The 144,179-nt window shown below is 34.7% G+C and overlaps 7 protein-coding genes, 3 long non-coding RNA genes and 1 other non-coding gene across 24 annotated transcripts; 8 read left to right on the top strand and 3 right to left on the bottom strand.

Annotated features, from left to right (window-relative positions):
- Positions 1–34,278: 34,278 nt before the first annotated feature.
- Positions 34,279–49,976, top strand: LOC127938963 (uncharacterized). Of its 9 annotated transcripts, none has more exons than XR_008148848.1 (7): positions 34,279–34,416; positions 35,131–35,613; positions 37,444–37,926; positions 39,756–41,352; positions 42,068–42,550; positions 44,376–45,971; positions 48,998–49,976. It is a non-coding gene; the product is annotated as an uncharacterized LOC127938963 (long non-coding RNA). The 9 variants fall into 9 exon arrangements; XR_008148847.1 differs by lacking the exon at positions 48,998–49,976 and adding an exon at positions 46,687–47,665; XR_008148850.1 differs by lacking the exons at positions 35,131–35,613; positions 48,998–49,976 and adding an exon at positions 46,687–47,665.
- Positions 49,977–50,235: 259 nt separating this feature from the next.
- On the top strand, positions 50,236–50,318 carry trnas-gcu (transfer RNA serine (anticodon GCU)). The gene has a single exon. It is a non-coding gene; the product is annotated as a tRNA-Ser (tRNA).
- Positions 50,319–51,447: 1,129 nt separating this feature from the next.
- rps29 (ribosomal protein S29) lies at positions 51,448–53,077 on the bottom strand. The gene is made up of 3 exons (XM_052534499.1): positions 52,910–53,077; positions 51,669–51,768; positions 51,448–51,555 (listed from the first exon to the last, which is right to left on the bottom strand). Exons 1-3 carry the CDS (start codon positions 52,969–52,971, stop codon positions 51,547–51,549), a joined length of 171 nt encoding a protein of 56 aa, XP_052390459.1. The 5' UTR covers positions 52,972–53,077; the 3' UTR covers positions 51,448–51,546.
- A 607-nt stretch (positions 53,078–53,684) lies between these two features.
- mgat2 (alpha-1,6-mannosyl-glycoprotein 2-beta-N-acetylglucosaminyltransferase) lies at positions 53,685–57,561 on the top strand. Its single transcript, XM_052534537.1, has 2 exons — positions 53,685–53,839; positions 55,884–57,561. The coding sequence occupies exon 2, from the start codon at positions 56,091–56,093 to the stop codon at positions 57,441–57,443; it is 1,353 nt and encodes a 450-aa protein (XP_052390497.1). The 5' UTR covers positions 53,685–53,839; positions 55,884–56,090; the 3' UTR covers positions 57,444–57,561.
- Positions 57,562–59,972: 2,411 nt separating this feature from the next.
- wdr20b (WD repeat domain 20b) lies at positions 59,973–64,818 on the bottom strand. Of its 2 annotated transcripts, XM_052534534.1 has the most exons (4): positions 64,478–64,818; positions 63,236–63,418; positions 61,509–62,741; positions 59,973–60,538 (listed from the first exon to the last, which is right to left on the bottom strand). In XM_052534534.1, exons 1-4 carry the CDS (start codon positions 64,733–64,735, stop codon positions 60,485–60,487), a joined length of 1,728 nt encoding a protein of 575 aa, XP_052390494.1. In that variant the 5' UTR covers positions 64,736–64,818; the 3' UTR covers positions 59,973–60,484. The 2 variants fall into 2 exon arrangements, with proteins under 2 accessions (XP_052390494.1, XP_052390495.1); XM_052534535.1 differs by lacking the exon at positions 59,973–60,538 and having other exon boundaries at positions 62,602–62,741; positions 63,294–63,418.
- A 2,407-nt stretch (positions 64,819–67,225) lies between these two features.
- LOC127938113 (heat shock protein HSP 90-alpha 1) lies at positions 67,226–72,351 on the top strand. The gene is made up of 11 exons (XM_052534533.1): positions 67,226–67,402; positions 68,584–68,736; positions 68,813–69,179; positions 69,265–69,398; positions 69,484–69,783; positions 70,054–70,219; positions 70,319–70,509; positions 70,588–70,735; positions 70,824–71,092; positions 71,173–71,506; positions 72,052–72,351. Exons 2-11 carry the CDS (start codon positions 68,584–68,586, stop codon positions 72,159–72,161), a joined length of 2,172 nt encoding a protein of 723 aa, XP_052390493.1. The 5' UTR covers positions 67,226–67,402; the 3' UTR covers positions 72,162–72,351.
- Positions 72,352–72,554: 203 nt separating this feature from the next.
- LOC127938112 (heat shock protein HSP 90-alpha) lies at positions 72,555–82,449 on the top strand. Its single transcript, XM_052534532.1, has 11 exons — positions 72,555–72,722; positions 74,101–74,253; positions 75,770–76,136; positions 76,216–76,349; positions 77,545–77,853; positions 78,816–78,981; positions 79,057–79,247; positions 80,150–80,297; positions 80,386–80,654; positions 81,676–82,009; positions 82,081–82,449. Exons 2-11 carry the CDS (start codon positions 74,101–74,103, stop codon positions 82,188–82,190), a joined length of 2,181 nt encoding a protein of 726 aa, XP_052390492.1. The 5' UTR covers positions 72,555–72,722; the 3' UTR covers positions 82,191–82,449.
- A 2,324-nt stretch (positions 82,450–84,773) lies between these two features.
- LOC127938897 (serine/threonine-protein phosphatase 2A 56 kDa regulatory subunit gamma isoform) lies at positions 84,774–100,393 on the top strand. 2 transcript variants are annotated; one of them, XM_052535805.1, is made up of 16 exons: positions 84,778–85,064; positions 85,535–85,632; positions 88,138–88,397; positions 89,539–89,738; positions 91,542–91,652; positions 92,644–92,736; positions 92,949–93,079; positions 94,044–94,103; positions 94,295–94,403; positions 95,643–95,696; positions 96,532–96,702; positions 96,782–96,909; positions 97,242–97,343; positions 97,433–97,505; positions 98,433–98,549; positions 99,473–100,393. In XM_052535805.1, exons 3-16 carry the CDS (start codon positions 88,304–88,306, stop codon positions 99,605–99,607), a joined length of 1,578 nt encoding a protein of 525 aa, XP_052391765.1. In that variant the 5' UTR covers positions 84,778–85,064; positions 85,535–85,632; positions 88,138–88,303; the 3' UTR covers positions 99,608–100,393. The 2 variants fall into 2 exon arrangements, with proteins under 2 accessions (XP_052391766.1, XP_052391765.1); XM_052535806.1 differs by lacking the exon at positions 88,138–88,397 and having other exon boundaries at positions 84,774–85,064.
- A 934-nt stretch (positions 100,394–101,327) lies between these two features.
- On the top strand, positions 101,328–105,357 carry LOC127937998 (uncharacterized). The gene is made up of 11 exons (XM_052534355.1): positions 101,328–101,617; positions 102,155–102,290; positions 102,386–102,602; positions 102,688–102,961; positions 103,039–103,216; positions 103,326–103,402; positions 103,478–103,658; positions 104,106–104,354; positions 104,493–104,664; positions 104,739–104,878; positions 104,962–105,357. The coding sequence occupies exons 1-11, from the start codon at positions 101,342–101,344 to the stop codon at positions 105,150–105,152; spliced, it is 2,091 nt and encodes a 696-aa protein (XP_052390315.1). The 5' UTR covers positions 101,328–101,341; the 3' UTR covers positions 105,153–105,357.
- A 7,204-nt stretch (positions 105,358–112,561) lies between these two features.
- On the top strand, positions 112,562–136,746 carry LOC127937999 (uncharacterized). 4 transcript variants are annotated; one of them, XR_008148608.1, is made up of 6 exons: positions 112,564–113,101; positions 120,903–121,174; positions 121,604–121,673; positions 121,802–121,975; positions 122,076–122,252; positions 122,789–123,440. It is a non-coding gene; the product is annotated as an uncharacterized LOC127937999 (long non-coding RNA). The 4 variants fall into 4 exon arrangements; XR_008148605.1 differs by lacking the exons at positions 121,802–121,975; positions 122,076–122,252; positions 122,789–123,440 and adding exons at positions 136,051–136,224; positions 136,325–136,746 and having other exon boundaries at positions 112,562–113,101; XR_008148606.1 differs by lacking the exons at positions 122,076–122,252; positions 122,789–123,440 and adding an exon at positions 136,325–136,746.
- Positions 115,301–118,823, bottom strand: LOC127938000 (uncharacterized). Its single transcript, XR_008148609.1, has 3 exons — positions 118,705–118,823; positions 115,728–115,804; positions 115,301–115,439 (listed from the first exon to the last, which is right to left on the bottom strand). It is a non-coding gene; the product is annotated as an uncharacterized LOC127938000 (long non-coding RNA).
- Positions 136,747–144,179: the final 7,433 nt, after the last annotated feature.

Raw genomic sequence — 144,179 nt, 5'->3', positions numbered from 1 at the left:
ATATGATTTATTATTTTTAGCATTGATTTTGATTGCCACTTCCAAAAAATAATTTTATAAAATTGTAACAATATGAATAATAACCTACAGTATGCCTTTCGCCACGGTAATTAATTTAGTTATGTACATAATTGCACTGCTGATTAAATAGTCTAAACATCTAAACATTCTAAACTTGATCTATTATTTTTGACTGCTATTTCTACAAAAATAATTTGTGATAATAATTTAATTAATTGAATTATTTACATAATTGCTTAGTTGATTAACTAGTCTAAGCATCTAAACTCAACCAAGAATCTGGACTACATCATCGTCGAGTTATCGCGTCCTGATTCTGCGTGAGAGCTGCATGCATCAGTGTAATCCTGCACTTTTCAAGTCAGAATAAGAAGAGACAAAGTCAGTGTGACTAATAATTCCAGCACTTTCCTCATAAAAACAGATGACAACTTGCCTCTGAAGTGTGACGCTCGAATTCAAACCATGTCGGGCTTTAAGAAGTTCATGAATAAACATGAGGCGTGTTTAATTATTGCCCCAATTTGAGAATTTGTGCAGTCTGGGGGAGTTAATCTGCAGAGGAGGGGATTATGATATTACACCTGCGAGATCAGACACCGATCCGAAGCTGAGGCAGAAACACATCCAACCAAAGCCTTTAATTGGGCCAATTGTGCTCAGTCCGAGGTTGAAGGGTCTTAACTCTTTCCCTGCCAAACACTGATTTCTTCATTGTATTCGGATGTACCTAATACATATTAAACATCTCCTAAGTGCTGAGTTCGTGCTGGAATGTGTTGTTTCTGAAATTAAGTCAAGTGCTCGTTGAAACATTTTTAGCAGTAGACCATTAGGGATCATGTTAAATTCTTGTGGAGCTATGTATTTATTCACAGAAGTGAATAAAAGTGAAAAAAAATCCCTGTTGTTTTTAAATCAATGTCGATTATTTAAACTCAGTGTAATGTTGCAATTGATTTCTGGGGAATACAATAAAATGTATCTAATGTATAGCAGCATACAAATACACGTGACTGATTATATTAAAGGGTTAGTTCAGCCAAAAATAAAAATGAAGCCATAAATTATTTATCTTTGATCTTTCGAGCCGTTTGATGCAACTTAGCAGGTGTTACACTCCATCAGTCCATGAGAAGTTTAATATAAAATGCATCCATTTAAAAAAAGTGTTTCACACGACTCCAGTGTGAAAAATATCCATAATTAAAACGTAATAATCACTTTAATCTAGCTTGCACTCACAGTTGTGAAACGGAAGCGGTTCCAGCGGAATTACATATGAAGTGAATATTAGTATTTCAAGTTTATTTCTTGCAATTCAGACTTTTTTCTTGCAATTCTGATTATGTAAAATGAAAGTTAGAATTGCAAGATTTTAACTCAGAAATGTAAGAAAAAAAAAATCTGAATTGTTGGGGGGATCAGTTACTTTTTAGCCCTTGGCAGAAATAAGCTTCCAAAAATACTGACATGTTTCACCATGTTTTTAGGAATAAAATGTTGTAAAAATGTGTTAATGTTATATTAACAAACCCCTCAGTAAAAAATCTTCAGAATATATGGAAGAATAAAACTGTAAGTTTTGGTGTTTGCAAGTGCTGCTGAAGTGGAGAAAAATCTTTTAAAGTTATATATTATAATTGAAATCTACATACATCAATGAATGCTTAAATGTGTGTTTTGTTTGTTTTTCTTCTTCTCTCCACTAGTCTGAACATTTGTTCAAAATTCTTATTTGTTTTTGATGACATTATAACAAACTCGTACTTCTATGGTAAAAGTTTACTATAAATCTGAAAGTAATTTGGGGAGGGATCTACATACCAACTTTTCACAAACATTAAACTGTTTGTTGTAAAAAAAACAATAGAACAAAAAAATAGATTTTCTTCGTAGAGATATATTATGAAAAAACAACAACAGTGAAATGCACAGTAATAAACCCAAAACAAATTAACATACCATAATCCAATAGTACAAATGACTCAACCAACAATTTAAAAATACAAAATGCATAGTCATGCTGATATGAGCATTTAATGTCGGATGTAATGAATGCGGGAATACTTTGAATTGAAAGAAGAACTCTTCTAGACAATGTAGATGTACCCAATTATTCAATCTTTGGTAACAGTCCAGATCAAATTCAATACTCCACACAGCAATTCCAGACTAAAGCAGAAACCCTTTCTTATCCTCTTCAAGGTATATCCCATTTCGGTGACCCAAAGCAAAGCTGGTAAATTTGTCCTTTCTATTTCCAACATGTACCATGAAATGGAAAAATGGACCATGGGTACAAAACAAGGGTAGGTAAAAGGAGTCCTTCTACAAACAAAATAATTAAACATTATAAACCTCACCAACAATGGAATAAAATTTATTCAGCAGTGAAAAAAAGAACCTTACTTTGATTGAGCATAAAACGGTACGTTTCCCAATCAGGACATCATTATGGGTAAGGTTACCAGAGGGAAGCCATGCTTTCCTCTTACCAAACAGTTCTCTCTTCTTCTAATTCTCACCTGTATTTAACCTTAGCATAAAGGAACAACAGTGTCCCCCTAATGGTGGGTAGTAGAATAACACCATAAGTAACTTTGAAACTGTTACAACATATTAGAGTTAAAGGTTTTTATAAAAGGAATTTGGGATTCCTTTTTTATCACTCTATAAATCAGAAAATACTGTCAACAGTTAGTTGACAGACAGTAAAAAACTACAAATGTTCACCTAAAAAGTGTTGTAAAAATCAGTGTAAATGTTATATGAACAAACCCCTCGGTAAAAACCTTCAGAATATAGAGAGGAATAAAACTCTAAGTTTTGGTGTTTGTAAGTGCTGCTGAAGTGGAGGAAAATCTTTTAAAGTTATGTATTACATTTGAAATCTACATATATCGACGAATGCTTAAATGTGTATTTTGTATGTATTTTTCTGCTTTTTTCCACTAGTCTGAACATTTGTTCAAAATTATTATATGTTTTTCATGACATATTAAAGGTTCTTATAGAAGGAATTTAGGATTTATCTTTTTATCACTCCATAAATCAGAAAATACTGTCTACAATCAGTTGACAGACAGTAAAAAAAAAAAAAAAAATTAGCTCCTAAAAAGTGTTGTAAAAATCAGTGTGAATGATATATGAACAAACCCCTCAGTAAAAACCTTTGGAATATAGAGAGGAATAAAACTCTAAGTTTTGGTGTCTGTAAGTGCTGCTGAAGTGGAGGAAAAACGTTTATAGTCATTGGAATTAAAATCTACAGGCACAAATAGATAAAATGCAATGAACACTTACAGCTGTATTGTGGATGTTTTCTTTCCACTAGTCTGAAACAACACATTATGAGATGCCAAATAGTCCAAAATCTCAAAATTGACCAGTGTATGAAAAAGAACAATGTTTATGCCTTTAGTGTCTTGCCTTAATAAACAAAAACAAGATTTAGAAGAAGTTTAAACAATCGTAAATTCTGTGGATTTTTCTGTGGTTTTTGAATTCCCTGCAAGTTTTGATACATTCAAAAACAGATCAAAAGAGCGTTTGGGGGGGCTTTAGCTCAATTCTGCTGCTTGGCACAAGCTTCTGCTTGATCTCGTTGGATGGCTGCATTTTTTCTTTGCACTGCATCCCGAAAAAATGGTTGTGAAAAACTGCTTGTCTCTAAATAAATAGACTTTAAAATCCTGTACCATACATTAAAACCATACATCCAAGTGGATGCTGCACACTTGACTGTAAAAAGCACTTAGTGTGTACAACAATACACAATAAAGCGCTATATAAATGCATCATTCATTCATTAATTCATTAAAGTTTTGGTGGAAAATCCAAAGAGACAAATACTTCAGAAAGCATCAGCTGCAGGCGAAACTCACCTTGATGACACCAATGTACCGCGGTACAAACCCAAAAACACAGTCAGAAAGAAACCTGTGAGTCTGCAGGAGGAGATCAAACCAAGTGTGCAAACTGTTTGGAAAAAGATCATAAATATTTTAAGATTTAGATTTAGATTAATTTTTACTGTACTGTTTTTGTGCACAGCACTTTGGTAAACCCCTGGTTGTTTTAAAATGTGCTTTATAAATAAATGAAAAAATAAATATGCTTATAAATATGAACAAAATCTGTACTATTTATGATAGCATGATACATTTGTTTATGATGATAAATTCATGAGACATGGTTTGGTGGATATTGCATATGCTTTGATGTGTTTCTCCTATCCTCATTTCTCAAGCCTGTTCTCTGAAAATCATGGACAAATATTTAATCTTTGTTGTTGTTGTTGTTGTTTAGATATGTTGTTTGTCATTTTTTTATAATAATGCTTTTTTAATGTTTTTATAAATGTTTTATTTCAGTTTTAGATATTTTACTTAATATAAATATAGAAAATGAGAAATGTTGACTTAGCAACTAGCTGAAAAGAAATAAGTTTATGTTTTTGGTTACACTTTATTTTACGGTGTACTTGTTACAGTGTATTTATACATATACATACAGAGTAATATTATGTAAAATGTAACAAGGACATTTAAAAATAAAAAGGTTTTATATATTTTATTTGTTAACTTTTTATTTTTTACATTTCAAGCTTTATTAACCAATTTTAAAATTGGTTTAATTTTAGCTAATTGTTTAACCCTGCTATTAATTTGAGTAATTTTAGATATTTTATTGATTTATTTATAAATTATTAATTTCAGAATTAGTTTTAGTTATTTGACACAGTGTCGAATCCTGCTGTTTGAAACGTTAAGTATCTCATTCTGTAGCTGGACGCAAATAATTGTTGTTGTTTGGTGAAGTTCCCTGTATTTGCATCATCTGGTAGATGAGAAGACAAATATGAGTTCTCTGTAATTCTGTGGCTATTTCATCTATTGTTTATTAAACCAGCGTACGTGTATCTAGAGACACACAAATGTGTGACATGATAAAGACCTGTCAGTGACATTTCATATTTAATTGACTGTAATTCTCTTTCCTTGTACCTACGTCACATTAACAGAGACATCAGCTTAACCTGTCAGCACGCAAAACACAATCACCGTCTCATTAAGGGACCTTGTAAACGTCAGACTTGTCTGAAGCGTCATCCGCCGAGACCTGTGTGAAGATACAGCCGACTCCAATTACACAGATAACACCTTCTGCTTTATATGACAACTACAGTACATCAGTGTCAGAACACGTCTGTGTTCACAGGACGAGCAGCTCTGCAGGGACAAACTTCTGTCATCAGTTACTCTCCTTAATGTCGCTCCAAACCCATGTGACATTCTTTAAGATCCGCACAAGAAGTAATGCAGGATATTCAAGCTGCTCTTTTCCATGAAACAAAAGTGAAGCACCATGCAAACTTCAGAAATGACTAAAAACACTGACAGTATCCCACCAGAAGTCCTTTATTATGGTGCTCGCAACACCAGGGCCATGGATTTGATTCCCAGTGAATGTATGAAGTGATATGAGACGTCAAATACAGTGTAAACTGCTTTGTATAAAGGTAAAAGCAGTTTTTAATTGAGTCATTTTTTATTAGTTTTCTTTATGTGTGTGTGTGTGTGTGTGTGTGATTAAATATTGTATCTAAATTTATTAGAACTTAACATTTTTTATGATGTATCCAAAAAATGTGTTAACTTAACTTTAGGGTTAGGGTTAATTAGGGTTAATTTAATAAAAGGATAATTAGATATATTTTATAACAATTATTCAATACATTTTTGTGCACTGTAAAGAAAAAAAAAAGAAAAGGAAAAAAAAGTTTTTTGATTGCAATTTCTGAGTTTTTTGTTCAGTCTATATCTATGCACTTTAAATAAAGATTATTAGAGTATGTTTTACAGTTTTGTTTTTTAATACTATTTCTACTTCAATATTTCGTGTTTAATGTGTTATTTGCAGATTCTACTTTGCTGTCACTGTGGAGTTTTATTTCAAATTCTGTTGAATTTTGTGACTTTACACACGGAATTTAGCTTTATGAAATATGACAAATAACTTCTAGATGTATTTGCACACACTATCAGGAATCTTCCTCTGTATTCACCTGCTGAATATGAGATCAGATGCTGTTTGAAGACTATTCAGAGTCTGATATTGACCGCTTCTCGAGGCGTGCGGCTTTCATCTTCGCCGTCCTGCGGTCTGATGCTCAGCCGTTTGTCACGAGGAGACCGCGACATGAGCAGGGTTTACGGACCGCCTGCGGAGGAGCTTGAAGGGGTCGCGAGGAATCAAAAGGATCTTTCCCACAGGACCACAGCTGGAGCTCTGAGAGTTACTGAGAACAGAAATCAAGTCCGGTAGGAGACGAGGTGAAGAGCCGGCATACACATCAAACAGACTCCTGAGATTCTGTGATAGTGGCGTGACGTCGCTGCTTTGAACTTCATCTTCCTCAAACCCTTCATTAATTAAGGCCAGTGGGATGCAGAGTTAAAGAAAACGAATGCATGTTGAGGAAAAATGAAGTGCTTTGAGGGTCAAGTTCAGCCTCCAGAGCATCTCCACAAAGCCCTTTTCAAATTCACCGTATTGCTCTTTAGCAAACAGACAGAAGAGGAATAGTATAGCCAAAACTAAACATTTTCTAACGCCATCCCAGATGTAGCTGAGTTTGTTTCTTCATCAGATTTGGAGGAATGTAGTATTGCATCACTTGTTTACTGCAAGTGAATGGGTGCCGTCAGAATGAGAGTCTGATAAAAACATCACAATAATCCACAGCACTCCAGTCCATCAGTGAACATCTGGAGAAGACAAAAGATTAAACAAATCCAAATCTTTAGTCTTCTCCAGATGTTCACTGATGGACTGCTGTGGATTATTGTGATGTTTTTATCAGACTCTCATTCTGACGGCACCCATTCACTGCAGAGCATCCTTTGATGAGACACTGATGCAGTGCTACATTTCTACAAACCTGATTGTTGTACATTACGGCTGTTATTAATTCACTTGTGTGGTTCTGGGTATCATCATGATCAGAACAAAGAAAAAGAAATTTGTTTCAGTGAGGATGATCAGTATTTTTATCTAGAATAAGACCAGGAACATACATTAAAGTAAATAAAGTCAATTTTAATTTATAAACACAAAGTAAACAATGGCTTCAGTCGATACCAATTTCAATACAACAGCAAAAGCTTGACCTTAAATCTCTTCTGAATGCACCAAACATTGTTTCTCGTGTAATTATTCGAGGTGATTTAAAGAAACGACTGGCAAACAACAGAACAAAGAGTGTTTCAGGTCTAACAGCAACAACTGTTAACATTCAGAAACGGAAAAAAGCACCAAAGCAATTAAAAGACTGCCAGTCCTCAATGTATGAGAATTAAAATGGAGTTTGACTGAGAAGCTGTAATTAAAATGAGCCGTAGAGTCTGTTTCTTCAGGGCCAAACTCTGTGTTCATGTTCAGCTGCAGATTATTACAGATACTGAAGTGATTCAGACAAAATCAGTGAGCCATTTTCTATTTTTTGCTTATTAATATTCAATATTAATGATTAGTAATTCAGCATCAGCTGCATTTGCACCATAAAATCTTATTCAAAGATATATTTTATGCATTCTTATTAATACACATCCATGTTTGCATTAATTCATTAACGATATGAGCATTTTAAAAAGTGATCTAAAGGTAAATGAGGCCCAATCAAGCCCAAAATAAATAGGGACTCTTATTTTGAAATACATATGTTTTACTACTTCCAGCTGCTCATTCTAAAAGATGAGATAAATATGGGAACTAAAATACCATTAAGGACCAAAAAAGACAACTGTATGTATAATCTAGGAATTGTAATCATAAACAAGCTCAAAATACACAGGACTCTTATTTTGAAATATCCACACTTTACTACTTACGGCTGTTCGTTCTAAAAAATTGAGAGATATATGGGAACTACAATAATGACCAAAAAGACAATTGTATGCATACTTTTAATCATAAACAAGCCTAAAATATACAGGACTCTTATTTTGGAATATCCACATTTTACCACTTACGGCTGTTCATTCTAAAAGATGAGCACAATATGGGAACTAAAATACACTAGTGACCAAAAAAGACAACTTTATGCATAATGTAGGAATTTTAATCATTAACAAGCCCAAAATACACAGGACTCTTATTTTGGAATATCCACACTTTACTACTTACGACTGTTCATTCTAAAAGATGAGCAAAAAATGGGAACTAAAATACACTAGTGACGGAAAAAGACAACTTTATGCATAATGAGGAACTTTTAATCATAAACAAGTCCAAATTACACAGGGACTCTTATTTTGATATCTATATGCTTTACGTGTTCCAGGTGCTCATTCTAAAAGATTAAAGAAATATGGGAACTAAAATTATGACCAAAAAAGACAATTGTATGCATACTTTGAATCATAAACAAGCCCAAAATATACACAGGATTCTTATTTTGGAATATCCACGCTTTACTACTTACGGCTGTTCATTCTAAAAGATTAGATTAATATGGGAACTAAAATACCACTAATGACCAAAAAAGACAATTGTATGCATAATGAAGGACTTTTAATCATAAACAAGCCCAAAATACACTGGAACTCTGACTCTGAAATGCCTACGCTTTGCTATATCCAGCTGCTCATTAAAAAAGACGAGAGACAGAAAATATGCATCTTACAACTATCTACAATATATTATAATACAAAAAAAACGCAACATAAACATTTTTTATTCATCAAATGTGCATCATAAGCAATAGTTCTCATAAATGTGCAGAATTCCCTGAATCGTGCAGTGCAGCCTTCATTTATTTACAGTAACTGAATCCTGGATTGTTTTAAGCCTGAGTATTATATATCCATCTTGTGGATTTATAATAATGTTTTGACTTGATCATTTTGAGACATTTCTGACACTCTTTAAGAGTTTTAAGGGCCTGCAGAAATCCTGGATGATGCACCAAGCGCAGTTCTTTCAGGAACACAAGATGTATGGGATGCATCCTGAAAAATCACGTGATTTTCGCCAAACCTGGTGCGACTGTCATGTGACGAACACACATTAGCTGACAGGCCTGTCTCGTGCCATGATCAGATAGAAACGCACCATCTGCTCTCCACGGCCTGGATGCTGGTTCTTCTCCTCGAACAATATGTGCCTGATGTCGAACAATATAAACACAAGCTGCCGCTGAGAGCTAAACACGGACTGAGACTCAGTTTCCGCTGTCAGGAGGGCATATGGAGAGATTCCACGATGAAAAAGACTGTGTGTGTGTGTGTGTGTGTGTGTGTGTGTGTGTGTGTGTGTGCTTCACATGAGCTTCATCTGAGAGTCACTTCATTAGACTCTCGTGTAATTTGAGAAAACTATGGTCAGACACAGAAACTCAAAGAGCTTCACTACAACCCGCCAAAATAAAAGTTCAGTTTAACTTGAAGAAATTATGACAATTATTTTACTATTGTACAGTAGAATGCATTTCTCAATGTAATAATATTGATAAAAAAAATGTATTAAACCATTATTTAATAAGGAATATCACACAATACTACAACTTGGAGTTCAAATTGGATTTGAATACACTTGAAAAGTTTTATGAAATTGCATGCATTTATTTGATAACTGCCGTTTTTTATAGTAAATTTGTATTAAATTGTTAATCAAACACAGAATCCAGAAAATATAAATAAAACAGACACACAGAAAACAAGGGGGAAAATAATTAATAAATAAATTCATTATACATTATATATCAGAGTTAAGAATGGAAAATACAACAAATATTTTTAGTGGTTTTATGTTAAGAATCCTGATAGTTTTTGTGTGACGTTCCAAAAGAGGATTAGAAACATTCATTCAGCAGCGTTAACTAGTTTACAGTATTTATTATATATATATATATATATATATATATATATATATATATATATATATATATATATATATATATATATATATAAATAAAATAATAATAATAAATATATATTACAAGTGGGGGCTCGTCCGGGATTTGACCCGGGAACTCTCGCATATATTACATTTTGAAAGTTTTAGGAATTTTGTTGTGTTTTGTCATTTTTATTATTATTTTGTATATATAGTTCTTATTCATTTTTATTTTAATTTGAGTTTTATTTATTTTAATACTTAAACTGAAAAATAAAATGAGAAATGATGCTAGTGGCCATAAACTTTGTCTAAGATTTGTGTCTTTTATTTTATTTACTGACTATTTTAAGTAACTTTTTATTTATTTATTTATTTATTTATTTTACTGTTCTGTGTAAATGCAAAGCAATCTCAAATCATGCTATGTATGTAAGATACTTTATCCAAAGCATTGCATTTAATCAGCTCATGCATGCGCTGGGAATTGAACCCATGGCTTGCCGTTGCGAGTGCTGTGATCTACCGCTTGAGCAGGAACATATTTGATGTTTGATGTACATCAGGTTTGACCAGTTTGTTGTGTTTTTAGCTTGTGTTGATGCTCGTCTCAGCATCAGTAAATCAGTTTCCCGGCGGATGATTTGTGACCCTGTGAAACTCGTCCGCTTCTAAATCACAGCCTCCATCATGCGTCCCCCTGTCTCAGTCTACATGAAATAACTGTACAGCGTGTCCTTCTGCAGATATGGTCTGATGAAAGAAAGGCCTGTGTGAGGCCTGAGCTTTGAAATGACTTCTCACACGTTTGATCACACGTTTAAGGCTGTGGATTCAGCTTCAAATCTTTCCCGTTTCTATTCAGCAGGTATTTGAAGCGAAAGTCAGTGTTGGATTCTTCCTGCTCTTTGAAGTTAAATATTTCGACATTCACTTATTAATATATTACCACAAGACCTGTTTAGCATTCAGCATCCTGGCCCTCACTCAAAGAGGTCGGCCAATCACAACAGACCTCATTAACATAAACTCTTAAAGGCACAGAAACAGGGTCCGAGAAAGAGAGTGCGGAAAAGGACTAAATTATAATGTTTTTGTGCAGGAAAAACATGTCAAGTGTCAAAGCTGGAGAATCTCTGGTAATGATGGACATACATTTAGAGAACTCAGTTGACAAATGTGTCTTTAAAAACATTAGTATCTTGTGTTCAGTCGTAATCACATCTTCTGTGGGATTTAAACAGGAATAAGTTGTGAACTGCAAAAGGTTTTCTTTTAAAATGAGGTCAGTTATTGCAGTGCATTGAGTGAGATGATCCCAAAAGACTGTTTCATAATCACATAATAAGCATCTGTGTGTGTAATGTGTTGGGAATCAATCTTAGTAATGCAAAAGAGATAAAGGACATCAAAAGTTTAAATGCATTAAACAAAAACTTGTCCAGATCACATTTCGCCCACAAAATCACAAGGAAAATTTTTTATTATATTTTGTTTAGAGAAATGTAGGCCTATTTTAACATTTTTGCATTGTGGTATTTACGGTTAAGTTCATTTATGTGGATGTTTTCATCAGATTCTCATTATGTGCTACTGTATTTTCGTGGAAAGTACTGTAATAAAATATTTATTTTTATTTAATTCAATCATTTAAATATTTCCTTATTTTGTATTACTATGTTTGCTTTAATTTCCAACTTAGTCGTGAAAATAATCCAATAAACGTAAACTTGTCCTGATCACATTTCATCCCTAAAATTAATAATATTATATATAAATATATATTACTTTACTATGTTTTTAGATATTTGGGTTGTGATGATGCTTAATTTAATTTATGTCGATGTTTTACTTCTCTTAAATTGTCATTTCTGAACTACTGTATTTCTGCACAAATTAGTGTAACAAATTTATTATTTTTAACATTTTAATAAAGAAAAAAGAGCTCAACCAATCCTAGATTGATCAGTTTATATATTTCACTATTTTTCATTAATACATTTGCTTAAATTGGCAAATTAATCTCATGAAAATAATGCATTAAACATGAAACTTGCCTACACTACCTCTAGAGTCAAAATTATTTCATTTATGTATTTATTTATTTATTTTAAGAAACCTATTTTTGGTACTATTTCAGATTTCTACATTGTGATGTTATTTTCACGGGTTATTTATTAGGGTCTCGTTACTGTCTTTCTGAAAAAGTACTGTAATAAAAATTATTTTTAAAAAATTACTAAGTAGAAAAGACCACACAAAATCCTGATTATATATATTTAAATATCCCATAATTTGTAATTACTATTTTTTTACTATGTCATTAAAATAATGCAAAATGATCATAAAATTGGCGTAATTTTCATGTAAGTTACACATTTTATTAATTTCACTTTTGAGGTCAAATATGATCCTTTTTTTTTTTTTTCTGTGATATTAATCTAAAACATAATAAAAATCCTGAAGGAAGCAAGGTGCAGAATAAATTCAAATTCAACAAGACTTCAAAACACGTCTGAAAAAAAAAAATGTTGTGCTGAAAGAAAAAAGCTGTAACTCCAGTCTAATGATGTCAAGTTAAAAGGAAACTCCTTCAATTATTCAACCCAGAGCAAAAGCGCTCGCGCCAGACACACTCATCAAAGCTGCGTTCACCGCAAACACACACTCATCTCCTCAGCTCCGGCCTAGAAATGTTTGTCAGTTCATTATCAGGGAACTTGATGAACGTAAATGACATTAAAATACAGTCAAGAAGCAAAACAGAGCTGAGAATCTGTGAACGGCTCGTCAAAAAGATTCATACCGTGTAAGTGACATGCATTAGTTTCATAAGACGCCTCTGCGGCGAGCTCTGATTGGGCGGCTGTTTGCGCGTGTCTGTCAGCCTCGATCACGCTGAGGTTGGGATTTCACATAAATCTTTCTAGAGGCTTTTTTCACTTGAATATTTCAAAGCCATCAGAGGGAATCGCTGCGAGCAGATAGCGGGCTTTCAAGTGCCTGCAAGCGCTTTCTCACCAAACACCATTTGCCATCCGTGAAAGACTTTTCAGATGAGTGTTTCTGGCTGCACTCGGCCCTCTGACGCTGTTTTTGTGCTCTGTGTTCACGCACCGGCTAGACGAAATTGAGTTTTTCTGGGATTTTCTGAAGATTAATGCTGTTTGCCAAGTCAAGCATCACTACAGCTACACTTGATGTGGCATTAACAGCACTGCATGCCATCTTTTACCTTTAGTACTCATGTATGCACTTAAGTCAACGACCCCCACACACACCTTGGCAATACACTCACTATAGGCGACAGCAAGTAAACTTTTTAGTTTACTCCCCCTTAATTTATTCACTCATTAAGATCCTTGAGAAAGTTGTATTGATTGTATACAATTGTATTTGGCTGTTAATTCATCAAACGTTTCAGCACTGAATCTCCCCTTTTAAGTGATTTTTTACAGAAACCGATTCTGGGAAATCCATGGCGTTAGTTTTATTAGATCTGAGCGCTGCCTTTGATTCGGTTGACCATGAGGTCCTGTTGACACGTCTGGAGATATCTGTGGGCCTTCATGGCACAGACTTACAGTGGTTCTATTCTTATCTGACCAAGGGATGTTTTGGTGTTGGTACTGGTCATCAGACCTCCTCTAGTATACCTCTTAATTGTGGAGTACCACAAGGATCAGTATTAGGACCGATATTGTTCACCTTGTACATGCTACCTCTGGCTTCCATTTTTAACTAAAATAGAGTATAATTCCATGTATATGCTGATGATACTCAGATCATTTTATTTTTCTAATTTTAAACTAAAATAAAACCAAAATAATTATATTTTTTATTTAAGATTAAAGAGCACATTATTTTTCATTACTATTTTTGCTTTAATTGTCAATTTAATTGTCAATTTAAAAAAGTCTATATTTGGGACTATTTTAGATAAAGATCCAAACATAACACATAAAAATAACAATGATAAATAAATATATATTTCTTTTAAAAAAATATTGAATAATTGTTTCATTTATATATGCATTGTAGCATACTGCCGAATGAAATGTTTACTACTGCATATGCATATTTCCTTAAAATGTTCCAGTGTATATGCCGTCAGTTTAAATATAAATGCATTTATACTCACTTGCATATGTAAATACATTTTCATTCTAGCTGACTTAAAATGACACACTGTTATATGATCTATCAAATAAAATTTAAAGTGTATACACTGCGTAGTGTGCAGTTCATTAAGCTACTATCCCATTTATACATTTGTCCCTCTTGAAATTGAATGTCAAATCGAGAGAAATGCGAGTTAGTGCACTAGTACTTGATTCAAACGCATTCACAGACTCTATACTTCACTGAGCCCAGGTTTCTCTCAGGTCACATTTACTCTTCTCCTGATCCAGAGAGACCGCGTTCCCTGAAGCAGATGGTGAAGCTATGCAGAGATGAAAAATATCTCATTAGCGTCTGGAAATTAATGGATTTTGCTCTTTAGAGCCAAGCCTGGAATGAACCTGCGCAGGATTCTGGACGACTCTGTGTTTAATCAAACCTCCATCGAGGCACACGCTCCCGAATGTCAGCATGACCTCACACTGCACCTTCATTACACCTGGACCATCGAGCAAAGCATCATGTGCGTCTGAGAGACACGGAGGGCATGATGGGATACATACATACATATACACACATATGTATATATATATATATATATATATATATATATATATATATATATATAAATATATATATATATATATATATATATATATATATATGTGTGTGTGTGTGTGTGTGTGTAATATTTATGTATTATAATGTATATCTATATTACATTTTATACAAAAAATTATATTTTTAAATATACTCTACTATATTAAATGTTATTATTATTTTATATATCTATATATATATATATAAATATATATAAAACTACATTATATTTTAATATTTGTATTCATAAAATTTTATTATTTTAAATTAGAAAAATATTAGTTATTTTAATTTTATAACATTTTTATTATATATATATATATATATATATATATATATATATATATATATATATATATATATATATATATATATATATATATATATATATATATATATATATATATATATATATATATATGCATACAAACATACAATGTTAAAGTACTAATAATAGAAATAATAAAAATAATGATAAGTTAAACCGGACAAAATATTGAAACCTATTGATAAATAGTTTAATTAATATTATCATTTTTTTAGCCTATTTCTTTACCATATTGCTGTTGCTGCCAGATAATTATAATAAATCCCACTTTCTAAAAGTGAAAGCCACTTTGGTTATCATTATAGCTCCTGTCTTGGATAAACAATATAAACCATGCTATAAATCAGCTTTTCATGGTAAATGTTCGTCATGGTCTATGGTGAAATATGTTTCCCATAATCCCATCTGAACAGAGGGTTTTAGCTTTTGTCTGCTGGTACTGTAAAGCTAACTAATCTCTGTTTGTTTGTCAGACCTCCGCAGTGACGTGATGTTGTGACACTAATTCTACATTTTCACCCATTAAACCAGAACCTATTAAAATGCACAGACGCTTGTTAATGAAATGCATATGAAGCAGTGGGTGCCGCTGCAGTGGTTTGCAGTGTTACAGTGAGATATCAGTGGGATTTTCTAATTAAGACACAGTCTTGACTGAATAACCTTTCCTGCAGATTCAGAGCCATTCATCTGAGAGCTTCGTGTTTAAAAGTGTATGCATTTTGTTTCGAGGATATGATGAAAATGTTACACTGTTTGAGAAATCCTGTGGAAAATGAGCTGCTGTTGTTTGTAGAAACTTATTCTGCCTTCGAGTCATGCTGGAATGATTGTGTTTACGCACATGAACAAAGCCACGGTGTTGTAATTACTAGTGGGAAGCTGAACGCTACATAAACGAATAGTTCCACAAAAAATAACATTTTCTGAAAATGAACTCAGCCTCATGGATCAGTTTGTTTCTTCATCAGATTTGGAGAAATTGCATCACTTGTTCACTGCAAGTGAATGGGTGCCGTCAGAACGAGAGTCTGATAAAAACATCACAATAATCCACAGCACTCCAGTCCATCAGTGAACATCTGGAGAAGACAAAACCTGAAACACATCCAGCATTAAGATGATTTTAACTCAAACACATAGAGTCTATAATCCAGAATAACACTTCCTCCAGTGAAAAAGTGTTCTGGTCTGAATCAGGAGAGAAATCTGCACAGATCAAGCAGCGTTTAGACTAATATGTGAGAGACATTGTTGATTAGGATCTGAACTCTGTTGTAAAGAATCATTGTGGAAGCTAATCAATACAAATTGGAGAAAGAAGGAAGAAATCATCCAATGCATCCATTTAAGACTGACCAAAATCACTCATCACATCCTAATACTTGTGTCCCCTCAGGACATGAGCCTCCCTTTCGGAGGAAAACTAAAGCATTAGTTTGGCAGGAAGCTAATGAGTTAATCTAAAATCAGAGCCGAGGCTGGTTAATGAGGAGATCTGGATGACGGCATTCGCCTTGAAATGACAAACAGTCCTCACTGCTTTTGTTGTTGCTGCACATGATTGACAGCAGATGTAATTGCATTTGATTGAAAGCTGCTGTCAGCTCCTGTCAGTCGTCATAATCAGCAGAAGCAGATTCTTAATAAAGGTGGGATTCAGACTAGTGCACTGCTTCATGCAGACTACCTTGTGCTGCCTATATAGACTACATTAACATTTCTACTCTATAAAGGAATGTAATATTAAACATAAACTCACTTCATGTCAGCGACATTTGGTTTTATTTTAAGCAGAAAGGAACAAGACTAATAAATCTGCATGGTCTGTATGACGTCGTTTCATCTACTACAAAAACTTGAACATTCGTGACATTCAGTGTTTTTTTTACTTCTCCATCTCGATGTATGAAGATATTTAATCATTTAGTTTGAGAAAAAATATATGCCTTTATTTGTAAATACACAACAGGATTTCTGAAAAACAAAGGGCCCTGTTATTATAAAATAATAGTATTGTGACAATAATAATAGTAAATGTAAAAAAAATGCTAAATATTTCTATGAATTCAGATGATTTGACAGATGATTTTTTTAATTAAATTTTTATTTTTATATATGTATAGTTTTTTTTTTTTTTTTTTTTTTTTTTTTACTAATTAAATTCCATAAGTTTCATGATTGTAATGGGAAAATTATACATGCTTTTTCATTATGAAAATTTTAATGAACTAAAACAAATTTCACAGAAAATGTAATATAGAAAATCAACAGAATAAATGGAATCTGTAAATAGATAAATCTATAAATACACAATTTGGGAAGAAATATAACATATTTTCATATATATATATCTATATCTATCTATATCTATCTATCTATCTATCTATCTATCTATCTATCTATCTATATCTATCTATCTATCTATCTATCTATCTATCTATCTATCTATATATATATATATATATATATATATATATATGCAATTTTAAGATTCATGATCACAATTAATTAGACATGCATTTTGCTTAAACATTGTTTTTGGACTTTTAAAATTTAAACAGAAATAAACTGAATAAAAAAATGGAGTTTGAAAGAAATAATTCAAACAGAATTTGGGAAAAATCAAATATTGTAGGAATAAACAGTGTTAGCCTTCAATTTACACTGGTTTACACTGATAGTTGAGTTGTGATGTGGATATTTACACTGTTTGGCTGAACCGGACATGTATTTATGTACTTCAGGACCCCAGAGGATCAAGCTCAGAGGCGTTTAATGATGTTTTTCTCACCAGCGATGTGAGAGAGCGACAGATCGAGTCATATCAGGAAGGGTCAAGTAGAGTTTTTCCTCAGGGAATGATTTTCCTCCTATGATTTTTTTTAACCACAGCAGAAAAACAATACAGATCTGGATCACAGATGGGGATGCGTCTGCTTGATGCACACAAAGCTGATTCATATTCTCAATGCAAAGCAAACTAAATCAGGTGAATCACATGCAATAACCCCTAAAACTTAAATCTTACATGGCCTAAACTTTAAAACCCCTGTGCAAACACAGAACACGTGTTAATGAATCAGTGTCATACTTATTTTGGTCCCTGCTGAGCTCATTATGCCGATGTGTTTGTCTTTCTCTGCACTCATTTACTATTATTGATTTGTTCCTACGCTTTCAACCTCTTTTCCAATATCAGTTAGTAAACAGCATCTATTAAGCCAGAGACTTTACAATGAGAAACTCCCCGTGGTTTTGGCGATCGGCCATGTGTGCTACATATGGGAATAAAACCAATTCGCACACAACGTGGGTGCTCGCGATAATAAACTAGTCTGAATGCAAACTTCATTTCACGAGCTTTCCGCACTCCTTCTTCTAACAAGAAAAAGAGTCAAAAGAATTGAAAGGGACGTATTAATTTGAGCCTCCTGCCGTGAAACTGACGACAGCCACACATGAAAGACTTCTCCCGTCTCTGTCATCATTACTCCGTCACTGAGATGCTTTTTGCCTGTGTTATTACTCTCTGATATAGTTTGCAGCCATTCAGCGGGATCTTGAACAAAACCTAGAGCAACTCGAGCTCTCTTGTAATTCTTCTCCATATCTTCAGACAGAGACTTTCTTCCCGCCTTTATTTTGTTCAGAGCAGAAAAAATAAATCACGAATGAATCGATATATATATATATATGAGAAGTAGAGTTGAGTGTCATCAACATAGCAGTGATAGAAAAACCATGCTTCTGAATGACAGATCCTAATAATTACACGTAGCTAGAGAAGATAAGTGGTCCAAGCACTGAGCCTTGAGGAACCCCAGTAGCAATAAGTTTGTTGCTTAGAAACCTCACCCCTAGATTTAGATTTCATGACACTTTTTTTTTTTTTTTTACATTTTATGCATTTAGCAGACATTTTTCTCCAAAGAAACTTACAGTGCATTTAGGCTACACATTTTTGTTTAAAAGAAAACCCTATTAATTCAGACCAGGTTTGTGACATAAATGGATAGTTCATTCAGAAGTGTACATTCTGTCATCATTTACTTCGTCACTGACATGCTTTTTGACTGCGTTATTACTCTCTGATATAGTTTGCACTCTGATTTACATGTATATTGACATTTGCATTAAATCATTTAACAGATGATTTTATCCATCGACTTAACAAATGAAGAGTACAAAAGAAGCAATCAAACCAACAAGAGAGCAACAGTATACAAATGATGTGACAAGTCTCAGTTACTCTAGCACAGTATGTTTTTAAAAAATAAATCAGAGAAAAACAAATAACAAAAATGTAGACAAGGAGATGTGTGCTCTGCTCTGATACGAAGGGTCTAATCTTCCTAATGTTGTATAGGGCAAATCTGCAGGACCGGGTCGTTGTAGCAATATAATTGATCATCTATCACAACTTCAAGGTTCCTGGCTGTCCTGGAAGGAGTAATGACTGATGAACCTAACTGTATAGAGACATTGTGATGTAGTACTGAGTTGGCTGAGACTGTAAGCAGTTCTGTCTTCGCAGGGTTGATCTGAAGGTGATGGACCTTCAACCTGAATTATCTATCAGACAGGCTATAATGCAAACAGCTATTGCTGGATCATGTGGTTGGAATAAGAAGTAGAGTTGAGTGTCATCAGAATAGCAGTGATAGAAAAACCCATGCTTCTGAATGACAGATCCTAATAATTACACATAGATAGAGAAGAGAAGCGGTCCCAGCACTGAGCCCTGAGGAACCCCAGTAGCAAGAAGTTTGTTGCTTAGAAACCTCACCCCTAGATTTAGATTTCATGACACTTTTTTGTTTTTACATTTTATGCATTTAGCAGACACTTTTATCCAAAGCAACTTACAGTGCATTTAGGCTACACATTTTTGTTTAAAAAAACTATTAATTCAGACCAGGTTAGTGACGTAAATGGATAGTTCCCTCAGGAGTGTACATTCTGTCATTATTTACTCCTTATGTCATGTAAACCTGAATATATCTGTGTTCTGTGAAACAAAAGAAGATATTTTGAGGGTTCAAAACAGTATTGGACCCCACTGAAACATGTTTTAAAACCGCAGAAGAAAAAAAAAAACAGTTTTTCCTTTGTAAACAAAAACTAACCAAGCAGATCATATAAAGAAAGACTGCAGCAAAGAGACACTGTGTGGAAAGTTATAAATGTTTCTAGCCCCCCAGATCCATCTGAAATTGCATTATGAGATTCTCACAGGCTCGCCGGCTGAATATTAGATTTCTAGAAAAGTCAATAGAGAGCCTCATCATTAAAGTGAATAAATATTCCCACCCCTCAAAGCGATCACAAATCCTGCATTTCTCAAAAGCTTTTCTTTATTATCGACAGAATAATGTTGATACTATTTTGCCTCGTGGCTTTTTATAAGAAACTGAATGCGTGTGAACAATGGCTGAATGACTTTATTAGACAACATTACTTCACCTCACTGTCTGCGGTTGTAGCTGCACTACATTAATTTTATATTTGATTGATCTCTGTATATTTCTGCTACGGTGGAATACAGCTTGATACTGCTAACCACAAACCAGCTTTTTTTGGAGATTTTTCTTTATTATTATTATTATTATTATTTTATTATTTTTAAACAACAACAGTTGCCATTTACACACTGTAAACACTTCTCAAAGTTATACATGAAGATCATAAGAGAACATTTTGAACACGTTTTTTACTTAAAAATGTATTGTTAAATTAAATGCATTACTTGCCATTTCTTTGCAATTATTTGTAACTTTTACTAAAAAATGTTAGCAAGTGAAAACTGTTTTAAAGTAAATCCTACGCTGAGAAAAAGAAAAAAAAAATATTTTAGTCAACTTGTAACAAAATTACATTTAACAATTTTCACATAGAAAATCCTAGAAAGTTTCACAAATAATTACAAAAAGAAACTGCAGTGCAAGTAACACATTGAATTCAATGTACCTTTATGTATAAAAACTGAAGTACTATATTCTTGTAAAATGTATGCCAATAATCTGTTTTATTGAGAAATTATATATATTTTTAAATAATTACAATTAAAGTTCATAAGTACACAAATAAACTGGTGTAGAAACAATTCACTATGAAACTGATTGTAAATTTACAATTAATTATTAAGAAATGGCAAATAACAATGAAGAGAACATAATTAAATCTGTATTCCAGTAATCTTTATTTTACAGTGTGCACCAATTTGTTTAGTTCATTTACACATTTGTCAAACATTGCGTTGCATTGCCTAACATTTGACCCGTTTATACATTCAAAACATGCATTAATGGAAACTCACAGCTCTCTATATTGACCATTATTGTGGTTAATATATCAGTCTGTCGCCCTTAAAATGGAGCAGTGTCTGTTGTGCAGGGTCTTGTTCTTCAGTCGAATCTGCAGAGATGTTTGCCTTGAATTTCTGCTGCTCTGTGCATCTTAATCATCTGTATTATTCTCACAGCGGTGGCAAAGACCTGTGACGCCCAGGGATCTGATTGGTATTTCTGTAAGGTTTTTAGAAGCTCTGGAGACAGTTTACTTCCCCTCCTCAAGTTAATTCATTTATTTATGTGTGGCGAATGAAGATTTAGCATTGTTAGTTACACAAACACAATGACATCTCAGGGAGATTAAAGCGTCCCATCCACCGCCGCGCATGCTGTGAATTAATTATCTGGTTAGGAACAGAATGATCCCTTAGAGTAGTGAACACTGCCCAAACCAGCACATCTACACTGACCTGATCACACACACACACACACACACGTTCCTGAAGTGCAAACAAACAACAGAAATGTTCTTAGAGAATGCATGCATTAATACAATCTACTGTATATACCGTATTACCAGATATGCAATACAAGTTGCATTGAATAAAAACATCTGCCAAATGCATAACATTCATAATTAAAAAAGAAAGAAAGAAAAGGACTTTTTACACAATTAAGACATCTTTAGGATCAAATAGTGAGTAAAGAAAGACATGGCCTAGTGTACTACAGTGTGCTGCAGTGTTATTATAGTACAACTCATTTACTATCATAGTATTATAAATATCAATATTTTGAATATAAAAAAAATCTTTAATAAATATTGAATATTTATGAATGTATAAATGAATGTTCAATAATAAAGTAACAATTGTATATTATATTTTTTATTTTCATTTTAAAATAACTTTAACATAATTGTATGTACTTTTTTCACTTTAGGTTTAAATTATGAATTATTTTTCATCTGAGTTTTAGTTAAAGTTTTACTTTATTTTATTTCCATTTAGTAATTTTATCCAAGGTTTTTGATTAAATATTTTAGTTTTAGTTTATAGTTTTAGTTTAAGTTGATAATAAACCTGATAAGCTGTTGAATATTAAAAAGAATAATAATAATAATAATAATAATATGTGGATTATGCAAAAAAAATAAAAATTAAAAAAAAAAAAGTAAATACTGACTGCTACTAGGAGAATGCTAATTATTATTATTATTATTATATTTTTTTTAAGAGTAAAATTTAGGTTAGACATTTTTTATTTTCATTTATATATACTAAAATAACTAGAGCTTAACTTAAATCAAAACATTTATTAACATATACATCATTTTAAATAATAAAAAACTGAAACTAATAATAAAAAAAATACTAAAATTTCAAATGAAAACAGAAAATATAAAAAATAAAAGCAAATTCAATTGTATAAAAACTATACCAGTATCTTGATACTACAATAACACTGATGTAAACTCAAGACAATGGATATGCTTATTATAACAGGGCTAATTCAAAACAAACCACATTTTCAGAAGAAATCCCCCTGCAAACTGCAAATGATGAGTGATAACTCTCAGTAAACGATGCCTGAATAAGCTCAGCTGTGGTGTTTCCAGTGTGGAAAATGGACTGTAAGTGGAACTACAGATGGTGATGGACTCTTGTTTTACACTGAAAGGCTGATAACAACACGTAAAACACACAGCTGAAAATCAAACACTGCCAAGAGAAGCCATCGAGGCTGATGAAGCCACAGAGAGACGATCTAAGAGCATATTTCAACAGGTGCCAGAAAATGCATCAAGTCATTGAAAAAATAAATAAATCAAGAGAAGATGCAGCATCCAAATCCACCCTCTTCTGAGATAATGCATGTGTTTGAGCGCTAGCAAGTGTACGGTCTAATTAAAAGCTTTGAATTTCTCCCAGCGGTGCAGACTTGCACTTTTCCAGCCTTCAGTCAAGTCTTAATGATCGTGTTTGTGTGATGAACGCACACAAACGCTTTCCTATTTGGAGGCATGTCAAATAAAGAAACATGAAGAAGCAAACTGGTCAGATTTGTAAACATATTTAATAAATAAAACACTACTTTTAATACTTTAAAGTAGTAGTTCACTCCAAAATGGTCATCTGAGGTCAGGGTTAGTTTGTTTCCACATCAGGTTTATAGAAATGCATTGCATCACTTGTTCACTGCAAGTGACTGGGTGCCGTCAGAACGAGAGTCCAAACAGCTGATAAAAACATCACAATACACATTCACAGTTGTGAATTGTACACAAAGTACTAGGTTTCTTGGCTCATTAAACACTAAATACTCTTATTAGTTCTGCAATATATAAGTTCATCTACATGTACTCATAAATGTTATCTTTTAATGAAAACTCAAAGCGACTTTCTTCCCGCCTTTATTTTGTTCAGAGCATAAAAAATTTATCACAAATGAATCAATATATATATGAGAAGTAGAGTTGAGTGTCATAAGCATAGCAGTGATAAAAAAAGCCATGCTTCTGAATGACAGATCTTAATGATTACACGTAGATAGAGAAGAGAAGCGGTCCAAGCACTGAGCCCTGAGGAACCCCAGTAGCAAGAAGTTTGTTGCTTAGAAACCTCACCCCTATAGATTTAGATTTCATTACACTTTTTTTTTATTTTTTGCAAATATTTTTAACACACTTTTAGGAGATATTTCTTATTGGAGAACCAGCATCTGATTCACTCTTTGATGTCCTGCATTACATCATAACTCTCTCGTGAGAAAACATAATTAAAATTCTGTATGAATCATTTTTATATTGGAGATTAAAATCAGTAAACTGCCTCGCATCCGCTATCAAAAACATTCAGAATCAGAGAAATATTACATCCCGTAAGAGCTGCACTCAAAGCATTAAATATGTCGTTATTTATCAATTATACAGTTCAAGTGTCCGTGCTGCGCATGCATAAATGCTTTATTTCTACAATCTACAAGTGTAGAACAGAGCAAACAACTCGCCTGCTTTCAGGAAATCAACTGAAATTCATTGCCTACAACCATGATTTAAGATTATTTGACTAACAATCTCAAAATATAACATTATAGCCTAACAAATCACTCAGCAATGGATGCTCTGCAGTGAATGGGTGCCGTCAGAATGAGAGGCAGTTAACATCTGGAAGAAAGTGTTATTATGGATTATAGACTCTATGTGTTTGAGTTAAAATCATCTTAATGCTGGATGTGTTTCATCTTTTGTCTTCTCCAGATGTTCACTGATGGACTGGAGTGCTGTGGATTATTGTGATGTTTTTATCAGCTGTTTGAACTATCATTCTGACGGCACCCATTCACTTCCGTTACTGAGCAAGTGATGCAATTTCTCAATATCTGATCAAGAAACAAACTCATCCCAATCTCGGATGGCCTGAGAGTGAGCACATTTTCAGCACATTTTCATTTTTTTGAGGAACTATTCATTTAAAAAAAAAAAAACTTGTTGTATGAATTTATATCCATAAATCCATGTATATCCACTACGATCCAAATTAAACTTAAAGGCTATTACACTAGCGAATCCTCACGTACAGTATGGATAAACCGCTGCCAATAACAAAACTGTCTTTAATCGCTTTGTGACCCTTAAAACACTCAAGCTCACAATATAACCAATGTATTTTATTTTTTCTCAGGCCTCCAGCGTCTGATGTGTTTGATGCCCAGGATCGCAGCTTTACATGAAACGTCTTTACAATCTGACAAATGAAGTGAGAAAAACAGGAGGCGCTTTGGACTCATTTTTCATGTTATAATGAACTACAACATCAGGGAGGAAACACACCGAGCTTCAGCCGGATTAATGACTCCAGTTGTTCGGGTCATGACCTTAGAAGGTCTCCGGATCATTATGGCGTTAGCGAGCAGCTGAGCTCTCGCACGATTCAGTGAAACACCTCCAGCTTCATTTCTGCTGAATAATTCATGCTTCATTAATTGGAAAGTAAATGAAATCCAATGTTTCCATACATGAATAATGTCTGTCGCTTTACCTGGCGCTCGTTGTGCATTTAAGATGCTTTCACTGTAGAGCTGCTGGTGAAGAGCCATGTTTGCATCAGAGTAAGTTTGTGTAAAAACACCTTTCAAATGAGCATCTCTTTAATATTCACACAGCCGCTCTTTTCCATATAATGAAAGCAAAGGGGCCTGAAGCTCCAAAATAATAAGAAAATATTATAGAATTCTGGATCTAAAGTATAGAATAAATAATTAACTCAATAACTAACTAAATTAACTAAGAATAGTTGCTTATCAAATAAATAATTGTATAAAAAACTAATTTAGTTACTTATTAAATAAATAAATATGTTAATTATTAAATAAATAAATAAATAAATAACTTAGCTATACATTAACGAATTTAGTTACTTATGAAATAAATAAATAAACAATTGAGTTACTTATTATAAAAAATTATAAATTAGTTCATGAAATTAATTATTTTGTTACTTGCAAAATAAATAAGCTAACTAATTAATTAATTGTTAAAAAATTTATTATTTAGCTACGTATTAAGCAGATACATAATGTAGTTATTTATTAAATATAGATCCATTACTAATTCATAAATGTCGAATTTTAGTAACAAAGGAATGTTGACTCACTTTATTAAAGTACATTTTATTGTTTCACTCTTAGTTTTAGTTATTTTAATACTTCAAACTATGAATGAAAAATCTTGTTAAAAAGATTTTTTCTATTTGATTTAAGTTAACATTAAGTGAAAAGTATAAATAAAAATAAATAAATAAATAAATAACCAAATAGGATGAAGCACAATGCATCATCTATCCCCATACGATTATGCAAATATAGTGTCTATTCTACAATATAAAGCATATTTTCATTATATTTCCAGCTATACATCATTCACAAGACACTGAGGAGATCCAGATGTTGGTCGTATCACACACGTGTTGCTGATTAATTTTTCCCCTGCGTCTGCAGTCATTTCAGTCCAGATCAGATCAGTCTGCTCTTGTTGACTGACCTCTATCATGTGCAGTTATGTTCAATGTCCAAAATCTCTTTCACTAAAGCTGTGAGCGCTGCAGTTTTCTCTGTGATTGTTGTTTGGCCAAAAGCAGCTCTGAATATAACATTAATGCAACCTCCTGCAATTCACAGAGCACAAAAACCAATCATTGATTATTTTAATAGAAAAACAAACTTCCTAGTGTGTTTAATCTAGTGATTAAACTAAATATAGCAATACACATTTTTTTTAAGCCTCAAGACTTCATTTGAATCAGTTTGGGAGTTCGTAGCGGGATCGCGAATCATTTGAGTCAGTTCGGAGATCGCGAATCATTTGAATCAGTTCGGGAGTTTGTAGCGGAATCGCGAATCATTTGAGTCAGTTCGGGGATCGCGAATCATTTGAATTAGTTCGGGAGCTCGTAGCGGGATCGCGAATCATTTGAATCAGTTCGGGAGTTTGTAGCGGGTTCGCGAATCATTTGAGTCAGTCCGGGGATCGCAAATCATTTGAATCAGTTCGGGAGTTCGTAGCGGGATCGCGAATCATTTGAGTCAGTTCGGGAGTTCAAAGCGGGTTCGCGAATCATTTGAATCAGTTCGGGAGTTCGTAGCGGGATCGCGAATCATTTGAGTCCGTTCGGGAGTTCGTAGCGGGATCGCGAATCATTTGAGTCCGTTCGGGAGTTCAAAGCGGGTTCGCTCGTATTTTTTGTTTTAAAGATGTGCCTTTTAATTAACAGTATCAAGTATATTCAAAAACTAAACAAATCGTGCCTAAAAAGTGCACACATCTAGGCCAATGTAAAGTTACATGATGAAGTCATACTAGTGAACGTGTGCATTTTGAGTGCGTTCTTTCACTGCATTATTCCGTGTATTCAAATGCATTTATGAATGCATGAGAATGATCACAAAATTCAAGATATGGGGGTTAGAAAATGTATATATTTATATCATTTTATGTAGTTAATCAATATCACACAAAGAGTGCCATTTCAGTTTTTCTCCAAAAATCAGCATGATTAAAATGTGATATTAAGTTACTACAAACAATAATTTAATTACAAATACAAAATGTTGCAGAATAATGTAATATATGAATGAATAATAGCCACAAATGACCACAATTTAGTGATTTTATCAGTTTGACTATAAAATGACTTAACTAGTATTATTATAATTGATAAAACTATTTAATGAAGTATTTAATGATATAATAACTTTATTTTACAGTACAACTGTACTGTACAGTATGGAAATAATATTAATTTTTGTCTCAGTGTCTTTTAAAAGCAGTGTAATTTTAGCATAGCTGAGAGCTTTTATTAATATTTCGAATCAGTTTTTATTTTTCTATTTACATTTTTTTTTCTATTTAAAGTTTTAGTAATTTAGCTATGTCTTTGTCATTTGTGGTATATATATATATATATATATATATATATATATATATATATATATATATATATATTCAGTCTGTATAGTTCATGTAAATGTTTTATTTCAGTTTTATTTTTATTTTTATTTTTTTTATTTCAATGCTCCAATTTAAACTTAATTAAATGATAAATATTGCTTTGGCAGCTGAAATAAAAAATATTTTATGGTTTACTCCAGTTTATTTATTTATATATTTTTCAAATAACAAAAATGTTCTTTTTTTAATAGTAATTTTAGTTTTAGACTCCACAGGGATTGATATATATATATATATATATATATATATATATATATATATATATATATATATATATATATATATATATATATATATATATATAATTTGTTTATTTAGTTTTGATTAACCGTGCTTGTAAAAATATCTTGTTTCAGCAAAAGCGATACATTAACTGTCATGCTATTCTAAATAAAATGTATCAAGTTTGTAGCGTTGCTGCTGTGAGTTAGTTTCACTCTCAGTGCTGGCTCATACGCAGATTCTCAACGCCAGCCCATTAGCAATTCAAATGCATGAGGAACGACAGCTCATCCGCTCGTTTATTGAGCCGGGGTTATGATGACTCACCGACAGTTTAACCACTCGTCAAGCGAAAGAGAGAGAGAGATCCAGGCCAGATTCAAACATGTGTTAGTTGTCGAAGTTAAAAACCCACCTACAGCGCACTCCAGATCCTGCTTCACCACTCGTTCCACACATCTCTGGTCCTTCAGCGTTATTATCGTCGCAGGAGATGCAAGGCCACGGGCACCGGGCAGATCAAGCTCTTTGTTCTTCTCGATGGGCTAATCACCCTGCACTTCATGAAACAGCAGCTGAGAGGTTTGTAGACTCTGATTCTGTGATGAACATCCGACGCCGAGCTGAACACGTTCCTGGATCCACGTCCTTCTTGGCTTTTGGAACGACATTCCCATTAAACAATCATCGTCCTATTCTTGCATATATTGTTGACTGCTGGCTTTTGTGTGTCATGTAGCATCAATCTGAAACGTAAATGAGAACTGCATTGATTTTGCATGTACGTTTTCCAGAACATGTGAAAGTGAATGGGTGCCGTCAGAATGAGAGCTGATAAAAACATCACAATAATCCACAGTCCATCAGTGAACATCTGGAGAAGACAAAACCTGAAACACATCCAGCATTAAGATGATTTTAACTCAAACACATAGAGTCTATAATCCATAATAACACTTCCTCCAGTTGTCTTAATGCTGGATTTGTCTTCTCCAGTTGTTCACTGATGGACTGGATTATTCTCAGCAGTCTGGACTCTCATTCTGACGGCACCCATTCACTTACATTGAGCAAGTGATGCAATGCTACATTTCTCCAGATCTGATGAAGACACAAACTCATCCAAATCTTCATGAGATTTTGTTTGTTCAAATATCTTGAAGATATTAATGGTCAAACTTCTCGAAGCGAACCTGTCGCTCCTCATCGCACCCGTGCGTTCGTATTCAAACTAAACCTCTGGGTTTTTCGCACGAATGAAGACCTTTTCCATTTGCCCCGCTCAGTTTGTCTGTTGGAAACGAGGAGCGACTGATCGAGTAAGTGAGCGCAGTTCAAACTGATTCGGTCTGACAGAGAGAAAAGGGCAGCTTTTCATTTCAGCCAGCTGAATATAAGGCGGCTTTCTTGTCTATCATACGCTCGTCTCGAAGCTCGCTGCACCCCAGAAGCAGCTCAGTTTGAGAGCCCTACTGTAGCTGAGGGCAAGATTCAGAGAAATATTGTTTATTAAAAGTGATAGTGTGTCTGCCATTGCTATCAACTCAGATTTATGTTCACTGAAGAACGATCTTATTCAGTGCTTGCACCATACTGTGAACAGGATTTACAGTAGTTATGGGAATATAAATATAAAGATCTGCCATCTATGTTATTAGACAATCTTCTGCATGTTTGTAATGTGAGTTTTCCAGAGTGTACTAACTGTAAAAGCACAAATGCATTCATAAAACGAGTCAAAATTTTATTTAAACAAATGAGCATGGCACTAAAAATGCCAAAGTCATGAGTTTGATTCACAGGGAATGCATGAGACAAATCTTAGCATGACGTAAACATTAAGTGCAATGCAAGTTTCCTTGAATAAAAGCATGAAAATAATATGTTTACAATAAGATTAACATGCAATTGTTAGCTAAGACTAATAATATACACGAAGCATATATCAAGTGCTCCTTATATGCAAATCATATTTAAGTTAAAAAGTTAAGATTACAGCAAAGGAAATGCATGAAGCAGACTTTAAGTGCATTGCAAGCCGCCTTGAATAAAAGCTGACAAATGCTTTAATGTTAATGATTACAGTAAGGTTAACATGCAATTGTAAACTAGAACTAACAATGTAAAACTTTTATCAATTTCACATCATATGTGAATATCTTACATATCATTTAACAGATTTTTCAGTTTTATGATTACAACAAGCTCAGTTTGTTGATTGGAAATCAAAGAGTGCTTCAAATGTTCATCTTCCAGTTTTTTTTTTTTCGACCCAAACCTGTAAAATGCACAAATGCATTAATAAAACTAGTTTAACCCAAACAGTTAAGCAGGTCATGAGTTTGAGGGAATGCATATAAATATATAAAAATACAAATTTTACATCGGGGGTTGGCATGCAACTAATGACAAGAAATAACAATTCATGCATACATCATACTAAAGAAAAAAATGTACAAATAAACATGTTGCATCAGATTGCTCACTTCAGTGCGGGTGCGAACGGAAGCAACTGAACTGAAAAGCCTGATTGTGTTAGCGGACCGGACTTTATTTAGTATCCCTGACCTACAACCCCAAACCGTTTGGAGATGATCCAAACCTCCGGTCCAGAGCCGACTAAAGAGGGTCGCTGTGATTGACTCGTTGCATGATGTTAAATGTCACTCCTTGATCTTTCTGCACTTGAGAGTGATTCAGCTTCCCCTCAGCGTTTAGAAAAGACCACACAGCTCACGAAAGACTCTTGTATCTTACAGGATGCTTCATTTAATTCAACTGTGAGTATATTAGTGAATTAACACCGACTAACTAACTTAACCAGTAATCTCCAGCTAAAAATATTGAGCTTTATTTCTGGTGGAAGAAACACATGAATATTGAAGAAAGCCTAAATATTAAATGTCATGGATGGTTATTTACTGAATACTCCACTATTTTGTAGAAGGGTGTGAAAATGACAATTTTCACCTGAGATTCAGAGCTAAAATACCGGAGGGTAAATATGATATTAGAGATCTTATTTTTACACAGAGATTGGAAGCTCGATTAATAAAATCTGTTGACTTTATCAATATTTGTTGCATTATATGACAACAGTGACAGTCCAACTGTGGGAAAAAGCTCTTTTTTTGCATTTTCTCCCAAATTTATGTGCCTGTAACTCAAGAATTATTAATTTATATATCAATATCCTTTTTGATGTTGGTTCTAAACATACTTTTTCTATCATATGTCAACTTTTAAAGCCTTATATGCTTCGGTTCCAGAGATATGGGGATCTCAATATGGCTTCATGTGCAAATTGTACACATCTTCAAAAACAAACGTGGGTTGCTTTGCATACAGCTGATATTAATTGCTTTTAAAGAAAAACATCTCAAGAACAAATAACGTTGAAATTAGAACTGTATCTTGTTTCCTTCTATTAAAACAGTTGCATATAACAGAACATATTGAGTGCCAAAACACTCTTTTCCCAATGTTCGCATGCCTATAACTCAAGAAATAGTAAAGATATTCTTAATATCCTTTTGGGTGTTGTTTCCTAACAAACTTTTCATTTGTTATCTTCATTTGTAAGTCCCTATATGGTTGAGACTCAGAGATATGGGGATCTGAACTCGGCTCTGTGAGTGAATTAAGTACAGATGACATCATCACTGCAGACCCGTAATACCTGAGCTTGATGAATGACTCCATCACTCCACATCCAGCATCTGTTACAGCTTCTGTGTTTAAAGATCTCAGATCTGACCCGTTTCCCTGAACACTGTTCCTGAAATACACATAAGAACATGCAGCTCACACACACAGAGCTTGATGCGCTGTGTGCGAACCGTGCCGTGCACTTCAAATGCTTTGGAATATTTAATTAGCTCCATCTCATTTGACCATCTTAACTTCTCCTATTTGCATGTGTCTTTTCACAGAGGGCTTTCACCTTCAGCTCACTCTGAAGATATCCTGAAGATGTGTGTGGTGCACGAGCGCCTCCTCAGGACACGGCCGGGACTGAAACCGGTGCAAACCCACAGATGCACAGGAGATGAGGAACCCAAGCCATGTATATATTTATATATAGAACAGAAGATCCCAGATCTATTCACACCAGACAAGAAGACACTTTCTACTAACAACCTAGCAACACCCATAATACCCTAGCAACCGAAAACACCACAGGAACTGCCAATGATCACTGTTTCTATAATTAAACAACATTATAATCTGGGATACAATCATAATTAAAGAGTTAATCTCACCAAACCTCATATTTCACCCCAAAATCAGAAGAATAACAATTATTTATATAAAAATTAAATTATATAATTTTATATATATATATATATATATATATATATATATATATATATATATATATATATATATATATATATACATTATATTATGAACATATAAATATTTGTATTTCTGTAAAAACATATTTATATACAATATATACCGATATTATTTATCACTGTTAAAATGCTAAATGCTATTAATTTGTCATACTGCCTTTAATTATACTTATTTATCAATTGCACTTCATATGCAAATATTTAATATTTAAGAAAAAAACATCTGCAGTTTTATTTTTTGCTGCTAAATGAATTACAATTACAGTATTAACTGAACAAAAAAAACATATTTTTATTATATATATAATTATTTTTTATAACTGTTAAATATTAATTCACAGTAATAACTTGTTATATTGCCATTAATTTATACCAATTTAAGTGGAAGAAATGTATTAAAGTATTCAAATATATATATATATATATATATATATATATATATATATATATATATATATATATATATATATATATATATTATTGAAACAGAGAAAGAAAATGCTGTATTAAAACATTCACCATTAAGAATTTCCCCCCAAAAATGAATGAATAATGAAATATATAAAAATAAAAATATTAAAAAAAAAATTGGAGGGGTGGATGATTGTCAAGAAAATAATGTCACACTGGATGATTTCATGTGCAAATCTTACTTTTATTAATGCAACAAAAAAGTAAAAATGGTAAAATTATAACATATAAAGGCGTCACATCTATTATTTGCCGAATCCTCATCTAACTCGGGCAAGTGTTTTCCCCAGAATTATTATTATCACATCATCATGAAATCATGTGAAGCGAGTGTGAAAAAAAAAGATAAGTTCAAAGGTCGCACCCAGAGGCTAAGGCTGTGATGAACAAGTGTATCTTCATGAGCATCCATCCAGAGGCAGCGGATACAAACCATGTTTCCATGCCAACCTGCAGCATCTGAAACATCCTGTTATCTTGGAAACAGCTGGCAAGCCAAGGGTTACACGACTGGAAGAGGCTTCGCTTTAATTTTACAGCCTAAAGCAGAGCATTAAAGGCCAGCAGCCATCCATTAATATCCCTTACTGTATATATATCCATGACGGCTTCAGATCGTTCTCCTGTAGGTCATAGTTTGGGTTGTTTGGATGATAAAACTGTTGAGCTGATGGCAGCTGTAAACCTAAAGGTAAAACCACTGCTTTTAACCTTAAACCGGTATTATTGTGTGTCTGGAGGCGGATATAAACCCGTTTTTAACCCATTCGTCATGTGCTTTAGAAGCCAGAGTCGACTGCTCGGTTTTACGAAGGCTACTTTATGAGATTGACTCTGTTTTTACAGTTATAATGAAAAGTGGTGGAGTCTTCAAATGCTTTAGGCTTCTGCCATCTAGTGTCAAACAGCAGATTTACAAACATGGTCGCTTTCAAACAAAATGTTTCTGATAAATTCCCATTTGAGAAAGATTTGGTGTTATTCATTTCTGACTTATTAATGGGCTACATATATTAGAATGTAATATGTTTTGGTAGATTTGACGTCATTTTGAACGCTTAGTTTTAAAGTGGTTGCTTTAAATTATTTAAACATGAAGGATGTGGAGCCAGTATGATTGGAATTTAGAAATAAAACTCCGCCCAAGTGGAGGCGTTCTTCATGAATATTAAATAGCGCAGGGCGTTGCTTGCTTGGTTCTTCAACCAATCATGAAGGAGAAGCGAAGCCAAGACGAGGTGGCCGTACCTTCCGGCGATCGGACTGCTGAACACTTCCTAACACTTCCTAACACATTTTGAATAAGTCCTAACACTTCCGAACTAATTCCTAACACAAGTACGAACATCACGTGGTCTATGTCCTAACAACTCCTAACCATCTCCTAACAGGTCCGAACGGGGCAAAACAGCCATTGGTCGAGCGGAGCAATACAGCCATTGGCCGAAACATAGTCACGTGCGAAACCACATGATTACAGTCAAAAAAGCGGAAGCGCGCGAATGATTAGTTTATTAATTTTAAGGCGAATTCATTTTTATTTAAACACGGAGCATATTTTTATTCAGTTTGATGTTTTCAGATAACGTGGAGGTAAGTACAATAAAACACATAACATGAAAGCGAAGTACTACGTGACGTTAACTCTTTTTTCTAAATATGTTTATTAATCTGTGATTTAACATATGTAACGTTATATAATATGCTATGTTTGGGCAAGATTGTTATATAAATCGAGGTGGCCTTTCATATTGCAGCATGTATTATTGTAAGTATTATATTAACAGTAGTATAGTTCTTTAAATTTGTATTTATGTCTTATAAAAATAATAAAATGTTCGATTTAAGCTTTTGTAAATTAAATATTGGTGAAAGTTTATATTATTATTAAGTTATTATTTAAATGTGTTTTTGCATACATACTTCTTCTTTTATAAAGGTCAGATTTTAAAAGTTTATTATAATTATATAAGTAATTATTAGTAGTATAGTTATTATAGTTTTTTAAATTTAAATATGTATATTTGCTTAATTTTACTGTATATATTTCTATTCTTAATAAACTATTTGTGATAGTTAAGATTATATATATATATATATATATATATATATATATATATATATATATATATATATAACATGTATGATTATTTCCTATTGATATTATTTTCTATTAAATAAATTATGCTGGATAACAATCTTTTAGAATAAACCTATTGGGTAGCAAACATATATGTAATTTGAGTTATTTTCATGTTTTTTTATTTATATATATATATATTCTTAAATATTATTATTGTTTCACAGATCTTCAACAGATCACTGGAACTGTCCATAGTCCCTGGCTGCTTCAAATGCTCCACCATCATCCCTGGCCCAAAGAAACCCAAGATAACAGGACATAATGACTGCAGACCCTTGCTGGATCCACTGCTCTTCTCCCTCTACACTAGGGATGCACTATAAATCACATGTGATTTTCATGCACATCTCGTCAGTAAAGCCGGTGTTGTTGATTAGTAGTAAATCTCCATCATGTGCTTTCAGATGGAGCAGCATTTACTACACAGAGCCGTAGTTCACTGACAAGCTATACAATATCACATTCATAATCGCAGACAATTTGTCTGAACATCAACAGAACCGGCTCTACTGATGAGATGCGCATAACAATCACATGCGAGTTATCGTGCTGCCCTACTCTACACCAATGACTGCACCTCTACAGACCTGAGGTCTTCGGACTGTCGAGAGGATTACTGGTGCTTCCCTACCCACCTTTCAAGAACGGTACACATCCAGAGTGAGGAAAAGTGCTTAGGAAATCACTCTGGATCCTTTTTGAACTTTTGACATCCGGTCGGCGATACAGTGCATGGAATACGAGAGAAACAAGAAGTTTCTTTTCCCAGAAAATCTGCCTAAGAAAATCTGCCTAATGAACAGTTAAAAGTCCCCCCCCCCCCCCCATCGTGCAATAAAAATATGTGCAATAACCTTATATTTTATTTGTTACCACCCCATATCCTAGTACATCCCTACATCTCATTCTATTCCATTCCTATTATATCTATATCACAACTGTACATACAATATATTTTATATTTCAATTTGTTTTTCAGTTTTTTTATTTATATTCACATATGTGTATTTTTATTCTTGTGTTATTTGAATTGTCTTAGTGTTGTTGCTGTCTCTGTGTACTGAAAGCTTGTGACACTAAAACAATTACTATAGAGAATGCATGTCATATTTGAGCTTTTGGAATAAAACCTATTTGTGGAAATATGTTTTGAATGTTTTATTCTTTCAATTTTACAAAAAGGAATATAAGGAGTTGTTTTGTGATGAGGTAAAATGGGTATAAATATTGTCTTTTCTATAATTTGTTAGTTAAAATAATTGAAAAGGTGAAAAACTGGTTTGAAAGAAAAATCTATTTAATTTTTCAAGCTAATTTTCCAATTTTTCCTTCATTTTTCCCTTTCCCCTTCCTTTTTTCTCATTTTTTCTTTTCCCCCACCCATAGCAGTCCCTTTTGCCCTGTTTTTGGCCCGTACCTTCCGGCGATCGGACTGCTGAACACTTCCTAACACTTCCTAACACATTTTGAATAAGTCCTAACACTTCCGAACTAATTCCTAACACAAGTACGAACATCACGTGGTCTATGTCCTAACAACTCCTAACCATCTCCTAACAGGTCCGAACGGGGCAAAACAGCCATTGGTCGAGCGGAGCAATACAGCCATTGGCCGAAACATAGTCACGTGCGAAACCACATGATTACAGTCAAAAAAGCGGAAGCGCGCGAATGATTAGTTTATTAATTTTAAGGCGAATTCATTTTTATTTAAACACGGAGCATATTTTTATTCAGTTTGATGTTTTCAGATAACGTGGAGGTAAGTACAATAAAACACATAACATGAAAGCGAAGTACTACGTGACGTTAACTCTTTTTTCTAAATATGTTTATTAATCTGTGATTTAACATATGTAACGTTATATAATATGCTATGTTTGGGCAAGATTGTTATATAAATCGAGGTGGCCTTTCATATTGCAGCATGTATTATTGTAAGTATTATATTAACAGTAGTATAGTTCTTTAAATTTGTATTTATGTCTTATAAAAATAATAAAATGTTCGATTTAAGCTTTTGTAAATTAAATATTGGTGAAAGTTTATATTATTATTAAGTTATTATTTAAATGTGTTTTTGCATACATACTTCTTCTTTTATAAAGGTCAGATTTTAAAAGTTTATTATAATTATATAAGTAATTATTAGTAGTATAGTTATTATAGTTTTTTAAATTTAAATATGTATATTTGCTTAATTTTACTGTATATATTTCTATTCTTAATAAACTATTTGTGATAGTTAAGATTATATATATATATATATATATATATATATATATATATATATATATATATATATAAACATGTATGATTATTTCCTATTGATATTATTTTCTATTAAATAAATTATGCTGGATAACAATCTTTTAGAATAAACCTATTGGGTAGCAAACATATATGTAATTTGAGTTATTTTCATGTTTTTTTATTTATATATATATATATTCTTAAATATTATTATTGTTTCACAGATCTTCAACAGATCACTGGAACTGTCCATAGTCCCTGGCTGCTTCAAATGCTCCACCATCATCCCTGGCCCAAAGAAACCCAAGATAACAGGACATAATGACTGCAGACCCTTGCTGGATCCACTGCTCTTCTCCCTCTACACTAGGGATGCACTATAAATCACATGTGATTTTCATGCACATCTCGTCAGTAAAGCCGGTGTTGTTGATTAGTAGTAAATCTCCATCATGTGCTTTCAGATGGAGCAGCATTTACTACACAGAGCCGTAGTTCACTGACAAGCTATACAATATCACATTCATAATCGCAGACAATTTGTCTGAACATCAACAGAACCGGCTCTACTGATGAGATGCGCATAACAATCACATGCGAGTTATCGTGCTGCCCTACTCTACACCAATGACTGCACCTCTACAGACCTGAGGTCTTCGGACTGTCGAGAGGATTACTGGTGCTTCCCTACCCACCTTTCAAGAACGGTACACATCCAGAGTGAGGAAAAGTGCTTAGGAAATCACTCTGGATCCTTTTTGAACTTTTGACATCCGGTCGGCGATACAGTGCATGGAATACGAGAGAAACAAGAAGTTTCTTTTCCCAGAAAATCTGCCTAAGAAAATCTGCCTAATGAACAGTTAAAAGTCCCCCCCCCCCCCCCATCGTGCAATAAAAATATGTGCAATAACCTTATATTTTATTTGTTACCACCCCATATCCTAGTACATCCCTACATCTCATTCTATTCCATTCCTATTATATCTATATCACAACTGTACATACAATATATTTTATATTTCAATTTGTTTTTCAGTTTTTTTATTTATATTCACATATGTGTATTTTTATTCTTGTGTTATTTGAATTGTCTTAGTGTTGTTGCTGTCTCTGTGTACTGAAAGCTTGTGACACTAAAACAATTACTATAGAGAATGCATGTCATATTTGAGCTTTTGGAATAAAACCTATTTGTGGAAATATGTTTTGAATGTTTTATTCTTTCAATTTTACAAAAAGGAATATAAGGAGTTGTTTTGTGATGAGGTAAAATGGGTATAAATATTGTCTTTTCTATAATTTGTTAGTTAAAATAATTGAAAAGGTGAAAAACTGGTTTGAAAGAAAAATCTATTTAATTTTTCAAGCTAATTTTCCAATTTTTCCTTCATTTTTCCCTTTCCCCTTCCTTTTTTCTCATTTTTTCTTTTCCCCCACCCATAGCAGTCCCTTTTGCCCTGTTTTGGCCCGTACCTTCCGGCGATCGGACTGCTGAACACTTCCTAACACTTCCTAACACATTTTGAATAAGTCCTAACACTTCCGAACTAATTCCTAACACAAGTACGAACATCACGTGGTCTATGTCCTAACAACTCCTAACCATCTCCTAACAGGTCCGAACGGGGCAAAACAGCCATTGGTCGAGCGGAGCAATACAGCCATTGGCCGAAACATAGTCACGTGCGAAACCACATGATTACAGTCAAAAAAGCGGAAGCGCGCGAATGATTAGTTTATTAATTTTAAGGCGAATTCATTTTTATTTAAACACGGAGCATATTTTTATTCAGTTTGATGTTTTCAGATAACGTGGAGGTAAGTACAATAAAACACATAACATGAAAGCGAAGTACTACGTGACGTTAACTCTTTTTTCTAAATATGTTTATTAATCTGTGATTTAACATATGTAACGTTATATAATATGCTATGTTTGGGCAAGATTGTTATATAAATCGAGGTGGCCTTTCATATTGCAGCATGTATTATTGTAAGTATTATATTAACAGTAGTATAGTTCTTTAAATTTGTATTTATGTCTTATAAAAATAATAAAATGTTCGATTTAAGCTTTTGTAAATTAAATATTGGTGAAAGTTTATATTATTATTAAGTTATTATTTAAATGTGTTTTTGCATACATACTTCTTCTTTTATAAAGGTCAGATTTTAAAAGTTTATTATAATTATATAAGTAATTATTAGTAGTATAGTTATTATAGTTTTTTAAATTTAAATATGTATATTTGCTTAATTTTACTGTATATATTTCTATTCTTAATAAACTATTTGTGATAGTTAAGATTATATATATATATATATATATATATATATATATATATATATATATATATATATAAACATGTATGATTATTTCCTATTGATATTATTTTCTATTAAATAAATTATGCTGGATAACAATCTTTTAGAATAAACCTATTGGGTAGCAAACATATATGTAATTTGAGTTATTTTCATGTTTTTTTATTTATATATATATATATTCTTAAATATTATTATTGTTTCACAGATCTTCAACAGATCACTGGAACTGTCCATAGTCCCTGGCTGCTTCAAATGCTCCACCATCATCCCTGGCCCAAAGAAACCCAAGATAACAGGACATAATGACTGCAGACCCTTGCTGGATCCACTGCTCTTCTCCCTCTACACTAGGGATGCACTATAAATCACATGTGATTTTCATGCACATCTCGTCAGTAAAGCCGGTGTTGTTGATTAGTAGTAAATCTCCATCATGTGCTTTCAGATGGAGCAGCATTTACTACACAGAGCCGTAGTTCACTGACAAGCTATACAATATCACATTCATAATCGCAGACAATTTGTCTGAACATCAACAGAACCGGCTCTACTGATGAGATGCGCATAACAATCACATGCGAGTTATCGTGCTGCCCTACTCTACACCAATGACTGCACCTCTACAGACCTGAGGTCTTCGGACTGTCGAGAGGATTACTGGTGCTTCCCTACCCACCTTTCAAGAACGGTACACATCCAGAGTGAGGAAAAGTGCTTAGGAAATCACTCTGGATCCTTTTTGAACTTTTGACATCCGGTCGGCGATACAGTGCATGGAATACGAGAGAAACAAGAAGTTTCTTTTCCCAGAAAATCTGCCTAAGAAAATCTGCCTAATGAACAGTTAAAAGTCCCCCCCCCCCCCCCATCGTGCAATAAAAATATGTGCAATAACCTTATATTTTATTTGTTACCACCCCATATCCTAGTACATCCCTACATCTCATTCTATTCCATTCCTATTATATCTATATCACAACTGTACATACAATATATTTTATATTTCAATTTGTTTTTCAGTTTTTTTATTTATATTCACATATGTGTATTTTTATTCTTGTGTTATTTGAATTGTCTTAGTGTTGTTGCTGTCTCTGTGTACTGAAAGCTTGTGACACTAAAACAATTACTATAGAGAATGCATGTCATATTTGAGCTTTTGGAATAAAACCTATTTGTGGAAATATGTTTTGAATGTTTTATTCTTTCAATTTTACAAAAAGGAATATAAGGAGTTGTTTTGTGATGAGGTAAAATGGGTATAAATATTGTCTTTTCTATAATTTGTTAGTTAAAATAATTGAAAAGGTGAAAAACTGGTTTGAAAGAAAAATCTATTTAATTTTTCAAGCTAATTTTCCAATTTTTCCTTCATTTTTCCCTTTCCCCTTCCTTTTTTCTCATTTTTTCTTTTCCCCCACCCATAGCAGTCCCTTTTGCCCTGTTTTTGGCCGTACCTTCCGGCGATCGGACTGCTGAACACTTCCTAACACTTCCTAACACATTTTGAATAAGTCCTAACACTTCCGAACTAATTCCTAACACAAGTACGAACATCACGTGGTCTATGTCCTAACAACTCCTAACCATCTCCTAACAGGTCCGAACGGGGCAAAACAGCCATTGGTCGAGCGGAGCAATACAGCCATTGGCCGAAACATAGTCACGTGCGAAACCACATGATTACAGTCAAAAAAGCGGAAGCGCGCGAATGATTAGTTTATTAATTTTAAGGCGAATTCATTTTTATTTAAACACGGAGCATATTTTTATTCAGTTTGATGTTTTCAGATAACGTGGAGGTAAGTACAATAAAACACATAACATGAAAGCGAAGTACTACGTGACGTTAACTCTTTTTTCTAAATATGTTTATTAATCTGTGATTTAACATATGTAACGTTATATAATATGCTATGTTTGGGCAAGATTGTTATATAAATCGAGGTGGCCTTTCATATTGCAGCATGTATTATTGTAAGTATTATATTAACAGTAGTATAGTTCTTTAAATTTGTATTTATGTCTTATAAAAATAATAAAATGTTCGATTTAAGCTTTTGTAAATTAAATATTGGTGAAAGTTTATATTATTATTAAGTTATTATTTAAATGTGTTTTTGCATACATACTTCTTCTTTTATAAAGGTCAGATTTTAAAAGTTTATTATAATTATATAAGTAATTATTAGTAGTATAGTTATTATAGTTTTTTAAATTTAAATATGTATATTTGCTTAATTTTACTGTATATATTTCTATTCTTAATAAACTATTTGTGATAGTTAAGATTATATATATATATATATATATATATATATATATATATATATATATATATATATAAACATGTATGATTATTTCCTATTGATATTATTTTCTATTAAATAAATTATGCTGGATAACAATCTTTTAGAATAAACCTATTGGGTAGCAAACATATATGTAATTTGAGTTATTTTCATGTTTTTTTATTTATATATATATATATTCTTAAATATTATTATTGTTTCACAGATCTTCAACAGATCACTGGAACTGTCCATAGTCCCTGGCTGCTTCAAATGCTCCACCATCATCCCTGGCCCAAAGAAACCCAAGATAACAGGACATAATGACTGCAGACCCTTGCTGGATCCACTGCTCTTCTCCCTCTACACTAGGGATGCACTATAAATCACATGTGATTTTCATGCACATCTCGTCAGTAAAGCCGGTGTTGTTGATTAGTAGTAAATCTCCATCATGTGCTTTCAGATGGAGCAGCATTTACTACACAGAGCCGTAGTTCACTGACAAGCTATACAATATCACATTCATAATCGCAGACAATTTGTCTGAACATCAACAGAACCGGCTCTACTGATGAGATGCGCATAACAATCACATGCGAGTTATCGTGCTGCCCTACTCTACACCAATGACTGCACCTCTACAGACCTGAGGTCTTCGGACTGTCGAGAGGATTACTGGTGCTTCCCTACCCACCTTTCAAGAACGGTACACATCCAGAGTGAGGAAAAGTGCTTAGGAAATCACTCTGGATCCTTTTTGAACTTTTGACATCCGGTCGGCGATACAGTGCATGGAATACGAGAGAAACAAGAAGTTTCTTTTCCCAGAAAATCTGCCTAAGAAAATCTGCCTAATGAACAGTTAAAAGTCCCCCCCCCCCCCCATCGTGCAATAAAAATATGTGCAATAACCTTATATTTTATTTGTTACCACCCCATATCCTAGTACATCCCTACATCTCATTCTATTCCATTCCTATTATATCTATATCACAACTGTACATACAATATATTTTATATTTCAATTTGTTTTTCAGTTTTTTTATTTATATTCACATATGTGTATTTTTATTCTTGTGTTATTTGAATTGTCTTAGTGTTGTTGCTGTCTCTGTGTACTGAAAGCTTGTGACACTAAAACAATTACTATAGAGAATGCATGTCATATTTGAGCTTTTGGAATAAAACCTATTTGTGGAAATATGTTTTGAATGTTTTATTCTTTCAATTTTACAAAAAGGAATATAAGGAGTTGTTTTGTGATGAGGTAAAATGGGTATAAATATTGTCTTTTCTATAATTTGTTAGTTAAAATAATTGAAAAGGTGAAAAACTGGTTTGAAAGAAAAATCTATTTAATTTTTCAAGCTAATTTTCCAATTTTTCCTTCATTTTTCCCTTTCCCCTTCCTTTTTTCTCATTTTTTCTTTTCCCCCACCCATAGCAGTCCCTTTTGCCCTGTTTTTGGCCCGTACCTTCCGGCGATCGGACTGCTGAACACTTCCTAACACTTCCTAACACATTTTGAATAAGTCCTAACACTTCCGAACTAATTCCTAACACAAGTACGAACATCACGTGGTCTATGTCCTAACAACTCCTAACCATCTCCTAACAGGTCCGAACGGGGCAAAACAGCCATTGGTCGAGCGGAGCAATACAGCCATTGGCCGAAACATAGTCACGTGCGAAACCACATGATTACAGTCAAAAAAGCGGAAGCGCGCGAATGATTAGTTTATTAATTTTAAGGCGAATTCATTTTTATTTAAACACGGAGCATATTTTTATTCAGTTTGATGTTTTCAGATAACGTGGAGGTAAGTACAATAAAACACATAACATGAAAGCGAAGTACTACGTGACGTTAACTCTTTTTTCTAAATATGTTTATTAATCTGTGATTTAACATATGTAACGTTATATAATATGCTATGTTTGGGCAAGATTGTTATATAAATCGAGGTGGCCTTTCATATTGCAGCATGTATTATTGTAAGTATTATATTAACAGTAGTATAGTTCTTTAAATTTGTATTTATGTCTTATAAAAATAATAAAATGTTCGATTTAAGCTTTTGTAAATTAAATATTGGTGAAAGTTTATATTATTATTAAGTTATTATTTAAATGTGTTTTTGCATACATACTTCTTCTTTTATAAAGGTCAGATTTTAAAAGTTTATTATAATTATATAAGTAATTATTAGTAGTATAGTTATTATAGTTTTTTAAATTTAAATATGTATATTTGCTTAATTTTACTGTATATATTTCTATTCTTAATAAACTATTTGTGATAGTTAAGATTATATATATATATATATATATATATATATATATATATATATATATATATAAACATGTATGATTATTTCCTATTGATATTATTTTCTATTAAATAAATTATGCTGGATAACAATCTTTTAGAATAAACCTATTGGGTAGCAAACATATATGTAATTTGAGTTATTTTCATGTTTTTTTATTTATATATATATATATTCTTAAATATTATTATTGTTTCACAGATCTTCAACAGATCACTGGAACTGTCCATAGTCCCTGGCTGCTTCAAATGCTCCACCATCATCCCTGGCCCAAAGAAACCCAAGATAACAGGACATAATGACTGCAGACCCTTGCTGGATCCACTGCTCTTCTCCCTCTACACTAGGGATGCACTATAAATCACATGTGATTTTCATGCACATCTCGTCAGTAAAGCCGGTGTTGTTGATTAGTAGTAAATCTCCATCATGTGCTTTCAGATGGAGCAGCATTTACTACACAGAGCCGTAGTTCACTGACAAGCTATACAATATCACATTCATAATCGCAGACAATTTGTCTGAACATCAACAGAACCGGCTCTACTGATGAGATGCGCATAACAATCACATGCGAGTTATCGTGCTGCCCTACTCTACACCAATGACTGCACCTCTACAGACCTGAGGTCTTCGGACTGTCGAGAGGATTACTGGTGCTTCCCTACCCACCTTTCAAGAACGGTACACATCCAGAGTGAGGAAAAGTGCTTAGGAAATCACTCTGGATCCTTTTTGAACTTTTGACATCCGGTCGGCGATACAGTGCATGGAATACGAGAGAAACAAGAAGTTTCTTTTCCCAGAAAATCTGCCTAAGAAAATCTGCCTAATGAACAGTTAAAAGTCCCCCCCCCCCCCCATCGTGCAATAAAAATATGTGCAATAACCTTATATTTTATTTGTTACCACCCCATATCCTAGTACATCCCTACATCTCATTCTATTCCATTCCTATTATATCTATATCACAACTGTACATACAATATATTTTATATTTCAATTTGTTTTTCAGTTTTTTTATTTATATTCACATATGTGTATTTTTATTCTTGTGTTATTTGAATTGTCTTAGTGTTGTTGCTGTCTCTGTGTACTGAAAGCTTGTGACACTAAAACAATTACTATAGAGAATGCATGTCATATTTGAGCTTTTGGAATAAAACCTATTTGTGGAAATATGTTTTGAATGTTTTATTCTTTCAATTTTACAAAAAGGAATATAAGGAGTTGTTTTGTGATGAGGTAAAATGGGTATAAATATTGTCTTTTCTATAATTTGTTAGTTAAAATAATTGAAAAGGTGAAAAACTGGTTTGAAAGAAAAATCTATTTAATTTTTCAAGCTAATTTTCCAATTTTTCCTTCATTTTTCCCTTTCCCCTTCCTTTTTTCTCATTTTTTCTTTTCCCCCACCCATAGCAGTCCCTTTTGCCCTGTTTTTGGCCGTACCTTCCGGCGATCGGACTGCTGAACACTTCCTAACACTTCCTAACACATTTTGAATAAGTCCTAACACTTCCGAACTAATTCCTAACACAAGTACGAACATCACGTGGTCTATGTCCTAACAACTCCTAACCATCTCCTAACAGGTCCGAACGGGGCAAAACAGCCATTGGTCGAGCGGAGCAATACAGCCATTGGCCGAAACATAGTCACGTGCGAAACCACATGATTACAGTCAAAAAAGCGGAAGCGCGCGAATGATTAGTTTATTAATTTTAAGGCGAATTCATTTTTATTTAAACACGGAGCATATTTTTATTCAGTTTGATGTTTTCAGATAACGTGGAGGTAAGTACAATAAAACACATAACATGAAAGCGAAGTACTACGTGACGTTAACTCTTTTTTCTAAATATGTTTATTAATCTGTGATTTAACATATGTAACGTTATATAATATGCTATGTTTGGGCAAGATTGTTATATAAATCGAGGTGGCCTTTCATATTGCAGCATGTATTATTGTAAGTATTATATTAACAGTAGTATAGTTCTTTAAATTTGTATTTATGTCTTATAAAAATAATAAAATGTTCGATTTAAGCTTTTGTAAATTAAATATTGGTGAAAGTTTATATTATTATTAAGTTATTATTTAAATGTGTTTTTGCATACATACTTCTTCTTTTATAAAGGTCAGATTTTAAAAGTTTATTATAATTATATAAGTAATTATTAGTAGTATAGTTATTATAGTTTTTTAAATTTAAATATGTATATTTGCTTAATTTTACTGTATATATTTCTATTCTTAATAAACTATTTGTGATAGTTAAGATTATATATATATATATATATATATATATATATATATATATATATATATATATATAAACATGTATGATTATTTCCTATTGATATTATTTTCTATTAAATAAATTATGCTGGATAACAATCTTTTAGAATAAACCTATTGGGTAGCAAACATATATGTAATTTGAGTTATTTTCATGTTTTTTTATTTATATATATATATATTCTTAAATATTATTATTGTTTCACAGATCTTCAACAGATCACTGGAACTGTCCATAGTCCCTGGCTGCTTCAAATGCTCCACCATCATCCCTGGCCCAAAGAAACCCAAGATAACAGGACATAATGACTGCAGACCCTTGCTGGATCCACTGCTCTTCTCCCTCTACACTAGGGATGCACTATAAATCACATGTGATTTTCATGCACATCTCGTCAGTAAAGCCGGTGTTGTTGATTAGTAGTAAATCTCCATCATGTGCTTTCAGATGGAGCAGCATTTACTACACAGAGCCGTAGTTCACTGACAAGCTATACAATATCACATTCATAATCGCAGACAATTTGTCTGAACATCAACAGAACCGGCTCTACTGATGAGATGCGCATAACAATCACATGCGAGTTATCGTGCTGCCCTACTCTACACCAATGACTGCACCTCTACAGACCTGAGGTCTTCGGACTGTCGAGAGGATTACTGGTGCTTCCCTACCCACCTTTCAAGAACGGTACACATCCAGAGTGAGGAAAAGTGCTTAGGAAATCACTCTGGATCCTTTTTGAACTTTTGACATCCGGTCGGCGATACAGTGCATGGAATACGAGAGAAACAAGAAGTTTCTTTTCCCAGAAAATCTGCCTAAGAAAATCTGCCTAATGAACAGTTAAAAGTCCCCCCCCCCCCCCCATCGTGCAATAAAAATATGTGCAATAACCTTATATTTTATTTGTTACCACCCCATATCCTAGTACATCCCTACATCTCATTCTATTCCATTCCTATTATATCTATATCACAACTGTACATACAATATATTTTATATTTCAATTTGTTTTTCAGTTTTTTTATTTATATTCACATATGTGTATTTTTATTCTTGTGTTATTTGAATTGTCTTAGTGTTGTTGCTGTCTCTGTGTACTGAAAGCTTGTGACACTAAAACAATTACTATAGAGAATGCATGTCATATTTGAGCTTTTGGAATAAAACCTATTTGTGGAAATATGTTTTGAATGTTTTATTCTTTCAATTTTACAAAAAGGAATATAAGGAGTTGTTTTGTGATGAGGTAAAATGGGTATAAATATTGTCTTTTCTATAATTTGTTAGTTAAAATAATTGAAAAGGTGAAAAACTGGTTTGAAAGAAAAATCTATTTAATTTTTCAAGCTAATTTTCCAATTTTTCCTTCATTTTTCCCTTTCCCCTTCCTTTTTTCTCATTTTTTCTTTTCCCCCACCCATAGCAGTCCCTTTTGCCCTGTTTTTGGCCCGTACCTTCCGGCGATCGGACTGCTGAACACTTCCTAACACTTCCTAACACATTTTGAATAAGTCCTAACACTTCCGAACTAATTCCTAACACAAGTACGAACATCACGTGGTCTATGTCCTAACAACTCCTAACCATCTCCTAACAGGTCCGAACGGGGCAAAACAGCCATTGGTCGAGCGGAGCAATACAGCCATTGGCCGAAACATAGTCACGTGCGAAACCACATGATTACAGTCAAAAAAGCGGAAGCGCGCGAATGATTAGTTTATTAATTTTAAGGCGAATTCATTTTTATTTAAACACGGAGCATATTTTTATTCAGTTTGATGTTTTCAGATAACGTGGAGGTAAGTACAATAAAACACATAACATGAAAGCGAAGTACTACGTGACGTTAACTCTTTTTTCTAAATATGTTTATTAATCTGTGATTTAACATATGTAACGTTATATAATATGCTATGTTTGGGCAAGATTGTTATATAAATCGAGGTGGCCTTTCATATTGCAGCATGTATTATTGTAAGTATTATATTAACAGTAGTATAGTTCTTTAAATTTGTATTTATGTCTTATAAAAATAATAAAATGTTCGATTTAAGCTTTTGTAAATTAAATATTGGTGAAAGTTTATATTATTATTAAGTTATTATTTAAATGTGTTTTTGCATACATACTTCTTCTTTTATAAAGGTCAGATTTTAAAAGTTTATTATAATTATATAAGTAATTATTAGTAGTATAGTTATTATAGTTTTTTAAATTTAAATATGTATATTTGCTTAATTTTACTGTATATATTTCTATTCTTAATAAACTATTTGTGATAGTTAAGATTATATATATATATATATATATATATATATATATATATATATATATATATATAAACATGTATGATTATTTCCTATTGATATTATTTTCTATTAAATAAATTATGCTGGATAACAATCTTTTAGAATAAACCTATTGGGTAGCAAACATATATGTAATTTGAGTTATTTTCATGTTTTTTTATTTATATATATATATATTCTTAAATATTATTATTGTTTCACAGATCTTCAACAGATCACTGGAACTGTCCATAGTCCCTGGCTGCTTCAAATGCTCCACCATCATCCCTGGCCCAAAGAAACCCAAGATAACAGGACATAATGACTGCAGACCCTTGCTGGATCCACTGCTCTTCTCCCTCTACACTAGGGATGCACTATAAATCACATGTGATTTTCATGCACATCTCGTCAGTAAAGCCGGTGTTGTTGATTAGTAGTAAATCTCCATCATGTGCTTTCAGATGGAGCAGCATTTACTACACAGAGCCGTAGTTCACTGACAAGCTATACAATATCACATTCATAATCGCAGACAATTTGTCTGAACATCAACAGAACCGGCTCTACTGATGAGATGCGCATAACAATCACATGCGAGTTATCGTGCTGCCCTACTCTACACCAATGACTGCACCTCTACAGACCTGAGGTCTTCGGACTGTCGAGAGGATTACTGGTGCTTCCCTACCCACCTTTCAAGAACGGTACACATCCAGAGTGAGGAAAAGTGCTTAGGAAATCACTCTGGATCCTTTTTGAACTTTTGACATCCGGTCGGCGATACAGTGCATGGAATACGAGAGAAACAAGAAGTTTCTTTTCCCAGAAAATCTGCCTAAGAAAATCTGCCTAATGAACAGTTAAAAGTCCCCCCCCCCCCCCCATCGTGCAATAAAAATATGTGCAATAACCTTATATTTTATTTGTTACCACCCCATATCCTAGTACATCCCTACATCTCATTCTATTCCATTCCTATTATATCTATATCACAACTGTACATACAATATATTTTATATTTCAATTTGTTTTTCAGTTTTTTTATTTATATTCACATATGTGTATTTTTATTCTTGTGTTATTTGAATTGTCTTAGTGTTGTTGCTGTCTCTGTGTACTGAAAGCTTGTGACACTAAAACAATTACTATAGAGAATGCATGTCATATTTGAGCTTTTGGAATAAAACCTATTTGTGGAAATATGTTTTGAATGTTTTATTCTTTCAATTTTACAAAAAGGAATATAAGGAGTTGTTTTGTGATGAGGTAAAATGGGTATAAATATTGTCTTTTCTATAATTTGTTAGTTAAAATAATTGAAAAGGTGAAAAACTGGTTTGAAAGAAAAATCTATTTAATTTTTCAAGCTAATTTTCCAATTTTTCCTTCATTTTTCCCTTTCCCCTTCCTTTTTTCTCATTTTTTCTTTTCCCCCACCCATAGCAGTCCCTTTTGCCCTGTTTTTGGCCGAGTGGTTAAGGCGATGGACTGCTAATCCATTGTGCTCTGCACGCGTGGGTTCGAATCCCATCCTCGTCGACACTTTTTAGGTGTAAACAGTCACTGTTGCTATGGTTACTGTGTGTTCGATTACCATTTAAAGTAATTCTGTGATGCACCGCTGTATTTTCAGCATCATTACTCCAGTCACATGATCTTCAGAAATCATGAAAATTTGTTTTTTTAATTTATTAACTTATTCAACTTTATTTGAAGAAAAAAGTTGAAATGAACAGTATTTATTTAAGATAGAAATGTTTTCTAACAATATAAATCTGTATTATTAAACACATCCTTGTTGAATAAAAGCATTTCTTATATATATAAAGCAACCATTATAAATCAGCATATTATAATTTCTGAAGAATCATGTGACTCTGGAAAATATGCTGAAAATTCAGCATTGCATCATATAAATAAATTACATTTTAAAGTACATTAAAATAGAAAACTACTATTTTAAATGGTAATAATATGTCACATCACTGTTTTTATGATCAAATAAATGTAGCCTTGATCAGCAGAAGACACTTCGTTTTTAAAACACATTAAGAATCTTGGTGATCTAAAACTTTTGAAAAGCACTGTGTATTGAAAAAATTATATATATATTAAAAAATACAGCATACTACACAATAATATACTATAATAACCACATAGACATTACTATCACATATTAAAAACCACATACAAGGCACACATTAAAGCAAACATCTTATTAGCTCAGTACTGGAGTCATTTCTGATGTACGTCTGTATTATAATTCAATAGTTCATGAGTTTAGTTATTTATCTACTTAATTCCTATTGTTCTTATGTTAATACAGGTGGAAACCAAGTGCTTTAACACTTGTCCTGGTTCCACACTGATGTCTTCGACAGCCCAAGTTCTGTTTTTTACTATATATATATATATATATATATAAAATTGGTGAGGTTTACACATAACTTTGTCAGGTTTAGGATTTGAATTTATTAAAATGATTACAGCTAAAAAGTCTGCGACCAAATCATAACTCCTCTTTATTTCAACTACTTTCCAAAACCATGTTTAAGTGTTTTCCATTAAATGCTTATGAAATTTGTGGGAGATTAGAATCTATAACGCATCAGTTTATGGACTTCAAACGTCTCTCAACCCTCCCGAATGAGGAAGAAAGACTCGATGCAACTTCTGAACAGAAACAAAGCATGTTTATTGACTGTTCTAAAGGAACTTCATGACGTCAGGTCGGTGTCTTCCACTCCACATCCTGGAAGTCCAGCGAAGTTTAATCCAGCTGGAAAACAAAGTCAGAGAAGAAGAGTTAGGTTTGAGTTTTTTTTGATGAATCTTAAAGTTAACAAACAGAAATGCAGAACTCAAATGCACTTAAAATGCATGAACACTTGCCTTGACGAAGCCGATATCTTTAGCGTACTGTCTGAAGCACTGGCGGCACATGTTCAGTCCGTACTTACGGATCAGACCGTGTCTGTTTGAGCAAACCCGGCTGGAGAAACACGAAAGAACAGCTTAGAAATGCACATTGAAACATGACTAAATACAGCCAAAACATATTTAAAAGATATTTAACTACTTTAATAAGCACCTCTTATGAGCCTTAATATCTGAAATGCTTTAACGAACACCAATTTTGTTAAATTACTTCATCAATTGTTTATATGCAACTCAACTTCAAACCGAAGATGACACGATCATCAGATTAAAAAAAAAAATACACACTTTAATTTAAAGGGATAGTTCGACCCAAAATGAAAATTCTGTCATTTAATTCACTTTATGGTCGCCAGAGTATTTTTATTCCCTCACTTTACGGAGGAATTGTTTTTCGTCAATCTTCTTCAAAATATATTTTATGTTCAGTGGAAGATAGATATGCATACATGTTCAAAACAACTCGAGTCTGAATAAATGCTTAGGAATATTCTTCAGATGCGAATTAAGGTTATTGAGGAAAACTTTTCAGGTTATGACGTAATCACGTTGTAAGAAGCACTAAAAGCCAGTCTCTCTTCTCGAACTTCGAAATAGTCCGACTTCGTTGTTCGATCTTTGTTTTTGTACTTTCTTTGCATATTCGTTTTGTAAACAATGGGACGGTACTTCCGTCTACGTCACGCGTGATACTTCCAACGTCACTACGTAATGCGTTAAGCATTCGCGGTTTAAAAACTACATAATTTCTCTAATTATTTTAAGAAATGATTGATCGTATCGCTAGTTAAAAGCTTTAATAGCTCGACTGGGAACGTGTAGAGTTTTTTTTTTAAGTTGATCCTCAGCCCGTTGAATCCATTATATAAAGAAAAATCCTGGAATATTTCCTCAGAAACCTTCATTTCTTCGCGACTGAAGACATGAAAGACACGGAGTAAAATAGCAGTACATTTCTATCCTGGAAGTGAACTAATGTACTCCTCTAAACACACGGGAGGCACTATAAAAGTTGCACATTTCTATTAAAGTCGTCGGACTGGAAGTAGAATAGTTGAATATGTTCCGGCGCGCCATGTTTCCGCGCATCTTCTCCATGTGCTTCACATTCAGACACTTTAAACAGACACGCGACGCCGCACAAGCGCGCGTTCACAGCCTCTTCACATTAAACACGCAACAGAAGCAGAACTGACCAGGATCGGGATCCCTGGCCGTATTTTCTCGGGTGACTCCAGTAGAGCTGCTGATGGCCCATCTCGTCTCTCTCGATCGGGATGAAGAAAAGGAAGAAGCGCTTCTGCGCAGGCGCAAAAAAAGACGTTCTCCTTCTGCGGTTCGCGGCGCTTCCTGCGTCACCACGGACGACGGCGCCCTTCAGCGGTCGAGTGGTGCATAACATAAATAAAAACAAAAACAATGAGTGTAATATCATTTTAAATGAATAGTTCTAAATAGTCTAATGTATAATATGATGTGTTTAACACACTGTGTTCATCTACACACATGTAAACGTAGTGTTTTAAACCCAGATTTAGTTACTTTTGTCTCTTTATGCTCATAATTTAACAAGTTAATTTAAGCCACTTTATTTCTAATAACTTTATTTATTATAAACCCATATGGCAAATCATTTATTATTTTTTAAATATATTTTCAAATATAGCCAACACATATTTGCTGAAATATGTAATTATTAATAACATTTTCATTTAAGGGCGGAGTATCCTTTTAAAGTCATCTTCTAAACGTCTGTTTGGCACCTGATAGGAAACGTTGCACAAACACTAAAAATATATGTCTTGCAGATACAGTCAAATAGACGTGATGTACTTGTGCCATCAGACGCTTTCCAGATCTTTAACAGACATCTGGCAGACGTGTTTGTACTGTCTGGAAACAATCAGTATTTTCACAAAATGAGCTTTGTTTCTTGCACTTTAACTTTTCCAGTGTTTCTTTAACCATAAAACGAGACTGGTGTGTGAGACGTGACGTCACGCAGCCCCCAGGGGGTCTGACGAAACTGTGGGAGCCTCTGGTTCCGCACGGAGCATGACACGCGCTTTCAATTAAAATGCGCTTTTATGTGGACATGACAGCCGCCATACATGCGTGCACCTGCGGTGAGGCTTTGATTCTGTTTGTGATTCTGTGTTTCGTGTGGATCCGACTGCGGCAGCTCTTTAATATTCCGCTTTAAGAAGCGATAGCAGCAAAGCTAACCAGTGCTCCAGTGCATCACCAAAATACACACAGCGGTATGCACGCGCGTGCTTCGATTAAGTGTCATCCAAAACGAGTAATATCAAAAAAGCAATACAGTTTGTGATGTGTGCAATGGCATGTTTTTGGCTTTAATGCTTTTTCTGTCTCGCGCCGCTGCTCGCTTTAGCATGCAGCTGCAATGAATGCCTGCGTGCTGGCTTCATATTCCTTTTTTTTTTACTTTAGCCTGTGCATATTTTTGCACTTTCTCACTTTTATTAAGCTCTAGAGTTGCATTAGTCGACAGTCATTCAAATGTGGCGTAAACATGGTCGCGTTCCCCCAATATTGTGTCTCTATGCGCGTGCACATGCATGTATTCCCGCAGGTTTATTCATAGAACTGCTGCTTTTGGTCCTAAAAATACCAATGCATTGACCTGCTAAAAGCACACCGATCACGACAAATCTGTAATAAATAGGGATTGTTTGTACTGGTGATTCAGTGCAGATTGCGGTATAAATGCAGTACTGCTTTAGTATTATTAGTTTAAATAAATGTTATGATAATCTGTACAGTAATGCATTCATTTAATCAGAAGACTGTTATGTTGGAAGCATCAACGTTCCAGTAGATTGCACTTTTTTGCTTTTTTTTTAAATATATGATCTTATTGAAATAGGTACAGATATTAAACAATCAGTTTATTAGAAGAATTCTTGATTACTTTGTGTGTGTGTAGCACTTTGGTCTTTTGTTGAAATATAAAGTGCATTATAAATAAAATGTATTATCATTATTACTTTCACAACTGGATTCAGAAGGACCTTGCACCATGCAATTTATAATTCACAAATATCTAGTTATTGAGTAGAAGCCAGTTTTTAGATGTTGCTTCTTATTCTCGTTAGCAACCTGAAATTAAAGCTCCTTGGCATATTTTTAAATATGCATGCATGCATTAGATCACTGTCCACTGTGTAGCATCACGCTGGTGTTGTTGTTTTGCATCTCACGCCATGAGTGTTGCATGTTGAAGCTTTTTACATTAACAGAATGTTGTGGATGGTTTCTTTGTATTGGGAACATTATTTTTGTATTATCTGTACTATCACTGTTCTAGTCTTCTAATTAGTGGCTGTTCAGGTTAAATCCACTGAGACTAGTAATTAGGTCTGGACTCCTGTGAGTTTATACTTTAGTTGAATCCAGGGCCACATTTTTATAGTAATACTGTACTATTAATCTCATCTGCATTTGAAATACAATCATCCAGCATTTTGTGTTCGATCATAAAATTGACTGTGATCTAACAATAGGTTGCATTAAGAGGAGTTTCAAGAGAACTAAATGCTTTTGTTTGAGTAAGCGTTGAGCTATATTTATTTATACTTTGGCATTTTACGTAAATGATTTGGATTCCTTTCAGATGCATTTTTTAAATTTAGGCCTAAATTTAAGATGCATATATAATTTCCATCCATTTGGATTGCACAGTTTTACAGATTACACATATATTACAATCAATATTGTTTGTTCCACAGCTAGCTATATTTCAACAATGTTCATATATTTTAACTGCATAAATGTCATAGTTTTTACAGTGAACAAATTGAGGTTGATTCTACACAATTCCAATAAATGCATTTAAAAAATACATTTTATTTTTATGTTAAAAAAGTTGAAAAATAAACTGGATAAATCTGACAAAATAGCATGACATTAAGTTTATTTGTTTTTTGAAATTGTGTTATCCAAATATATGGAAATTTTATATGCAATTTAAATACATTAATCTTAAATTTAGTCCTAAAATACTTTTTTAGTTTTTGGGGGTGTAGCTACTAAAACTCCATTGCTTACAATGAATATTAACATGCTTCGTAAGTTCGTTTAGTTTGCAAAAAATAAATAACGTAAACAATGCTAATTGAAATCATTCTATCCACTTATTTTCCTCAGGTTTAAAAGTCGACACTAAGAAAAATGCCTTACGGGAAACGCCGTCATTCGATTACATTCCAGAATTAGAGGACCAAGAATAAGCTGCATTTTCTATGATAACGATTCGTTCCCAATCTGCTGACGCAGACCTTTTTGGCATCGCAAACCTGCCGTCCTCGTCTCCCGAATCGTGTCTCCGACCGTCCCGCGAGGCACCTGTCTATCATGAGATTCCGAATTTACAAGCGAAAGGTGGTAATCCTGACTCTAGTGGTGGTCATCTGCGGATTCGCCGTCTGGAATAGCGGGAAACCGAAGAAGGCGAGCGCCGCCGTGCTTCCCAAAGAGCCGGAAACGGGGAAACGGAGTAGCATTGGTGGTCAAGAACAAATACACGTCACGATCCCAGTAACACGTAAAACTATCAACGAAACACTTCCGGAAAAACAACAACCAGTTGCCAAATCTGAAACGGACAACACAACTCTGGTGTACAGAGGAATCGTCTTTCAACTCAACTTCGACCAGACGCTAAGAAACGAGGAGAAGTTTCGTTCCACGCGCCAGAAGGACGACCTAGTCGTCGTCGTCCAAGTCCACAACCGTCCCGAATACCTACGCCTCTTGGTGGACAGCTTAAGGAAATCGAAAGGAATCGAGAACGTCTTGCTGATATTCAGCCACGACTTCTGGTCGCCGGAAATCAACCGGATAGTCGCGTCCGTCGACTTCTGCTTGGTCCTTCAGATATTCTTCCCCTTCAGCATCCAACTCTATCCTCAAGAGTTCCCCGGGAACGACCCCAAAGATTGCCCTCGAGACATTCCCAAGAAAGACGCCTTAACCCTAGGCTGCTTAAACGCAGAGTACCCAGACTCCTTCGGACACTACCGGGAAGCCAAGTTCTCTCAAACCAAACACCATTGGTGGTGGAAGCTACACTTCGTTTGGGATCGAGTCCGAGTCTTGAAAGAGCACCAAGGACTCTTATTGCTCATCGAGGAGGACCACTACCTCGCTCCCGACTTCTACCATCTACTCAAACACATGGTGTCCCTCAAGAAAGAGCAGTGTCCCGACTGCGACATCTTGTCTCTGGGAAGCTACGGACACGTCGGATACTCCAGCAAAGCCAATAAAGTAGAAGTGAAGGCATGGAAGTCCACCGAGCATAACATGGGAATGGCGCTGGACAGAGATGCCTACCAGAAACTCCTCAGATGCACCGATGCCTTCTGCACCTACGACGACTATAACTGGGATTGGTCATTGCAGCACCTGACCGTGACCTGTTTGCCCTCGTTCCTGAAGGTCATGGTCTGCGAAGCGCCGCGCATCTTCCACGCCGGAGACTGCGGCATGCACCACAAGCAGTCGGCTTGCATGCCCTCCAGCCAGAAGACCAAGATCGAGAACATCCTCCATAGCAGCAAGAACCAGTTGTTCCCCAAACAGCTGCTCATTACCAAGAGACTCCCAGCTTCCGGAGCCAAAGGAGTGGCTCCGCACGTCAAAAACGGAGGTTGGGGAGACATCAGGGACCACGAACTCTGCAAGAGCTACCTTCGATTGCAGTGACTTTGTATTGTTTTTGCATCCTCTAACGAAAGCCTTTAAGAGTTCTATACGGACTATTTCTTCAAATTGCCTGTTTTATTGAGATATTGCAAATAAAAAAAAGTATGTGACGTTTGAATTTGGTGATTATGAGCATCATTGAAGTATTATCACTGAAAAATAAGTTTATTGTTGTCATATATCTACTATTAAATAGCTTTTTTGTGCCACTTTGAAGACGACGTTTTTACGTATGATTTTTAATGATCTGCAAAAGCATGAACTTTCTTATAATTATGGGTGTGTGTGTGTGTGTGTGTGTGTGTGTGTGTGTGTGTGTGTGTTTGTGTGTGTGTGTGTATATACAGCGCCAGTGTTGGGGGTAACGCATTACAAGTAACACAATTTGCATAATCAGATTGCTTTTTCCAAGTAACTAGTAATGCATTACTTTTTAATTTACAAGAAAATATCTAAGTTACATTTTCAATGCGCTGTCTGAACATGATGTAGTTCTAAACTCAATGAATATGCATTAATATAAAAAAAACAATTTAGTATTAAAAAAGTGAAATGCAAACTCAGAAAAAGACACAACCTGCAATAATTAAATATGTCAAATAACAAATGTATCATATCCCATTTCATTTACTAATGTAACCTTTGATGATCCAGTTCAACCTTAATAATAAGCTAAAATTACTTTAAAATAAACTCACAATTGTGCTTCATTGTTTTGTTTTATTTTATTGCTGAAGAGTGTCGAACCTTCTTCTATTGTGTTTACAGACGCAAATTTACTTTTCCTTCAGCCTGAGGTTTATTCATTACACTTTTTGGTGTTGAAGGGCTTTTATATTTGCTATAATATAACTTCTTATATTAAAAACAATCAAGCCCTGCTCACATTTAAAAAGTAACGTGAAAGTAACGTAACGCATTACTTTCCATAAAAAGTAACTAAGTAACATAATTAGTTACTTTTTTAGGGAGTAATGTAACATTGTAATGCATTACTTTTAAAAGTAACTTTCCCCAACACTGTACAGCGCTACAAACAAGTGTACTTTTAATCATAAATCCACCTTCTGTTTACGGTTATGCTAAAACAACGGCTGTTTTTGATATGCAGATGAACTATTTTTTATTTGCTTAATTTGTAAGGTGTAAGGTTGTGCTTCGTATTGAACGTGTTGCAGTATTAGATTGGTTTTGAAGCTTTTGCAAGACATTAAAATTGCATTGAGTTTCTCACACTCCTCATCAACTTATAGATGCAATGTCCTATTTACACAGGCTTTCAGATCTCTGGCTCTGATTTTCACAGATTTAAGAAAGTGAGAAAATAAAGCCTTTGGAGCTGTAGTTTGTGACAACAATTATATAGAGAATGTAATTGGGGTTATTATTGCAAACCTTCAACATTTTATTGAAGACTCAAAAACCATTCAAAAATAAAATTATTTAAATTAAATAAGCATTAATGGAAATAAAATATATAGAAATATATATAGGGATACTTTTATTTTCTAATTTTTTTGGAAGTATTAAAAAACTAATAAAAATAACAAGACAACTAAATTACAAAATAAAAATAAAATCTAATTCAAAATAGTATATCATTTGATATATTTTATTCTCGGTTTGTCATGAACCATGCGAACCAAAAAAAATGTCTTCAGTGAAAAAAAAAAAAAAAATGAATTGCCATAACCATTTTTTTTTTTTGTCTGCAATGAAAGTCAATGGGTGCCGGTTGTTTTGGACCCCATTGGCTGTAACTGAACAGGCTGAAACATCCTTCTTTTGTGTACTATCCCTTTAAATAATAAAAGAAATGGTGTCCATGTTTTACACCCTTGCCCTTTTGCATTAAATATTTTGACTTAATGGAATAATTCGAATAGCTCTATTTAACACTTGTACCACGTTTGAATCTCTTCTGCAGATTTTCAGTTCAAGAAAACGCTCTAACAGTCAATAAGTCCCTTCTGATCCTGATTATAGGCTTCCACAACAGGATTTTAGGCACTTTCAGAGGGAAATATCTACTTGGAGTGCATTTTCCTAAACCAATATGGTCGCAAGTTCTGTTGTTCCCAATAGAGTTCAATTGGAAATGACGATGCTTTTGGAGAACACGGCCCTGGTTGTCTAATTTTGACCTTTAAGACTCATAACAAGACGAATTACTCACCATGCATATACTAGTTCAGTGCCAATTAGTATTTAATTAGTAATTAATCAGAATGCAAATGAAAGGCGGGACCAGATTTGAAGATGTGAATGCAACCAAAGTTTATGATGCAGAAATGAATAAAAAAAAAAAAATGTGCAATGCATTTTTACTGGAACTAAATGTTTGTGGACTGTTCTGTTCTTTCTTAAAAATGTGAAATTATACAATCTAATTTAAAACCTGCTGATTACAAGAAAGCAAGGATTGGATCCCGGAGACATTTACAATCTTTAACACCAAATTATATAAAAAACTGCACAAAGTCATTATGTTCAAACCATCTGATAATGAAACACGAGTCAAACATAGGCTTATTTAAGATCAATTTATACATATATATACTCCTCTTCATTAGAAATACAACTGTTTTCTATTTTGTGTGATTATTCGGTCATAAAGCTGTAATTTACAATATTTACACATTGTACAATAATCGGTTTCCTTTGAAACAACATTAAAATAAATGCTCACAAGTTTCATTTACAGGGAGACTCCAAACATGATCCTAATTATTTAGTGCAAATGATTCTCAAAACCTGCCGAGGACAAAATATTTCCCCCAAATAAACATTCGTTTTCATTGTATTTATGACAACAGCTTCTTGAAACGTGAAAAACATTCACGTAATACAGTAGTGAAAACCATCCAGTTATTCAGCTTTTAATTAAACTCATGGTACTTTCGGTCGTACTTCACAATATATTGCATCACAGTAATTAAAGAGTTTGGCTGAAAACATGTTTAATTGAAAATAATGCATAAAATTTAATGGCTTAATTTGTTTATGCAAAATACATATTTTTTGCTGATTTTGGATTCCGGTTATACGACCGTCCCGCCGGGAGAGTTGGCTGGGTTTTGGGACAACAACAGGCCCTAAAGAGACAAAAAAAAAGAAGTGTTAAGGATGCATTAAATTGATCAAAAGTGACGGTAAAGAACATTTATAATGATGCAAAAGATTTCTATTTCAAATAAATGCTGTTCTTTAATCTGTGAATCCTGAAAAATAAACTGCATCACACTTTCTACTAAAATATTAATGTTTTTAACATTGCTAACAATGTAGAAATGTTTCTTGAGCAGTAAATCATCATATTATTCTGATTTCTGAAGATCATGTGACACTGAAGACTGGAGGAATGATGCTGAAAATACAGCGGAGCATCACAGAAATAAATTACACTTTAACAGATATTCACATAAAGAACAGTTATTTTACATTAAAAAACTATTTCACAAATTTTTATGTATTTTTGATCAAATAAAAGCAGCTTCGATGAGCTGAAGAACTCATAACTCTAATACAACACAAATGCACACTAAAAAGTGATAAAAAAAAAAAATTGAAGACCCAAAAAATAGCTAAAAATGTGCTCATCCTCAGTTCATCCAAGTTGTACATGAGTTTGTTTCTTCGTCAGATTTGGAGAAATTGCATCACTTGCTCACCAATGGATGTGAATGGGTGCCGTCAGAATGAGAGTCCAAACACATCCAGCATTAAGATGATTTTAACTCAAACACATAGAGTCTGTAATCCAGAATAACACTTCCTCCAGTGAAAAAGTGCATCTGCTGTTGTCTCTCACAGATTTGTTTAAACGCTGCTTGATCTGTGCAGATTTCTCTCCTGATTCAGACCAGAACACTTTTTCACTGGAGGAAGTGTTATTCTGGATTACAGACTCTATGTGTTTGAGTTAAAATCATCTTAATGCTGGATGTGTTTCAGGTTTTGTCTTCTCCAGATGTTCACTGATGGACTGTGGATTATTTGGATGTTTTTATTAGACTCTCGTCTGACGGCACCCATTCACTTGCAGTGAGCAGTCGCTACACTCACCGCTTTTCCAGGTCGTGCCCAGGTGCAAACGAATCCCTCCTGACAGGCGGTGACCAGACAGTCCTCGAGGAAGATCAGCACAGTGAGTCTCTCCTGGGAGATTTTCTTACAAACCAGCGGCTCCAGCAGCGGGATTTCCTCCATGCGCGGACACCAGCTCGTTCCCAGCGTCTTAGCGGCCTGCGTTTTAGCCGCTCGCGCGCCGATGATCTGGTTGAGCTTGTCGCTGCTCTTGTTGCCGATGTAGCTTATGCTGTGATTGCGTTTGTGCTCCTTTTCCTGAGTCGGCTCCTTACGCATTTCGTGCAACGCTAACGTTGCGAACTTGTTGACGCTTTCTACGATGCTGTTGGCGGGTTTGCCGCTCGGGCTGCTGCCTGACGAGTGTGGCAAACTATTCGACCGCGGTAAAGGAGAATTCATGCTATTGTTTCCGTTAGAAATAGTTCCGGTTTCCCCGCTCATTGCGTTCGTAAGAGTCCTGGTTCTGGATAACGGAAACAGGATGTCTTCTGTAAGGTCCCATAAGCATAACTGGGTGTCCTGACCGACCGAGCCAAACCGGTACGTCACGCTAACGCCGCGTCCATCCGTAGAGTTCCTATTGGATAGTCTAGATTGCGCGCTATTTGCTCGTTCGCGACTTCCGTTGAATTGCACCTGGTCCTGGAAGTCTTCGTCGCTCGCGCAGAATTCCTCGCAGTCTTGAACGCTAGTGATGCAATGATCGAACGCCACGACGCTCACCCACGACTTGTGCCCTCGTCCGCGAGCGATAACCCGGGAGTCCGAAAACGACCAGACCGTCACGAGGTCGTCTTCCCCACCGGTCACTATGTACCGTCCGTCGGGGCTCCAGCAAACGCACAGGAGCCCGCCGAAGTAGCTCTTCATGCTGCCTTGCAGTTCTGCCGTGTCGAAGCAAAACACCCGCAGGAAGCCGTCCTGACCGGCGCACGCCAGAAACTTCCCGTCGGGCGAGAAGGCAAACTCGTTGACCGCGCCTTCGCCCACCGTCCAGCGGAGGAGAGGATTGCGGGCCGATTTGCTCTTGTTGGTGTGAACGGCGTAGCTCTCGCCCTGCTTCAGGAGCTGGTAATGCGGCGGAGTCGTTCCACAGGTGTGCTCCACATTGTACAGGTACAAACATCCGCTGCTGTGAGACACCAGGAACAGTTGCTCTGAACCCGGCACCCACTTTAAACACGTCACCAGGGACTTCTCAATTAGTCTCTGTTATAAAACAGAAACAAAAAAGAGAGACATAATTACAAAAGATGCAAAAACGGTGCAAAAATACATTTAATTGTTGTTGCAAACTATACAAATAAAAAAAAATTATAAAAAAATCGTAATGGTCCTAAATATATTACATTTTTATCAAATAAAATATTTTTATTTTATTTATTCGTTCTGATTTAATTTTGAAAATTAAAAAATAATAAGAATTTATAATAAAGACATTCAAATTTGGCATCTTTAAAATAATATTTTATAATATATATATATATATTATTTTTTTTTTTAAATAAAATATATAAATTATTTTTTTAATTTATGCAGAAATAAAGCTTATCTTCTTTAACATAAAAAACTTAAATTACTTAATTTAAAATGTAATGTAATTTTCAGTCAGAAACCCAAAGACCACACCTAGTCCAGATCTCTGATGTCACAATTAGCAATAAACAAACAAACAAGTTCCTAGAATCAAGTTCAGGACTCACATCTTCATTAAAAAGTTTGCTGGTTTCCTTTTTGATGGGGTCAATGAGCTGTACTTGCCCTGTAGAGAAGCCCACGAGCAGCGAGACGCTCTCCGCTGTGGCGGTCAGCACGTTAGAGTCGTGACACGTGGGAAGTGTTCCCTTATACATCCGCTTGTCTACAGGTTTGCTCAAGTCAGCGGCCTGGTGAAATCAGAAATAAGCAGCAATTTAACATCTTCATATGCATGATCTTAGACTAAAGAGAGCATGCTGTGCAATCTGACTGATCAATTAATAAACACATGTATATATAAATATAGCTATCAGTTCTGGCAATTGAACAACACCTAGATGTCAATCCATGTTTGAAATATGAATGCATTTAGTGTCCCATTAAATGACAATGATTTATGCAAGGTTTTATCAATTATTTCTAATAAGTACTCGGTGTTGCTGTACATGTAGATGAAGAAGAGAAGTGGTCCAAGCACTGAGCCCTGAGGAACCCCGGTAAATTAAATGTAAGTCTGTTCAAAAATCAGTGAATATTATATTCTAATATGCATTAGTATATGCACTGAACTTTGAAAGTGTAAATAATGCATTTGGTAAACCACCTTAACTTTACGCATAATCCCAGATTATCCCATAATCAGAATGCATAGGATATTTTGGATGCATTTACATGTCAATCGTATTGCAACACAAAAGTTTACACTCAAAAGCCTTTGTTAATTTAATGCAACAGGTTGCACATTAAAAAACCTCATGCATAACTTAAAATCTGAGGATGCATTAGCACATAAACTGTGCTTTAAACAGTATTTATACAACATAATACATGTTACCCACTGATTTTGATTGTAAACACAACAACTATCATTCTTCGCAACCCTGTTTTTATACAGCCTATGTTCGCAACATAATGCAAGCCTCAAACAGTATACATAACTCTAGATCTGCTCCAAAGCAATGTCTACAAACTATTGCAAAGTGTATTAGCACTAAGTTATAACATCCCACTTTAACCGCATGCGTAAATCTCGATCTGCTCGAAATCAGCGAATCCACGTAACGTTACGGTTTTATATTGCATTTACATGGAACTTGGGTTGTAAACATTCTTTACACACATTGCACACTCTAACCCTTTTCTTGGCCAATGCACATTGGTTTTTGCACATGCATGTCTAGGTTTTATTGACATAAACTAATTTAAAGCGGACGAAAGTGTCCCAGGAGCTGTCACCATGTAGTTACCTTCCTGACGCCTTTATAAATGTAAAAGTAAAGCTCCCGGCCCACATTGAAACAGATTCTCTCGCCGTTACCGGATTGGTCGTTCACGTTCACGAACGAGACTTTCACCGGGTTCGAGCCCTGCGAGTTGAACGACACGCGGTTCGGTCGGCTGTACTCGGAGTTCGGCAGGAGTTTATAAACGCCCTCCCGTGTGCTGAACTGAGTTTTAATTTCGTTCGACTCCTTCCCACCTCCCTCCGACGCCATCTTCCACATTAGCGTTCATTCCGCCTCGTGCACGAGCATGCGCGCGCCCTCTCCTCCTCTGCGCGAGTCCGACAGCGCTGCGCGTTCACGCGAGTCAAGTGAGAGAAGATACAGAAGAAAACACTGTTCGATCGTAGCATTATAAAAACAATTTGAAATGAATAAAAAGGCGAAAATATGCAATATGGCTATTTGAATTTGTAAAATATATATTTAAAATAAAATACAAATATTCTTTTTTATAATGCCTTCTGGACAAAATTAATCAAAAAAATGACGGATTTCAGTTCGTTTTTACAGTTTAATTTTTAATTTATTTATTTATTAATTCTTTACTTTTCACCAAATATGAGTTTGAACGTCAAATATAAGTTTCAGTCATACATGTCTAATGCATAAAGTTAATCAGCTTTTAACTGAGTTAAGTTTTTTTTTTATTATTAATGCTCAAAAAACTGAATGCTCAAAAACTAATACAAATAGCAATCAACAAATAAAAATAATATACTATGACAACAACAAAATAAATAAAAAGCGGGTGTCTTATTCCTAACACAATTGCAAAACAAAAAAACTATTCGAGACAATTTGAGAATTGTTTATTTGTCATTAAAGATGGGAAAAGAGTTACAAACATACGTCGAACGTCACGTAACGTAGTTAATATTCACGACGCACGATGCATAATTACATCAATAATAAGCAAAAACAATAATAAATAAAACTCTAATAATAATAGTAGAGAACGCAATAAGACAAACACATGTCCATAAACAATTACAAATTATTCAAAAAATAGATTTAAGACTTTAAAGTATTTATGTTTTGTTATTGTTTCTTTTAATTTGTGCAGGTATTCACCGATTTCTATTTTAAAATGAGTAAAAGTAATATTTTTTTCTGTCTATTTACATATTTGGAGAAAGAATATTCCAAATATAATAATTAGTAAATTCACAATACACAACATTTTTAAGTCAACAGCATAGGCTACTCATAAAAAAATACAAAATACATAAAAAATAAAAAAAGTTGCAACTTAATCTTGGTACTTTTTTTTAACAAAAAAGCAACAACAATAAAATAGTTTTGTATAAATACAGACATAAAGTAAATTCACAATACTTTCATTTTCCTCCACGTCTTTACAAAACATACTTTGCGATGACCTGTTTAACAGGATAAATCAGATCTTAGATGTCTGATGTGTGTGTAGTGTGTGCTTCTGGAAAAGCCTGTCAAACACACTGGACTTGTCTTCTGTCAGAGAAACTGCTGGAAACAGTGCAGCGCCTCCTCTGGACTGTTCCAGAATACAACACTGGGCCCCAAACAAACAAACTACAAAATATACTACACCCAAGTCCCGTGCATTAGATCACATCCCTGAGCTTTTCTCAGAATCAACTTCATTTGTATTTCATCTTAGTGTGTAGAGCGCATCAAAAATATACTTTAAACCGTATGCATGCTTTCCCTAACATATATTTTTATTGAGCATCAGTCTTGATCATGACTGCATAAATGCCCCCAAATTGGGAAATCATTATGTGAATAGTCACTAAATCAGTGTCATTAGCCAAAAATTAAATAAAAAAACATCCAAAAATGTTTTTCATTTTGGGTCTGTGTACTCTACAAAAGATGCTAGGTTATTATAAACCCAACTTTGGGTCAAAAATGGATTAACCCAACCATTAAGTTCAATTTAAATTTTAACCCAAAAGTTAAGTTAGTTGGAATTTGACCCAAAGCTGGGTTGAAACAACCCAGGATTTTTTAGAATGAAGCAAAACAGGTCAAACTGACCCAAAACAGGAAGGAACTTTTTTTTTTTTACACAGTACGTGTTCATCATTTTTGTTATTTATTTTAATTATTTTATTTATTTATTTTCATTTTGAAGAGTATGTTGGTAACGAAACAGTTGCCGGCAGCCATTGTACTCCATAATAGTCTTTTCCATTCAAGTCAATGGCTACCAGCAACTGTAGGTTACCAACTTTCTTCAGAATACATTCTTTTGAGTTCAACAGAGGAAATAAACTCATACAAGTTTGGAACCACTTACATTTTTGGATTAAGGTTGTTGTTGTTGTTTTTTTTGCATTTTGTGCCAAGTTGCATCGAAACCATTGGGGTCATTGACCTTCAACACAGTTCCCAGCAGTTTAAAGAAGACCAGAATGCAGCAGGATGGGAAGCTTGACCTCACAGGTGATTCGAGTCTTTATTGTGAATTCTGGCACCTCAAAGCGCTGTGATGTTTTGCGATGCTTCACTGATTCAGCCAATGAGCATTCAAGACTTTGCTCGCACCCCGCTGAAGGTCCATGTGGCCCCCGGAACATTCCGGCCCTGATTGACAGACACCTCTTGTGACTCCCTGCCCCAAAAAGGACAGAGGGGGTATGAGGTAGAGTACGCCCCCCTGCTGCCTCGCCGGCTCTTACTTTAGCTCTCTATCCCCCCTCCTTACTCTACTGGACACGCTTCTAGAACTTTCTCAACAGTGGGTTCCAGAAACTTAGCTCACATGTATATAAAGAGTGAAGAAGGCCTGATGCTCAGCAGATACAGCGAAAGCAGCGACGAGAAGTCAACACAAGTGGAGTAGATCTCCATACGCCAAGAGGATTTTAACACCGACGCTTTATACAGAAGACAATCATCAAGGTAATTCAAAATGCTTGTTTTTTATCTTCATTTAAAATGCTTTAAAAATACGTTACAATTGTATCAGAACCATTTGAATGGCGTTATATTTATTTATTGATAATTTTCTCAATTTTACAACATTTTCCTTACTTTAAGAATTAAAGCTAAAAAACACGAGCAGCTTCAATGCGTTGCATTCAGAAGCAAAGAGCACATGTCTGCAAGCACGTCGGCTCTTTTCGGACAATTTGTTAAAACGGAGTAACTTAAAATATTATCCTAAAATGAGAATAGGTCGTATTGCATTAGTAAAACCCCCAAAAATGGGGTAAAAAGATAGTTCAGGTCACATAATTGCACCATTTGCCTGCTGCTTCTGTGACATGTGACACTGCTTTGAGATTCACAGAGACAGGTGTTGAACACGTGCTGTGGATTCGACGGATCAGCTGTTGCTTCTTTATCAATCATTTAAAGTCTAAACGCTTTTGGCCAGAGATAATTAATAATCTTTTTTTTTTCTTCCCACCTTTTGAGTTGAATAATCTTTAAGTTTTACTTCATAGGAATTTTAGAATTGTAGTTATAAAAGAAACAAAAGCATTGTGGCACAAAATATTTATAGTATTAAATATCTGTGAATTTCCAGAGGAATATCACAGACAGAATAAAAAAAAAGATATATATCTTTTTATCTATATATATATAAAATTATTAAAATATCACTAAGTTGTCATTTCAACATCTATGTTTAGTAAAAATAAATATAATATCGTTATTATTGATACCTAAATTTAAACTAAATCCATAAAATAATTGTTAAATAAAAAATCTAACATTTTATTTCGGCTAGTTTACCGAAGCAACAGCTCTCATTTTCATTTAGTTTAATGGTATGTACTAAAATAACTATATAAATATAAAACTATAATACATAAAAAAAATATTATTTAATATTTTTACATTTATTTTCAACATTTTAGTTATTAATAATATGTGTTTTTAATTAATAAGAATTTGAGTGATGAAAGTAAAAAAACTTTAATAGAGGATTGTATCATAAAACATTTTAGTATAAAATATATTTAGTTCACAGGCGTAATCCAAAAAAATACATTTGTTTGTTTTTTTCCAAATATATTAAGACTTGATATTCCAGAATCCTTATTTATAATCCTGATTATGTATCTTTTATGCAGATGCCTGAGAACGCCACACAGCCGATGATGGAGGAGGAAGCAGAAACCTTCGCCTTCCAGGCTGAGATCGCTCAGCTCATGTCTCTCATCATCAACACTTTCTATTCCAACAAAGAGATCTTCCTCAGGGAGCTCATCTCCAACTCTTCAGATGTAAGTCAATCAGTGCGTTCTCCGTTTATGTGCCAATGTTCGTTCCAAAAATGCAATGCATATATCTTCAAAACAGGCGTTGGACAAGATCAGATATGAGAGCTTGACGGACCCTAGCAAACTCGACTCATGCAAGGACCTGAAGATTGAACTCATCCCCGATCAGAAAGAGCGCACGCTTACAGTCATCGACACGGGCATCGGCATGACCAAAGCTGACCTCATCAACAACCTGGGAACCATCGCCAAATCCGGCACCAAGGCCTTCATGGAGGCTCTGCAGGCCGGAGCGGACATCTCCATGATCGGTCAGTTCGGAGTGGGCTTCTATTCTGCCTACTTAGTGGCCGAGAAGGTCACGGTCATCACCAAACACAACGATGACGAGCAGTACATCTGGGAATCTGCAGCTGGTGGTTCCTTCACAGTGAAGCCAGACTACGGTATGAGCCCTCATAAGTGTTTTATTGGTTTTTTAGTCTATGAAAAGACTGGAACTTGACTTATGCATTTGCCTTGGAATTACAGGTCCATCCATTGGGCGTGGCACCAAAGTCATTCTCCACCTTAAAGAGGATCAATCCGAATATGTTGAGGAGAAGCGCATCAAGGAAGTCGTGAAGAAGCACTCTCAGTTCATCGGTTACCCCATTACGCTCTTCGTAAGTCCTTGTACTTTGGTACAAGTACTGCAAACCTTGCTTCCTCTCCACTTGAACAAATAAACCATTGATTTTCATCCTGCAGGTTGAGAAACAGAGAGAGAAAGAGGTTGACCTTGAAGAAGGAGAAAAGGAGGAGGAGGTGGCGGCCGGCGATGAGAAAGACAAACCCAAGATTGAGGACTTGGGCGCCGATGAAGATGAAGACACCAAAGATGGTCAGAACAAGAGGAAGAAGAAGGTCAAGGAAAAGTACATTGACGCTCAGGAGCTCAACAAGACCAAGCCCCTGTGGACCCGTAACCCTGATGACATCACTAACGAGGAGTACGGCGAGTTCTACAAGAGTCTGAGCAACGACTGGGAGGACCACCTGGCTGTTAAGGTTGGTAGGAATATTGAGTCAGAAATGGATGGAGATCTTATTGAGTAGACTAGATGATTAAACCACCAATCGTCCTGTTTTTAAACCATTAATTGTCTTTTTGTTAATCCCCCAATCATCTTGTTTCAAACCACCAATATTCTTGTTTTTAAACCACCAATCATCTTGTTTTTAAACCACCAATCATCTTGATTTTAAACCACCAATCGTCCTGTTTTTAAACCATCAATTTTCTTTTTGTTAAACCACCAATCGTCTTGTTGTTTGCAGCACTTCTCAGTTGAGGGCCAATTGGAGTTCCGCGCTCTATTGTTTGTACCCAGAAGAGCCTCTTTTGACCTTTTCGAGAACAAGAAAAAAAGAAACAACATCAAGCTGTACGTGCGCAGGGTCTTTATCATGGACAACTGCGAGGAGCTCATTCCAGAATACCTCAGTAAGTGTCTTCATTTGCAAACAATTCCTAGAAATTATACATGTGATATTAATTTGACGAGTGAGTTTGGATGTAAACGAGTTCAACTTTCTTCACCAGACTTCATTAAGGGTGTTGTGGACTCTGAGGATCTGCCGCTCAACATCTCCAGAGAGATGCTTCAGCAGAGCAAGATCCTGAAAGTCATCCGCAAGAACCTGGTCAAGAAGTGTCTGGAGCTCTTCATCGAACTCTCCGAGGACAAAGACAACTACAAGAAGTTCTACGAGCAGTTCTCCAAGAACATCAAGGTGTGTTCATGTTTTGAGAAGTTATTGAAAATCACATCTATCATATTTCCAGGCTAAAATGGCTTTTCCCAATTGCAGCTGGGCATCCATGAAGACTCCCAGAACAGGAAGAAACTCTCAGAGCTGCTTCGCTATTACACATCATCTTCTGGAGACGAGATGGTGTCCCTCAAGGACTATGTGTCTCGCATGAAGGACAGTCAGAAGCACATCTACTACATCACTGGTTAGTATTTGGGAATATTAATTTAAACATTATTTAAACACACAATTCATTTTCTTATAAACCTTGCTCTTCTTCTTCTTCTCCAAAGGTGAGACTAAAGATCAGGTGGCCAACTCTGCTTTTGTGGAGCGTCTGCGTAAAGCCGGTCTGGAGGTGATCTACATGATCGAGCCCATCGATGAATACTGCGTCCAGCAGCTGAAGGAATACGATGGCAAGAACCTGGTTTCAGTGACCAAAGAGGGTCTGGAGCTGCCCGAGGACGAGGAGGAGAAGAAGAAGCAGGAAGATTTAAAGGCCAAATATGAGAACTTATGCAAGATCATGAAAGACATCCTGGACAAAAAGATTGAGAAGGTATGAGCCGTTAGCATGCTAGACTTTGGTTTTGAAGTGCACACTCTTCAGAGCCATTAAGTGATAGTGTGTCCAAACAGGTCACGGTCTCAAACCGTCTGGTGGCTTCGCCCTGCTGTATCGTCACAAGCACCTACGGATGGACGGCCAACATGGAGAGGATCATGAAGTCTCAGGCCTTGAGGGATAACTCCACCATGGGCTACATGACCGCTAAAAAGCATCTAGAGATCAACCCCGTCCATCCCATCGTCGAGACCCTCAGAGACAAAGCAGAAGCTGACAAGAACGACAAAGCTGTGAAAGACTTGGTGATCCTGCTGTTCGAAACCGCTCTGCTTTCCTCTGGATTCACTCTGGAAGACCCACAAACACACGCCAACCGCATCTACAGGATGATCAAACTTGGTCTGGGTAAGATGATGGATGACTTAAAAAATTAAACATTTAAACACACTAGCCTAGAGTTTATCACCATTATTAATGCATTAATAGTTATTGGTAAAATATCAGTCCACCACTACACTCTCAATTTTTTGCATCTAGAACCATCAATAAAACCTTTCCAATGCATAGTGGGAAAAAAAGTGTCTTAAGATGATTAAAATGCACTTCACACTGACAAATAATGTTTTTTTTTTTTTGAATTGTCCACTTAAACATTTCAGTCCACCATTAGACTCTTAAAAATAAAGGTTCTTTATTGACTTTGATTCCAGGAAGAACCTTTAACATCCATGGAACCTTTCCATTGAACTTAATGTTCTTTCTAATGGAAAAAATAGGTTAAAATGTTGTTCAAACTTATAAAAAATGATTCTTTTAAGAACTGTTCAATGAAAGGTTCTTTGGGAAACCAAAAATGGTTCTTGTAAAGCCTTTATTTTTAAGGGTGTAGTCATAAATGAAATTTAATTGTGAAAAAATGACTTAATTATATTTAATCTCTTCTCTTTCAGGCATTGATGATGATGAGTCTACTGTAGAAGACATTACTCAACCTGCTGAAGAAGACATGCCGGTTCTAGAAGGCGATGAAGACAGTTCTAGAATGGAGGAAGTTGACTAAAGAGTTTAAGTGTAAATAGCGCTAAATTGTTAATGCATTTAATTTATTACTTTTGTAAAAACAATCCAAAAGAGAAACGTTAACTAGCTAAATGAATTTCTTGTAATGCTTTTTTTGTGTGTTTGTAGTTACTGTACCAAAAAAAAAAAAATCGAATTTTCTGACCTTTTATAATAAAAAGTTTTTCGTTGTTGTTGTTTTTAGTTTTTTTTTTTTTTTTTTTTTGTAAACCAAAGATGAAAGTTTTTAATAAATGAATGATAAAGATGATCTGGAGTCACTTTTTATTTCGCTTCAAACGATCTAGAAATTTCACCTCAGTTTCGGCCACGCCCCTTTAACGGTTGTAAACGGAGGCGCGCGGGGATGATTGACAGTCAAGCCTCTCCCCCTGCGTCCATTGGAAAGCGTTGAGAAGATTCGAGAGATTTCTGGAGCGTCCGCGCTCCCGTCTTTACGTATATAAGAGGATCCCCCGGAGCTCAGTGACAGCTGAAGAGAAAACTCTACAAGCCTTAAAGACAGCAGCTTAATATAACTTACTCTAACACACCGTTCAAGGTAAGAATACAGACTCTAAATAACATTCCGACTCACCAACTTTTATCTCTTTTCGCCGTGATATTCGCCGTTTATTCGCGCTTCATCTGTTCGTCAACACTCTTTCGACAGTTGAGAAACCGCTGCGCAAGTTTTTTAATTTCCTATCTCAATTTCAAATGTGTTTCAACATCATTCGGTTGCTGTTAGTGTGTTTAAATCACCATATTGCAGTCCTCAGACCATCTGGAGTTGTTAAATTACCTCAGAGGATTTCCATCAGATTAAACGTTAAATGCGCTTATGAACGCATTCGAGGTGTTATTACACATGCACGGACCTCATTATATGTGATTTTATATACGTTGTTGCTATTATTAAAGCTTAAAGTGTAACAGAACGCACTGGTGTTTTTAATATCTGAAAAGTATGCAGTTCAGTGTCTAATTCACTTATTTGTGCCGCATGTTAAAGAGTTTAGTATCTTCTAGAAGCTTGTAATGAGCGGCTCGGACCGACAGGAGGCGCTCGAGTTCCGCCTTTGCGTGGGACTCAATATATTAGAATATAGAATTAATGCATGTGAATTAAACCATGTTATGATTCTTAAATGACTTAGAAAGGTTGTACAGTATAGTATAAGTGTTTTAAATATTTTTAAGTAGCCATTAATGGAACATAATTATTGCAAAATAGTAAATAAACATTATTGAACTAAAACGGAGAAGATCTATTTAAAAAAGAAAATGTATTATTGACTGATTAATATTATAATTTTTTTTTTAAAGTGGCTATTAATGGATTATAATTATTGCACAAATAGTATTTGGTACCAAACGATCTCCTCAAAGTATTAAATAAATAGTAAAACTATTAGTTTAGTCAGTAATTAATTAAAAATAATACAACAATGCTTTTTAAATGAATGCAAATTAATTATTAAATCTTTTTTTAAACAATTGCATTGATCATGCATTTTTATGAAATGCATTTATTCAGTAATGTCTTCATTTAAACAATTTTACTTGGTTCAAAAAAAATTTTTTTTTTTTACTGACTGATTAATATATATATATATATATAAGTGGCAATTAATGGACTATAATTATTGCACAAATAGTATTAAATACCAATCAACCTCCTCAAAATAATAAATAAATATTTAACTACAATGCATCAGAAATTAGTATTATTTGTTCTGAAATTAGTTCCTCTTTTGCTTCTATAAGCCGAGCTTCAGTGCTTTCACTTTCAATTTCTGGATCTTGTTGATAACTTTATCTGGTTTTGCTTTCATACATCTACACACTTTTCACTTTTTAAGACAAGAACAATAGTTGGATTTATTGCGTAAGACCCTAGAATACAACTGTATAATAAGAGTGTGTTTGTGTTCCAGATGCCGGAGGAACACGAGCAGCCGATGATGGAGGAGGAAGCAGAAACCTTCGCCTTCCAGGCTGAGATCGCTCAGCTCATGTCTCTCATCATCAACACTTTCTATTCCAACAAAGAGATCTTCCTCAGGGAGCTCATCTCCAACTCTTCAGATGTACGCATCTGTGCTGTCAAAGACTTGAGTAATAGTATAGTGACTAGTGAGTAACGTAGTAATAACCCTAACTACATTCAAAGTGTGCATACTCATATCTATACTCGATAACACTACAAAATTTTTATTTTTTTAATTTGTTTATTAATGATTATGCACAAATCAGAATTTAAAATAACATCAAATCACAACAATATATATTTTTAATATTAATTAGCGAATGCATTGTTTTCTGAAACTAGACTAGGTTTAGTCAGTCAATAGATTAAACAAAAATAAGTGAATAAATAAGTTATTAATTATAAATTAATAATAAATTAATAGTGAACAAATAAGTTAATTAACTGATTAAAGGTAATATTTCAGGAATTGCACATTTGCATGTTTAATGTTGATCAATGACATGCAGATAAACAAATATTTGTAATATATATACTTTAATTTTTAAAACATTTTTCATAATCATTAAAAAATTATGCATAATTAAGGTTAAATAAAACAAAAGTTTTTTTTTTTTTTTTTTTTCTGAAACAATTTTTACTTCAAGGCTACATTGTGATTATTGATCGTTTAGTCAGTAATAAATTAATAAAAAAATAAGCATGTTGCTTATTATAAATAAACCATATTAAACAATTGCATTTAATCTTCAGTAAACATGTCTTAAGCTATTTTACTTTTTTATTTTTTATTATATATATATTTTAAATTAATTATTGTTATTTTTATTACTGACCGATACATATGTTATAAAGCACATCACAAGCAATTTAACAGAAGGTGTTTTTAAAAATATAATATTTATAAAACATAATATAAAAAATGACATGTAGGTTTCGAGATTTTTTCAAGTAAATATTACATAAAAAAAAAAAAAAAAAAAACATTTAAATACAAATAATTGAAGGCTACGTGCCATTAAAAAAAATTAAGTAATTATTACAATTATTGGTTTCTTAAAATCAATATAACAGAGTGTTTTAAACTAGTAATATAAATTAATATACTTAAATCAAAGTATAAAAATAGCATGTAGCTAAAAAAAAGTGTTGCTTTTAAGTAAACATTACTTCAGTAAAAACATAAACAGTGAGTAATAAAATTATAAAAAACAAAGAAGCACATTACAAAAAATATAACAATAATATATCGCATAATAATAATTAAATCACATTAAAAAAAAAAAAATTAAGTAAACATTGCTTCAGTAATGTCCTTAAGCAATTTTACTTAATGAAAATACTTACTTTTTTTTTATTAATGAGTGATTAATACGTAATAAATAACAACGAAGCACATTACAATAAATAGGATTTTTAATGCAAAATAATAATGATAATGAACTCATATATTTAAAAAAACAGCATGTAGCTTTCATTTTTTTTACGTCAACACTCATTAATAAAGTAAAATAAAAAAATACAAAGATGCACATGACATTTTCTGTCTTATAAACGCTGTTTAAATGATGTAAAGGAACTGTAAAACTAAATTAAATATTATTACCTTCCACCAGGCTCTGGATAAAATCCGCTATGAGAGTCTCACAGACCCGAGCAAGCTGGACTCAGGAAAAGACCTTAAAATCGAAATCATTCCCAACAAACAAGAGCGCACGCTGACCCTCATCGACACGGGCATCGGCATGACCAAAGCTGACCTCATCAACAACCTGGGAACCATCGCCAAATCCGGCACCAAGGCCTTCATGGAGGCTCTGCAGGCCGGAGCGGACATCTCCATGATCGGTCAGTTCGGAGTGGGCTTCTATTCCGCCTACTTAGTGGCCGAGAAGGTCACGGTCATCACCAAACACAACGATGACGAGCAGTACGCCTGGGAGTCGTCCGCCGGAGGATCCTTCACCGTTAAAGTGGACAGCTGTGAGTGTGGTGTGATCCTGTGATCGATTCGACTGAAACGCTGTGAGCTGAAGGTTAACGGATGTTTGTGTCTCTGCAGCCGAACCGATCGGTCGAGGAACGAAGGTGATCCTGCATCTGAAGGAGGATCAGACGGAGTACATCGAAGAGCGACGGATCAAAGAGATCGTCAAGAAGCACTCGCAGTTCATCGGATACCCCATCACACTCTTCGTAAGCGCTTTGATTCGTTAATCGAAAAATAAGGCAGTCACAAACTCTGTTTTTAGTCTTCATGGAGTTAATATTTCAATAACATTAAACGTTTATCCTTCTCTGTTGTTTATAAATGACATGCATTTAAACAAATTATTATTATTATTATTATTTTAAAATATACTAATTAAACATTTGTATTATATATTTTTAATATTTTAAATATAAAAAAAAACATTTACATAAAAAAAATTTATAGAATTTTTTTAATTTGTGTAAATAAAAAATATAATTAATTAATAACTTAAAGGTGATATTTCAGTAATTTAATAACACATTCTCCTGTTTATGCTTCTTTAATGTTTATTACTGACATGCAGATAAACAATTATATATATATATATTTTTTTTTTTTTTTTTTTAAACATTAAATATTTTAAAAGATTTGATGTTTGTATAATTAAAACTTTAGTAGCTTGTAAATTATAGTTAAATATTAATATTTCAGTAATTTAACAACATACTTACATGTGGTCACATGACATGAATCTCGACAATTACATTTTTTTACATTTCTTAAATAAACCATAGATTATTTTTTATATTTAAATTTTTTTTTTATAAAAAATTCAAATGTATATAAAAAATATAGTTAAATTGTTAAATCAACTTAAATAATATTTATATATTAGAATAATTTAGGAACACATTCGCATGTTTATGGTGTTTTGATAACTGTAAAAGTTTCATGACACACATCTAAACAAATTAAATTCCTTTTTTCCCCCCTTTTTTAATCTTAAATATACTAATTAAATATTTGTAAAATATTTTATAATATTGATTACATTTATAATGTGTCTTTTACATTTAAAGACTGTTTTAAATAAAAAGCTTGTATAAATAAAAAACAAACAGTAGCTTATTAAACAAAGTTAAATTAACTTCAAAGGCAATAATTCAGTGATTTAATAACACATTCCAATGTTTATGCTTCTTAAATCTTACATGTAAAGTCATTAAATATTTATTTTTTAAATATTATCCTCAAAAATAAATGAAAACATCAGCAGCAAATATTCACGAAGGATCCTGAATTATATAATTATATCCCAACATTCAAAGGGAACTGACTAATTTAGCTCTTGATTGCATCTGTGCAAATCTAAAAGCCTCACGTGCAGCTTTTGTTTGAACGATTCGATCATCTCAGGTCGAGAAGGAGCGAGACAAAGAGGTGAGCGACGACGAGGCGGAGGAAGAGGAGAAGGAAGAGAAGAAGAAGGAGGAAGAGAAGGACGAGGACAAGCCTGAGATCGAAGACGTGGGCTCCGACGACGAGGACCACGAAGACAAGAAGAAGAAGAAGAAGAAGAAGATCAAAGAGAAGTACATCGACCAGGAGGAGCTGAACAAGACCAAGCCCCTGTGGACACGTAACCCTGATGACATCACTAACGAGGAGTACGGCGAGTTCTACAAGAGTCTGACCAACGACTGGGAGGACCACCTGGCCGTCAAGGTGACCACAAACCCATCTCTCCATCCATGTGTGTTAGATAGGATCAGACCAGATCTGTCTGAGATGCAACTATCTGAAATCTGAGTCAAAAATCTAAATATTTTAAACTTGTTCAAATGAATTCTTAGCAATACATATTACTAATCAAACATGAAGCTTACGATTGGAAAAAGGTACGTTGCATTTAATTTCCCTCAGTTGTACTCAGCTCGTTAGTGTAGCTATAAAGAAGATAACTTCGCTAAATATTAGCCTTCATACTCATATTTTACTTATTTACCTGTTAGTGATGTTTTAATTATTTAGCGTATATTTAAGTAAATCTGTTATTAGAGCAAAAGTCATGAGAGCCAGTGTTTAATATATTATATATAACAAATAGAATTTAAATTTTTAGAATTTAAAAACTTTATTATGTGCATTTGCATATAATTTTTTTTTTTTTTTTTTTTTTTTTGTGTTTATTTTTTTTTTTTTTTTTTTTGGGAATAGTAATTTAATCTAAGTTTGGTCTCTGTTGTTGATTATGTGAAAGAGCTCCCTATAGCTTCCATAGATTTTAATCCCTTAGATTTTTTTATTATTATTATAAATTAAATGTATTTAAAGAAAAGCTATTTCTTAAAAATAAAAAAAAAATAAAAAAATAAAAATGAATAAATCATTTAAAAAAAATTAATAAAATGGAAAATATTTATTTATTTATTTTTAGGTTTTGCTTTTTTTTTACTCATTCAATGAGACTTGATGATAAAAATGATATTTTAAAATAATATTTAACATGCAACATTTTTATTTCCTAAAGAACTGACACCACACATAACAAAGAGATCATGTGACGACGTAGCATGCTATTGATCAGAGTGTTTGTGGTTGCGATATTAAACACATGACGCATCGCAGGCGCAGGACTCTGTCCCAAACATCCCGTTCTCCTGAACTCTGACCTTCTCTCCTCGCAGCACTTCTCTGTGGAGGGTCAGCTGGAGTTCCGCGCGCTGCTCTTTGTGCCTCGCAGAGCTCCCTTCGATCTGTTCGAGAACAAGAAGAAGAAGAACAACATCAAGCTGTACGTGCGCAGGGTCTTCATCATGGACAACTGTGACGAGCTCATCCCAGAATACCTCAGTAAGTGTCTGAATCCAGGAGGAGGTATCTCCCAGGAGCCTCAGAGCGTAATGTGATCTCTGTCTCCTTCACCAGACTTCATTAAGGGTGTTGTGGACTCTGAGGATCTGCCGCTCAACATCTCCAGAGAGATGCTTCAGCAGAGCAAGATCCTGAAGGTCATCCGCAAGAACCTGGTCAAGAAGTGTCTGGAGCCCTTCACCGAACTCTCCGAGGACAAAGACAACTACAAGAAATACTACGAGCAGTTCTCCAAGAACATCAAGGTGAGCAGACGACTCGGCGTCGTTTCTACACTAGAGATGGATTCAAAGCAGCTTCAACAGAGATAAAGAGGAAAATAACAGCTTTAATGTCACAAAATCCATCACTTGTACCATATTCTGATTCTGAGTCATTCTGATAAACTCGGTTCAGTTCACTGTAACAGGATAAAGGTGATTAAATACTGCACTGCATTTTACAAAAGCACATACAAATTTAAATGATTTTTTTTTTTTTTAATAAATAAAATATTGATGCACTCGTTAACTTAAAAACATCAATGTTAGAAATTTTAAACTTTATTGTAAATAGTAACTAAAAAGAATTTTTATTTTTTATTTTTTGAAGCATATTTATAAACATAAATGTTTAAAAGTCGATAGCTTGAATACCAAATTTGTTAGTTATATTTATCTTTTTTTTTTTTTTTTTAATTCACTATATATTTACTTTTATATTTTATTATTATTTATTTTTATTTATTATGTTGATAGCTTGAATACCAAGTTTGTTATATATATATATTTATTTATTTTAATTCACTACCTATTTAATTTAATATTTTATTATTATTTATTTTTATTTATTATGTCCCTCAAATTTTACATTTCATGTTAAAAGCCCCAATTTAAGCTGTGAAAGATCATTATTTGGAAAATATTTAGTTTTATTAAATATTTATCACTTTTGTTAGCTGTATTTGAGCTATATTTATTTAAAAAAAAAATACAACCTTATTGCAAATTGCTACAAAAAAGCAAAAACCTCAGATTCTTTAATGTGTCTAAAACACAACAGTTTGATTATTCAGCTGAATTCAGTGCAGTCAGATTGATAATATTATTGAACATCACTCGTCTTTAAATGAAGAGTCATAACTGAAGAGTATTTTCCCGCCACACAGCTGGGCATCCATGAAGACTCCCAGAACAGGAAGAAACTCTCAGAGCTGCTTCGCTATTACACATCATCTTCTGGAGACGAGATGGTGTCCCTCAAGGACTATGTGTCTCGCATGAAGGACAGTCAGAAGCACATCTACTACATCACTGGTTAGTATTTGGGAATATTAATTTAAACATTATTTTAACACACAAATCATTTTCTTATAAACCTTGCTCTTCTTCTTCTTCTCCAAAGGTGAGACTAAAGATCAGGTGGCCAACTCTGCTTTTGTGGAGCGTCTGCGTAAAGCCGGTCTGGAGGTGATCTACATGATCGAGCCCATCGATGAATACTGCGTCCAGCAGCTGAAGGAGTTTGAGGGAAAGAACCTGGTGTCGGTGACCAAAGAGGGTCTGGAGCTGCCCGAGGATGAGGAGGAGAAGAAGAAGCAGGAAGATTTAAAGGCCAAATATGAGAACTTATGCAAGATCATGAAAGACATCCTGGAGAAGAAAGTGGAGAAGGTACAGATCAACTATAACGTATAAAACATATAAAAGATGTAGGTTTCATCCAACTTACATATTATACACATATAAAACATTATCTGGAGAATATTTTTTGATGTTACATTTACATCCCACTACATTTTGCTGTATATTTTAAATAATTCTTATTTTAATCATTTGTTATTTTGAAAAATATTTGATTTCATTTTTTTTTCTACTCTCTATAGAGTTTTATTTATTTTATGTATTTTTCTCTGTTTTAAAAAATAATTTATCTATTTAGTTTTATCTTGTATTTTGGTAATTATTTCGTTTTTTTTTTTTTTACACTGTTCCTAAAGTGTAAAAGATCTTTATCTATTTATTTTTTTTATTTAAATCTGTATTTTTATCTTTGTTAAATCTAATTAATCTATTTAGTTTAACCTTACATTATAATTAATTCAATTTTTTTTTTTAACTATGTTCCTAAAATGTAAAAGGGTGTTATTTTTATTTTCAAAATTACATTTTAATCTCCATTTTATTTTATTTGTTGTATTTTTATTAAAAAGTAATCAAATCAAATTTATCCATTTAACTTGATCTTATATTTAGTTAATTACTTATTTATTTATACACTATTCCTAAAATGCTAAAGTTTTTTAAATAAAATTAATAAAAACTCTATTTTATTTATTTGTTTTTTTTTTATCTATTTAAAAAAAATCTAATTTATCTATTTAGTTTAATCTTATATTTTGTTAATTATTTAATTTTTTTTCAACTATGTTTCTAAAATGTAAAAGGTTTTTATCTATTTTTATTTATTAATTTTAACCTTATTTATATGAATTCCATGTAATTTGTCAGTATTTTAAACAGATTTTATATTTAAATCATTTGCACATTTTCCCTAAAATTTAAATGGCAGCCATATATTTCAAAATGCATGTCAAATATAATTCAGAAACTAAATATCTTTAATTACTCAGTTAAATCTTTTACACTGATTTTTGCACCCCTGATCTCGAATCTCTGTTGATCTGTGCGTCAGGTGACCGTCTCAAACCGTCTGGTGTCTTCTCCCTGCTGTATCGTCACAAGCACCTACGGCTGGACGGCCAACATGGAGCGGATCATGAAGGCCCAGGCTCTGAGGGATAACTCCACCATGGGCTACATGGCAGCCAAGAAGCACCTGGAGATCAACCCCGATCACCCCATCGTCCAGACGCTCCGCCAGAAAGCAGAAGCCGACAAGAACGACAAATCAGTGAAGGATCTGGTGATCCTGCTGTTCGAGACGGCTCTGCTCTCCTCGGGCTTCACGCTGGACGACCCACAGACACACTCCAACCGCATCTACAGGATGATCAAACTGGGCTTAGGTGCGTCTGAGAACTCAAACACAGCAGATTGCATTTCCCAAACCAGCATCTAAACCAGCTTTGTGTTTCAGGCATCGACGAGGACGACGTGTGCACAGAAGAGCCGAGCTCGGCCCCCGTCGAGGACATGCCTGCGCTGGAGGGAGACGAGGACGCGTCCCGCATGGAGGAGGTCGACTGACCGACTGACCGCTTCGTCTGGAAACAGATTCTTGCTCCGATCACTGATTCAGTTCATGTTCATTCCAGCTTTGTTTGTAAATGCTCTCGCTATGCCACATTCCCTTTTTATATTCGTTCAGTTGTGTATACACTTGTTTTGTATTTATTAATTAACATTCCAATGTTGATTTTGAGTGTCTGAATGTAAATTAAACTCTGATACTGTATTATTAACAAGACGGGATCCTGAAATAAAGCTTGCTGTATCAGAAACACTCCTCCTGCGTCTGAATCCGTTCCTTTTACAAGTTTTTTTATTCTTTTACATTTTTATCTACTTATTCTTTCATTTATCTCACATATTTAATTGATGCATTTATTTTTAAATGTACTCATTCATGCATTTAATTATTGTGATTTTAAGACACACAATACATTGAAGGCTGTTTTTAGGACCTTGACATTTTTTAGGGTTTTTAAAAATATTTTATTGAAAATATGACTGTAATACAGTAAATGAAAATAATTAAAATGAGGCGTTCTTATTATCAACTTCAACATAAAAAGGGTTTAAAAATATACAACCTTATTGTAACTTACTAATAAATACATTATGAAAATATTTATAATAATATAAATGTGTTAACAATTACAGCTTTATTAAAAATATTAAGCCATATGAAAACCATTCTATCTAGACGTGTAAGAGACGGCATCAATTTAATTAAATATTACAGTAATATATTATATTTTATAAATTAATTTTTTAAACAAAAAAAAATTATCTTTTTTTTTCTTGGAAACAAAAACTAAAAAAAAGTTTTAATAAAACCTTATTGAAAATTGTTGTAAAAGCAACATTAATAACAGGAAAATAAAGAAATAAATGGTTTGATAAAAACAAATATAGTTAATATGCAGTGCTTTAATTGACCCGCTCCGAACTCCCGAACTGATTCAAATGATTTGCGAACCCGATACGAACTCCCAAACTGACTCAAATGATTCGCGAACCCGCTCCGAACTCTCGAATTGATTCAAATGATCCGCGAAGCAGCTCCGAAATCCCGAACTGATTCAAATGATTTGCAATCCCCAAACTGTCTCAAATGATTCGCGAACCCAATACGAGCTCCCAAACTGTCTCAAATGATTCGCGAACCCGCTAAGAACCATAGACAGTAAAAGAAATGGACACAGCGACCCCATTGGAACTCAATTGAGACAAATGAAGCCCGGTTTTAGCGTTTTTTAGCACTTCCGTTTCTGACGCGCAGACTCAAACGAGGCTTGACGACATCAGCAACCTGTCTGCCAGATGTAAATCTTCTAGTAGCTGTGCGTGCAAACTGTCATCGTTAATCTTGCAGAGACGGCGAGCTCGAGCGGGGAGTTCTTTGTTGTGAGTGAGCAGGAGTAAGTATTCTGATTAATTATTTTGTATAGTATTTTAAAACGTAACGCCAGTACGCCATATTAAGTTAATTGCCTGCGAGCTTCTCCTCCTGTCTGTACGGTAATGCGACAGAGAGCCGAGTGGTTATGACGCAATCGTTAGCCTATTTTTTACAAAAACTGTTTATACGGGGCCATAATGTAACATAGAAGGTAATGGAGCCCATTATACATTGTCGTGTATCTTTAGAAATAAATAATGGACAAACAGAGTCTTTAAACGCCTCAAATGTGAAGTTATTCGCTGTCAAAGTGACGCCAAAATGAATGGGAGTCAATGGGAATGCTAACGCAAGTGAAGTTCTGCTAAAAGATGGCAGCCCCCACCCGACTTCAACTTCCGATCGAGTTCCTTGCCCCTTGCTAAGAACTCCCGAACTGACTCAAATGATTCGCGAACCCGCTAAGAACTCCCGAACTGACTCAAATGATTCGCGAACCCGCTCCGAACTCTCGAATTGATTCAAATGATCCGCGAAGCGGCTCCGAACTCCCGAACTGACTCAAATGATTCGCGATCCACACTCCGAACTAGGAAGAATTAGGAAGCATGCATTGTGAAGGGCGCTCTGAAAAGCGGCAGTGAAGGCAAAGGATTAACCTCTATTAAAACAGATGTCCAAATGAACGTACTGGTACGCTAAAAGCACGTTCTGGGCGCACGGAGAGGTGGTGGTACGCTCAAGAGCTATATTTGGAAGTTGCGGTACCTGTACGTACCATAGACAGTACCGTCCACTTAAAGCACTGATATGTAATAAAATTGAATTACCCTTTACTATATTAATTATTTTCTGTATTTATTTATTTTATTTTATCTCTTTTTTAGCTTATTTAGTTTCATGCATTTCATATATTTATATTTAAATGTATTTATTCATGCATTTATATTCTGTATGTTTTTATTTATTCCTACATGTGTTTATTCATATTCACTGTTCAGTCATCAGATCAAACTAATGATAGGATCAGAGTTTGTGGGATCAACTGGAGATATTTTCACAGATTTACATTAATGTGTTGAATTGTTTTATTTCGACTGAATTCAGTTCCTTATCCTCAGTTTCGTCATTAAGCTTGGACTCGAGTTGTCACGTGTTTTCGCTGTAGTTCCCGGATGTCCACCAGACGGCAGCGAAGGATATACTTTCCATCAGTGCACAACATTTCAAACTGAGAGATGCACAATATTAATAATGTTTATAATGCACACGTTATTTATAATTAATGCTCTCCTCAGTGAAAAATAACACATGAAATGCACCGCATTATTTAATAAGAGGAAAATGAAGCTGAATTGCAGAACGAGTTTACAGACACCATGATGTGTTTAGTTCAGTTTGCTAATGAAACAGATGCATCTCTCACACACACACACACACACACACACTGAAACACACGTTTGAGTGCGATGCCGAATAAACCCAAGAAAGAGAAGGTGAGTTTCGTGAGTGATCTTCAGTCAGCTCGACACATTAGCATGTGTGCTAACTCCAGCTATGCTCATCACAAACTGGCCTTTGTCACAGAGAAATACACACGAGTTCATACACTTGAAATGATTTACAGCCCTGGAGGCGAAACATAGCACTTTAGATGACTTAACATGTGTGTGTGTGAGTTTATGTGTGTGTGTGTGGTCAGTTTTCGCGGCGAAGCTAACGTTAGCCTGCTAGCGGAGTGAGATGGATGGTTTCTCGTGTTTAGAAATAACTGTATTATTTTTACTCAAATGAGTGCTGAAATGTCCAAACTGCTTTTCTATGAAAATAAATAGCATGCATTTTAATATATTCACAGTTGGAGTCCAGGTTTGGCCAGATTGCTAAAGCTAGCTCTCAGTGAGATGGTGTGTTTTTATTTTTATTAGCCAAAAAGTCATGTTTTTCATTGTTTTGTTTTTTTTAGATGGAGAAATAAGGTCAATGTGTGTATTTTCTTTATTGGATTCACCAGAATCTACAAAAGTGGGTAAAACAGGAGGGCAGGAGAACTCAGAGCATGAGGTAATTCAGTTAAATATATATATATTTATTTAAAATCAGCCTAAATTTTGTATAATATTTTATATCTGCAGTGCAAATTATAAAAATGAGATGCATGTGTCTCATACTGATCATGTGGAGGAATTGTTTTAATAGAGCTGAACTGGCAAGAAAGATAATTTTTAATTTTTTTAAAGATGTACTTTGGTTAAAATTTGTGCATAAATTAAAGTATGGGCAGAAATTATACATTTTGCATTGATGCTTTGTGGCAGATTTATGAAAGAACATGGGTAGCTACAGTTAGAGGATCCAACCACTTTATTTTAAATATGCATATCAAATATATATAATATAAGATATGCAAATGCATGCACGTTAAACCTTGCATTGAGATGTTGATTCATGCAAGTGTTTCTAAGCTCCACTGATCTGTAATCAGTCTGCTGTGACAGTCCTCTGAGTGATACAGGAAACAGGAAACAGCTCAGAGCTGCTGTGATTGAAGATGAACCGACTCGAACAGTCCACGCCTGTGATTGAGCACATGGAAATAAGAAAAACATGAAAAAATGTGCAACCATGAAAATGTCAAAAGATTAATGTTTACAAATTTGCAAACTAATCGTAGATTGTTAGCCATAAAGATATGGTAAAAAATGTGCAACTATTCTAAATTGCTACATAAAATGTAATGCAAAAAGGTAACAATGTTTTAAAATGTTACCAGAAAAAAAGATTTAAAACAGGGGGAAATATTAAAATCGGCAAACTTTTGTAAATTGTAAAACATAAAACACACACAAAAATTGCAAGCTTATTGTACATTGTTATTAAAAACATAATAATAATTTAAAAACATTTAAAAAATATATTTAAACTGTGCGGCTTTATTGTAAATTGTTACCAAAAAAAAAATATTAAAAAACATTCTGCAAAAAAATTGCAAGCTTATTGTTGATTGTTATTGAAAACATATCAAAAATTTTTACAACTGTGCAGCTTTATTATAAATTGTTACCAAAAAATGTTAAACTATGTTAAAAATGTTTAAAAACACAAAAAGTTGCAAATCTGCCACTTTAAAAAAGGGCAGCTATTTGTACATTTTAAATTACAAACAATTTCGATTTGTTTATTGTGGATTTTATATATATATATATTATATATATATATATATATATATATATATATATATAGAACAAAAATCTAAAAATGTGTTTCTTCTGCATCTTTAAAAGTGAAGGATATTTGAAGAGAAGCTGTCCGCGCTCAAAGGTGAGGTGCAGGATCTGATCTCTGATTGGATCCTGAAAACTGTTCTGCAATATTACTGGTGCATATAATGTACGATCAAAAGAACAGCATTTATTTGAAACAGAAATCTTTTCTATCATTATAAATGTCTTTACTGCCACTTTTGACCAGTTTAAGGCGTCCTCGATGAATGAAAGCATTAATCTCTTTCAAAGAAAGAAAGAAAGAAAGAATAAATGTTCTGAACCCAAACTTTCACCAGTGCAGTGTTTAATGTTACAATAATTAACGTAACAGGAAAGGCTGTTCAAAATTCAGCTTTGCAACATAAGAATTAATTATATTCTAAAGTATATTAAAATGGAAAACTGTAAATTTAAATTGCAAAAATATTTCAGAATATTACTCTTTTTTTTCTGTATTTTTGATCGAGTTAATATACAGCCTTAATGAGCAGAAGAAACCAGAACAAGTGTTTAAAAACATTAAAAGTGTGTGTGTGTCTGTGTGTGAACAGATGAGCAGCTGCAGGTGTTGATGTAGTTTCCTGTCAGTGTAGTGCTGCGGTCTCTCTCTCTCTCTCTCTCTCTCTCTCTCTCTCTCTCTCTCTCTCTCTCTCTCTCTCTCTCTCTCTCTCTCGATCTTCTGTCAGTATCTGGTGTGTCAGCTCTTTCTCTCGTTTACCAGCAGCGCACAGGGCTTGTGTTTCCCGCACAGGAGACGTGTTTCCTGCTAAACGATGCATTTTAGTGAAACAACAGATTGCATTATTCAGAAAACATCAGAGTTTGATGATGAGTAAGAATGTGATGTAGACGCTTTTGTGAAGTGTGTTTAGTGTGTTCAAATGCGGTTGCTAGGTCAGTGTGGGTTGTTTCTACGGTGATTGGTAAGTGGTTGCTAAGGTGTTTAGGTTAGGTTTATATTGTATGCATTTATTTAATTATTACTACCGTTTCGGATGCTGAATTAATATAAAATCATAAAAACACTGATTTAATTCAAATTTAAACAGACAAAATGTTTTGTAAAATAAAACACGTTTTATATGGAACTGATATTGTTAGATGTTTTATAAATTGTTAAAGATTTATTAAACAAATTGATTGGGCACCATTTATTTATTTAGTTTGCCAATTAAAATTTTTAATCTGAATCGTTATTATGAAAAACAGATTTTGGATTAAAAATGTCGGATGGGACTTTTATTGTTTTGATAAAATATTATAAGACTTATGAATTCATAAGTCCCTCCCCGTCCCCCGCCAGCCAATCAGCAGCCTCCCCAGCCAGCCCTCTGCTGCTAGAGATCATGTGATCTCCTCCGGCCAATCAGCAGCCTCCCTTTGATGGCTGACATCAGTAAGTAGCTGCTTCCCTCCAGCAGCGGAGCTTCATTTTCTGCGGAGAGGCTAACAGCTCGTCCGAGCCGTAGATGTTGAGATGCTCTAGAGAGGAGGCCAGGATGGTTCTGGATGCTCCGAGCGCCAACGGGCCCTTTCAGCCGGTGGCCCTGATGCACTTGAGAGGTCAGACGTTTGTCTTGTTGTGTCTGTGTGGGCAGGGAGAGACGAGGGAGCTTGCTATGCCATGATTTGTGTCCAGCGTCACGAAAAGCAGAAGAATTTGCTTCATTCGGGAGACTCTGGAGTAGATACAAACCTCTGTTTTAGCCTCACACTGTGCAGACTGCATTTGAAGCATTTTCTGGCCATGCATTTGGGTTTTTACTACATGCATAAATCTTTGGAGCATGCATGTTGCTCGGGTGAATGTTTACAATGTGCTGGTTGAGTAGGAGGGGGTCTGTTTAACAGTGTCCCATCCCCCCTGAACAGAGCACTGATGTCAGGGGAAGTGATGTCACAGCTTCAGGAAGAAAGCATGCATGTATCCTCAAGCCACAGAGCTTTGAGAGACTGCATCCTTCACACACACACACACACACACACAGATGATTGTAATCATTCATGCATTAATAATGCATTTGTTGCATGCTTTGCATTGTTTTAAATATGCATTTTAAATGGAGCTTTGAGATTAGACATCTCTGATTTGATATTTAACTTTTGCATGCATGCTTTGAACATTATGAAAGTGCATTAGTGCATTATACCACACTGTGTGAGATTCTGAATCATACAATGCAGTGCACTTCCAGAAAGATGCATTGTTTAACGCACACCGGATATTTGTGAACGTTACGTGACGTGTTGAGGAGGTTTGTGCGATTCATAATAGTTCACTCAAACCTTTAATGAACATTTAATCGAACATTTATAATTTGAGGTGTCTGAAAGCATGTGACAGCATTGTGTTTGCTCTCATGCATCCCAGATAACATCGAAGAGACGCCTACTCGTCTTTGTGCTGAAATAAAACAACATCCTTCTAACAGTAGAGCAGAAACTGACATAAACTGATCTGAATATCACTCTATATCTCCAGTAATGTGTAAATGATTGATCAATGAATGACTGATGGAGAATCAAGTAAAGCTGAGCTGCTTCAGTCCAGGAAGAGTTCATCATTACTGACCTTATTCTGACCTTTACTTGATCACAATCAGGAGAGATCTGAGTCGAGCTGAACACTTCGAGTTGATCAAACACTTTAAACTATCAGAGACAGAAGAGTTTGAGGCTTTAACATGACTCTCGGTGTCTGTAGATGTTCCTCCGGCCGAGCAGGAGAAGTTATTCGTGCAGAAGCTGCGTCAGTGCTGCGTCCTCTTCGACTTCACCTCTGACCCCTTGAGTGACCTGAAATGGAAAGAGGTGAAGCGTGCGGCGCTCAGCGAGATGGTGGAGTACATCACCCACAACAGGAACGTCATCACCGAGCCCATCTACCCCGAGGTGGTGCACATGGTGAGGACACACCAAACACATCGCATCAGTGTCTCATCAGTGGATGCTCTGCAGTGAATGGGTGCCGTCAGATTGAGAGTCCAAACAGCTCATCACAGCACTCCAGTCCATCAGTTAACATCTGGAGAAGACAAAAAGTGCATCTTCTGTCGTCTCTCACATCAGAATCCAGACACAGATCTGTTTAAACACTGCTTGATCTGTGCAGATTTCTCTCCTGATTCAGACCAGAACACTTGTTCACTGGAGGAAGTGTTATTCTGGATTATAGACTCTATGTGTTTGAGTTAAAATCATCTTAATGCTGGATGTGTTTCAGGTTTTGTCTTCTCCAGATGTTCACTGATGGACTGTGGATTATTGAGATGTTTTTATCAGACTCTCATTCTGACGGCACCCATTCACTTGCAGTGAACAAGTGATGCAATTTCTGATGAAGAAACAAACACATCTTTTATTTTTTGGTGAACTACTGCTTTAATAACATGCATATTTTGGTGTGTATATATATATATACAGTACAGACCAAAAGTTTGGAAACATTACTATTTTTAATGTTTTAAAAAAAAGTTTCTTCTGTTCATCAAGCCTGCATTTATTTGATCAAAAATACAGAAAAAAAACGTAATATTGTGAAATATTATTACAACTTAAAATAATAGTTTTCTATTTGAATATACTTAAAAAAATAATGTATTTCTGTGATGCGCAGCTGAATTTTCAGCATCATTCCTCCATTCTTCAGTGTCACATGTAACATCAGTCGATCACATGATCATTTAGAAATCATTCTAATATTCTGATTTATTATGAGTGTTGGACACAGTTCTGCTGTCTAATATATTTGATCAATAAAAGGTTCAAATTAACTGCATTTATTCAAAATAAAAAATAAAAATTCTAATAATATATTTTCTTTACTATCACTTTTTATCAATTTAACACATCCTTGCTGAATAAAAGCATTGATTTTATTAAAAAAATAAAAATAAAATAACATTACTGACCCCAAATTACTCACCAGTAGTGAATATTGTTATTACAAAATATTTATATTTTAAAAACATAGCTTCTTTTTATTTTTTACTTTTTATTCATCAAAGTATCCTAAAAAGTGTCACATGTTCTGAAACAATATTAAGCAGCAGAACTGTTTCCAACTTTGATAATGAATCATCATATCAGAATGATTTCTAAAGGATCATGTGATAATGATCCTAATAATTCAGCTCTGCATCACAGAAATAAATGATCATTTAAAGTATAATACATTTAAAAACAGTTATTTTAATTTGTAATAATATTTCACAATATTACATTTTATTCTGTATTTTTGATCAAATAAATGCAGGCTTGATGAGCAGAAGAAACTTCTTTCAAAAACATTAAAAATAGTAATGTTTCCAAACTTTTGGTCTGTACTGTATATCACACGGCCGTATGAGGTTGTGTTGAGCGTTTTGGGCTCCTCCGAATCAGATTATCCATTTAAAGCCCAGTTTTTGGCCGACAGCTTTGCGTTCAGCTACAGACCTGATGCGGCGCTGAATTACATCTCTTTGATATTTATCAGAGCCTATCGAAGTGCAAATGCACTAGTGAAATAAGCATGACAATATGTTCTCAAGCACATTTCCTGCATCACATGCCATTGAAAACACACACACAGCACTTTGATGATTAAAGCTAAGAACTTCAAAGTGCTGCGATCGGGAGGACACTTTAATCAACAAGCTATAAAGACTCAGATATGAATCCATACACACATTGTTCTTCACTACAGTTTTATGTGGTTTGTTTCAGTTTGCAGTCAACATGTTTAGGACGTTACCTCCATCATCCAACCCAACGGGCGCAGAGTTTGACCCCGAGGAGGATGAACCCACGTTAGAAGCGTCCTGGCCTCACCTGCAGGTGATGAACACCTGGACATTCATAAGAAGTTCATCCTTTTATTCATCGAGGACGCATTCAGTCGATCAGAAGTGACAGTAAAGACTGTGCTTTTCAACTTTCTGTTCATCTCTGGATCCTGAAAAATAAAATGCATCACAGTTTCCACACAAATATTAATATTTTCATGATTTCTGAAGATCATGTGACACTGAAGACTGGAGGAATGATGCTGGAAATACAGCGGAGCATCACAGAAATAAATTAGAGTTTAATAGATAGTCACATAGAAAACAGCTGGTTTAGGTTGTAATAATATTTAATATTTTTACTGTAATTTTGACTAAATAAATGCAGCCTTGGTGTGCAGAAGAGACTTCTTTCAAATCAAAAATATATAAAAATCTCACCGACCCCAAACCTTTGGGCTGCATTCATTTAATCAGAAATACAGAAATAAAAATATAAAATTGTGAAATATTATTACCATAATAAAATATAATACAATATAATAAAACATTTTTGTACATTTTCAGCTGTTGAACTGTAGTGTATAATGTTAGAAAATATTTATATTTTAAATAAATGCTCTTCTTTTGAACTTTTTATTAATCAAAGAATCCTGAAAACAGGTATTTTAAATTATAATAATATTTCACAATTTTTACTGTATTTCTAATCAAATAAATGCAGCCTTGATGAGCTGAAGAAACTTCATTAAAACGCATCACTGATCCCAAATATCAGTGTATATAATAGTATTATTTGTTGTAAAGTGTTTTACTTGTTAATAAAGTAATTTTATTACAATCACTGTAATACAGTAAAAATTAGAATTTGTACACTCACCCAGATTGTATTTATTTATTATAAAAATTGTAATCGTTATTCGTTATTTTTAATATTGATAAAATAATGTATCTTTAAAAAGTCTGCTGTAAGGTGGTTTAAATCAATGACTGCTAATTTATAATTAAATGCATATTTCAGATACATATTTTTCCTTCCTCAGCTCGTCTATGAGTTTTTCCTGCGGTTTTTAGAGTCGCCAGACTTTCAACCAAACATAGCCAAGAAATACATCGACCAGAAGTTTGTGATGCAGGTGTGTTGAAATACGTGTTGTTTTCTAGAATCGCATGGCATTGAAAAACCATTCGTTAAAATCAGTTCATATTTAAAAATCACATGCACAAGACTCCAGTTGGAAAACAGATGCTTTGTGTGGCTCCTCGAGTTACTTTTGCATTGTTATAGACTGCTCACTTCACATCTCATTAGCATAATTAATGAATGTTGAATCTGATTGGATGGCAGCTTCTGGAGCTGTTCGACAGCGAAGACCCCCGAGAGCGTGACTTCCTGAAGACGAGTCTCCACCGAATCTACGGGAAGTTCCTGGGTCTCAGAGCCTACATCAGGAAACAGATTAATAACATTTTCTACAGGTGAGACTCGATCAAACTATGACACAAGATTTGCAATGCTTTCGACTATATAGTGAAAACATGCCATCTTCATTTCGGAATTATATTGCTGTTTTAACAATTTTTTTTGTTTGTTTTTTGCACTGAAATTTAAAAACAATATGTTAATATTAAAAAAAATTCTTTTTCAAATTTTTTTAATTTGTTATATAATTTTTACATTGTAGTAACTTTTAATATAATATAGTTGGATATAATGCAACATACATTTTTGGCCCATAGCCATGTGTGTATATATATATATATATATATATATATATACAGTATGTTATGCATGTGTCAACTTTAATAGTTTCTCGTTCAGTAAAGTACGAGAAAAAAATACAGTAAAATTTTGAAATGATATTACAATGGAAAATATCTGTTTTCTATCTTTAATATCTGTAAAATTTTATTTTATTTCTGTGATCCGCAGCTGAATTTTCAGCTGAAGAAACATTTCTGATTGTTATCAATGTTAAAAGTGCTGAAGATTTTTACAGATCAAAATTAATCAAAATAATAATAATAATATTCTTAATATTTAATTAATACAATGTTACAACACATCTCAGTTTCAAATAAATGCTGTTGTTTTGAGCTTTCTGTTCATCTGTGGATCCTGAAAAATAAAATGCATCACAGTTTACAGAAAAATATTAAAATCATCATATTATTCTGATTTCTGAAGATCATGTGACACTGAAGACTGGAGGAATGATGCTGAAAATACAGCGGAGCATCACAGAAATACATTACACTTTAACACTGATTCACACAGAAAACAGATGTTTTACACTAGAATAATATTTCAAAATTTTTACTGTATTTTCATCAAACAGATGCAGCCCTGATGAGAATGAGACTTTCAAAAACACAAATGTATGGTGACTTCAAATGTTGTTTTTGTCATAATTTTCAGTCTCAGTTTTTTTGTCTGGTACAGGTTCATCTATGAAACAGAGCATCATAACGGAATAGCCGAGCTACTGGAAATATTAGGAAGGTATGAAACAATGCTAATAAAATCAGTTTATTCCTCTCAAATCCAAGCGGTATTAGAAAGAATCAGTGTGATGCTGTATTATCCTGACGAATCACTGTTGCTTAGAGCTGACATTATTAGTGCGTTTCATCATGTTTTATTAAGAGTTACAGCTCGTTTACTCTGCTCTAATGAGGTCTCTCTTCCTCCAGCATCATTAACGGCTTCGCCTTACCGCTGAAAGAAGAGCACAAAATCTTCCTTTTAAAAGTGTTGTTACCTTTGCATAAAGTCAAGTCCCTCAGTGTTCATCACCCACAGGTACGACCTGGAGCTTATGCCCAAATTACTCACAGTGAGTTTTATTAAGAACTTAAGACACTTTGTTGATTTGATGCTGATCGATTATATATAGAGAGAGAGCATTAAGAGTTTACACTTTAAATTAGGACATTATTTATGATAATTTTGCATATTTGTTCCTGAAATTCACTTTTTGTTTTTTGTAAAAAATTAGCGTTTAAAAAAAAAAAATTCTGACTTAAGATTTAAATTTGTATTAATGAGACTGTAAGGTAATTCATGCAGAATTAAAGTACATCAGTTTTTTTGTTCCTTCTTAATAATTATTGACGAATTCTACACCCCTCCACCCAAAATTACGTTTTTATTTCATATATATGTGTGTGTCTATATCGATCTATATATTTATTTTATATGAATTATTGCAAATATTATAATGTATTTATATAAATATATATATTTATGAATAAATAACTAATTTCTAGGAAATTACGGAAACATTTTAAATACATATAAATGAGTATGTGTATTTTATATAATTATACATGAATAATTACCAATAATAAATCAAGATTTATTAAGAAAAAGAAAGAAATAATTATATGAATATATAAGTAATTTTTTTGAAAATTGTGGAAACATTAAAAAAATTATGTTTGAATTTGTTTATTTTATATTATAAATTATATTTGAATAATAAAAATAATTAATATTACATTAATTTAAATCAATATTTCTATGAATAAATAAATAATGTCTAGAACAGTGGTTTTCAACCTGTGGTCCGCGGCCCCTAGTGGGTCGCGATGGTATTGCAGGTGGGCCGCCAATTACTATTAAAAGAAATAATAATATTATTTATATATGTAAAAATGTCTAAGTCATAACATAATAGCATCATTTCACATATATATGTGGAGTTATTAATAATATTATATTAATATAATAACATATGTGTTTGGTTGTGTGGGCCGCGAGTTGAAAAAGGCTGGGAACCACTGGTCTAGAAAATTGCTGAAACATTTAATATATTTAATTTATTAAATATTATGTTTTAATATATTTAATATTTTAATTCTGCATAAATTACATTCGATTCTCATTCAGCAAAGTAAGTAAGTAAATAAAAACGTGACCTCCATGTGTGTTAGTAATAGTAAGAGTTGTATTAATCTGTGACTCGTCTCTTAGTGTTGAAGTGCGGCAGGCTTTGACTCTGACGACTGACTGATTCTGCTGTTGTTTCTGGTTCTTCAGCTGGCTTACTGTGTGGTTCAGTTTCTGGAGAAGGACAGCACGCTCACTGAGCCGGTGCGTTTCTCTCTTACAGACGGTTCATCTTCTCTTCAACTAGCTTTCACCAGCATACCTGGCCTTTTCAGCAGCGATCACTACATAATTTACACACTACCAGTCAAATAAATCTCTCTTCTGCTCACTGGGGCTGCATTCATTTGATTAAAAAATACAGTAAAAATTGTGAAATAGTTTTGTAATGCAAACCAACTGGTTTCTATGTGAATCTGTGTTAAAGTGTAATGTATTTCTGTGATGCTCCGCTGTATTTTCAGCATCATTCCTCCAGTCTTCAGTGTCACATGATCAACATAAATCAGAATAATATGATGATTTACTGCTCAAGAAACATTTCTGATTATTATCAGTGTTGAAAACAGCCGAGAAGAGATTTTTACAGATCAAAATATATATTTTTTATTCATTAAGGCCGCGTTAAATTGATCAAAAGTGACATTTCTAATGTTAAAAATATTTATATTTCAAATAAATGTTGTTATTTTTAACATTTTGTGTTCATTTATGAATCCTAAAAAAATCAAATGCATCACAGTTTACAGAAAAATATTAAAATCAGCTTATTATTCTGATTTCTGAAGATCATGTGACACTGAAGACTGGAGGAATGATGCTGAAAATACAGCGGAGCATCACAGAAATAAATTACAGTTTAATAGATATTCACATAGAAACCAGTTGGTTTGCATTACAAAACTATTTCACTATTTTTACTGTATTTTTTAATCCACTGAACACAGCCTTGGTGAGCAGAAGAGATTTATAAATGATTAGGAATCTGAATTCCTCCCGTCTTCAGAGCAGTGTGTGAGGAGTGTTTTGTTGGTTTCAGGTGGTGATGGCTCTTCTCAAATACTGGCCAAAGACTCACAGTCCGAAGGAAGTGATGTTTCTGAACGAGCTGGAAGAGATCCTGGACGTCATCGAGCCGTCAGAGTTTGTTAAAGTGATGGAGCCGCTCTTCAGACAGCTGGCCAAATGTGTGTCCAGTCCACACTTCCAGGTCTGCTGGACACACAGAAGCAGCTCGAGCTCATGAAGGAGTCCCTGTCTGACTGTAATCACACTCCTGTCGTCCTCAGGTCGCAGAGAGAGCGCTCTACTACTGGAATAACGAGTACATCATGAGTTTAATCAGCGATAACGCTGCCAGGATCCTGCCCATCATGTTCCCCTCGCTGTACCAAAACTCCAAAACCCACTGGAACAAGTGAGCCACTGTTTACAAGCCTTTACTCTGTAGACCAGCACTTCACCAGTTATTGAGAATATTGACTAGTTTGGTAACGGAATAATGAGTTTTACGCCTGTAAAGAGGTCAGCCAATCAGAAGAAAGCTCATTTGCATATGAAAGCGCAACAAATACACATGAATATAAATGTGTGTGTGTTTATTTATATATCAAAAATATATCTTTTTTTTATGTTTGTCTAATAACTTGCACAATATCAAGAAAGTGCAAAATCAGTTTGAGTTTTATCCTGAGTTCAGAAGTGCATCTACAGTGTTGAGACGCTGTCACTTCCTCTTCCTGTCTCCAGGACGATCCATGGGCTGATCTATAACGCTCTGAAGCTCTTCATGGAGATGAATCAGAAGCTGTTTGACGACTGCACACAGCAGTTCAGGGCCGAGAAGAACAAGTAGGAAGTGCTTTCACACACACACACACACACACACTCTCTCTCTCAGAGGCGTGTGGGTAAACTCTTCCTTTCTCTCTGAACAACAGAGAAAAGGTGAAGTGGAAAGAGCGCGAGGAGGCGTGGATCAAGATCGAGAATCTCGCTAAATTAAACCCGCAGGTAAACGGCTCTGTGCCATTCATTTTAGTTCTTTTTGTCACTTATTTACATTAATATATAATATATAGGGCCCTATGAAATCAGTTTTATATTTTTTCCTAAAGAAATGTGCCCCCCCCCCCAATTCAGTTTTTTTACGTTTAAATTTTTCTGCATTCTGTTTTTTTTTTTTTTTTATGTAAATGTTTTAATCCTTTTTAATAGTAAAAAAGTTGTCTACTTAATTAAAATCATGAAACTTAAAAATTTTCACATCAGTTTATTAAAAGTATTGAAAGTATAAGTTTAGGGCCCTATAAAATGTTAAAAAATTCTTACCGTTTTTTTTATTGTTAACAATTTTTATGTTTAAGCATGTCTGATTATTTAAATGCCTGAAACAACTTAATTTATTCATTTTTTCTTAAAGTGGATTTTTTTGTTTCACTCAAATTCTGTGTTGTTTATTTACATTTTTTCTGGTTATCAAATGAAGGCATAAATCATTAATTTCATGCATCTTTTAATTATTGAAAACTATGCTAACTTATTTTTGCAAACAAATGGGATTTACTTATTTAAATTAAAACATGGAAGAATGTTGTGTGATTTATTTCTTAAAAAATATAATTTAAGTGATAATAGTAGGCTTTGTACATTCTTCGGAAAAATAGTAATAGGCACAATGTCTTCAAATCAAACCAGACTTTTATTTTGACGGGTTGCTGTGAATACCTTTACAGTTCTGTGCATGTGATAAGATGCTTTTGTTCAAATCAAACGCTCAGATGCTCATGAAGTGACTCTGATGTTCTTCATGTGTTTACGTCCTCATTTAATGAGAATCATCATGCTTGGTAACATTAGAAACTATATAACTAATGTGCATTTATTTTTCTTAGTTTTTTTTTTAAACTGCTGTATTGTAAAATGTTTTTTCTGCTTTAGTTTCTGCAGTACATCGACTCCAGCAGCTTCAGCGGTCCGATGGACATGGAGACGGACGGACCAGTCATAGATGATGACAAGATGCTGAAGAAGACCGTAGAAGAAGAAGCCACTCAGGTACAGTAAACCTGCTCTTGACTTTCACAGAGGCTGGATTTATTTTGATCAAAAGTACAGTAAAAATTGTGAAATATTATTAGAATTTAAAATAGCTGTTTTTTTATGTGTCACTGAAGACTGGAGTAATGATGCTGAAAATACAGCTGCGCATCACAGAAATAAATTAGTTTATTAGATATTCACAAAGAAAACAGCTGTTCCAAATTAAAAAAAATACAGGCTTGCAAAAAAAAAAAAATGTTTACTGTTCAAAAACTTTTGACTGCTAATGTGTGTGTGTGTATATATTTATATTTATTTACTTATTATTATTATTTTTATTTATTAGTTAACATTCATTTTAATTCAATTAACATTTTTTTTTTTTTTTTTATGGTTTTAGTTTTAAAAAGGAAAATGAAACCCAAAAATGAAAATGTCAATTACGAAACCGGTTTCTTTCCTCTCTTGATCACAAAAGAAGAGATTGTGAATAAGCAGCACAAAACCATTCTCAAGTCTCTGGGGTATATTTGTAGCAATAGACAACATCTCTTTTATGCCAAAAATCATTAGGATATTAAGTAACCTTCAAGTTCCATGAAGATACTTTGTAAACTTCCTAACGTTAATATATATCAAAACTAGTAATATGCATTGTTAAGAAATCATTTGTACAACTTTAAAGATTTTTGTTGCATCCCTCAAATTCCAGATTATTATATTTTTTTAATAGTTGCATCTCAGACAAATATTTTCCTCCTAACAAACCATACACCAATGGAAAGACTATTCATTAAGCTTTCAGATGATGCATAAATGGTTTTGTGCTCCAGGGTCACAAATAATGACTCTTTTACTTGTTATAGGTGAACTGTGGCTGTGTAATAACCCTGCTGCAGATGTCATCTCACGCGGTTTGATTTCCTCTCTCTGCTCAGATCCACAGAGACCAGCGTAGAGAGCGTCCTCTGATGCGACGCAAGTCCGAGCTGCCTCAGGATATATCCACCGTGAAGGCCCTCGAGACGCACCGGCGAGCCGAGGACATGATCGGTGTCCAGGACGGCCTTTAGAGGACCACAGACGCCCGAAAACCCAGTCCAGTCTCAGCCGGTCGATGACGGCCCACGTCTTGGCGCTTGGCTTTTTAGTCTGGAAGTGCCTCGAGATGTATTTCGCATCTGAATCGAGTGCAAACCCTTCCGTTCGTGTCCAGATACTTTGGCAATAAGTCCGTCCAGGGAGATTTCGGGTGTTCAAACAATGGTGGTTAATCAGCATTAAAGCTTTTAAACAAGTTGCATAGAGTGCCTTTTTAGCTAAAGGAGAAAGTATTTATCGTCTGGAATTCACTTGTGGAAAAGCAGTCACAATGGGAGCCATACAAAAAACCCAACTTTTCCTGATAAACTTGAACGATTTCTTCTGTTTCCTTGGGTTTGCGACGTATCCGTCTGAACCATTGTTTGAACCTCCATCGGGTTTGACCTGGAAACACATCTTCAAAGTGTCCTTTAGTATGCGTCCCCCACTAAACGGCGTCATCTGATATTGTATATATTGTAATCCATCTATTATTGAATGATAGATCTCTTATTTTGTATACATTTTCTCATGTACAGAAGAAAACGGTTATTAGCCACTTGCGTTAGAAACGTTTAGGGTTTAATTCCTAAGTTTTTTTTTTACTATTTGTATTTGAGAACTTTTCTGTCTCTGCATTCAGCTGTGTGATGAGATCCATTATAAAATAGCTTTCATATGTGCTTTTCTCCAAATCTCAAGTGGTATATGTCTATATACAGAAAATAAATAAAACATGTTTTATATTTTCATCATATAAGAACATGGTAATTGTATTCTGTTGTGCATGCGTGAGTTTATATTAGCTTGGCTTTTCTCATTCCTTGAAGTCTTTAAAGTTATTTTTTGTTTTTGGATGCTTTAGAATTTCATTTACTCAAGTGTGTGAGTGCTGAATCTGAAATGCATCGATGAAGATAATTTTATAGAAGCTCCTCATAATTGGGAACTGAAATTGTGTGATTCATTTTTAATTACTTTTAATTTATCTGCGATTTCTCATGAAACACTCATGAATGGAATGGGAACTTTGTACGAAATTGTGCTTGATATTCATGAAAAAAATGTCAACATTACAAAAAATATAAATAATTCGTAATAAAAATTTAGATTGTGGGTTAATTATTTTCCATGATTTTCTACTCAAAGTGTTTAAGCAGTGTAATATAAAAAATAAATAATAATGACCAAAACGGAAATATTTTTAAAATGTTTTTTATTATTCTTTTTATTTTTACTTTGAGTGAACTGAATACTTTTTACTTTTTTTTACTTAACGTTCCATATAATGTAAATTTGTCAACACAATGCATATTTATTTTTTTACTAAATGTCAATCTTGCATGAAAACGTCAGTTGAAAGGCGCTAGTCCAGATGGCGCGCACAGCGACAGAAATGGCGGGCTTTTCTGAGGTAAGGCGATTTTACTTCAAGACAAATTATTATTATCGGTAAAAACCTTTAAATTTTCCGTTATAATCGAGCATTTCTCTGTCCAAGTACATATCCTGCGAATGAATAAAAGTTAATTTGGCTTGCCTATTGGCATTCCCAGGTTAAAAATGATTGATATCAAGATTTAACATTGTTACTATAGTGGAAATGTAATTGATGATATCGAGAATGAACATTTTAACTAGTGAAAATTGAATTGTTGATATCAAGAATCCATATCCTGCGAATGACTAAAAGTTAAATCGGCTTGCCATAGTGTGATAGCGTCATGTCGAGGAGACAGTGTGTTTTTAATTGTAAAGGCAAGTTTGTTTTATTTTCACTGCCAAAGAATGAAGATCAGAAGAACCAATGGCTAAAATTCATCTTTACCACAATACCAGAGCAGTACAACAAATTCCTTTTGTTGTGTTCACAACATTTCACTGATGACTGCTTTTCTAATCTCGGTGAGTTCAAAGCGGGATTTTCAAAGCGTTTGGCCATAAAAGTGGGTTCATTACCAACTTTATTTGGACCAACAAGCATCTCCGGATCACAACCTGTAAGTATGATTATAAAAAATGTGTTTGTTTTCTCCCGAGCGTCTTATCAGTATGTCGCGCTAGCACTATGCTAACACAATGTTTACCGTGAAGTTGTGTGCTCAGTTTGGTTATGTACGTGCTTAAATGAGTATGAAATTTTTTATTACTTGGATGAATGATAAAAGACGTGTAGATATAATGTTTTTCCCTTACGAAAATTAACCATGGTTTTAGTGTGGTAAAGTGTACTAGTAATCATGTTTTTTTGTGGAGCATTGATTACTATAAGCAAAACCATGGTTATTTTGTGCTTACCATGATTCCACTACAGTAACCCTGTTTTTGTTTTGTTTGTAACTGAAGTAAAACCATGGTTAATTTTAGTAATGGTTAAACTTGTTTTTAAAATGTGTTGTCTGATCAGTATTTTAAAGTTACAAATTGTTTCTGTGTAGTTGTAGCCCCAGTTAAATAACTATTATGTTCAATTACTATCTTTTCAAACTACATATAATGTGGTGGGGGAATGCACTTATATTGTAATTTTCTTGTAGAGTACATCAAATCAGATTGAATCACCCAAAAGCTTGTTCGTGGAGGTGGAATGTCAGACTGATCGTCCACAAACAATGTCAGTGGGAACACAGACAGAACTGACAGAGATGTCTGTCGGCACACAGCTATCTACTGGTACACGGAGAGCAACACACACTGGGAGCAAAGGCATGTTAAATGGATTTAAATTGTGTGTGTGTGTGTATAAAAAAAAGTTTTTCTTTTTTCAGGATTACAAGCAGCAGTTTCTTTCAAAAGTGTTGGCGCAGAAACCACTGCAGCTGTTTATGATGTACCATTTTCATCAAAACCTGTAAAAGCTACTGGATTTCGACCACATAAAAGACCTAGACTGGACTTGGAGGAAGAAGAAGAAGAAGAAGAAGAGGAAGAACCTCGTGACTCAACCTTTAATCCAAGCGACTCTACAATATCTGAGGAATCTTCGTAAGCAATGTACACATAAGTTTAATTCTGTACCAAAACATGATGATGTATAAATTAAATATAGTTATAATTTTTATTACTTTAGGTTTGTGCAGAGGACAATCTATGGGGATAAGAAATTCATTGTGTTTGAAACCTGCCTGCGTGAGCTGTTTGCCACATGCCCGATGTGTAAACACAAGAGTGATGTAAGTCTACGCCGGATTGGTACATACGTGGCTTTCCTCCAGCTTTGCCCCAAGTGCGGTTACCGCAAGCAATGGGAGAGCCAGCCCACTGTTGGTAGTACGCCCGTCGGAAACCTTCAGTTATCTGCAGCCACGTATTTTACCGGAGCATCATTCATCCAAATGCAAAAGGTAAGCACGAAACGTTTCGTTTGTACCACACAATTCCAGGTTATGATCTTTACATAATACTTCAACTTTTCTCATAGATCTGCAAGGGCATGCAATTACAGATTTTCACGCATGAAACATTCCGGAGACATTGTAGGAGCTTCCTAGAGCCTGCCATAATCCACAAATGGAAAAGTGACCAACAAAAACTTTTCCAGAAGTTTAGATCGAGTGGAAACATTGGCCTTGCCGGAAACATGCGTGCGGACGCACTTGGTAACAGTTTTTTATTTTGTATTAAAGAACAAGGTTTGAAGATTGATAATGTACACACTATTGATTGTCTAATGTAATTTATGAAATCTACTCTTGTGTTTAATTTTAGGACATTCAGCCAAATATGGGAGTTACACGTTGATGCACACAGAGAGCGGCACTATTTTGGACATTCAACTTGTTCAGGTAAAATCATGAACAACTTGTTTTCTATTTTCCACAAGTTTATAAATGAATGATGTTACTGTGTTGTATACCTAGAGTAATGAAGTCGGCGGTAGATACCATATGGAGAAAGAGGGCCTAAAGAGAGGTCTTGATCATCTAGAGTCGAGTGGCTTAACAGTCGGCTACATCGTGACTGACCGTCACACTCAGATACGGAAATATTTAAGAGAACGCAGCATTAATCAGTTTTATGATGTGTGGCGTTTTGAGAAAGGTAATTTTTTTTTTTTTTTACTACCGTATTTTTCGGACTGTAAGTCGCACCTGAGTATAAGTCGCATCAGTACAAAAATACGTCATGACGAGGAAAAAAAAACATATACAAGTCGCACTGGACTATAAGTCGCATTTATTTAGAACCAAGAGAAAACATTACCATCTCCAGCCACAAGAGGGCGCTCTATGTCTTCAGTGTAGACTACAGGAGAACTGAGCAGCATAGAGCGCCCTCTAGTGGCTGGAGACGGTAATGTTTTCTATTGGTTGATTTCTCTCAGTTCATGTCAAATTAATTTTGATAAATAAGTCGCACCTGACTATAAGTCGCAGGACCAGCCAAACTATGAAAAAAAGTGTGACTTATAGTCTGGAAAATACGGTACATAATATAGTTTAGTTAATAGTCATACTTTATCAATACCCATTTACCTCATTGAATCAGATCTGTCAAAGAAGCTTGAGCAACTATCAAAAAACAAGGAGTGTGTAGTTTTGAAGAAGTGGCTTCGTAGCATAAGGAACCATGTCTACTGGAGTGCTTCAACTTCTACGACAGGACCAGAGAAGGTGGCTAAGTGGACATCCATTGTGAATCACATTCAGAATTTGCATGTACACGACAGCCCCATCTTCCCAAAGTGTGCCCATCCAGACCGTGTGTCCAAGAATGCTGCGAAATGGTTTAATCCAGGTATTTAAATAAGTTTTGTTTTTTTGATCAAATTCAAGACATTTATTGTTATGCCATACTATACCCCTGATAATATATATATTATTGAATGCATCACATGCATGGAATTCACATTTCTACATTGTCGTTACATAAAAGCATCGCTGGAACTCCACAGAGTTGAGAAGGTTCTCTGCAACAAGAGGGTTCTCAAAGATGTGGCAAAGTTAAGTCACCACTTTCAGACATCACCGCTGGAGGCTTTCCACAGCTTGATACTGAAGTTTACACCCAAAAATGTAGTGTTTCCCTTCATGGGAATATTGTGCAGGTAATAAATATATATATATTTCAATTGCATTATGTAGGGAACCTGTGATTTATGGGCTAATTTGTTTTTGGCAGATTGTTCCTTGCAGTTCTACACCATAACGAGAACATCAGTCGAGAACAAGCAACAAGGAAACCAGTGTTCAAAGTGTTGTTCCCCAAGTCTAAGAAGGGAGAACCCATTGCAAGGCCATTGAAAACAGAGCCTACATACAGTACGTTTCTAAACGTTTTATTGTAAACATTTTTATTTCAAATAAATATCAAATAATTTTTTTTTTTTACAAATATTTTCAAGATTACGTTGATGACCTAATGAGGCTCGTCTTCGAGGAGGTTATAGTAGACCCTGCACCTTTTGTTGAGGAGCTACAGGCAATTCCTGTTCCCATGGCCATTTCTCCCGAGTTCGAGAGACCCTCGAAAGAAGGAAACAATTGCTCGCCATATATCCCGGTTCAGTCGAGAGGTATCCGAAAGCCGACATAGCGACCAGCCAGATCTGGAAACTCCTGGCGTATCTGGGATACAACACAGGAAGGAATGACCACTCTGAAGCCCCAGCTCCAGCTCACAAAGCTCCGATATCCCAAATGTCGGAATTGCCAATTTTTCAAAAAGAAGACACTCTTACTAAATTTCTATATGTAAATAAAAATATATCTTTTTACATATAAAGTTTATTTCATTACAAGTTTTCAAGTCATTGATTGTCCTGTAGAGGCAATTAAAGTTGTGGTTTTATTCTATTTCTATATTTCATTAGTCCTGCTAATTCTCATTACAAACTTACTCCTCTCTTGTTCGGTGTCTTAATGGACCATAGTCGCTTCTATATATATATATATATTATGAGTGTTCTGGAGGGTATAGGGATTGAGACAGTTTGCTTCAAAGCCTGGATGCAGAATCATGCAGATTGGAGGGACTGGAATCTGTTGAATTCTTCTTATTACCTAATAAGAAAAATATTAATTACTATCAAGACAATTTTACTTTATAAAGTAGTATTAATGAAATTGAAATTAATTGGTAACATTTCTAAATATAAATTTTTTAAGGTAACACACAGAATATTAGAAAATTGGCAAGGCATGTTTATTTATCTAGCATATACATAGAGGTAATTTAAAAGAGGTGAAAATGGAAACTATTTACACAGAGAAAAGGTAGGTAAAAATCTAAATAAAAATAAAGACACATATGAAGAGTTGGTTTTAAAAATACATAACCTTAATTTGAATAAAACTGAAGTTGGTTTGTTTTGATCTAAGTTAAGCATATTCATAACTTGGAGTTAGTAGCGGGTACTCGAATCATTTGCGTCAGTTCGGAGTTCAAAGCGGGTTCGCGAATCATTTGAGTCAGTTTTGGGATCGCAAATCATTTGATTCAGTTCGGGAGTTCGGAGCGGGATCGCGAATCATTTGAGTCAGTTCGGGGATCGCGAATCACTTGAATCAGTTCGGGAGTTCTTAGCGGGTTCGCGAATCATTGGGTAAGTTCTGGAGTTCAAAGTGGGTTCGCGAATCATTTGAGTCAGTTTGGGAGTTCAAAGCGGGTTCGCGAATCATTTGAGTCAGTTTTGGGATCGCAAATCATTGAGAGGGGGTTCAGCGAAAAATCGGCAGCTGTCAGCAGGAAGTGGCTGTCACTGGCAGCAGGAAGTGGCTGCCAATAAAACCGGATGGCAGCTGTCGCTAATACCCGGAAATTGGAGGAGGCTGCCGGCGGCAACAAGACAAATAAATAATTATATACACTTACGATTATGTTTAATACTTTTTTAAATAAGTATAAATGTCAGTATTGTATTTTATTTTATTTAAAATATTGATCAAATATAAACAAAGAAATAAGATCATTTTGCTAAACGTTAACTTCCAGCTGAATGTTTATGCATGCATGTATCATTGTTTGTGTGAAATAAAACAATTTATATTTATTTATATACGAGAGTGGCACTTACTGGGTGTATGTTGTATATTTATTATAGGCTATATACACAAATGACTGAAAAGAGAGAAGTCTCAGAGACCTTTATTTAAAATCATATTAAATTTGTAACTGGGTTAGTAAGTTGTCAAAGTCAGTGCTTTACAATGTAAACAGTACAAAATATATACAGTAAGCAAGCAGACTAAAATATCAATCAGAATCACTAACAACAATCCGGAGGTATTTTCAAGACTCTTAGATCAGAACTGATGAGGTATACAGAGTTACTTCTCCAGCATCTTGCACCAATCACTGTAAAACCCATGGTGGATGTGCATCTCTCCTCATTTTCCTCTTGCAACATGGTCAAGTCAAGCATCGTTTATTTATATAGTGCTTTTAATAATACAGATCAAAGCAAAGCAACTTTACAGTATTAAATAGGAAAATAGTGTGTCAGTCAATAATGCAGAAGGACATTAGTAAACTCAGTTTGTAGTCAGTTTAAAAGGCAGTTTATCATTCAGTTCAGTGATGTCATCCTTGAGCTCGGTTCAGTTTAAATAGTATCTGTGGAATCGTTTGCAATCATGTCAATGAGATCGCTGTAAATTAAGTGACCACAACAAAGCAAGCCAGAGGCGACAAGGAACCAAAACTCCACCGGTGACAAAATGGAGAAAAAACAAGGTCTTTACAGGGGATCTGTATCTGGGGCTCTAGTTGTCCTGGTCTCCGCTGTCTTTCAGGGCTGTAGAGGTCCTTTCTAGGTGCTGATCCACCATCTGGTCTGGATACGTACTCGATCCGCGTGACTGCAGTGACCTTCGAAAAAGAAAGAAACAGATGAATATAATTGAAGATGTTAATATCTATACGATGTTTGATAGGGAGCCAGTACAGGGTTTACAGAACTGGGCTAATCCGGTCATACTTCCTGATTCTAGGAAGAACTCTAGCTGCTGCATTTTATTATTCATAAGAAAATGGTGACTTTAATACCTAACTTGCTTTATTAACAGTAGACATGCATGCACAGCCATATTAATGATTATTCCCATTGCATCTTGTCATGTACAGAGCAGTGATTACATTTTCATGCATAATTTGCACACCTGGTAAGCAATTGTTGTAAACCTCGTCGCAGTGTCTGCAGGGTGTACATTGTTGAATTCCTGACATGGCTTAGACTTGTTCTCCATTTTGTTCCACCTGTATATTGAGATGAGGAGCATGAAAACAGCATTATTACAAAGATAAACATTCAGACATGGCAACTGAGAAATGTAATGTTATGGCACCTTTTTAAACCTCTAATCAAATATGTAAAAGAAGATACTCAGTCAAGCCAGCTGGATTGTGCCCTCTTTCGAAAGGAGTCTGTATACAGTACAGCAGACTTCTGAATTTGGAACAAACCAAAGACGGACTTAGTAATGTAGCATCACCCTCCTCCAGGATCACGTAAAGAAGAATTTCCAACAGGACAGCATCTGGCAACTATTGGGTATTACAAAAAAATAAAAAAAAGGTGTCAGTGCCAAGGTTTTGTCTCAAGATGCACCTCAGTAATGTTTTTTTTTTTTTTTTCTAAATGCAGGTTTACAAAAGCTACTTCAATGTTCTAAATTTAACTACAGCCTTATCCTGGCTTAATCCAGGCCCTGTCTGTGAAACTAGACCTAAAAGTTATAAGGAATTATGAACCGGTCCATTATATTTTGTATAGATAAAAAATAAAATAAAATAAAAAAAATTGTTTTGCATTCACATGCTTACAGCTTCAACTGGTACACAGAACAGTTCTGCACATGCATAGTATTAGAGAAAACACACCTCAATAGTGCAAAAAAAAAAAAAAAAAGGATTCTTCTTTTAAGAACTCTTAAGTTAATGTATATCACACAATCTCCTGAAAGACTTAACATGCAAAAATATATGGTTAGTGTTGCACATTTATCTTCTATCATTCCAGTCAAACAACATTCTTTTATATTATTCAATAGACTGTTAACACGCTAACAAACGTTAATATTTAATGGTACGTCAAACGTAATTTGAAGTTAATGGTAGGCCCCTAACAAGGTACACAAACAACGTTGCTACCACTAATTAGATTTCATTGAACAATTAAACCAAAGTAGCCAAAGTCTACCAAGTCGTTCACCAAGATAACAATTAAAATCAAACTTACAACGCAAAAAAACATTAATTACTCCGATGACCAATTTCTGAACTTACCGTTTGATCAATCGCAACCATTACTGAAGCGTTTGGGTGCAGTTATATCTGATTGGTTGCGCCCACGTTGGTCGATACTGATTGGCTCCCACCGAATGGCAGGTCCCGCCTACCATCCGGCTGCCAGTTACTGCCTTCCGGCTGTCAGTTACTGCCTTCCGGCTGTCAATGGCAGCCACTTCCTGCTGCCAGCTGCCGATTTTTTATCTGAACCCCTGCTGAAATCATTTCAGTCAGTTCAGGAGTTAACATTGGGTTCGCGAATTATTTGAGTCAGTTTGGGGATCGCAAATCATTTGAACCAGTTCGGGAGTGGGTTCGCGAATCATTTGAGTCAGTTCGGGAGTTCGTAGCGGGTTCGCGAATCATTGGGTAAGTTAGGGAGTTCAAAGTGGGTTCGCGAATCATTTGAGTCAGTTTGGGGATCGCAAATCATTTGAATCAGTTCGGGAGTTCATAGCAGGATCGCGAATCATTTGAGTCAGTTTGGGGATCGCAAATCATTTGAGTCAGTTTGGGAGTTCAAAGCGGGATTGCAAATCATTTTAATCAGTTCGGGAGTTCGTAGCGGGTTGGGGAATCATTGGGTAAGTTCGGGAGATCAAAGTGGGTTCGCGAATCATTTGAGTCAGTTTGGGAATCGCGAATCATTTGAGTCAGTTCGGGAGTTTGTAGTGGGTTCGCGAATAATTTCCCAGATAGCTCATTTAAGTTGCGGAGACGTCTGTGCAACTTCATCTTTTGCATCTGGCAGATGTATATTTTAGGGCGTTTGCTCATCTGGCATATGTCGCTGAGACGTCCCTGCCTATCCAATGTATTCCAGACGTAAATAAATTAGAACCTAGAATAAGCTCTTTAAACGATGTTAATCAGATGTTCATATGTCTGCCAGATGTCTGATTGATGTAGGACAGACATCCTTTTATCAAAACTTTCCCCTGCTATTATTTTAATAAAATACTCTTGCGAGCTTTTAAATAAATTCCGTCATGCATGTTACAATTACCAAACAAAATAATGAACAAATAAACCAAACGATCAACTAAAGAACATACATTTGCTGATTTTATGAAATATATATATATATATATATATATATATATATATATATATATATATATATATATATAACAGGCAAAAAAAAAAAAAAGTTTATGCAAACAACAATACACTATTGGTAACATATATACAGCATTCAAAAAAATAAAAATAAATAAATCCTCCCTGGGGCCAAGCTTTAATTAATTTTTCCGCGTCTGCTTTGGTTGGAGACAGAAGGACGGGGTTCTTTATAGCTGAAGCTGTATTATGTTAAAAGAAACAATTACAAAAATGTTAAAAAAAAAATAATAATAAAAAAAAAAATACTTACATTGAAATGAACGTTAGATATTTTTTTTTCTTTATCTGGTTCGTGTGAATAAAGCGGACAAAGTTATCTAAACGGTTTTATAATAACTTCCAAATTACGTTGTGTATGATGACTATCACCTGTTTGTTAATCAGCGAGTATACCAAGTTGTTTCGCGTGAGTATTGGTTGGGTAAATGGATTTCTAAAGGGCTTAACTGATGTTTTAAGTGTAATTTAAGTTTTTATTTTTTTTCTAAATATGTTTAATAATGGCTGATACAACATCCGATTATGTTTAACCAATTTGAAACCGGTTATACATTATTTTTAGTTGCTCTGACAGCTCCGCCATTAGGCTAATTCTATTGTTTGTATTTGTGTAACATTAATGAACTTAACTATTAGGAGTGCTCCGATTTGTGATTTTCGGATCCCTCTCTTTCTTCATGTTTGGCTCCTGATAGATAATCTGTTCACCTTCAACAGGTACATTTTGAAGTAATATTCTAGCATTAAATTGACCTGTATTCTAGTTAAAAGAATGGAACAATTAAGATTTTATTTTTGCTCAAGAAACATTTATTATTATTATCAAAGGTGAAAATGGTTGTACTGTTTCAAGTTTTTGTGTAAACCATAGTGCACTGTTCGAACAGTGTTGTGTACTTACATTATCCCAAATGTTCCGAAGATTGTTCGTTATTTAGGGTAAATGTTTACCATTTTCAAATTAATACTTTGGGTTTCATTAATTTAAACCTATAATATAGTAATGTGCAACTACCTGGACTCCCTGTGTTATTTATGACATTAGCTGAAATGTTTGATCCATTAAATCATTTTGGTTGTAGTTCATTTAAGAGAGACCAAATTTGTTCAGTAAACAACTGTTTACTAAAGAACGCAATTTAGATTTTTTTTTCGCCTGCTTTACTAAAATCATAGCTACCATGATTTCTAAACTGATGTACCAAATATATTCTTTTTTTATTTTTTTTGGTGCAACTTCATTTTCAATTATTTTCGGATGGGCATGACCGGGATGCAATTTTCTGGTTTGGGTACATTATTAGTATAATGTAAAACAGCTGTTTTCTGTGTGAATCTCTGTTAAAGTGTAATTTATTTCTGTGATGCTCCGTTGTATTTTTAGCATCATTCCTTTCAGTCTTCAGAAATCATGAAAATAGGATGATTTACTGCTCAAGAAACATATTTGTTATTTTATTATTATCAATATTTAAAATAGATATATCAGGATTCTTTGATGAATAGAAAGATCCAAAGATCAGCATTTATAAGCACCCGAATCATTTGCGTCAGTTTGGGAGTTCAAAGTGGGTTCGCGAATCATTTGAGTCAATTTGGGGATCGCGAATCATTTGAGTCAGTTCGAGAGTTCAAAGCAGGTTCGCGAATCATTTGCGTCAGTTCGGGAGTTCAAAGCGGGTTCGCGAATCATTTGCGTCAGTTCGGGAGTTCAAAGCGGGTTCGCGAATCATTTGCGTCAGTTCGGGAGTTCAAAGCGGGTTCGCGAATCATTTGCGTCTGTTCGGGAGTTCAAAGCGGGTTCGCGAATCATTTGCGTCTGTTCGGGAGTTTAAAGCGGGTTCGCGAATCATTTGAGTCAATTTGGGAATCGCGAATCATTTGAGTCAGTTCGGGAGTTCGGAGCGGGATCGCGAATCATTTGAGTCATTTTGGGGTTCGCGAATCATAGCTGTATATGGATAGGCATTTTTAACTAATTTAGTAGCTAGTTCTAATGGCGTTTTCCACGTGTGTTTAGGTGTGATATGTGAACTCTTTTTTTTTTTTTAATGATGTGCCTTTTAACAGTATCAAGTGTATTCAAAAACTAAACAAATCGTGCCTAAAAAGTGCAGGCATCTAGGCTAATGTAAAGTTATATGATGAAGTCATACTAGTGAACGTGTGCATTTTGAGTACGTTCTTTCACTGCATTATTCGGTGTATTCAAATGCATTTATGAATGCATGAGAATAATCACAAAATTCAAGATATGGGGGTTAGAAAATGTATATATTTATATCATTTTATGTAGTTGATCAATATCACACGAAGAGTGCCATTTCAGTTTTTTCTCCAAAAATCAGCATGATTAAAATGTGATATTAAGTTACTAAAACAATCATTTAATTACAAATACAAAATGTTGTAGAATAATGTAATATATGAATGAATAATAGCCTAAAGAACCTTTGTGCCAAAAGGGTTCTTTCTTGTCATTATAGAACCTGTTTAGCATAAAATGTTCTTTGGAGTTGAGTAAAGAACCCTATGGTTCTATATAGAACCCCAATGAACCCTTTTATCTAAGAGTGTGTTGTCATAACGTTCACCTTGGAGATTGAAAATGTTTCTTTTTTGAGACCCCAGGAGCCCAAATTCAGACCCAGAACAATAAAACCCACAGAAGAGGTGGGAGATCAAAGGAGGAATCTTTATATTACCAAACTGCAGGGAGAGGAAGAGTAGATATAAGTCATGATCTGCAAGATTAACCACAATCTGATGTGATCCGACCACCTCAGAGAAAACCAGTGTTGAGCTGCTGCAAGAGCTTTTGAAGCACAGCAGCTGTGGTCAGAGAGTTCTCGTGTGTTCTGATTGGTGGATGATGATGATGATGATGATGATGAGTGGATAAAGACTAGAGCTATCAAATAGTGAGAGAGTGATCTGCTCACCTGGTTATGTTCGTGGATGTTTCGACGTGGAAAGCAGTTCGGAATGGAAATATTGTGATATGTGTACTCATATTTTTTGTTTTAAAGGTGCCCTAGAATGTGTTGAAATAATATTTTAAATTTGTCTCTGATATCTACAAAGAGTGTATGTGGCTTTTTAAGGGCATTTAAAATGTCCAGATGGTTTTACAGGTCCATTTTCAACTCTAGAAATTGTCCCTAGAATGAAATGGTCTGTTTTTACCTTATTTGGAAGGGTCATGAATAGTAATGAGGAGTTCTGCTCTGATTGGCTGTTTCACTGCGGGCTCGTCACAGCAGCTCAGAGTGACAACAAACAGCTCCAGCGTGACAATGGAGAGATGAGGCGTTCAACAGTACATGTTTGAGTCCGTTTCAGATGAAGATGCCGATTTTAAGGAACAACCAAATGTTTTAAGATTGGAAATGAACGCTTCTGAGTGGTAAGTTTATTTTTTATTTTCAATAAGAACTTATCTGTTACTTCAATTCTAGAACTTCAGCCTAAACGTTAACTAGCATATAGCATTAACTTTACACGTTAAGTTATAACGTCAGCAGTCACAATTTTATTTTTAGCATGATATTAAAAACATTAAAATTATTATATTGTCAACGTATAATTTTACAATGATAGGTTTTTCACGTTGAATCAAGAACATAAAACAGTGAACTGTGTAACGTTAGCGCGTGAATGTATTGTTTGGAAAGTATTTACAGTAAGTTAGCCTATTGAAGTTATTAAAGTCGATTTATTTAGCCAACAAAAGTACAGTATAGAAGCCACTCAATATAGTCAATGTCATGTTTACTACGCTGCTTTATTGTGATTAGCACTTAGCCTCATAACAACAAAAACTTAATCAAGGTCTATCTTTTTTTTACAGGTGTACTTGTGGAAATTGTGCACGCATGGCCCTCGAGAGAGAAAATATATGTTGCAGGGAAATACCACAGGTATTTCACTAGTACACTTGATAGAAATGTATTCAACCTATCTATGTGTGTGCTTTCTTCTACTTCCAAACAAAGTATGAAAGATTACTGTAAATAACAGTGCCATTATGATTTGTTTTCTTTTGCAGGTCACAAGAAAAATGAGAAAAGTGCCTAATACAAAATCCTGCATGACAGACCATCCTGGCCTTGAACCTGTGTGACTCAATATATACTGTATTCTTTGTAAAATGCAATGAATGAATGTAGCAATGAATGTATATAGAGCTGACCATGGGCGTTACAGTCAGAGGGATGGAAAGGTAAGGCCAGTTTCACACACTTGCTACATTTTGTGTAAATAATTGGGCTCTGTTGCATCCTGATGTTTCCTGATGCTGCTGGACAATATGTTGGATTCAGACCCCGTCTTGACTGAAACGTGACACATGCAGAGCAACAGCTTCTTCCATGGAAGGTCTGTCATGCTGAGAAGACCGGTCCGGAGGCACAGGAATCTGCTGTATGCCATCCAGATATGGAAGAGGATCACGGACAACTTCTTCAAAAACAGTATTCATCAAGTTGATGACACAGCCTGTAAAGTATAATAAGTTATTCATTTAAACATTCATTTTATTTGCACATTTGTAAGTGTTGTTTAAAATAAATATTTTTGGGAAAAGCTTATAAAATGTTGGCTCTGTTTTTACTGGTTTGACGGTGTGTCCTCCCTCTGGAAAGAGAAGCTTGTACACAGCATTCTCACTGAAGTCATCTTTACAAGATACAACCTAAAGGATAAGAGAAACAAACACAACAATTGTTCATATTGTCATAGTGAATAAATCAACTTTTTTATTCATCATTAAAATGATGAAAATATTAAAAATAGCACTTATATACTTATACTAATACAATAAATCTGTACCATTCTGTAAACTGTGACCTCTAACTGAAAGGCAGTACCAGTTTGCCCACACAGAAAACAATAGTATGCCTCCTTTCAAACATAACTGTTTATGTGTTGTGTTCTGACCTATGTTCATGTTGACACCGAGGGGACGCTGGGTCAGAATGTGTGTGATTGTCTTGAATGTGGTTCATGATGGAGGTCCATCTGGTTCCCTTCTCAGGTCCTGAATCAGAGCTGCTGGCAGACCAGTACAGGTGCTGGGGGATGCTCTTATGCCACTTCTTCACCAAACTACAGTCCTTCTCTCTGGACATTTTCTACATCTTCTTTGTCAATCCTGATTGAGTAAGAGTTACAGTCAAAACATATCAGATTTTTTTATTTTATTTGATGCAGTAAGCTTTTTCAGAAATATGGATCCTAATACCATGAATATTTACATTTTATTTTCTTTCAAAGACGCAAGCATTACTTTTCGCCATGTGCCAGACGTCATAATAGTAGTTAATTTTACGACCCTTTAAAAACTTTTTTTTTTATCTGGGGGTGACGGTCAGTAACAACACAGTCCAACTTTACACCGCTTTCCTCCAGGAGGTCCAAGCTTCTTCTAAGGCCCTCCTTCTCCACGTGGTAGCTTCCCCCTTCCTCATTGCTCTTAGTAGAAACACACAAGTATAAAATGTATATGTAATATCTCCATAAATTACTTCTATATAAAGAAGTGTGCATGATAAATATAAGTATTTTCTTCTCTACGTAAAAATTGCTGAGTATGTTATGTATGCTGTATTTTATCTCTAAAGTTTGCACAGATTTGTTACAAACTGATATTAAAGACAAAGTTGTCAACTGCTTACATGACATTTAAAAACAGTATAATTGCAAGTTTTACATAGTTATACATAACAGGAGTATGTTATCCATAGTCTGCAGTTGAAGTACCTGCACCAGCTGTATGTCTGTTATGTTGTTGGTCTGCAAGTTCATCATAGTGTAGCTCCCATATTTTGCAGAATGTCCTGCAATTACAAAAATAGTCACTAATCATTTTTAAATAATGCAGAGGTATTTATAAGACAGAAACACACAATCTTAATATTTATAAGTACTTGTGCAAATGCATAGTTGTTTGCATAGAAACAGAGACTGAATTAAAAATGTGCACCTAGTGAGTAAGCTTGCATGAAATAGACGAAAGTAAAATTATTTGACAAAAGAGAATTTACAGATGTATCTACAGTAGTATTTTGTAGATTTATAAGACTACACAGGCAATAATTATTTACCTCAGCGTAAATACTTTGTCATACTATTTAGAACTAAACCAATAGTAGCGCTGGCTGTCATTTGATTTGGATGGGAACTTCGGATTGTGAATCATTTCAGTCAGTTCGGAAGTTCGTAGTGGGTTCGCGAATCATTTGAGTCAATTTGGGGATCGCGAATCATTTGAGTCAGTTCGGGAGTTCAAAGTGGGTTCGCGAATCATTTGAGTCAATTTGGGGATCGCGAATCATTTGAGTCAGTTCGGGAGTTCGTAGCGGGATCGCGAATCATTTGCGTCAGTTCGGGAGTTCAAAGTGGGTTCGCGAATCATTTGAGTCAGTTTGGGGATCGCGAATCATTTGAGTCAGTTCGGGAGTTCGTAGCGGGATCGCGAATCATTTGCGTCAGTTCGGGAGTTCAAAGTGGGATCGCGAATCATTTGAGTCAGTTCGGGAGTTCGTAGCGGGATCGCGAATCATTTGCGTCAGTTCGGGAGTTCAAAGTGGGTTCGCGAATCATTTGAGTCAGTTCGGGAGTTCAAAGTGGGATCGCGAATCATTTGAGTCAGTTCGGGAGTTCAAAGTGGGTTCGCGAATCATTTGAGTCAATTTGGGGATCGCAAATCATTTGAGTCAGTTCGGGAGTTCGTAGCGGGATCGCGAATCATTTGCGTCAGTTCGGGAGTTCAAAGTGGGTTCGCGAATCATTTGAGTCAATTTGGGGATCGCGAATCATTTGCGTCAGTTCGGGAGTTCAAAGTGGGTTCGCGAATCATTTGAGTCAATTTGGGAGTTTGTAGTGGGTTCGCGAATCATTTCCCAGATAGCTCATTTAAGTTGAGGAGACGTGCAACGTCATCTTTTGCATCTGGCAGATGTATATTTTAGGGCGTTTGCTCATCTGGCATATGTCGCCAAGAGGTCCCTGCCTATCCAATGTATTCCAGATGTAAATAAATAAGAACCTAGAATAAGCTCTTTAAACGATGTTAATCAGATGTTCATATGTCTGCCAGATGTCTGATTGATCTAGGACAGACATTCTTTTATCAAAACTTTCCCCTCCTATTATTTTAATAAAATACTCTTGCGAGGTTTTAAATAAATTCGGTCATGCATGTTACAATTACCAAACAAAATAATGAACAAATAAACCAAACGATCAACTAAAGAACATACATTTGCTGATTTTATGAAATATATATAACAGGCAAAAAAAAAAAAAAGTTTATGCAAACAACAATACACTATTGGTAACATATATACAGCATTCAAAAAAATAAAAATAAATAAATCCTCCCTGGGGCCAAGAGTAGGAAATCTTTAATACATTTTTCCGCGTCTGCTTGGGTTGGAGACAGAAGGACGGGGTTCTTTATAGCTGAAGCTGTATTATGTTAAAAGAAACATTTACAAAAATGTAAAAAAAAAATAAATAAATAAAAAAAAAATACTTACATTGAAATGAACGTTAGATATATATTTTTTCTTTATCTGATTCGTGTGAATAAAGCGGACAAAGTTATCTAAACGGTTTTATAATAACTTCCAAATTACGTTGTGTATGATGACTATCACCTGTTTGTTAATCAGCGAGTATACCAAGTTGTTTCGCGTGAGTATTGGTTGGGTAAATGGATTTCTAAAGGGCTTAACTGATGTTTTAAGTCTAATTTAAGTTTTTATTTTTTTTCTAAATATTTTTAATAATGGCTGATACAACATCAGATTATGTTTAACCAATTTGAAACCGGTTATACATTATTTTTAGTTGCTCTGACAGCTCCGCCATTAGGCTAATTCTATTGTTTGTATTTGTGTAACATTAATGAACTTAACTATTAGGAGTGCTCCGATTTGTGATTTTCGGATCCCTCTCTTTCTTCATGTTTGGCTCCTGATAGATAATCTGTTCACCTTCAACAGGTACATTTTAAAGTAATATTTTAGCATTAAATTGACCTGTAGCCTATTCTATACACATCTAGTTAAAAGATTGGAACAATTAAGATTTTATTTTTGCTCAAGAAACATTTATGATTATTATCAAAGGTGAAAATGGTTGTACTGTTTCAAGTTTTTGTGTAAACCATAGTGCACTGTTCGAACAGTGTTGTGTACTTACATTATCCCAAATGTTTCGAAGATTGTTTAAATCCAGAGAAATAAGCAATTTTAACTAGTGACATATGTTTTAATAGACTGGTGATAACCGCACAGACTAGGATTATAATAAAACTTTCAAATGCATCTACTATGATCCGCCAACATAACATATGATTTTAACCACTGCAAATCAGTTGTATTTCTAACTTTTAAAGATTCTTTAAAAATAATTATGGTTTTCATAAAATATACTGATAAGATGAACCATTATTAATAACTGCCTTTAATAATTGCTATTAACTGATAAGCATATTCTAATGATTTTTGAAGGGTCACGTGACACTGGAGGCTGGATTAATGAGTATATACAAATATTTTACAATAACAGCTCATTATTTTTCATTAATAATTTTATACATTAGCAAGTAAATGCAGTGCGCATTAGAGACTTCTTTCAGCAACATTTCAACTGAATCATTCCACGGTTTTGACTGGTAGTGTGTGTAAACATGCACACACACATGTTAGCACACAAACAGTTTGTTTACATTTTGTTAGTAGTTGTAGATTTGACCGTTTCAGTGATCTTCCCATTCTCTGCCAGTCTTTGTTCCAGCCTATCTAGGTCTGCAGCAGATGCTAGAGGAAAGACACCACCCTCTTCCTCTTCAGCCATCTGCATTTGGGGTACAATACTCCTGTTCCCCACTAGAGACTGGACCAGTGAAGTCAGATGGTTGATCCTCATGTCCATTTTCTCTAGTGTTTCCAGAATTGCCCTTTCTACAGCTGCAATACAGAAGATAATTACATTTTTTATGTAGGTTTGATGAATTAAATTATGCATTTTGCATCTTATTTAAATTAATAAATGTACATTGACTTGTTACAGTACACAAGACTGGATTTTCCTGTCTCCCACAAGAAGTACCTGTAAGTATAAATTTACTGTAAGGTTTTAAATGTAAGATGTAGTGTTACATGCATCTGCCTTGAGGTTATCAAAAGAATGTCACATTATTTAGGGTAAATGTTTACCATTTTCAAATTAATACTTTGGGTTTCATTAATTTAAACCTATAATATAGTAATGTGCAACTAGCTGGACTCCCTGTGTTATTTATGACATTAGCTGAAATGTTTGATCCATTAAATCATTTTGGTTGTAGTTCATTTAAGAGAGACCAAATTTGTTCAGTAAACAACTGTTTACTAAAGAACGCAATTTAGATTTTTTTTTTCTCCTGCTTTACTAAAATCATAGCTACCATGATTTCTAAACTGATGTACCAAATATTCTTTTTTTATTTATTTTTTTTGGTGCAACTTCATTTTCAATTATTTTCGGATGGGCATGACGGGGATGCAATTTTCTGGTTTGGGTACATTATTAGTGTAATGTAAAACAGCTGTTTTCTGAGTGAATCTGTGTTAAAGTGTAATTTATTTCTGTGATGCTCCGTTGTATTTTTAGCATCATTCCTTTCAGTCTTCAGAAATCATGAAAAAAGGATGATTTACTGCTCAAGAAACATATTTGTTATTTTATTATTATCAATATTTAAAATAGATATATCAGGATTCTTTGAGTCAATTTGGGGATCGCGAATCATTTGAGTCAGTTCGAGAGTTCAAAGCGGGTTCGCGAATCATTTGCGTCAGTTCGGGAGTTCAAAGCGGGTTCGCGAATCATTTGCGTCTGTTCGGGAGTTTAAAGCGGGTTCGCGAATCATTTGAGTCAATTTGGGAATCGCGAATCATTTGAGTCAGTTCGGGAGTTCGGAGCGGGATCGCGAATCATTTGAGTCATTTTGGGGTTCGAGAATCATAGCTGTATATGGATAGGCATTTTTAACTAATTTAGTAGCTAGTTCTAATGGCGTTTTCAACGCGTGTTTAGGTGTGATATGTGAACTCTTTTTTTTTTTGAGTGCCATTTCAGTTTTTCTCCAAAAATCAGCATGATTAAAATGTGATATTAAGTTACTACAAACAATAATTTAATTACAAATACAAAATGTTGTAGAATAATGTAATATATGAATGAATAATAGCCTAAAGAACCTTTGTGACAATAGGGTTCTTTCTTGTCATTGTATAACCTTTTTAGCATAAAAGGTTCTTTGGAGTTGAGTAAAGAAGCCTATGGTTCTATATAGAACCCCAATGAACCCTTTTTTCTAAAAGTGTGTTGTCATAACGTTCACCTTGGAGATTGAAAATGTTTCTTTTTTGAGACCCCAGGAGCCCAAATTCAGACCCAGAACAATAAAACCCACAGAAGAGGTGGGAGTTCAGAGGAGGAATCTTTATATTACCAAACTGCAGGGAGAGGAAGAGTAGATATAAGTCATGATCTGCAAGATTAACCACAATCTGATGTGATCAGAACACCTCAGAGAAAACCAGTGTTGAGCTGCTGCAAGAGCTTTTGAAGCACAGCAGCTGTGGTCAGAGAGTTCTGTGTGTTCTGATTGGTGGATGATGATGATGATGATGATGATGAGTGGATAAAGACTAGAGCTATCAAATAGTGAGAGAGTGATCTGCTCAGCTGGTTATGTTCGTGGATGTTTCGACGTGGAAAGCAGTTCGGAATGGAAATATTGTGATATGTGTACTCATATTTTTTGTTTTAAAGGTGCCCTAGAATGTGTTGAAATAATATTTTAAATTTGTCTCTGATATCTACAAAGAGTGTATGTGGGTTTTTAAGGGCATTTAAAATGTCCAGATGGTTTTACAGGTCCATTTTCAACCCTAGAAATTGTCCCTAGAATGAAATGGTCTGTTTTTACCTTATTTGGAAGGGTCATGAATAGTAATGAGGAGTTCTGCTCTGATTGGCTGTTTCACTGCGGGCTCGTCACAGCAGCTCAGAGTGACAACAAACAGGTCCAGCGTGACAATGGAGAGATGAGGCGTTCAACAGTACATGTTTGAGTCCGTTTCAGATGAAGATGCCGATTTTAAGGAACAACCAAATGTTTTAAGATTGGAAATGGACGCTTCTGAGTGGTAAGTTTATTTTTTATTTTCAATAAGAACTTATCTGTTACTTCAACCTAAACGTTAACTAGCATATAGCATTAACTTTACACGTTAAGTTATAACGTCAGCAGTCACAAATTTATTTTTAGCATGATTCTAAAAATATTAAAATTATTATATTGTCAACGTATAATTTTACAATGATAGGTTTTTCACGTTGAATCAAGAACATAAAACAGTGAACTGTGTAACGTTAGCGCGTGAATGTATTGTTTGGAAAGTATTTACAGTAAGTTAGCCTATTGAAGTTATTAAAGTTGATTTATTTAGCCAACAAAAGTACAGTATAGAAGCCACTCAATATAGTCAATGTCATGTTTACTACGCTGCTTTATTGTGATTAGCACTTAGCCTCATAACAACAAAAACTTAATCAAGGTCTATCTTTTTTTACAGGTGTACTTGTGGAAATTGTGCACGCATGGCCCTCGAGAGAGAAAATATATGTTGCAGGGAAATACCACAGGTATTTCACTAGTACACTTGATAGAAATGTATTCAACCTATCTATGTGTGTGCTTTCTTCTACTTCCAAACAAAGTATGAAAGATTACTGTAAATAACAGTGCCATTATGATTTGTTTTCTTTTGCAGGTCACAAGAAAAATGAGAAAAGTGCCTAATACAAAATCCTGCATGACAGACCATCCTGGCCTTGAACCTGTGTGACTCAATATATACTGTATTCTTTGTAAAATGCAATGAATGAATGTAGCAATGAATGTATATAGAGCTGACCATGGGCGTTACAGTCAGAGGGATGGAAAGGTAAGGCCAGTTTCACACACTTGCTACATTTTGTGTAAATAATTGGGCTCTGTTGCATCCTGATGTTTCCTGATGCTGCTGGACAATATGTTGGATTCAGACCCCGTCTTGACTGAAACGTGACACATGCAGAGCAACAGCTTCTTCCATGGAAGGTCTGTCATGCTGAGAAGACCGGTCCGGAGGCACAGGAATCTGCTGTATGCCATCCAGATATGGAAGAGGATCACGGACAACTTCTTCAAAAACAGTATTCATCAAGTTGATGACACAGCCTGTAAAGTATAATAAGTTATTCATTTAAACATTCATTTTATTTGCACATTTGTAAGTATTGTTTAAAATTAATATTTTTGGGAAAAGCTTATAAAATGTTGGCTCTGTTTTTACTGGTTTGACGGTGTGTCCTCCCTCTGGAAAGAGAAGCTTGTACACAGCATTCTCACTGAAGTCATCTTTACAAGATACAACCTAAAGGATAAGAGAAACAAACACAACAATTGTTCATATTGTCATAGTGAATAAAACAACTTTTTTATTCATCATTAAAATGATGAAAATATTAAAAATAGCATTTATATACTTATACTAATACAATAAATCTGTACCATTCTGTAAACTGTGACCTCTAACTGAAAGGCAGTACCAGTTTGCCCACACAGAAAACAATAGTATGCCTCCTTTCAAACATAACTGTTTATGTGTTGTGTTCTGACCTATGTTCATGTTGACACCGAGGGGACGCTGGGTCAGAATGTGTGTGATTGTCTTGAATGTGGTTCATGATGGAGGTCCATCTGGTTCCCTTCTCAGGTCCTGAATCAGAGCTGCTGGCAGACCAGTACAGGTGCTGGGGGATGCTCTTATGCCACTTCTTCACCAAACTACAGTCCTTCTCTCTGGACATTTTCTACATCTTCTTTGTCAATCCTGATTGAGTAAAAGTTACAGGCAAAACATATCAGATTTTTTTATTTTTTATTTGATGAAGTAAGCTTTTTCAGAAATATGGATCGTAATACCATGAATATTTGAAATTTATTTTCTTTCAAAGACGCAAGCATTACCTTTCGCCATGTGCCAGACGTCATAATAGTAGTTAATTTTACGACCCTTTAAAAACTTTTTTTTTTAATCTGGGGGTGACGGTCAGTAACAACACAGTCCAACTTTACACCGCTTTCCTCCAGGAGGTCCAAGCTTCTTCTAAGACCCTCCTTCTCCATTGGTAGCTTCCCCCTTCCTCATTGCTCTTAGTAGAAACACACAAGTATAAAATGTATATGTAATATCTCCATAAATTACTTCTATATAAAGAAGTGTGCATGATAAATATAAGTGTTTTCTTCTCTACGTAAAAATTGCTGAGTATGTTATGTATGCTGTATTTTATCTCTAAAGTTTGCACAGATTTGTTACAAACTGATATTAAAGACAAAGTTGTCAACTGCTTACATGACATTTAAAAACAGTATAATTGCAAGTTTTACATAGTTATACATAACAGGAGTATGTTATCCATGACAAAAATAGTCACTAATCATTTTTAAATAATGCAGAGGTATTTATAAGACAGAAACACACAATCTTAATATTTATAAGTACTTGTGCAAATGCATAGTTGTTTGCATAGAAAGAGAGACTGAAATAAAAATGTGCACCTAGTGAGTAAGCTTGCATGAAATAGACGAAAGTAAAATTATTTGACAAAAGAGAATTTACATATGTATCTACAGTAGTATTTTGTAGATTTATAAGACACAGGCAATAATTATTTACCTCAGCGTAAATACTTTGTCATACTATTTAGAACTAAACCAATAGTAGCGCTGGCTGTCATTTGATTTAGATGGGAACTTCTGATTGTGAATCATTTCAGTCAGTTCGGAAGTTCGTAGTGGGTTCACGAATCATTTGAGTCAATTTGGGGATCGCAAATCATTTGAGTCAGTTCGGGAGTTCGTAGCGGGATCGCGAATCATTTGCGTCAGTTCGGGAGTTCAAAGTGGGTTCGCGAATCATTTGAGTCAATTTGGGGATCGCAAATCATTTGAGTCAGTTCGGGAGTTCGTAGCGGGATCGCGAATCATTTGCGTCAGTTCGGGAGTTCAAAGTGGGTTCGCGAATCATTTGAGTCAATTTGGGGATCGCAAATCATTTGAGTCAGTTCGGGAGTTCGTAGCGGGATCGCGAATCATTTGCGTCAGTTCGGGAGTTCAAAGTGGGTTCGCGAATCATTTGAGTCAATTTGGGGATCGCAAATCATTTGAGTCAGTTCGGGAGTTCGTAGCGGGATCGCGAATCATTTGCGTCAGTTCGGGAGTTCAAAGTGGGTTCGCGAATCATTTGAGTCAATTTGGGGATCGCAAATCATTTGAGTCAGTTCGGGAGTTCGTAGCGGGATCACGAATCATTTGCGTCAGTTCGGGAGTTCAAAGTGGGTTCGCGAATCATTTGAGTCAATTTGGGGATCGCAAATCATTTGAGTCAGTTCGGGAGTTCGTAGTGGGATCGCGAATCATTTGCGTCAGTTCGGGAGTTCAAAGCGCGTTCGCGAATTTGAGTCAATTTGGGAGTTTGTAGTGGGTTTGCGAATCATTTCCCAGATAGCTCATTTAAGTTGCGGAGACGTCTGTGCAACGTCATCTTTTGCATCTGGCAGATGTATATTTTAGGGCGTTTGCTCATCTGGCATATGTCGCTGAGACGTCCCTGCCTATCCAATGTATTCCAGACGTAAATAAATAAGAACCTAGAATAAGCTCTTTAAACGATGTTAATCAGATGTTCATATGTCTGCCAGATGTCTGATTGATGTAGGACAGACATCCTTTTATCAAAACTTTCCCCTCCTATTATTTTAATAAAACACTCTTGCGAGGTTTTAAATAAATTCGGTCATGCATGTTACAATTACCAAACATAATAATGAACAAATAAACCAAACGATCAACTAAAGAACATACATTTGCTGATTTTATGAAATATATATAACAGGCAAAAAAAAAAAAAAGTTTATGCAAACAACAATACACTATTGGTAACATATATACAGCATCCAAAAAAATAAAAAATAAATAAATCCTCCCTGGGGCCAAGAGTAGGAAATCTTTAATACATTTTTCCGCGTCTGCTTTGGTTGGAGACAGAAGGACGGGGTTCTTTATAGCTGAAGCTGTATTATGTTAAAAGAAACAATTTCAAAAATGTAAAAAAAAAAAAAATACTTACATTGAAATGAACGATATTTTTTTTTCTTTATCTGGTTCGTGTGAATAAAGCGGACAAAGTTATCTAAACGGTTTTATAATAACTTCCAAATTACGTTGTGTATGATGACTATCACCTGTTTGTTAATCAGCGAGTATACCAAGTTGTTTCGCGTGAGTATTGGTTGGGCAAATGGATTTCTAAAGGGCTTAACTGATGTTTTAAGTCTAATTTAAGTTTTTATTTTTTTTCTAAATATTTTTAATAATGGCTGATACAACATCCGATTATGTTTAACCAATTTGAAACCGGTTATGCATTATTTTTAGTTGCTCTGACAGCTCCGCCATTAGGCTAATTCTATTGTTTGTATTTGTGTAACATTAATGAACTTACCTATTAGGAGTGCTCCGATTTGTGATTTTCGGATCCCTCTCTTTTTTCATGTTTGGCCCCTGATAGATAATCTGTTCACCTTCAACAGGTACATTTTGAAGTAATATTTTAGCATTAAATTGACCTGTATTCTATACACATCTAGTTAAAAGATTGGAACAATTAAGATTTTATTTTTGCTCAAGAAACATTTATTATTATTATCAAAGGTGAAAATGGTTGTACTGTTTCAAGTTTTTGTGTAAACCATAGTGCACTGTTCGAACAGTGTTGTGTACTTACATTATCCCAAATGTTTCGAAGATTGTTTAAATCCAGAGAAATAAGCAATTTTAACTAGTGACATATGTTTTAATAGACTGGTGATAACCGCACAGACTAGGATTATAATAAAACTTTCAAATGCATCTACTATGATCCGCCAACATAACATATGATTTTAACCACTGCAAATCAGTTGTATTTCTAACTTTTAAAGATTCTTTAAAAATAATTATGGTTTTCATAAAATATACTGATAAGATGAACCATTATTAATAACTGCCTTTAATAATTGCTATTAACTGGTAAGCATATTCTAATGATTTTTGAAGGGTCACGTGACACTGGAGGCTGGATTAATGAGTATATAAAAATATTTTACAATAACAGCTCATTATTTTTCATTAATAATTTTATACATTAGCAAGTAAATGCAGTGTGCATTAGAGACTTCTTTCAGCAACATTTCACCTGAATCATTCCATGATTTTGACTGGTAGTGTGTGTAAACATGCACACACACATGTTAGCACACAAACAGTTTGTTTACATTTTGTTAGTAGTTGTAGGTTTGACCGTTTCAGTGATCTTCCCATTCTCTGCCAGTCTTTGTTCCAGCCTATCTAGGTCTGCAGTAGATGCTAGAGGGAAGACACCACCCTCTTCCTCTTCAGCCATCTGCATTTGGGGTACAATACTCCTGTTCCCCACTAGAGACTGGACCAGTGAAGTCAGATGGTTGATCCTCATGTCCATTTTCTCTAGTGTTTCCAGAATTGCCCTTTCTACAGCTGCAATACAGAAGATAATTACATTTTTTTATGTAGCTTTGATGAATTAAATTATGCATTTTGCATCTTATTTAAATTAATAAATGTACATTGACTTGTTACAGTACACAAGACTGGATTTTCCTGTCTCCCAAAAGAAGTACCTGTAAGTATAAATTTACTGTAAGGTTTTAAATGTAAGATGTAGTGTTACATGCATCTGCCTTGAGGTTATCAAAAGAATGTCACATTATTTAGGGTAAATGTTTACCATTTTCAAATTAATACTTTGGGTTTCATTAAATTAAACCTATAATATAGTAATGTGCAACTAGCTGGACTCCCTGTGTTATTTATGACATTAGCTGAAATGTTTGATCCATTAAATCATTTTGGTTGTAGTTCATTTAAGAGAGACCAAATTTGTTCAGTATACAACTGTTTACTAAAGAACGCAATTTAGATTTTTTTTTTCTCCTGCTTTACTAAAATCATAGCTACCATGATTTCTAAACTGATGTACCAAATATTCTTTTTTTATTAATTTTTTTTGGTTCAACTTCATTTTCAATTATTTTCGGATGGGCATGACCGGGATGCAATTTTCTGGTTTGGGTATTATTAGTATAATGTAAAACAGCTGTTTTCTGTGTGAATCTCTGTTAAAGTGTAATTTATTTCTGTGATGCTCCGCTGTATTTTCAGCATCATTCCTTTCAGTCTTCAGAAATCATGAAAATAGGATGATTTACTGCTCAAGAAACATTTGTTATTTTATTATTATCAATATTTAAAATAGATATATCAGGATTCTTTGATGAATAGAAAGATCCAAAGATCAGCAATTATAAGCACGCGAATCATTTGCGTCAGTTCTGGAGTTCAAAGCGGGTTTGCGAATCATTTGAGTAAATTTGGGGATCACTAATCATTTGAGTCAGTTCGGGAGTTCAAAGCGGGATCGCGAATCATTTGCGTCAGTTCGGGAGTTCGAAGTGGGATCGCGAATCATTTGCGTCAGTTCGGGAGTTCGTAGCGGGATCGCGAATCATTTGCGTCAGTTCGGGAGTTCGTAGCGGGATCGCGAATCATTTGCGTCAGTTTGGGAGTTCAAAGCGGGTTCGCGAATCATTTGCGTCTGTTCGGGAGTTCAAAGCGGGTTCGCGAATCATTTGAGTCAATTTGGGAATCGCGAATCATTTGAGTCAGTTCGGGAGTTCGGAGCGGGATCGCGAATCATTTGAGTCATTTTGGGGTTCGCGAATCATAGCTGTATATGGATAGGCATTTTTAACTAATTTAGTAGCTAGTTCTAATGGCGTTTTCCACGCGTGTTTAGGTGTGATATGTGAACTAGTATTTTTTGTTTTAATGATGTGCCTTTTAACAGTATCAAGTATATTCAAAAACTAAACAAATCGTGCCTAAAAAGTGCACGCATCTAGGCTAATGTAAAGTTATATGATGAAGTCACACTAGTGAACGTGTGCATTTTGAGTGCGTTCTTTCACTGCATTATTCGGTGTATTCAAATGCATTTATGAATGCATGAGAATGATCACAAAATTCAAGATATGGGGGTTAGAAAATGTATATATTTATATCATTTTATGTAGTTAAGCAATATCACACGAAGAGTGCCATTTCAGTTTTTCTCCAAAAATCAGCATGATTAAAATGTGATATTAAGTTACTACAAACAATAATTTAATTACAAATACAAAATGTTGTAGAATAATGTAATATATGAATGAATAATAGCCTAAAGAACCTTTGTGACAAAAGGGTTCTTTCTTGTCATTATAGAACCTTTTTAGCATAAAAGGTTCTTTGGAGTTGAGTAAAGAAGCCTATGGTTCTCTATAGAACCCCAATGAACCCTTTTTTCTAAAAGTGTGTTGTCATAATGTTCACCTTGGAGATTGAAAATGTTTCTTTTTTGAGACCCCAGGAGCCCAAATTCAGACCCAGAACAATAAAACCCACAGAAGAGGTGGGAGTTCAAAGGAGGAATCTTTATATTACCAAACTGCAGGGAGAGGAAGAGTAGATATAAGTCATGATCTGCAAGATTAACCACAATCTGATGTGCTCCGACCACCTCAGAGAAAACCACTGTTGAGCTGCTGCAAGAGCTTTTGAAGCACAGCAGCTGTGGTCAAAGAGTTCTCGTGTGTTCTGATTGGTGGATGATGATGATGATGATGATGATGAGTGGATAAAGACTAGAGCTATCAAATAGTGAGAGAGTGATCTGCTCACCTGGTTATGTTCCTGGATGTTTCGACGTGGACAGAAGTTCGGAATGGAAATATTGATATTTTATTTATTAACAACATACTTTCCATACCTTAATTTCAGTAAATGTCATGAAATTACATTTACATTTATTCATTTAGCAGACACTTTTATCCAAAGCGACTTACAGATGAAGACAGTGGAAGCAATCAAAAACAACAAAAAGAGCAATGATATATAAGTGCTATAACAAGTCTCATATAGGTTAACACAGTACACGTAGCATGGGATTTTAAATCATATAATAAATAAAAAGAAAACAGATAGAATAAAAAAAATAAAAGAATAGAGCAAGCTAGTTAGAGGTCTTTGCACATACACACACACATACATATACAATTGCATAATAAATGAAAAGAAAATAGAATCCAAAAGATTAGAAAGGTAGTTAGATTTTTTAAAGAATAGAATTAGAATAGTGAGTGTTAAAGTTAGAGGGTCAAATAAAGATGGAAGAGATGTGTTTTAAGCCGATTCTTGAAGACGGCTAAGGACTCAGCTGCTCGGATTGAGTTGAGAAGGTCATTCCACCAGAAGGGAACATTTAATTTAAAAGTCCGTAAAAGTGACTGTGCTTCTTTGGGATGGCACAATCAAGCGATGTTCACTTGCAGAACGCAAGCTTCTAGAGGGCACATAAGTCTGAAGTAATGAATTTAGGTAAATGGTGCAGAGCCAGTGGTAGTTTTGTAGGCAAACATCAATGCCTTGAATTTTATGCGAGCAGCTATTGGAAGCCAGTGCAACGCGTTCTGGATTAATTGTAAAGGTTTGATAGAACTGGCTGGAAGACCTGCCACGAGGGCATTGCAATAGTCCAGCCTGGACAGAACAAGAGCTTAAACAAGGAGTTGTGCAGCATGTTCTGAAAGAAAGGGCTTGATCTTCTTGATGTTGAATAAAGCAAATCTGCAGGATCGGACAGTTTTAGCAATGTGGTCTGAGAAAGTCAGCTGATCATCAATCATAACTCCAAGGCTTCTAGCTGTTTTTGAAGGAGTTATGGTTAATGTGCCTAACTTGATGGTGAAATTGTGATGGAACGATGGGTTTGCTGGAATCACAAGCAGTTCTGTCTTGGCAAGGTTGAGTTGAAGGTGATGGTCCATCATCCAGGAAGAAATGTCAGTTAGACAAGCTGAGATGCGAATAGCTACCGTCGGATCATCAGAATGGAATGAGAGGTAGAGTTGAGTGTCATCAGCATAGCAGTGGTATGAAAAGCCATGTTTCTGAATGACAGAACCTTATGATGCCATGTAGAGAGAGAAGAGAAGTGGTCCAAGAACTGAGCCCTGAGGCACCCCAGTAGTTAGATGTTGAGACTTGGACACCTCACCTCTTCAAGATACTTTGTAGGACCTATCGGATAGGTAAGACTCAAACCACTGAAGTGTTGTTCCTGAGATGCCTTTCGCCAGTAGCGTTGATAGGAGGATCTGGTGGTTAACCGTGTCAAAAGCAGCGGACAGATCAAGCAGGATAAGTACTGAAGATTTGGATTCTGCTCTTGCCAGTCTTAGGGCTTCAACAACTGAGAGCAAGGCCGTCTCAGCTGAATGTCCACTTCTGAAGCCAGATTAGTTGCTGTCAAGGAGATTGTTGTGTGTGAGAAATGTAGAGACTTGTTTGAACACAGCTCGTTCAAGTATTTTTGCAATAAAAGGAAGAAGGGAAACTGGTCTGTAGTTCTCTAAAAGAGATGGGTTGAGGTTGGGTTTCTTAAGTAGTGGAGAATTATTAAAATTAAAATTAAATTAAATTATTAAAATTAGAGAACTAAGCCAATAGTACCGATGTTGGTGTCATTTGATTTGGATGGGAACTCCGGATTGTGAATTTTTTGTGTCAGTTCGGGAGTTCGTAGCGGGATCGCGAATCATTTGAGTCAGTGCGGGAGTTTAAAGCGTGTTCGCGAATCATTTGAGTCAGTTTGGGGATCGCGACTCATTTGAATCAGTTTGGGAGTTCGTAGCGGGATCGCGAATCATTTGAGTCAGTGCGGGAGTTCGTAGCGCGATCGTGAATCATTTGAGTCAGTGTGGGAGATCAAAGCGTGTTCGCGAATCATTTGAGTCAGTTTGGGGATCGCGAATCATTTGAATCAGTTCGGGAGTTCATAGCGCGATCGCGAATCATTTGAGTCAGTGCGGGAGTTCAAAGCGGGTTCGCGAATCATTTGAGTCATTTTGGGGTTCGCAAATCATAGCTGTATATGGATAGGCATATATATATATATATATATATATATATATATATATGTGTGTGTGTGTGTGTGTGTGTGTGTATATGTATGTTTCTCGAAATTGATTCTGAATAATTCAGATTGCTTTCATTTATTTATTTCAAAAAGTTCTGTGTTATGTTGTCCATTGTTGATAGTTTTCATACTTAAGCTGTGAAAGGAACATTTTTAAGGGCTCAACACAACAGCTTTTATGATGCAGAAGCCACTTTAGTTTTTGATTCGGAAAATATTATTCAGGTGTTTTGTTATTTATTTCAGAAATCCTTGTGATATACAATATTCAGTTTGTGCTGGTCTGACTTAATCAAAATAGTGTTTGAAAATTACTTTCTGTTTTACTTTGTGTTTGTATAGACCATAACGCATAAAAGCGCATTAATAGGAACATTAAAGAAAGTTCTTTAAAACAGTAACTAAAAAGTTACTTTTAACAGTAATGCATTACTTTTTGGTGTAAGGAATCAACAAAGTAATTGAGTTATTTTTTGAATTAAGTAACTAGTAACTGTAGCTAGTTAATATTTCTTAGTAACTAGTTCAACACTGGTGTTGTCATAACGTTCACCTTGGAGATTGAAAATGTTTCTTTTTTGAGACCCCAGGAGCCCAAATTCAGACCCAGAACAATAAAACCCACAGAAGAGGTGGGAGTTCAAAGGAGGAATCTTTATATTACCAAACTGCAGGGAGAGGAAGAGTAGATATAAGTCATGATCTGCAAGATTAACCACAATCTGATGTGATCCGACCACCTCAGAGAAAACCAGTGTTGAGCTGCTGCAAGAGCTTTTGAAGCACAGCAGCTGTGGTCAGAGAGTTCTCGTGTGTTCTGATTGGTGGATGATGATGATGATGATGATGATGATGATGAGTGGATAAAGACTAGAGCTATCAAATAGTGAGAGAGTGATCTGCTCACCTGGTTATGTTCGTGGATGTTTCGACGTTGACAGCAGTTAGGAATGGAAATATTGATATTTTATTTGTTAACAACATACTTTCCGTACCTTAATTTCAGTAAATGTTATGAAATTAGAGAACTAAGCCAATAGTAGAGCTGTCTGTGTCATTTGATTTGGATGGGAACTCCGGATTGTGAATCATTTGAGTCAGTTAGGGAGTTCGGAGTGGAATTGCGAATCATTTGAACCAGTTCGGGAGTTCGTAGCAGGTTTGCGAATCATTTGAGTCATTTCGGGAGTTCAAAGCGTGTTCGCGAATCATTTGAGTCAGTTTGGGGATCGCGAATCATTTGAGTCCGTTCGGGAGTTCAAAGCGTGTTCGCGAATCATTTGAGTCAGTTTGGGGATCGCGAATCATTTGAGTCCGTTCGGGAGTTCGTAGTGGGATCGCAAATCATTTGAGTCAGTTCGGGAGTTCAAAGCGTGTTCGCGAATCATTTGAGTCCGTTTGGGGATCGCGAATCATTTGAATCGTTTCGGGAGTTCAAAGCGGGTTCGCGAATCATTTGAGTCATTTTGGGGTTCGCGAATCATAGCTGTATATGGATAGGCATCTTTAACTAATTTAGTAGCTAGTTCTCATTACGTTTTCCACGCGTGTTTAGGTGTGATATGTGAACTCGTAATTTTTGTTTTAAAGATGTGCCTTTTAACAGTATCAAGTATATTAAAAATGGAACAAATCGTGCATAAAAAGTGCACGCATCTAGGCTAATGTAAAGTTACATGATGAAGTCATACTAGTGAACGTGTGCATTTTGAGTGCGTTCTTTCACTGCATTATTTAGTGTTTTCAAATGCATTTATGAATGCATGAGAATGATCACAAAATTTAAGATATGGGGGTTAGAAAATGTTTATATTTATATCATTTTATGTAGTTAATCAATATCACGCGAAGAGTGGCATTTCAGTTTTTCCTCTAAAAATCAGCATGATTAAAATGTGATATTAAGTTACTACAAACAATAATTTAATTACAAATACAAAATTTTGCAGAATAATGTAATATATGAATGAATAATAGCCTAAAGAACCTTTGTGCCAAAAGGGTTCTTTCTTGTCATTGTATAACCTTTTTAGCATAAAAGGTTCTTTAGAGTTGAGTAAAGAACCCTATGGTTCTATATAGAACCCCAATGAACCCTTTTTTCTAAGAGTGTTGTCTAGTGTTGGGCAGTAACGCACTATTAGTAACGAATTACTGTAACGCAGTTACTTTTGACAATAACTAATACTGTAACGCATTACTTTTTAAATTAAATAACTCATGGTTACCATATGGTGCATTGTCCGTTACTTTTTTTAAATTAATAAATTTTGACTGAAGTGCAGCCTAACCTGTTTGCAGCAGTGAAGCATTGTGGGATTGGTGGATGCCAACCACTGTAAACACGAAGGCGCGCTGTGGGCGTGTCTCCGTTTATTCAAGTATGTGCGGCAGTCATGGCGAGTCACGGCGAGAGCAACATGAGTTTCTCAAAGTGGAAATATGCTCATTATTTCACTTTAGTTGAGCATAAAGACATGGTTCTAACCTAGCCCACGAATTTCCAATCCGGGCGCTCAGATTTTGTAAACCGTACCCTCGGTTTTTAAATCTGTACCCACGAATTCATAATCTGCGCGCACACATTCGCAATCCGTTCCCATGGATTTGTAAACTGTAGCCTACTCACTGATTCATGCAGCAAGCTCCTACGTGTTAACATACAGTTTTAATGAATATTATTATGTGGAATGGGTCTACAGCAAAGTGTCTTAAGTGATTCTCTGTATGTTTTTCTCATACAGGTGAAACATTGTAGAAAACATGCAGCCTGTCTCTACTGTGGAGTCACCGGCTTTCAGTCAGATCCTTAGCATGATAACATAGATTTCATTTTTAAACATCATTTATATATATATATATATATATATATATATATATATATATATATATATATGTGTGTGTGTGTGTATGTGTGTGTGTGTATGTATGTTTCTCGAAATTGATTTTGAATAATTCAGATTGCTTTCATTTATTTATTTCAAAAAGTTCTGTGTTATGTTGTCCATTGTTGATAGTTTTCATACTTAAGCTGTGAAAGGAACATTTTTAAGGGCTCAACACAACAGCTTTTATGATGCAGAAGCCACTTTAGTTTTTGATTCTGAATATATTATTCAGGTGTTTTGTTATTTATTTCAGAAATCCTTTTGATATACAATATTCAGTTTGTGCTGGTCTGACTTAATCAAAATAGTGTTTGAAAATTACTTTGTGTTTGTATAGACCATAACGCATAAAAGTGCATTAATGGGAACATTAAAGAAAGTTCTTTAAAACAGTAACTAAAAAGTTACTTTTAACAGTAATGCATTACTTTTTGGTGTAAGTAATCAACAAAATAATTGAGTTACTTTTTTTTAAGTAACTAGTAACTGTAGCTAGTTAATATTTCTTAGTAACTAGTTCAACACTGGTGTTTTCATAACGTTCACCTTGTAGATTGAAAATGTTTCTTTTTTGAGACCCCAGGAGCCCAAATTCAACCCAGAACATTAAAACCCACAGAAGAGGTGGGAGTTCAGAGGAGGAATCTTTATATTACCAAACTGCAGGGAGAGGAAGAGTAGATATAAGTCATGATCTGCAAGATTAACCACAATCTGATGTGATCCGACCACCTCAGAGAAAACCAGTGTTGAGCTGCTGCAAGAGCTTTTGAAGCACAGCAGCTGTGGTCAGAGAGTTCTCCTGTGTTCTGATTGGTGGATGATGATGATGATGATGAGTGGATAAAGACTAGAGCTATCAAATAGTGAGAGAGTGATCTGCTCACCTGGTTATGTTCGTGGATGTTTCGACGTGGACAGCAGTTCGGAATGGAAATATTGTGATATGTGTACTCATATTTTTTGTTTTAAAGGTGCCCTAGAATGTGTTGAAATAATATTTTAAATTTGTCTCTGATATCTACAAAGAGTGTATGTGGCTTTTTAAGGGCATTTATAATGTCCAGATGGTTTTACAGGTCCATTTTCAACCCTAGAAATTGTCCCTAGAATGAAATGGTCTGTTTTTACCTTATTTGGAAGGGTCATGAATAGTAATGAGGAGTTCTGCTCTGATTGGCTGTTTCACTGCGGGCTCGTCACAGTAGCTCAGAGTGACAACAAACAGGTCCAGCGTGACAATGGAGAGATGAGGCGTTCAACAGTACATGTTTGAGTCCGTTTCAGATGAAGATGCCGATTTTAAGGAACAACCAAATGTTTTAAGATTGGAAATGGACGCTTCTGAGTGGTAAGTTTATTTTTTATTTTCAATAAGAACTTAACTGTTACGTCAATTCTAGAACTTCAACCTAAACGTTAACTAGCATATAGCATTAACTTTACACGTTAAGTTATAACGTCAGCAGCCACAATTTTATTTTTAGCATGATTTTAAAAACATTAAAATTATTATATTGTCAACGTATAATTTTACAATGATAGGTTTTTCACGTTGAATCAAGAACATAAAACTGTGAACTGTGTAACGTTAGCGCGTGAATGTATTGTTTGGAAAGTATTTACAGTAAGTTAGCCTATTGAAGTTATTAAAGTCGATTTATTTAGCCAACAAAAGTACAGTATAGAAGCCACTCAATATAGTCAATGTCATGTTTACTACGCTGCTTTATTGTGATTAGGACTTAGCCTCATAACAACAAAAACTTAATCAAGGTCTATCTTTTTTTACAGGTGTACTTGTGGAAATTGTGCACGCATGGCCCTCGAGAGAGAAAATATATGTTGCAGGGAAATACCACAGGTATTTCATAAGTACACTTGATAGAAATGTATTCAACCTATCTATGTGTGTGCTTTCTTCTACTTCCAAACAAAGTATGAAAGATTACTGTAGATAACAGTGCCATTATGATTTGTTTTCTTTTGCAGGTCACAAGAAAAATGAGAAAAGTGCCTAATACAAAATCCTGCATGACAGACCATCCTGGCCTTGAACCTGTGTGACTCAATATATACTGTATTCTTTGTAAAATGCAATGAATGAATGTAGCAATGAATGTATATAGAGCTGACCATGGGCGTTACAGTCAGAGGGATGGAAAGGTAAGGCCAGTTTCACACACTTGCTACATTTTGTGTAAATAATTGGGCTCTGTTGCATCCTGATGTTTCCTGATGCTGCTGGACAATATGTTGGATTCAGACCCCGTCTTGACTGAAACGTGACACATGCAGAGCAACAGCTTCTTCCATGGAAGGTCTGTCATGCTGAGAAGACCGGTCCGGAGGCACAGGAATCTGCTGTATGCCATCCAGATATGGAAGAGGATCACGGACAACTTCTTCAAAAACAGTATTCATCAAGTTGATGACACAGCCTGTAAAGTATAATAAGTTATTCATTTAAACATTCATTTTATTTGCACATTTGTAAGTATTGTTTAAAATTAATATTTTTGGGAAAAGCTTATAAAATGTTGGCTCTGTTTTTACTGGTTTGACGGTGTGTCCTCCCTCTGGAAAGAGAAGCTTGTACACAGCATTCTCACTGAAGTCATCTTTACAAGATACAACCTAAAGGATAAGAGAAACAAACACAACAATTGTTCATATTGTCATAGTGAATAAATCAACTTTTTTATTCATCATTAAAATTATGAAAATAATGTATGTCTGTTATGTTGTTGGTCTGCAAGTTCATCATAGTGTAGCTCCCATATTTTGCAGAATGTCCTGCAATTACAAAAATAGTCACTAATCATTTTTAAATAATGCAGAGGTATTTATAAGACAGAAACACACAATCTTAATATTTACAAGTACTTGTGCAAATGCATAGTTGTTTGCATAGAAACAGAGACTGAAATAAAAATGTGCACCTAGTGAGTAAGCTTGCATGAAATAGACGAAAGTAAAATTATTTGACAAAAGGGAATTTACATATGTATCTACAGTAGTATTTTGTAGATTTATAAGACACAGGCAATAATTATTTACCTCAGCTTAAATACTTTGTCATACTATTTAGAACTAAGCCAATAGTAGCGCTGGCTGTCATTTGATTTGGATGGGAACTTCTGATTGTGAATCATTTGAGTCAGTTCGGGAGTTCAAAGCGGGTTCGCGAATCATTTGAGTCAATTTGGGGATCGCGAATCATTTGAGTCAGTTCGGGAGTTCAAAGTGGGTTCGCGAATCATTTGAGTCAATTTGGGGATCGCAAATCATTTGAGTCAGTTCGGGAGTTCGTAGCGGGGTCGCAAATCATTTGTGTCAGTTCGGGAGTTCAAAGTGGGTTCGCGAATCATTTGAGTCAATTTGGGGATCGCAAATCATTTGAGTCAGTTCGGGAGTTCGTAGCGGGTTCGCGAATCATTTGAGTCAATTTGGGGATCGCAAATCATTTGAGTCAGTTCGGGAGTTCAAAGCGGGTTCGCGAATCATTTGAGTCAATTTGGGGATCGCAAATCATTTGAGTCAGTTCGGGAGTTCGTAGCGGGTTCGCGAATCATTTGAGTCAATTTGGGGATCGCGAATCATTTGCGTCAGTTCGGGAGTTCAAAGCGGGTTCGCGAATCATTTGAGTCAATTTGGGGATCGCGAATCATTTGCGTCAGTTCGGGAGTTCAAAGTGGGTTCGCGAATCATTTGAGTCAATTTGGGGATCGCGAATCATTTGCGTCAGTTCGGGAGTTCAAAGTGGGTTCGCGAATCATTTGAGTCAATTTGGGAGTTTGTAGTGGGTTCGCGAATCATTTCCCAGATAGCTCATTTAAGTTGAGGAGAAGTGCAACGTCATCTTTTGCATCTGGCAGATGTATATTTTAGGGCGTTTGCTCATCTGGCATATGTCACTGAGACGTCCCTGCCTATCCAATGTATTCCAGACGTAAATAAATAAGAACCTAGAATAAGCTCTTTAAACGATGTTAATCAGATGTTCATATGTCTGCCAGATGTCTGATTGATGTAGGACAGACATCCTTTTATCAAAACTTTCTCCTCCTATTATTTTAATAAAATACTCTTGCGAGGTTTTAAATAAATTCGGTCATGCATGTTACAATTACCAAACAAAATAATGAACAAATAAACCAAACGATCAACTAAAGAACATACATTTGCTGATTTTATGAAATATATATAACAGGCAAAAAAAAAAAAAAAAAAAAAAGTTTATGCAAACAACAATACACTATTGGGAACATATATACAGCATTCAAAAAAATAAAAATAAATAAATCCTCCCTGGGGCCAAGCTTTAATTGATTTTTCCGCGTCTGCTTGGGTTGGAGACAGAAGGACGGGGTTCTTTATAGCTGAAGCTGTATTATGTTAAAAGAAACAATTTCAAAAATGTAAAAAAAAAATAAATACTTACATTGAAATGAACGATATTTTTTTTTCTTTATCTGGTTCGTGTGAATAAAGCGGACAAAGTTATCTAAACGGTTTTATAATAACTTCCAAATTACGTTGTGTATGATGACTATCACCTGTTTGTTAATCAGCGAGTATACCAAGTTGTTTCGCGTGAGTATTGGTTGGGCAAATGGATTTCTAAAGGGCTTAACTGATGTTTTAAGTCTAATTTAAGTTTTTATTTTTTTTCTAAATATTTTTAATAATGCCTGATACCACGTCAGATTATGTTTAACCAATTTGAAACAGGTTATACATTATTTTTAGTTGCTCTGACAGCTCCGCCATTAATTCTATTGTTTGTATTTGTGTAACATTAGTGAACTTAACTATTAGGAGTGCTCCGATTTGTGATTTTCGGATCCCTCTCTTTCTTCATGTTTGGCTCCTGATTGATAATCTGTTCACCTTCAACAGGTACATTTTGAAGTAATATTTTAGCATTAAATTGACCTGTATTCTATACACATCTAGTTAAAAGATTGGAACAATTAAGATTTTATTTTTGCTCAAGAAACATTTATGATTATTATCAAAGGTGAAAATGGTTGTACTGTTTCAAGTTTTTGTGTAAACCATAGTGCACTGTTCGAACAGTGTTGTGTACTTACATTATCCCAAATGTTTCGAAGATTGTTTAAATCCAGAGAAATAAGCAATTTTAACTAGTGACATATGTTTTAATAGACTGGTGATAACCGCACAGACTAGGATTATAATAAAACTTTCAAATGCATCTACTATGATCCGCCAACATAACATATGATTTTAACCACTGCAAATCAGTTGTATTTTTAACTTTTAAAGATTCTTTAAAAATAATTATGGTTTTCATAAAATATACTGATAAGATGAACCATTATTAATAACTGCCTTTAATAATTGCTATTAACTGATATGCATATTCTAATGATTTTTGAAGGGTCACGTGACACTGGAGGCTGGATTAATGAGTATATAAAAATATTTTAAAATAACAGCTCATTATTTTTCATTAATAATTTTATACATTAGCAAGTAAATGCAGTGCGCATTAGAGACTTCTTTCAGCAACATTTCACCTGAATCATTCCATGATTTTGACTGGTAGTGTGTGTAAACATGCACACACACACGTTAGCACACAAACAGTTTGTTTACATTTTGTTAGTAGTTGTAGGTTTGACCGTTTCAGTGATCTTCCCATTCTCTGCCAGTCTTTGTTCCAGCCTATCTAGGTCTGCAGTAGATGCTAGAGGAAAGACACCACCCTCTTCCTCTTCAGCCATCTGCATTCGGGGTACAATACTCCTGTTCCCCACTAGAGACTGGACCAGTGAAGTCAGATGGTTGATCCTCATGTCCATTTTCTCTAGTGTTTCCAGAATTGCCCTTTCTACAGCTGCAATACAGAAGATAATTACATTTTTTATGTAGCTTTGATAAATTAAATTATGCATTTTGCATCTTATTAAAATTAATAAATGGACATTGACTTGTTACAGTACACAAGACTGGATTTTCCTGTCTCCCACAAGAAGTACCTGTAAGTATAAATTTACTGTAAGGTTTTAAATGTAAGATGTAGTGTTACATGCATCTGCCTTGACGTTATCAAAAGAATGTCACATTATTTAGGGTAAATGTTTACCATTTTCAAATCAATACTTTGGGTTTCATTAATTTAAACCTATAATATAGTAATGTGCAACTAGCTGGACTCCCTGTGTTATTTATGACATTAGCTGAAATGTTTGATCCATTAAATCATTTTGGTTGTAGTTCATTTAAGAGAGACCAAATTTGTTCAGTAAACAACTGTTTACTAAAGAACGCAATTTAGATTTTTTTTTCTCCTGCTTTACTAAAATCATAGCTACCATGATTTCTAAACTGATGTACCAAATATTCTTTTTTTATTTATTTTTTTTGGTGCAACTTCATTTTCAATTATTTTCGGATGGGCATGACCGGGATGCAATTTTCTGGTTTGGGTACATTATTAGTATAATGTAAAACAGCTGTTTTCTGTGTGAATCTCTGTTAAAGTGTAATTTATTTCTGTGATGCTCCGTTGTATTTTTAGCATCATTCCTTTCAGTCTTCAGAAATCATGAAAAAAGGATGATTTACTGCTCAAGAAACATATTTGTTATTTTATTATTATCAATATTTAAAATAGATATATCAGGATTCTTTGAGTCAATTTGGGGATCGCGAATCATTTGCGTCTGTTCGGGAGTTCAAAGCGGGTTCGCGAATCATTTGAGTCAATTTGGGAATCGCGAATCATCTGAGTCAGTTCGGGAGTTCGGAGCGGGATCGCGTATCATAGCTGTATATGGATAGGCATTTTTAACTAATTTAGTAGCTAGTTCTAATGGCGTTTTCAACGCGTGTTTAGGTGTGATATGTGAACTCTTTTTTTTTTTGAGTGCCATTTCAGTTTTTCCTCCAAAAATCAGCATGATTAAAATGTGATATTAAGTTACTGCAAACAATAATTTAATTACAAATACAAAATGTTGCAGAGTAATGTAATATATGAATGAATAATAGCCTAAAGAACCTTTGTGCCAAAAGGGTTCTTTCTTGTCATTGTATAACCTTTTTAGCATAAAAGGTTCTTTGGAGTTGAGTAAAGAACCCTATGGTTCTATATAGAACCCCAATGAACCCTTTTTTCTAAGAATGCGCAGAGGATAGAACCATCCTCCCCAGGTCAAGTTTCAGTGCTTCATATTACTTAATTGAGTGAAAATAAATGACACCCATGATTCTTATTAGTGTTTCATAACCAGAAGCTATAACTGTAAATATAATTCTGTTGAATCGCCTAGACCTTTTTTTAAAGAAAAGTTTTTGTTTGTTTGTTATTTTCAATAACCTGTTTTTTTTCTGGCTTTGTTTAGAGTTTTATCTTTTGAGGGTCACTATAAACCACTGTGTGTGGAAAAAAAGCACAAAAAAAATCTCAGTTTGTGTTACATTGCAAAAAAAGGATAAAGGTTTTTATTGTTAACTACAACTAAAATGTGTAACATTAAGTGAAATAAAATAAGATAAAGAGAAAAATTATGAATAATTCACATAAGAAAAAAAATTCTCCATAATTTGGACCAGTGTTATTTTAGTATTAATATATTGTTATTATTATATAATTATTGTATATTATATACTGTGCTGTATAGTTTTCATGTTTTTATATTTTAAATGCATTTTTAAAATATATTTTCTGTTTTCATTTTAATCTTAGATTATTTTTATGTCTATACGGTTTATTGTATTTTAGTTTTAGTTTGTTATACTCAAATTTAAAGTTAAACTTAAAAACTAAAACTTTATTTGATTTCATTTGGTTGCATTAATTTTTAAAAATCCATATGGACAAAAAAAAACACAAGTTTATAAAAAGTATCATTTTTAAAACTTTTTTTTTTTAGATTAGAATGCTAAATTTTAACAAAACAAACATCCGAATGATACTAAAATAACACTGCTGCAAAAGATGACTACTTTTTAATTTCTTGGGTTTAATCGAGAGTCTGTGGTCAAAATGATGCCACTGGCACAGCTACACATCAGAATCCTGTCTGACCAATCAGATTTAAGGAAGATCTACCAATATATATTTGGCTGCAAGTAGCAGCTCGGTTTCCGTCTCAGTCTCAGGTTTTCCCTCTCTCCATCTCTTTGTGACTCAGTCTGACACACTCCACATCCGGAAGAAAGAGTGTGTCCCATGGGAAGAGACACGGAGATGAGCCGAGGAGTGTCTGTGTGACTCTGGAGAGCCCAAGGTTCAGTTTAAGTTACACAAACGTGACCCAGACCCAGATCACGAGAGCCTCGTATCTCAGGCAGATGAGCTTATCTTGACCTACTTTCTGCTTGAGGTTTATGCCATGGGCTTTTTTTGGACCTCGCCACTAGAACAGGGTCTTTTTAGGTGAATTCAGAGATGTGAAGACGAAAGAAGATGGTCAATGAGCTCTCCGTGACTCAGATATAAAGCAGCTTGCAATTAAGCTCAAAACACATTACCGTTAATATGCCCACAAGAAATTAAATATACAAGTGAGATCTCAGTAGTGTCTTCTAATCAGGAACAATACCGTCTTTAAAAAAGTCTTAAAAATTAAGACCTTAAAATCGGAGCAGAAACTTGTATAAAGTCACGGCAATAAATGTGCAAAATGAAGATATGATGAAACTGTTGTTGTGTGAAAATAAACTTGAAAAAATTAATGTGCCATTGAAAAAAAAAAAAAAAAAAAAAACATCTACCCGCAAGGTTGTTATAAATAGCGAAAACTATACTATTAAAAATAATATATTATTTGAAATAAAATAAACATTTACTGAACTGAAATCAAATATAAATGGAAAGTTCACCCAAGAAATTAATATTTCATGACCATTTGCATCAGCGTTATTTCAGTATTATATATATATATATATAAAATTTATTTATTTATTTATTTATTTATTATAAAATTTTAAAATAATTTTTTAATAATTTATTTTGTTTTCGTTTTAATTTATTTAAAATTTACTTTAGTTAATTTTAGTGATAGTTGTTAAGTTTCATGTTATAGTTTTAGTTGAACAAAGTTAGACTAAAGTTAAACTTTATTTATTTTCAGCATTTTTGTTTAGCCTTAGTTGAAGTACTAAAACTAAATAAATTAAAACGTAATAATACATATATGAAAAATAAACTACAATGTTATAACTAAAATATGACAAAAACACAAGAGAATAACTAATATAATTATTTCTTTATTTTTACCTACCCTTCCACAAATGAAGGTCTTAAATCAGAGCAGAAAGTCTTGTTTGTTATTAAACTTTCTAGAACAAATATCTAAACATCCTTAAATCAAGATACATTTACTTGAGATGCAATTTGAAGACACCAAGTCTGGTTTTCATAAAACAAAACAAAAAACTGAACAAAATGAATGAGTTTGGACACGTTAAGAGTGTCAACTTCCTGAAAACACTAAAGAATCATCCTCAAACCAATTATATTCGATCCTCCCTCCATTCATCTCCTCATCAACAGTCTACATCTGCAACAGATGAAAAATGTGTGGAACCGAAGCAATTTGGCTTTACACAGTTTTCGATTAGTCTTTTCATGAAGGCTTCTGTCCTCAAATGATTTTCATTTAAGCTCCTCATTTCATGCTCTGTGGAATATTCCAGCAAATAAATTGATATGCCCTGTATTTTAATTTTCAGGATGCCTAGCTGGAGGCAGCATGCATGTCTATTCAAAACCAAATAATTTTTGTATCCTCAGACACAAAATGATCAAAGATGAATCAGAATCTCCAGCTCTGAACAGAAAGTGCCCTAATTCTGCAGTTTCCACCGGGAGGCGCTCGCTCCGCACCTTTGAGCTCTGCTTTCTCTTTGTGTGTCAACCTGCTGTTCACTTTTCCTGTAAAATCTCCTACAGTTTTCCAGGCTCTTGAGCCGCACCAATTTCCAGAGCTGTGTCTTGCAGGGCACGCACAGTGGGAATCTTGGAAGTCGTTGGTGACGCGACGTCCGTTCCCAGAATGCTCCAACTTCCCACTTGAAGTGTGCAATGCATTTCCAGAACATGCAACTTCCCAGAAGTTTAGCACTGGCATCATGGGAGGCAA

The sequence above is a fragment of the Carassius gibelio genome, chromosome A20, assembly GCF_023724105.1.
Source record: "Carassius gibelio isolate Cgi1373 ecotype wild population from Czech Republic chromosome A20, carGib1.2-hapl.c, whole genome shotgun sequence".
NCBI classification, from domain to species: Eukaryota; Metazoa; Chordata; class Actinopteri; order Cypriniformes; family Cyprinidae; genus Carassius; species Carassius gibelio.
The sequence above is the reverse complement of the archived record's forward strand: the minus strand, read 5'-3'. Positions and strand labels throughout refer to the sequence as shown.

Bases quoted from the DNA above. Each gene is read 5' to 3' on its own strand.
- rps29 (XM_052534499.1), bottom strand. From the start codon at position 52,971: ATGGGCCATCAGCAGCTCTACTGGAGTCACCCGAGAAAATACGGCCAG. The intron at 51,769-52,909 runs GTCAGTTCTGCT...GTGTTTCTCCAG, and splicing joins GGCCAGGGATCCCGATCCTG to CCGGGTTTGCTCAAACAGAC.
- mgat2 (XM_052534537.1), top strand. From the start codon at position 56,091: ATGAGATTCCGAATTTACAAGCGAAAGGTGGTAATCCTGACTCTAGTG.
- wdr20b (XM_052534534.1), bottom strand. From the start codon at position 64,735: ATGTGGAAGATGGCGTCGGAGGGAGGTGGGAAGGAGTCGAACGAAATT. The intron at 63,419-64,477 runs GTAACTACATGG...TGATTTCACCAG, and splicing joins TTTATAAAGGCGTCAGGAAG to GCCGCTGACTTGAGCAAACC. The intron at 62,742-63,235 runs GTGAGTCCTGAA...GTTTTATAACAG, and splicing joins GCAAACTTTTTAATGAAGAT to AGACTAATTGAGAAGTCCCT.
- LOC127938113 (XM_052534533.1), top strand. From the start codon at position 68,584: ATGCCTGAGAACGCCACACAGCCGATGATGGAGGAGGAAGCAGAAACC. The intron at 69,784-70,053 runs GTTGGTAGGAAT...TGTTGTTTGCAG, and splicing joins AGGACCACCTGGCTGTTAAG to CACTTCTCAGTTGAGGGCCA. The intron at 70,736-70,823 runs GTTAGTATTTGG...TCTTCTCCAAAG, and splicing joins GCACATCTACTACATCACTG to GTGAGACTAAAGATCAGGTG.
- LOC127938112 (XM_052534532.1), top strand. From the start codon at position 74,101: ATGCCGGAGGAACACGAGCAGCCGATGATGGAGGAGGAAGCAGAAACC. The intron at 80,655-81,675 runs GTACAGATCAAC...TCTGTGCGTCAG, and splicing joins TGGAGAAGAAAGTGGAGAAG to GTGACCGTCTCAAACCGTCT. The intron at 82,010-82,080 runs GTGCGTCTGAGA...TTTGTGTTTCAG, and splicing joins GATGATCAAACTGGGCTTAG to GCATCGACGAGGACGACGTG.
- LOC127938897 (XM_052535805.1), top strand. From the start codon at position 88,304: ATGTTGAGATGCTCTAGAGAGGAGGCCAGGATGGTTCTGGATGCTCCG. The intron at 91,653-92,643 runs GTGATGAACACC...TTCCTTCCTCAG, and splicing joins CGTCCTGGCCTCACCTGCAG to CTCGTCTATGAGTTTTTCCT. The intron at 98,550-99,472 runs GTACAGTAAACC...CTCTCTGCTCAG, and splicing joins TAGAAGAAGAAGCCACTCAG to ATCCACAGAGACCAGCGTAG.
- LOC127937998 (XM_052534355.1), top strand. From the start codon at position 101,342: ATGTCGAGGAGACAGTGTGTTTTTAATTGTAAAGGCAAGTTTGTTTTA. The intron at 102,603-102,687 runs GTAAGCAATGTA...TTATTACTTTAG, and splicing joins ACAATATCTGAGGAATCTTC to GTTTGTGCAGAGGACAATCT. The intron at 102,962-103,038 runs GTAAGCACGAAA...CTTTTCTCATAG, and splicing joins CATTCATCCAAATGCAAAAG to ATCTGCAAGGGCATGCAATT.